Here is a 109,268-nt window from a genome sequence, read left to right on the forward strand (position 1 = left end):
TCAGTTTGGTGTTGAGCCAAATTCGAATATTAGGTCTCGGGTTTATCAGCTCCTGAAAATTGCAGAACACCAGCAAACATTCAGCAATTTTACAAGAAAATAATTATAAAGCGGCAAATTCATTCAAAACGAATTAAAAAAACCACCTAATGGAGTTTGATATTGTTGTGTTTATTATTGAGGTATTTTAGTTTTAGCTTTTCTTTATTTAGGAGAAAATGGCTGATTGTTTAAATGGCTGTTGGCTGCTCAAAGTTCCCCAGTCTAAGTCAGAATTTGATGAAACCGCTTTCACTTCCTCATGTACTTTACAACAGAAACTCAAACTCAACACAATGGTCACCAGGTACCATTATTTATCTATTTCTATAAATAACTGCCTTTGAATGTAACAGTTTTTAAACATTTAGTTGTTTTGTTTTTCTTACTAAGTTGTGTCAACATCATTACAAATAGCTCTCGAGATTCAAAAAAAGTTTTCAACCAAAGTGGAATTTCCTGGGGAAACCTCTCATCCTTCCTTTCACATGCAATATTTTCATTTACATGCTTCCTCCTGTTAGTTCCACGATCAAAGGCTCCTTTCTGTTGGCATTACGCTTGAACTCTGACCCCACTCAGCTAAATGTTGGAAGAAGAGTACCATGTCTCTTTCATGGCAGCAGCTGTTCTAAATAAAAAGCTGTGGTGGCACGGTGCACACATCTCTGGTATGACCTTTTTATTTAAAAAAAAAAAAAGTCACAGAGCAGAAAGGCTCATAATGTTGAATCAGGCTGATCACAGGATGTCTTGACCAAAAGAGGAACCATGCTTAACACTTTCTTTCCAGTACAGTGCACAGTTCCCACATGGAATATATTAGGTAAGGGACAAAAAAGTGGAACTGCCTCAGAATCTAGCTTCTTGTTTACTCCATAAACAAATACAACGCAGCTCAGTCTCTGGCTAGCGGACATCATGACGATGACAAACATGACTATTACACCAGCACAAAAGGAAACAGGGAGGGTGTTTATATGGCAGAAAAAATACCAAGCAGTAAAATGAAGAAACTTGAAACCACGGAACACTTAAGGAAGATATCCAAGGTTGTCCTTGGCATTACATAAAGGGGAAGTCAAGACAAAAATGTTCCTTACAATATAATTTTCTATTCACCCCTAAAAGTCAAAACACATTATTGTTATTAATTTTGCGGAATATGAATTAAGCAGGAAAATCCATCTGTTTTTTTATCCACCTTGGGGGGGGGGCGGGCTGCCATTTTACTTTGTACTGCCATTTGCTGTTGACTGAAAAGATGTATTTTTTCCCCACCATTTATTTCTTTAATTCCAAACTACTCACGCCAATCCCGCCACAGCTTGCAGTGGTTGAATGATTTCATTTCCATAATTGACCAGCAGGGGGCAGAAGATGCCCGTTGAATAGAGTGCCTCAGTTTTGATGATGGAGTAACTTTCTGTAGTCGACCTCTCTCGCTCCCTCTCTCTCTCTCTCTCTCGGAGCCACAGCTGACATTTTTACAGTCCACCTTGATTTATTTTGTCTTTGTTGTGCAGACATTCCGCTTTTTTCCTCCTCCCTCCGTTTGTCAAAGTCCCCCGCTTTTGCCCTGCCTCACACTCGCCTCTTCCCACCCTCGCTTTCGCTCGCCGTCCGACCATGTCAAATGTTGAATTATGCCCCCATGGGAGCGCTCCGTCTGACTCGAGACATCCGACTGGGTACATGGACGCATGGCTTTTATGAGCGCATAGGATTCCGGCTGTATTTTCTCGTCGTGCAAACATACAAAACAGTCACAAAAACTTCCAATTTATGACTTAATTTGAGCCGCATACCACTTAATGTGTTCGTAATCCAGAACAGCTCACTGTTCGGGTTTGATGGCCAAGCACATCCTATCCCTGCAAATAACCAACGCCAAACAGAACTGTTTAGATCAGTGGTTCTTGGCCTTTTGGGTGATTCATTTGAATAATATATTTTCATTTATTTTATTATTTACAATTATTTAATTACAGACGTAAATACATGTTAACGTTTATAATATTTATTTGCTGACATTTTTGTCACATAATCAAAATAAGATCACAAATTCATCATAAGTTATTTTCACGTCTTTTCCTTAAAAAATTGGATCCCAGTTATTTAGATATGTACAGTATATTTTTTTTAACTTGACTTTTAAGAGGAGCTGCTAAATTGTTAATTCTTGCCGATCTGCGACTCGGGTGGTAGGTAGTTTCCCACAATCAAGACCAAACAAAATCTTTAGATTAAATTCAAAAGTGTTGGTCATACCTTTTTGGATAATGGGGGTGGAGTGCATAACCCAACTCAACCCAAATATCACAAGGAAGGTATCCTCGAGTCTGGGCAGGCTGACCACGGCATCACCTTCAATCATGACTCGTAGTAGATTCGTAGTAGTGATTTGGACTTCTTTCGTGGTGTGATCGACAACAGTCAAGGAGGCTCACGGAATACATCAACTTCTGGCCGATCAGAGTTGTCCTATGAATGAAAAAATATATATATGAAACGGACATACTGTATCATGTCGTACATAGACTATTTCTTCCCTTTCTCTAGCGGCTTCCAGTTCTGGCGTTAACTGCTTTCCTCTTTCCAGACATGACATTTTAGCTGTAAAACAGCCTAGAATACAACAAATGCGAAAGGACTCTAGATGCTCACTGGGGTCAGTTTAAAAAATTGAGCGGACATTACGTGGCACGCAAGCCAAATATTGCCCACCCTTGGGCAAGACTCGATGGAAACCTGAAAGCAAAAACACTGAAACAAGTAGAAAGCCTCATAAATCACGAGTGACCTGTATGGCGTACTAGGAACAAGAAAGGGAACATCAAACAGAGATCAGGGGAAAATGTGCACTTTGGATCAATGCAGATGCAGGATGTACTTTACTGGATTGGTTTGGGGCGGGGGGGGGGGGGGGACAAAAGTGGTGGAGGAGCTCTGTGGACAATGCAGCAGAGGGTGGGAGGTGGTGGGATAGCAGAGGGTGGTAGTGGTGTTGGGGTCTCTGTCACAGCCCTTCTGGGTAATTGGCTCCAGATGTGAGGCCAGCAGCGTGGCCCCAGCGCCAGGGAGGCGTCAGGGCCGCATTAAGAGCTCAGCCCACAAGTGATGGGATCATGGAGAGGCGAGTTGGCCCTCAGCTCGCCACCCCTGACCAAACCCCATACTGGGCTGTTGACCAGTGAGCCTAGCACCTCTCAACCTGCCCCCACCCCCACCCTCAAAAAAGAAACTTCCTGAAACATCGCAAGGTTCTTTATTTACTTAAGACTTATCTCACCTTTGACCTTGATTTTCATCTTGACGCTATAAAAATCCCATCTTTCCTGTCGTTCTTGCAGTCTTGTCTACTTGCTTGCCTTTCACTCCACATGCAGTATTTGAGACACTGAGAAAAAAAAACAAGAGGAAAAAAATTAAGTAGTGAGTAGCTGTAGTGGAATCAGACTATTAGTAGTGTTAGCGAATCACGTTATTTTTGCCAAATTCAATCTGCAGGACACTTCTGGATCCATTTTTAATGTAAGCTTTTAAAATTTGTTGCGTTTTTGAGAATAGAAAAGCGCTCAAACTGGTGACTTATGAGGCCTAAATATATTACAGACTAAGAAACATAGCAATTTAGAGAAACATCCCACGCTAATGTTGAGAAGTGGGAGCGTAACGGCTCGCTCGCGCAGCTGCTGTGGGATCGATGCCTCATTCACGATCGCCTTGGCGCAAATTGGCGATCGGTCTGGGCTGAAATTTCCCCTTTCACCTTATATCAGCTGCTGTTCCAGAGTCTGAATTCCAAAGAAACAAACGAATTGTGAACTGTTAATCATCAGAACAAATCGTACTAATCCCCAGATACCTCGCATGGAATCCCTCTCGTGGTCGTGAGCAGGAAATGAGACAATCTGATTGGATGCTTTGCATGCGCTATGCTCCTCTGAAGATGCATTGAACCAGAAAAGCTATGCTACACAGTACATACACACACATTTGATGGTTCAAAAAGCTGTGCTACACAGCACACACACACATTCGATGGTCCCTTTTTGTTGAACTGATGTTTTTTTTGAAACACAAATAGGAAGGCCCGTATGCATCTTTCCAGTCTGTTTCACTTCAAGGTCGAAGTCAGGACATTGGGACCGCAAACGCGCAGTGGAGCAGAAATTCCTGATTTTTAATAACATGGCTGATTATTTAAAAAAAACACAGCCAACACCTCTTAGATCAATATGAGAGCGGAGGCTGTGCACAGCGGGGTGGATCTGAACCCCCGCTGCCATCCCTGCAACTCATTCTATCCCTTCGACAACCCTGGAGATGGTGTTGTAATATCACTGGATGCTGGACTGAGTTTAAGTCAACAAAAAGAGTTCCACATGCGTTTTGTGTCATAAGGCCTCCATTAAAACATTATCTCTGGTGATAAAAGCGTTTTTGTTTTGTTTTGTTTTTTGTATGGCCTAATCTCTTCCGAAAGTTAAGTGATGCAAGGAATGCATGTGAAGAGATTGCGGTCATTCACTTGGTGGCAATGTTGTGCTGGTCAGTTTCGAACATGCCAAGGGGAGCTCATCCATTCATTCAAAAAAAATATTTAAAAAAAAAAATCAGAAAAAAATATAGAGAGGCAGAAATGTAACTTGTGAAACTTTTGTGCAGTTTTCACAACACACTTTTTGCGGACAATATTCCCTATTTTGGAATTGAAGTGAAACGCCTGATTGGGCAAGATTTACATACAACATCAGAACTAGAAGACATGACAAAGAATCTATTCATTCTTCTATTTTTTTTTTTTAGACCACTTATACACACACTAGGGTCGCGGCTAAACTGGAGCCTAGTAGGTAATACGTTTAGGATTTTTTTTCCTTAAAGAATTTTTTTTTTTAAGAATGCATGGTCGACCAGATCACATGTGCTGAGCGCTTAAGTAGCAATGTGTTTGTTGTGTCCACTGCCGCATGCGATGGGTCAAATTTCATGAGCGTGTTTGTACATAACAAATAAAGATCATTTGTTGTCTTCTTCACTTCTGCCAAATAAACACAAGAACTACCTCCATAGGCGTGTCCTTGGGAGGAAGGTTGGTGGGGGACATTTCCTCGTCTGGGGAACCTCCTTGAGGGTGGTATGAAGAGTAGGCCAGGGCTACTCTCTGCCATAATTCCTCCCATCAAAAGCAGAAGAGTCCGCTCAAATCCAAACAGCATCCCAATTAGAAAGTGCAGAGCATGTGCCGTTCATTAAGGCAACAATTTCACACTGAGATGCGGGCCTTGGCATCCAAACTGCACCTGCCAATCAAACATGCTTGACCGGCAAGTTACACAATTCTGAGAATGATATGTAACAATGTGACATACTGGAACACAGAATATTTCCCTTTTATTGAGTGTCTTTCATTGATGTACAGTACAATCAAGAGGATTTCAACTGATGACAAGCACCAAGTAGCAGCAAACATACTATAAACAGTTTTGAATATAAGTGAACAAAAAGATTTAAAAAAAAAACATTTTAGTGAATACAATTTGTTGTGAAATCCTAAAATTGCAATTGTGACAGACAAATATGTGTAAGAACAGCACTTGATCAAGCAGCTAAGTTTTACCAAAGGCATTTTGGGGGGGGGGGGGGGGGGGGACAATTTGAAAAGGTTCAAGAGTTTCTAGGTTAAAAAGTTAGACTGTAAACAAGAATCTCATCTCATTGTGAGGTTCATGGGAAACAAAAAGAAACAATCAGCCAGCCTAAAATTGTGTTCAAGTCTTGAAATGTTGTTGTGATGTCTGGGCAAGACAATGGCATGATGACAACAACTTTCCAAAAAAAAAAAAAGTACACAGCCTGAGTGACATAGACGTATGCGTCTATTCTCCTTGATTTAATCCGATAAGGTTCTTTGGTAAAATCGTCCGTCTTTGCCTTTGTGCTTTGAAAAAGAGGCATGGGGGAGGGGGTGAGGACTAAGAACTGTGTGTCCATGTGAAGATGATGATTGAGAAGCTGGTGACGCCCATGATTAAACCAAAGACTACCAGACACATTGCCTACAAACACAATGTTTGCATTAAAGCCTTTTTTTTTAATGGAGAGAAGTGCTTTAAAATGGTTTCAAATCTGTCTGAAGAGAGCAGACTTACCCCGATTGAGTCGAAGGATTTGAGAGGCCGGCGAGCAATCTTGAGGTAGAAGAGGCCAGGGAAGACAAACAAGAGGCAGCTGGATGTGGTCGATCCTGGCAAACAAAGATCATTTCTTTGAGGGTAACTGCCGCTTCATTATATGGTTGACTGCGCCATAAAAGATATTGTGAGCAGACGTTACAACTACAGTATGCTGCGTTCCAAATTATTTTTCCTAAGTAGTGCAAATGCAAAAGGCTGCCAGCATAATTTATCAGCCGTGAAAGAATAAATTAAAATGTTTTTGAACAAAAAGGCTAATGACAACTTTTTTTAAAAAATCAATCACTGTTCCAAAAAAATGACGCATAACAGACTTCAGAACATCTTATACATTGTAAAGAACTGAAAATTGCCATTTGTTGAATTTGCAGCATTAGGAGGTCATATCTACGGAAATCAATATCTATCTCAATTAAAAACGGTGTTATCGGGTTACAGGTTACCATAATTGGAGCATGAAAGGGTTCATCTAAAAGTAATTCTACTTGTTTGAAACAATGATGAAAGTTAATCAAGTAAGGACAAAAAAATGTTAGACATTTGCAACTGTTGCTGTTAATTCCCTTCAAATGCAGCATGCTATAGTTTTGTGCTGCAGTCTCAACATGGTGGAAGCACATCTCTGATGTGAAGTGGGCACTTTGAGACCACGCCGCACCCGATGTGCCTTTTGCTGACTAAGATGATGCCTGATGTCTGTTTGAACTGGAAGATTTTTTTTTATGTTACATATTTATCCAAAAGAATGATTTTATTTGCGAAACTGTTTTACCTGAGAACTACATAATGTATGATAACTCAAATGTCGTAACAATAGGAGTACCACGACTTACCCACGACCCCAAATACATTCCGAATATCAGGTACAAAGATGGCCAGCACGACCACCAGTCCCAGGATGACCACAGTGGCTATGATGTGGGTCAGCCAGGAAAACGGACTATTTCCACGCAGCAGTAAGATCACGGCCTTACGAGCCTTGAAAAACACCAAACACATAGTTCGTTAATTGAGACAGCACAAATTACACTTACTTGTACTACAATCGAAAATGCTGTTTTAAAGGTTGAAAAAATTCATTGGAGTCAGGGTTGAGGTTCATGTTGATGTTCACAGTCTACCAAACTCTGTTTCGAATACAAAGAGCTCCAATGCGGATAATTATTGGTAACGAGATGTTTTGCCTTCAGAAAAAAATAATTGTGCTGAGTTTTAATGGACGTATTTATATGAAAGTAATATTATTGTGGTTAGAATTTAAAGTGGTATATTATGCATTGCATACTACGGAATGCAATTTCTGTAGCAATTGCGAGTGAATTTTGAAAAGTTCATGCTTGGAAAGTTGATGTTGACCTGAACCGCTGTGGAATGAATTGTTGTAATGCAGAATATGAGACTGGAAGTTAAAATGGTTTGAATCGGTAAGAAACATGGAAGAATAGATAGGGCTGAGCGATATGGCTTAAAATTCACATCATCCATTCATTCATTTCTACTGCTTATCCGGGGTCGGGTCATCAGGGCAGTGGCTTTAGCAAGGAAGCCCAGACTTCCCTCTCCCTAGCCACTTCTTCCAACTCTTCCGGGGGGAACCCAAGACAGCCAGCTGGGAGACAGTCTCTCCAGTGCATCCTGAGTCGTCCCCGGGGTCCTCCTGCTGATGGGGCATATCGGGACCCCCCACCAGGGAGGTAACCACACCAGGTGCCCGAGCCACCTCATCTGGCTTCTCTCAACATTATATTGCTTTATAATTTAAATCAATAGAACTGCTTCTGAATGGTTATCATGTGTCCGTAGAAGCGATATTCTAGCAGGAAGTTGTTTTCATGATACACACAAACTCGTCAAGAATTCCGCTCTTTGTGAATCGGCGTGAAAGGAGAAGGTAAAGAGTAAAACACAGAATCTCTTAATTTGGGTGTTCTGTTGGGAATAAGATGAACATTGAAGTTGAATTGGTTTGAATCACAGAAAAAAAGTAGGAGAAGCAAATATGTAAAACCTCATAAATTAAGATTTTTACTGTAACTTGACTTTGGAGAACGCAATAAGTAGTTGTATGTCCTGAATGAAGTACACATTTTCCAGCTCGGACATTTTAAAAGCGGTCAAGAAATGTAGAAGGAGGAGGTCTACACTGGTTTAAAAATTCTGTCACTGAAAATCTGGACCAAAGAAAAACGGGAGAAGTTTGGGAATTATCCCCCCCCCCCCCCCCACACACACACACTCCCAAGAGGCTCTGAATAATGAGCATATTGAAGCCAGAATGATTTGAATTGCTTAGGGAAGTTGTGAAATATGGAAGAATTAGAAGAGTTAATTTTAGAAAACATTTCCTTTCATTTCAGTTGCAATTATCTTCATGGAAAGTGTAGAATTGTGGATCAAGTAGGAATGCGGGTAATAAGGATAGTTCACAAGATGTACTGAATGAGATGACTACAGTATTCTGAAATCGGAATGGCTTGAATTGCTGGAGAAATGTGTGGAGGGAATAGCAGAATAAGTTAAACATATTTTTGGGGGGTGTAGAAGAGCATACAGTATGTGTAAGAGCCGTTACATAATTAGTCTCTCAAGTCTGCATGTTACTGTCAGTGCAGGTGTCGGTACGACAAAACAATTCAGCACTTGCTACTCACAGGGAAGTGGATGAGAGGTATGGTCAACAGCACAGAGATGAGGATGGCGAGCCGAACCGTCATCACCATGATGTCCCGCGGTATGTACACATCGTAACTGAGCAAAAGCTCAGAGTCCACATGAACTGCGGGTTGACAACAGATGGGAGTATCGCACAGGCGGCTTTGGTGGAGTGGCTCGATGTCAAAACTGTGTGCTGCGGTCTACCGTAAAAGGTGAGGTAGCCAAAGAGGGCAGAAACCAAGTAAAGCAAGAAACTGAGGCTGATCCCAACATTGGTAACATTCTGCATCCTTGCTTTGGTTGGCCTGAGGAAGCAAAGAAGAAGAAAGACACAAGGAGGCAGGCGGTGAAGAGCAATGAGGAGGTCGGAGTGGGACACTGAGTAGTTTATTTTTAAAAACTCCATTCAAGGATGCATTTAGCAATTTTCTACACCTGCTATGCAATCTTTACATAAACCCCAAACAATTTCTCATGCGGAAAATTCCTCTTCTGGCTAACAATTTTCAAGTATTTTTACCTGGAATTATACTTTTGTTCATATATACAGTGGTGCCTTGAGCTACAGGTTCAACGTGTTCCATGACCACACTCGGAACTCAAAACACTTCTTTTTCTATTGAAATGAATGGAAACAAATTAATCTGTTCCAGCCCCCCGCCACCTTACCCCCCAAAAAAGAATTGAATATTTTTTTTGGACACCCATGTTTTTGCATGGACATTGCATTATTCAGTCAAACAATTGCATAGCTGACCGGTCCAGTTCGCAGTAGATTGGCAGGACGGCTGTGTGGCACAGGAAAGAGAAGGCCATGGTGGGGATGGCGTAGGCACTCTGAAACACACATCAGTATGGCATTTAGCAAATTATCCACTCACACTTTTACACAGGTGTGAGGGGCCGGTGGGTCAAGGTATGCTGATTGTTGACACAGCAGTCCAGACTAAAGTGTAACCACAAAAAGAAAACGAAAAGTAGGAAAACCGCTTTATGTAAATAAATTTACCCGTGATTTATCGGGGCTGTATTTTCTTTAAAGTTATTAGCATTACAGCAGAAAGCATGCACTTTATGAGCTTTCTGCATGCACACGAGTCGCGCACAGTCCATCTCTCAAAAGTATGACATGTCGTCAGAGCTGACAAATTGTAGCAGACACTTTTAACGAGTTCTCACAGCCGCCTCGTGTGTGTGTGTGTGTGTGTGTGTGTGTGTGTGTGTGTGTGTGTGTGTGTGTGTGTGTGTGTGTGTGTGTGTGTGTGAGAGAGCAGGGAGGACTAACTTCATGTACGTACCCTACTGGAGACAATGAAAAGTTTGGGCGTGCATTCTGTGTCCGAGGCATTTGATACCTGCACAAACATGGACACAAGAGGGAGTCTGTTATCCCTGAGAAGAAATGACAGAAGACAAACATAATGGAAGATTGCTGGCCATTCATGAAAATGAGGTGTGACAGCTCCGCAGCTCCATCACCACGGCCATCAAAAAGGGTCCCCTTGATGACAGGAAAGCTTAGGAAAGGAAAAAAAAAATCACAAGGAACCAGGTCTTGAGCATGGAGAGGCTTCTCCACCAGGAACTGTCAGATGCTCAGTGCCTTGTGAGTAAGTGCCACAACTCTCACCTCTTCTCATGCATTGAACAAAGCAAACACCATAGGACTTTTTCATAGACGTGATGGTGGGGATAACCTAGTGTTTTTGAAATATTAAATATAGCAGTGTATTGCATAAAACATAATGAAAGAGAATGTGAAAAAAATGAACTGGTTTCAAAACACATAACCTAAATGCACGTGTTGTATGTGTGCCTTTAAGGGGTGAGACATCACAAGATCAAGTTGGGTTGAACCAAATTGGTGTGAGTGTGAGTTTTTCCGACCACAGCGCGTTGCGCATGTTGTCATTTTGGATAAATGCACTTGGGTTAAGTAGTGAATATTTCTTTTCGCCATACATTTAAGTTCCTTTATACTTGTATGACAGTAAATAAGCTTCGCATAGTGCATACAAAGCTAATACAGGTTTGATGATTGTGACAGTTTTGATCTGGAAGAAATGCACTTGAAATGATTTCCACTGGGAAAATATTGTGGTCAACTTTGGAGGCTACACTGTATTGGCACTGCTGCGAAATAGCAGAATTCCACTGTTTGGCGCATTGGGTTTGAAAAGAAAACAAGTCTCCCAAGTTAATCCACAACAGGTCTGGAGTTCTAATATGGTTTGTATCATAAAAGAGGGCAAAGGTCACTTCCAGGCTGAGGGGGTGAGGAGGTGAGGTCACCTGAACTTCCTTCCCCTAAGGTAGCAGTCGCTCCACTTGGCCCTCTCTGGTCCTTATCAAGCAGAAACCCCCACTTCTAGTCTAGACCACCGCTGTCACACAAGATCGGCATCTTATGTACTTAAGGAACTTGTTATTACCTGGTAACTACCCATGAAGATGGTGACGTTATGTGGCAGCGGGCAGGGGATAGACCATTTCTTGACCACAACCTGATGGCGGAAACACGGCAACAGGTCAAAAATACACATGGAGATAAAAACACAGGGAAAATGACAACTTACCACAATGGCAAAGTAGAACATGAAAAAGAAAGCGAGGCTGCTGGTGTAGCCCAGGAAGCCTGAGAGGGAAACCATATTGTATGTGACCGAGGGGCCTTTTAAAGAAGCCATTTGACATGTTTCCTCACCAATTTTTGGCAATATTGCAAGTGGGAGCACCACGCATAGCGTAATGAGGATCAGCAGCAGTCTGCCGTCTTCATACCAGGCCTCCCTGGAAAACAAGGAATACACATTTAGTAAATATAACACAACTCTTAAAAGCACTCTATATTATCAAACAACTGAAGACTACACAAAAACACAATGTGAATTCATTTAATTGTGACTGTCTTGTGTGGCTATATACTCATACCCTTTGAAATGTTCACTCTCATATTGAGGACATTTTCCAAAATCCTTCAAAACATCTGTACACAAAACACCCCATATTGACAACAACAACAAAAAAAGACTTGTAAAAACGTCTGTATATTTATTTAAAAAGATCAACTGAAATATTACTTGGCCACAAGTATTTAGACATGTTTGTCAGTATTGAACAGGATTGAAGACCACTCCTATGTTTCTAGAATTTATTGTGTTCTTCTGAATATTTTATCTTCCTTTAACAAGAACAGTAATAACAAGAAATAACAGTGACATTCCCACTGCTACTTTTAGGAGTCCAAAACACTGTTACCCTTTTGGACCAATTTTAAATCCAAATGTTTTGGACAAGTTGCTAGCTACCACTAAGCTAACCTGGTTGTTTTCATCTCCGGACTGGTGCTCCAAGTTTGCTAACTCCTTTGCTAGGACACCATTCAAAGGCTTCAGCAAGTAAACAAAGGTGTTACAACTCCTGGGCTTTATTGACTGAGTGCTTAATGAATTAATTTAATGCGGCACACTTTCACTTTCATGCAGCGCGACAAGTTGCTAGGACGCCGTTCAAAGGCTTCAGCGAGCAAACAAAGGTGTTGATAATGCTAGCTGGGCTTTATTGACTGAGTGCTCCATAAATTTATTTAATGCTCATTTGAATGCAGCGCGACACGCACTGCCCACATCCATGCAACCTTCACATGTTCTGTACTTTCCTATGGTCTAATGAAGGTAACAAGAGCAAGGACGGTGGAGGGCAGAGGAGACGGAATGACAATGTAAGCGACGCACCGGTTAGCGTTATTGTTTTGGCATAGTTCTGGCCAACAATCATCCATTTTGTTATCATTAGTTTGTTGCTATGTCACCGCTTGGCCGGATTCTTTCTGCAACACTACCATACGTCACACGTACTCGGATGTGAGTGTTGCCACCCAATTCCTCTGTGACAATACACACAACAATATGTTCAGACCCGTTCTGACTTGAATCAGAAAATTGTGATTCGGTGTTAGTTTTTAACATCTGATATGCTTCACTATTCGATTGACCACAGCCCTAGCTCTGTTACATCTATGGCACACTCCAGGCAGCATTATTCTGCTCAGCAAGCATCGAAACAAGACGTCAGAACATTCTGAGTGACTCTCTCATCAAACTTCAAATAATATTTAACAGAAAACTAAGCAATAGATAATGGTCATTCACAAAGCATGACTTAAAGAGATATTGCAAAAGCAAAATACAAATAGCAATAAGTACTGAAAAACTCAAGGCTAAAAGAGAGCCATTTTAGAAATAAAAGTAGTTCCGAAATGTCAAGGACAGTGAGGCCTTTTTGAAGTATCTTAAAAGGGGACGCCTCTGGAAATTTGTCTCCATTTAACGCTCAAATACAGAGTGACAGAGCTCTCATGTGGTACTCATTAAAGGCTTTAGCTCTCACAAACCATAACAATTATGTAATTCACATTCAAACGCTGCGGCATGCCATCAGATCAGATCACACCACGTATCGCTTGGTTTTCTGCAGAGAGGGGGGAATAATATTTTCCTTTGCTGAAGAAAAAGACGGAGCTGTTTAATGGTGATTGAGGCGGGCTGGCGTTAGAGGTGACGCATGCGGAAGGCACGCCGATTCGGCTGGGGTCTAGGTCAGATGGGAAGAGTGCTGCCTACCATTGGGACCGCAAGATTGGGTCACCGGGCCTGGCTCCAGTGCTCTTTATGGGCTTCCCATAGTCGGCGGCAGACTGCCAACATCGACACCCTGTGACCCTTCCATGGCAGTTTCACTGCGGCAGCATTAGCATGGGGACTCATGGATTTACATGATCTCTGCATCTTCACCTATTTTGCCCAGTAACTATGTGGAAACTACTGTCATGTCCATAACGGTGCCAGAAGTTAAATTGGGTCGTAATTGCCAATAAGTGGCACAAGATGGCAGCAAATCTTTTTTTTCTGTTTGATATCAAAATGGCATCAAAAAAGGTTCCACGGCAATATTTTTATAGTCGACGGGACTGGTCCGAGGACCAATGTGAGTTTTTCAACTAATGGAATATAATCCCTCCCACCAAAATACGCGACTGTGAATTTCTGAATATTGAACTGCAAAAATGCAAGGTTCATTGGGTAAACCGAAAAGGTGATTTGATGGCTGAGGTTCTACCACACAGACTCATCCAAGTATACTTGTGGATCTTTCTTCGCGCTAGAGAGAACAGCTACACTGGAGCAGAAAAGGGCACCCAACGTTTTCTACAAAGTTTGAGGCTTAAAATTTCAAATATGCCTTGAGTATACTAAATAATTGCTATTTGGCATTGGGGTGGGGGGTGACTGATTAATGAATTCAATAGGTGGCAAATGCAAATACTTTTCAGATATCCTCTCTAACATTCGGGAGATATGAAAAATAGATGCACATACTTTTTTTTTCAAATCTACATGTGTGAGGATTCCTTCCATGCAACTCCAAGATGCAACTCCAGGATGATTACAGAGAGGCAAGATACCGTTTAAGAAATATGGAAGATTTCCCGCAAATTCCAACATGTAGGACAGCCTTGAGTGAAGGAAGAAGCCTTGGAGTCAGTCTCAACAAAGGGTTTAATAACACAAAATCTGGCTGGCGAAGCACAATAATTTCCCCTCCACAACTGAGCACGAGAGGGGAGGAATTTTGGGCCTGGCTGCTTTATGACAAACGCGCCATAAAACAACGAGAATGATTAACTTTTTATTATTATTTTTTTTTAAATAGAACACATTACAAAACATTTCTGCTCGTTGGGTTTCGATGGGCCCCGAGTGTGCCTCTGCTCGCTTTTCAAAACCGCTCATTAACAAAAAAGTTGTTTCCCTCTGCAGTGGGCTGTAATTACAATGGCAAAACTGATATCCCCTTGTATCAGTCTGATTCCAGGGAACATATGTGAGAGATTTGAGGGTGAAAGCAGAGCGCTAATACAAAACAGCTGCCTTGAGAAACAATCAAATGTTAAAGGAGTGAGAGCAGCTCGAGCTCTCCCTAAACCTGCGCAACCAATGACAGAGTGATACGAGTCAACTTTTGTGACTTCCTCGTGAGAGAAGCGAGCTTCTGAACAGAGAACGACAACGGCGGCTGCAGCTAATGTGCCGTTATGCAACTTAATAGTGCAATTACTCACTCAATATTAGTATAGTGGTAAAGGTTGTCCTCCAGGCACAACTGCACAAGAGCTGAATGAACTGATCATAACTGTCAGGTTTGGTTACCACTGTCAGAGAGGTTTTCATCATCCACATGCGGATTATCGTATCCTGCTGGTGGCAAGATTGTTTTGTTGCGTGTGGAACTACCCACGTGTTTTTAGGATAATAATGTTTGCGGTGGTGGTGCTTTAAATTCCAATGTTGGCCAGTCGGAGGCCGCTTTTCCAAAATACTGTCACCACTCCACGAGTACGGCGGGAATCTACGAAAACCACGCTGCATTGAACGCATCACTTAGAATGAGAGGCATGACCAGACAACAAAGGGCACAACAACAGCGTCTCTTGCGTGCACTTTTCAGCGTTTGAGAGGAGACTGTGGTGGACTGTATACCACTAACCTAAAATAACGCAGTAGTAAAGTCATGATTACAGTCAGTATTTAAAAATACTTTCAGATGAAAATCAGGAAGCACGGCACGACATGTGAATGGCTTTTTATTTTGTGCCGAGTTTGGATCCTTTGATCCATTGAGTGCCTTGTGCAGTCGAAAAGCATTAAAATTTTTATTTTATTTCATTCACGATTATTTTCAAGTTTACTTTCATTTCATTCGTTTTCGTAAAATGTAATAATCTTGATACCGACACTGTAGTAATCAGGGTCCTCCCCATCCCAAACCGATATTAACAATTTGTTATGGTCATTGGTGTGAAACTTGATTGCATCAACTTGTTTATTTAGTTTCATTGATAAGGGCCATGCCCAAATGGCAGAAAATACGCCTTGCACCACAATGAAGAATGAGGCCGATATAGTGCAAACTCTTCACCATTACAGTTGTGAGATACAGTTTGTGTTGTTTGTAAAAATAAATAATTAAAAATCATTCTTTTCCGCTTTAAGGCCACATTTTTGAAAAGGACACAGGCAAGTTGATTCACAGATCAAGTGTCCATTTATCCAATTAATCTTAAAAAAAAAATCATTTTAAAGTGTCAAATATGGAGAATTGTGTGTTGTGTAGTTTAACATTACAATACATTAATATTATTCTGTAAGTTTTTATTTTATTTTATTCCAAAAAAAAAGCATTAACCCATTGTCTATTTAGACTATTTTTAAAAACAAATAATAGAAAATTGCAATACATATGCAACAGGAAACTAAATATTCCACCAAACGATTTAAAAAACAGAGCGGGCCCACATTCTGTGCAAATGAAATTTAGACGTGCACCCACCCTGACTGGTCTGGACTCAGGAAGCTGCTGATGGCCGCCGGAAGCTCCGACTTCAAAATGAACATATATGACGACATGGCTGCGATAGAGCAGAGGGAAAGTTCACTGCGTTTGTTCGCAAAGACAAGCCAAAACAAGCATACAAAGCACAAAATGCCACACAGGTGATTGGATTATTACTATTAAGTATGTATGTGGGAGGTGATGGGCGTCCAGCGCGCAGGCTGGAGGGCTTTGAGTTAATGCAGACGGGTGGAGCAGACAGCTCAAGGAGCTCAACGGCAAAGCCGCCAGTGCAGAGGAGCAGACATAGTGCAGATCTTTGGAGAAAGGCGAGGGGGAGGAATGCAAACAATAATCATATCTGACGTTAATCCCGCCACTTCTCCCCTTTCTCCACCTCCCTTGGAAACGGGACATTATCAGCCGACGACGGGCTTCCGCGTCTTTCGAGAATGGGGATCAGGGTCACTTCCTTGGGTCACTCATGAGGGTGTGGGGGGTGGGGAGGGACGGACGCAAAAAGGGACGGAGGTTGCGGGAGAACAAGAGCAGGTTTGTGGTGTGAAATGGGATTCAGATGCAGCGTGCGGCCGGCGATAAAGGCAGATGATGTTAAGGGATTACATTTTGGGAAGGCAGACACAGACGGGGTTAGGAGGGACGTTATTGCCCCCGGGGCGAGGTTTTTGCCCTCACCGTTAAATAAACTACGAACATAATCCCTCAGATCCTGCATGTGTTTATAAAGGAGAATTCGTCCAATAACCTCGCGGCCCACACAGACACAAGGACGCTCGCTCTGAGAATAAGGAAACACATTAAGAAGCACTTAAATCTGCCAGTAAATGAGCCTCGTTTTGGGGATTCGGACAGAATTTGCTGCAACACGTCATCCAAAATTTGTTAGGAACTAAAATCGAGGAGAAAGAAGACCACCATAATGCTCCATATATGTTAAAAAAAAATGCACGCTTTGGCAGTTTTGGCATCAACCTTTTATGGGACGCAATGATATTCAACACAACATCGAGATTTGTATCAATAAAGACTGTAGTCTTTGTTATTCAAAGTTTGCGCAGTCACCAATTGTATTTTAAATGTTTTAATCGTGCAAATCAATCAAACGTGTTACGAGAAGTTCAACGTGCAGAAAAATAAAATAAAAAGAAGCAGATGTTGGCTGTGTGTCTAGCCCTTTAGGGGGCGGGATTTGTCCCACAGTCTGATGCTCCGTAGGTAGCTTTGCAAAAAGCAGTTAAGACTTTTAATGATTGTCAAGCCTTTCCTATTTGATGATGCAACTCAATAAGGATGCAACATACCTTCATTTATGGCAGAACAAAGATGAGAGTTCTCCCAGCCAATCAGAGAAAAGTGGCGATAAAAATAATACATTTAACCTAACTATGAGGACAGAGATTTATTTTTTTTTTGGGGTGGCAGCGGAACAACCATAATTTTCTGTTATCATATTTCACTGAGGCTTAAAGGTCAAGTGTGAAGTAAACTTGGCCATTGAGTAATACTTAGGGCTAAAACTATTTCAAGCATACTCTCATTCGCTTGTTTATTTGGGTTTTTTTTTATGCAACTCACTCATTAGTTAGACCTATCGCAATGCGCCTAACAACAAAAATGCTTTTGTTCCTCAATCTCTAGCGAGTGACGTCTTTTCCGGAATGCCGAATCACTAGTTACCCATTGTACTGCATTGCTGATTGTCGCGTAAACTGCTCTTTGCCATTCGTTGGCAAGTTATTCGGCCAAATACATCGCCACTGTGGGGCGATGCACCGTTCACATTCAGCTAAACCAGGGGTGTCAAACTAATTTCTCTCGCGGGCCACATTATAATTACCGTTTCGCCTGGAGGGCCGTTATGACTGAAACCATATAAAGAAGTCAAGAATAATGTTTTATTCAATTATTGTTTAAGTAACTGGAATGAGGGTTTTGGGAACGAGAAAATGCATCCAATATGTCACTGATTTATTACATATGAAAATTTGAAATTTGGGTACAGATGTTAGCAAACATCACGGAAGCTGTCAACTTTGATCTGCTTTCGCGGGCCACTTAAAATGATGTGGCAGGCCACATCTGGCCCCCGGGCCTTGAGTTTAACACCTGTGAGCTAAACGGACTACAAATTGGAACGATAGTTTGGTTTTCGCAAAGCGAATGAATGTCATCCCAGCGTCGACGAGCATTGTTTTGTTACAAGCACAAAAACCACCATTGTTTTCTCAAGTGGATATGCAAAAAAGGGAGGCATGAAAATTAACGAATCACTCTGCCTGTTGTTTATGAAAACATTTGATTCAAAGTATTATCTGTGTACACGGACATAATGATGTACGAAAACATTCAAACTATATGAGCGCATGGATGGAATCCTCTGGAATGGCTTGCAACTAACAATGCTGCCGATATAATGTGCGGAGTGGCCGACAACGGGCAATGACAATCTAGGACACCAACCCACTCTGCACTCTCAGTGCGAGCGGGACCAGGTAGGTAATAGTCCAACATACATATTGCAAACAAGCTCCTCTTCCTCCAACTTTTCAAACACCCGCATCCCCTCAGATAAGTTTGTAACGTCACTTTCTAAAGCGATTTCTGACTGCCTTTGTACACTTTCCTTAGTGACTCCCACCATTGTTCAAATAGTGACGTTACACTTCCACGTTTGTCGCTAGTCAGGGTGTCACTTCGGGAAAACGATTACTTTGTCAAATTTATGAAATAGAAATAATTTTTTCATGCTTTATTATTATTTTGGTTTAATTACTTGTGACAAATTATTTCGTTTGGGATTTTCTAAAATTACTCCACACTTGACATGTGAATGGTGGTATCAGATATGCACGTGGAATAAGACCTTCTCTCATTTAGCACTTATGCAAATGTGATAAAGATGATTTAGGCTCTAATTTCGGTTTGTCTCACCTATTGTTTATTCATGAGCTACCTCCCAGTTATTGGAAGATGAAGAACAGACAGTGGTTACAATTAAATATGATTCAGGATACTGGATGAACCAGTTCCAAAGGTACCATATTAAAATGGCCTACAATTATGCACTCTTACTGTATCTAGGTCATCACCAAAATGGATTGAATATAATTGGTTGTTCCATCCAGCACCATTCCTCGACAAAGCTTTGGTCATTGGTTTTGTATTCACTGAAAATGGATCATTGTTTAAAAAAAATAAATAAAAACACATATGACTTTTGCGCAGTATCATGTATTATGACAAGTTTGTGATTATTCTCACGTCGAGTCCATAATTACCTTCCTATGGTAAATGAAACATATCTTTTGAAAAGGCAGTGATAGCAAACATCAATGGCAGACATAGACAAAAAAAATAAATAAATAAAAATTATCCAACCACAAAAGCACGACATGCTGCGCTGGTTCAGTTTCATGCATTGGCTTGATACGTACGACATCACACTGCAACACTTTCACAACAATATCTGATGGGGTCACATAGTACTTACTTCTCTAACAAAGAGGTCCTTGAGTGAAGAGAAGGATTGGTTATTAGTAGAGTGGCCAGAAAACATGTTGTAATGACAAGCGTGTAGAAGAAGAAAATGAGTTGTGTGCGCGTGTGGTCATTAGAGTAAGCACAGTCAGCGTGAAACATAAGACAGAATCACTTTCATTTGACTGTGCGAGCCTGTGGGCTGGCCAGTAATTAAGGTCAATTGGCCTATCAGCCTTTGGCAGTGCCGATGAATGTTTACTCAGAGTGAAGCTAATTGCGCGCTTATAAAAGGGGGCCTGGGTGCAGACAGATGCAGGCCCACATTGCGCCCCATGCTGGGAGGAAACCACAGACATAGCAGACGGGCAAGCGCAACAATCCGCAGGGCCGCGCCGCTAATGACCACCAGAGCGCTATCGCCGTGGCCGCAGAGTGAGGGGGCGGAGTCCTTAGGGGAGGGGTCCCATTTGGGTCTTAGAGGCTGGGAGTGGGTTTTACCATCAGTGATCAATTAGAGCACAAGTCAGGTTTCAGGCCCCAGGGAGAGCGGCCGAGAGGACTGCAGCCATGGAGTCAAAGGTTATCGGGAGAGTCTGGATAATAGCCTTTATAGCCCTGTGGCAATAAACATTCAAAGGGGATGTATTTACAGCAGGGGGCGCTCTCAGCCTCAAGGATAATTGACATTGCCACTGTTGTGGGGGGGAGAAAAAAAACAATGCTTTGCATCAAACATGTTACAGCAATCAAAACAATTATGACCACCTACACAATAGAATAAGAAAGGTGAGCTAAGAGGAAATTTGGGAAATAGCTATGCATGATGCAATGCAGTTCCACACCACTGTAAAGTGCAAGCCCATTCATAAAAATATTGTTCAATTATTACTGTACTGTGTTGGTTATAACTGATTATTATTACATTTTAAAGGCAGAATTTCTCTTCGTCTCAACCGATTGTACAAGCGCTCATATTGTTGTGGCCAGTTGATGTATATATTTAAAAAATAAAATAAAATAAAATAAAGGAGCAGACCTACCGCCAACATTTTGGATCAGGATTGCAATTCCAACAAGAACCTATCGAAATATTTTCAGTCAGTTCGCAGCAAGTTTTCAGCATGGCCATTTTTAAGTACATCTTGATCAAACTAGTAACTTGTACAACCAAATGCAAGTACAGTGCAGCCGTCAAAGTTGAACACAGACCATTTTGTGATGCTGACTCACATCTGATTTTACCTATACTAATTACCTCCCATTGGAATCATTTATAACATTAGAAACAATCACTTCAAGAGCAACATGCGAGTATGCTAGCGGAGTAGTTTGCACATCTGCTTAACAGTTCGGAGTTTCTGGGTTTGAAAGTGGGCTAACGCCTTCCTGTGGGGAGTTTGCATGCTCTCCCTGCTCTTGTGTGGGTTTTCGGCGGACACTCCAGGTTCCTCCCACTTTCCAAAAACACTTTCCTGTTCGATATTTACGATCACAAATGCTTGTGTGTATGTGGTCAACTCAAGCGACGGACTTGGTGAGGGTGACATAAAACGGAATGACAGCCAAGAGGTGACCTGAAGCTTGCGCTGTTGACTGGGCGCAAAGAGAGAAGCAACTAGGTTGTGGTGAGTGTTCGGATGATATGCCACACAAAGTCATTCAATGCACTTTTTGGGTTGATCATCACAAGTACACAACACAAAAGAGGAACAGCAATGACATGCATGGCAATTTCTTTTTTATTTTTATTGTCATGTGTGGATTCTCTCAGGTTTCGGTACAGTAATCACCTGCATATTTACTGTTCGCCTCACTCAGTCACCTCTTTAATTTAGTTTTTGTTTTTTTTACTGTGGAACTTATAGCCAATTAGTCATGTGAAAAACGCACCTCTTCACATTTTTGGGGGCATTTTCTGAAATGCCCTAAAATGCAACAAGATGCCGCCAAAGCCATCTAAATAGGTATTTAGTGTCAAGGAAGTATGTTTAAATGGTGCAACTCAATAAAACTCGTCTTTCAGCTTTGTACGTAGAGTATGTAGGATCTAAGTTTAACCTGGGTTGTTAGTGCAAGCTACAGAGGGTCTTTGCCACATGAGCATGCACAATGCATTTTTTTTAATCAAATCATCAGTAAGCCATTCATTTTTAAGGATTAGGCTGTAAAATAAGGTTGAAATGACAAACTGATTTTGGATCATAGTTCAATGTTTTGGCCATGCTTAAAAAGTAGCACAAATTTAAGGGCACTTTTAAAATCGGTGAAACGCAAAACTTAGTGATGGGAATTTGGGCAATGATTTCAGCCTAATCAAAAAACAATACTTACTTTTCCTGGTTTTTCTAATGCTCGCTCTCCCAGATTTTCATATGAATTAATTCCTGCAGGAGTCAAGAAATGATGATTCAGTTATAATGAGGATTTGGAAACAAATAGACGAGGCAATTTTCAGTCATATTTCTTGATGCAATCTTTGATGATGTAAAAAGGATAGTTTTGTCTAAAATGAGAGCGTCACTCTCACCTGTCAGGTCACAGAGCTTGAGGAGGAGATGTATGGAATATGCTGCCAGGCCGGACACGAGTGTCAACAGGATGCTAGGTAAGAAAGACGGACAGAAATGAAGCTTCTCTAAATTGGCTTAATTCATTTTGGACACATGTATTATTGTTTGCTTACCAAAAGCCAACTATGCCGGTGCTTGCCATGGCATATGCTAGTCCAAGAATGCCGCTGCCCATGATTGCATTCATCAGGTTAAAAACAGAGGAGGCAAAGGAGGCGCCTCTAGCCCTGCTCGCCTGCACACAATATGAAGACGGGCTTAGAAAACGGAAGAAATCAAATCATTTTAATTGATGGTGTGGACAACAACTGGTCACGCCTGACGATGGAGCTCATGAAAGAGCTACACGGTGGCATGTGGGATCAGGGAATGGAAATGGGAATGGATAGGATGAGATTTGAGCCGCAGGCTGCAGGACAGCTGCCTGAGCTCTGGATAAACTGATTGACCCTTCTAATAGGGGATATCCTGGAGAGAACGAGTGGCAACTCTGGTGTCGGTGTCACAACAACCGTGGATTGACCTGCAGACCCGAGATACACTACCAAGAGACCCAACGTCATTTCCAACGGCAGATGAATTTTGCATCCTAAGTAATCTTGACATGTTCTTTGGTTTCAGCGAGCCCTGCTACAAAAACAGCATAGACCAACATGGTTTTGTTAAGTTTTTTGTGCTCGTTTTGCTGGGGTCACCAACAAAAACAGCAGCAAAAGCACCCCAGTGCAAACCAGTCGACTACCCTGAGAGTATATGACAACAATAAACCTTACACTTGCATTAAGTGGTGTAACTTTCCTGTTCAGCGTCCCAACCTGTTTGCACAGTCAGCAGCTCAACATGCTAACGTAACCAAAAAATATAAAATCGTATTTGGCCAAACCAGAGCTGAATTAATCCGCTTTCTGATTTGCACTTTTTAAAAATTCAGCTGACTAATGGTCTTAAATCTCATGCTATGCTCTAGTATGTTTACTGTCGTCCAAATAAAGTTTTGCACAAATATATTAAGTAAATATAATTTACGGCTAATATGAATCGTGTTCTATCATAAAGTTCTGACATTTTTCAAAAATAAATATGCAATGAAATAAGGAATTGAGTAATTTCGAGCTCTTCGTTAGCCGCAAACAACCATGTTGGGTGGTTGCAATTTCAAATTGCATTACAACAACGTGTAATTTAAAATGAGTCAAATGCACATTCATGTTTCAAAAGAAATAAAACGACTGAATGTGACAATCTTATTTGATACTGTATAATGGTTCAACTCTTGAGAAAGCACTTGGACGGAACAAAATTATAGTTTTACTGTTCATTTTTTTCTACTTACCGGTACATTTGACAAAGGCGTTGTTTCATTCACTTCTGTTTCTATGGCCGCAGATTGGCTGTCAAGTTCCGCGTTTCCAGTCCCGTTAAGACTCATTTTCACCAAGAAAAGAAAAAGAACACGAGGAACTCCAATAATGTGTCACAAAAGGTTGGCGCCGTGACTGAGAATTATATGGCCATATTCTCAGGTTGAATTTTTTTCATCCGTCTTTTCTTATTGGCTTGATGTTGTTTAAGTCATGTGTTTGTAATTTCCGTCGCACATTAACGTCATGAAATTTCTGACCAATCAAACACGGGGGTTTTCACTGTTGACCAATCACAGGAAAACACTGGTCCACTACGAATGACGTCATCTAGGAAGCGTGGTTGTTTCTGAAGTATGTTGAGGTAAGAGCCGACTGTCAATGTTTTTGGCATTGATCAGTAAAATAGTTGATACCCAGCCCTTTAAATTAACTAAACGTGTCGTGCATGTTAGTTTTCTTATGTGTATGTATCTGAAAGCGCCTGGTTTGTCGTTACAGGCTCCTGAAAAGAGTTTTTTTATCTGTAGAAACACGAGACAATACGAACGTTTCCGCTGTTCTTCGAAATCTCAGCTCTGCAGCCTCCCCCTGTGCAAATCTTGCACTGAAGCCCCAAATGGAGGCCAAACTGTACCAGGCGCCTCCGCAGGTGCGTGGTATGACTTCTCTTGACAAAGAGGCCTTCGCACAGACAATCACTGTCCCAGCTCTACGGGTACCCACGCGGTTTCTCAACAAAGTGATGAAGAGCCTGAAAAAGTGCACCATCCAGCGCCCGGGGGTACCCAGAGTGGTTCAGGATAAAGAAGGGAGTCCTGACTTCAGGCTGGTGCTGTTGGACCCTCACAGAGTGCCCTCATCGGGCTCCTTTACTGAGGCTGAAATGGAAACGCTGAGGTCATTCGATGTCTCTCAGGAGCTACAGGACTATGAGCTGAGATTGACCTACGACAATCTAAAGAGTGAGGAGGTGCTGGAGGCCGTGCTGCCTCCGGGGCAGGACGTGACGTCAGCGTTCAGCCGAGTGGGACACATCGCACACATGAACCTCAGGGACCACCAGCTCCCATACAAGAACCTCATTGGTGAGAGCCAGTGGCTAGATGTGCATTATTTTCTGGCCTGTGGACATACTCAACTTATTCCACCCCTTAACACCACCATCCCATTGCAATTAAAAACTTTCAGTTCTATACAAAAATAATGAAACATGACATGGCAGGCACGTAGAGGCAGAAATGTGATTGTGCCTCATGTGAAAATCCACAGACACCTCCTACAAGCAGTGCAGACAACAGAAATTTTATTAAAATGAATACAATTACATGGAACACATTTTAGAATTTGGATTGCAAATGTAGGTTCTGTGTAAATGTGTCCTCTGATAGTCTTTAGACCAGCAGATAAGGCCTTGCTGGACACATGATTCCCCCCCCCCCCCCAAAAGAAAAACAGTAACAACAAACAAACTTAAGAAACATGTTTTCATGGATCAGCATAAACAAAACGGAGATTAAAAAAAAAAAAACTAAGCAAAATTTTCTGCCCCTCCCATTGTAGGTAAAGTGATCATGGACAAGAACCCTGGTGTGACGTGTGTGGTCAATAAGACAAATATTATCGACTCAATGTATCGCAACTTCAAGATGGAGGTGCTGGCTGGAGAAGAGAACATGGTCGCCAAAGTAAGTTAAAAAACATCTAAGGTCGGTGCAAAAGTAATTTTGCACATGAGAAATTGATTGTGGCCACGTAAAATTTGCAACATGCGTGTATGAATTTATTGATTTTAAGAAACATGAAAAATACGGTGAGTGTAATAAAAGTGCACTTCACTAGTGTAATTTTTTTCCAACCAGCTGTTAACAGTGTTAAAATGAGTTAACCAGATACTGTCGGTACAATGAAAACTATACCACTACCTCAAAATATTACTTAGCTGTAAACAAACAAATCCTCTACATACACCACATGCTTTTTATTGGACAGCGACCATAAAATAGATGCGCCTTCCGTTTTTGGTTTGCGGCTGAGCCTGTGCCAATCCCAGTGTGGTGTCTGATGTTCGTTTCATTGAGTTTGAATGATTGGTTAGCAGTTGCGATATGCTTGAGCTCACCCGCCACCATATTGAGGACGGGGGCTTGAGAAAATAAATAGATGGATGGACGTTCTCTTCTTACATGGCAATGATGTAAGATCAGATGCTCATCAATCTGTTTCCCAGGTGAAAGAAAACGGGGTGACATACGAGTTTGACTTCTCTCACGTATACTGGAACCCGAGGCTGAGCACGGAACACCAGCGCGTGGTAGAGCTCGTCAAGCGTGGTGACACCGTGTTTGACGTGTTCGCCGGCGTGGGACCCTTTGCCATCCCGGCGGCACAATCGGGCGCCGCCGTGTTCGCCAATGACCTCAACCCGGAGTCGTACAGGTGGCTGCAACACAACTGCAAAATGAACAAGGTAGAAGGGAAAGTGAAAACCTTCAACCTGGACGGCAGAGCATTCGTCCGAGGGCCGCTCAAGCGAGAGCTTCCTGCGCTGTTTAAGGGAAAAGGTGGCGTGCACGTGGTCATGAACCTGCCCGCTTTGGCTTTAGAGTTCCTGGATGCTTTCAGAGGCCTCTTGCATCAGGAGGCGGCTCCCTGCGACGACAACCTCCCCACAGTGCACTGCTATGGCTTTTCTAAAGACAACAACCCGGAGAAGGACATGGTAGCGAGGGCGTCTCTCGCCCTGGGCTTCCCTTTGGAGGGACGCTGCTCTGTGCATTTTGTCCGCAACGTGGCACCCAACAAAGACATGATGTGCGTAAGCTTCACCCTTCCAAAAGAGAGCCTCTTCAGCCAGCATGAAGAACAGACAGGTAAGAATTGACACGACATGATTTCAAATATTTAGAATGATAAGAGCCATGCGCTTGACAAGATTTATTTGAACTTGATGCACGCTGCTCCCAATTTATTGCCCGTGTGTCCACACTCGGAACACCCGCTAATTATCATTCTAATATGTTGGTCGATTTGTGTTAATATTGACATTGCACTGACGGACTGTTTTTATTTTACCCGCAATTATCCGTAGAATCTTCAGAGGAACCAACCCCCAAGCGACAAAAGTGTGAGACCACCCATTCATCGTGAAAGTGAATTAAATCATAACTTGATGTCACTGTAAAAGTACGCTTGAGGACATATTTGAGTTGATCCATTTTTTTTTCATATGATGAACTGATAGCAGACATTGCCACAACAAAATAAGAGAGAGTGCAAGTTGTATCAAAAATTCTGAGAGGTATTACTCGGAAAAACATTTCTCATCATAGTTGGTAGTGGTGTAGTACTACCGCATTGCATTATACCGAAGGGTGGTTGTGATATTTCATTTCCTTTGTCTCCGTGACAGTCTCAATCGAAACTGAGCGTTATCTTTTCGAATTTTGTGTCCAGCTATTCTATAGGAGCTCATTTGCTTTTTTTTTATGTCCCTACAGTAATGTTGTGGCCTTCTTAACTATTAATTGAAGTTCAGACAAGCTCTCAGCTATTAGAATCCAGAGCTTCCTTAAAGAAATTTCCTTTTTAAATAAATTGCTTTAACGAAAGAAAGACTGAATTGTGATTTATTTACTGTACATCTAAAAGTGACCAAAAGAAAAAAAAAGATTCTACATCTCACATCACTGACCACCATCGTAGCAGTTGTCCTCGTTCAGTGATGTATGAATAGTCCGTTGAATTGTGTCAGAGTTTGGGGTCAGCCAATACAGGGAAAGAGACCACTGAACGCATCCTGGATGGCTCGATGACACGCCAAAGCCGAGCTGTATCCTCCGGCTGTATCCTGAGGCATGGAGGCCCGCACGTGGTTCAAGTATCTGTAAACACACAGAAAGCCCCCCCCGCCCCACTCTCGTCAGTGATGTCATGGAGGTATTCTGTAAATCATGACGCCGTCTGACAGCCTGAGCGTTGCTTTCAAGAACAGAGAAACCCGAGTGCAAGTTTATCCGTTGTCAAATCCACACTTGGGGTTATTTTTTCTGGCCCTTTTTTTTTTTTTGCTCCTCTGATGAGATCGACGCAGACACACGTAAGTGTACGTTAACACTGAGAACACCTTGTGCCCCAAAAGCCTCTGCAACACGGCGCAATTTAAGTATTAGAGGTGTCTCTCTTTTATTTTAAGTGCTTACAGATGTATCCTGCCAGAGTCGCTCAGGTTTTAAGCAATGCTCAAAGTCAGCGTTTATTTTCACAGTGTCATTCAAAAAAAAAAGTTCACACAATGTGCTCACCATCAGCGCACTTGTCTTGTAGCAACAGAGCTACAAAAGAAAAGTGCACGAACAACGAAGGGTATGTTTAAAATGACCCCGTTTTTCTTTGAATGTTTGGAAAATTTCACTCTGGCAAACAGATACCCTTCGTCAGCATAGACATCACTTCATAAATGTATGACGGGGGTGTTTCCCCAACCTTCGTTGCGATGAGGCACATTTACAAAAATGTCAGCACACCGCCAAACAAAAAAAATTATGCAGCATACTGAAATAATGATGATCCACAGGTTAAATGTAACATTGCGTGGAAGAGCGTTTCATTGTTGTGCCTGTCACAATATGTCGCCTACATAGACAGATGAACAAAGATACATTAAACTGGAGTGCATAAATCATTTGTAGACTAATTTAGTGACATTTTCGAGTTAAGAAATTTCTTCCAGAACCAATGCATTTCTTTAGTAGAGGTACCACTGTATGTTAAAGACGGTATTGTGTTAATGCCACCTAAAACAAAATGTTTAAAGTGAAAAATACGAACACCCCGAAACACACCCACACACACCTAGGCGCCAGTATCTGTCCTGTGAGGGCGGAAAACTTCAAAGTCAGACAGGACTCAAGAGCACAGACGTCTGTGAATTCTATAGCCATTCAAGATGCTTTACACGGTAATCCAACCCCTGTGTGATGTCGGTGTGTAATTGTGAGAAAGTACACGGCAAATAGATCGTATGGTGATGTCAGCTCAACTTGGCGCAGAAAATTTCATTTTCTTGCTAGCATGCAGACGCGCAAATATTTTAGTCATACGTCACGCGACGTGACCTTGCGAGGCCCGCGACCGTGCGCGCAAAGTGAGACGAAGAGCAGCGTGGGGACGTCAATGCGTAGAAAGACCACTCATCGGCCACTAGAGAAACAACACAAGTTCAAAAGAGGAGGGCCAGTGATTAATAATAACTTCATTAGCTGCGAGCTGCTGTAGTCTGTCCTTCAGAGCACTTGAGGGAGGTCTTCTCATATGGCTTCCTGCATCCGATGAGTGCTGCCTATTGATTATATTGTGCTGGGCCGTTTTAATGGTGAAAAAAGTGGGCTATTTACAGCCGGGCTAAGTCTGCTCTTCCTGCTAATCTAATCCCCAAGCTACTCATGTGGTCATTCCTTCCAAGAAAGCCGAGAGCTCTGTGTAACTTTATACCGGCCTGCCCCTAAGGAGAGAGCAAGAGAGCAGAAAGAGAACATGAAGGCGGTGGGGGTGGGGAGGAAGAGTGTGTGCAGTCTGTATCCGTGAGTGTGTGAGAGAGAAGGTTTGGGAAGTGGAGGTGGGGGGTGCGGGTTACGACTTAAAATCACCTTTGGGTATCATGGTGACAAAGCCTCTTCTCTTAAACCAACCCCATTGGCCTCTGCTCACCCCTTGCACCCCACGTTAGTTCAGTTCTGCTCTATTAAGCCGGCGGCTCTATCTCCCAGTGAGCTCCAACGGCATCCAAGTGCGTTTACACAAACCAGCACTTGATGTTTCGCGATGGCTGGCCGCTGGGGAGCATGGCAGGGACATGCTTATTGGCATTTAGTAACATGGGAAATTGTAGTCCAGGCTTGAGTGCAACACATGAAACGCAGAGACCGTTCCCGGGAAAGAACTTGCCCGGCTGTGGATGAATGTAGCCTCCTAACTAACAACCAATAAACAACAACAAAACCAGCTGAAGAACGCTCACTTTCGATTATACAGCCAAAAGCAACACCACTTTTACATCCGCCGCAATGAATTTAGTCGTACTTGCACAATTAACACAACTAATCACCATAACATTATTCTGAATACAATTTATAGTGTACGCCGCTTTATTTATAGTGTACGCCGCTTTATTATCTCAGCTGCAAATCTTCTCCTTTCGCTCATTCCCATCTCCCTCTCCTCTAACACTCATTCTCAACCCAAACGGTCAAGGCAAACTGCCGCTCCACTCCGAGTCTCAAGTCTGTTTTAAGTTTCTTCCGAAGAGGTAAGTTTTTCCTTGCCTCCGTTGCCGAGCGATTCTACACGTGGGGGGTTCAGTTGGTGTCTCGATGAGGAGAGCGGTCTTTGATCTGCTCCATATGTAAAGTGCCTTGGTCATTTCTGTTGCGAATTTGAGCTTAATAAATCACATTTGATTCAATGAAAAATGTTTAAGCCGTGGCAGAGGTATTTGTGCTGTTGGATCGCTTTTGATTCTCTTAGGAGGGAGCTGGCTGATGGCATGTGACCTGAGGTGTTGGGGGGGGGGGGGGGGGTGTCACGAACGGGTTGGAGAGCTGGTGCAATTGTGCATTCTTTTTTTCATTTCAAATTAAAATAGGTCTAAATTGTATTTCAAGTGTATTGAAACACACATGCAGAATGTGTTCAATACAATTCACACACAGTACGGAATCTACTAATGAAAGGCGCTTATAAATAAAATCTATTATTATTATTAATGTACTTGCAAAAAAAAGATACGGCAAAATACGCTTTAAGCGACAGTGCCAACAGCCACACTTTCAAGTGTGTGCCCACATGCCCCTCTCAGCAGCCAACTGCCCGCCTCACCACCCCCGCTCCATCCCCCGATTCTCCCTGAAGACCGGACTTGCCTTTTGTTCACGGGGCCCTGAAACCCAAGCCGTTTCGCTCTGTAACATCTTTCACTCTCTCGGCCCCACTGGAGCATTAGCTGCAACTTGATATGAGTCTTTTCAAAGCCTCATATTATTGTGTAAATATGGGTCACTTTGGATTGTTCCATTATGTCGCTTTGGGGGAGCGGGGCAGGGCGAGTGCAGGTGATGAAGAAAGCGTAAGGACACGGTGGGGCAGTGTGCATGTCAGACTGCAATCAAAACCACAAAACATGCACGGGGTTTTCCACTTGCATGCACATTGACAGGAAGATTTATGACTTTTTTTTTTTTTGGTCAGCCATCTCTTTGGCATTAAAATAAGTAAAACTAAAGGCAATCTCTGCTGCTTTTACGTTATTTCAATGGGCGTTGAGCCATTCCCCCCCCCCCCCCCCCCACTTTAGATCTGGAGTCCTAGATACATGAGCCTTCCATCACTCATAACAGTCAGAAATTTCCCTGAAAGATTTCTTTCGTCCCACCGCCTGGATTACACAACAGTCACATCCCTCATTTCAAATGAAAAGAAAAGTGCAGATAATGTTCCAGCGAGTTCAGCGTCATTTAGAGCTAAGAATGCACGCGTCCTTGTTAGGTTTGGACGCACAATGCCGTGGAACCAAGGTGGTTTCGGTTCTTGAGTCAAACAGCCACAAATCTGAACGGGAAACAAATGATACCAGGCACTGGGTCCCTTGTCTAGACTTCTCAGATTGACTGGAATTGGATTAAGAAAGCTTGACGGAAAAGAAAAGGAGGCGGTCCATATGTAACATGCCGCGCTGGTTATTTCAGCAGGCAGACACTCAATGAACACACAGACCGCAGAGCAGATGCACACAGATGACGACACAATCAAAGCGCCTTCCAAAAATAAAAAATAAAACCTCATTGTCAAAGCGCTGTTTGTTTGACTGCAGCCTTTTTACACATGACAACATTCAACAAACAGCTTGAAAGCACGTTCAGTTTTTGTGATCGGGAGCCAATCCACTGAATGAATGCAATGTCCAACGACGCCTTTCAAGATTTAGCGGTGACCTGAGACCAGACCTCAGCTTGAGCACTTGTTGGCTTTTGCGGCGCTCTGACTGATCCACGGTCATCTCTCATTTTTATTACAAAGGATCAGAAGCGTTTTTGGCTGCCTCGCCGACAATGTCAAATTATTCATGTTGAGTTCAGACTGGTGCATTGATGTGTGCACAACAAGCACAGCTGACAAACACGGGACATATTTGTCAAAGGCCAGTCATGAGTTGTGCGAGATGGCAGCAACGGTGCCCGGAAGTCGTCCTTTAGCGCTGACTGTGGTTGAGGATTCCTGGCCTGGAAAGGATGAGGGCCAAAGGAAGAAGGGAAAGGGAGGGGTGGTTGCGCAGAGCCACACACCTGCCAGATGATTTGTCAGTATAGAGGGGTCAGCACTCAGCTGTCACCCCCTAATCACCCATCCTAGCCCTTAAGTCTACCCCCACCAAACCCTACTCTCCAAAAACACCCCCTCCCAGCATTCCACCGGCAGCTCCGGTTTCACCCGCAGCACGGTTGCCCCATCTGCCCCTCCTTTCCACCACTCCAGCCGCAGAGAAAACGTACCCGTGTGGAAGATGCAGCACACTGAGCACATTGTGTGTAACAGGCGGTGCCCGCTTGTGGCCCCTGTGAGCGGGTTACACAATTCATGTTTGTCTAAGGGCGAAGTTGTTCCTCTTCGGGACGGACGGCAAATCCGGCAGAGCACAGTACAGGAATTGGTCCACAGTGCAGTCCAGATACCCCCTGCAGACAAGGCAAACATTCTCACAGGTATGCTATATCTGTCAACAGCAGCTTTTCAGCACCACAGGTCAAAGGTCGTCCTCTTTTCCCATTGAATCCAGCTTCCTCTGGGATGTGGCAGCATGTGAGAAGGACCCTCGGCTATTAGCCGGCCCACTGTCCGCCAGATTATCTCAACTTGTGAACGAGTTAAGGGGACTCTGTATTGTTACATCACCTCTTATCCATTATCAAGCGTCTTATCATCGCCACTGACAGACCGAGGTTGCATCCCTGAAGGAGAAGTGGCAGAAGCTATCACTCGCACTTAGTTAAGAGCAACATGTTTAGCGTGTTAACAGATTCTCTGCTTGATACTTGAAATTGACACCCACCTAATACATGGATGACACCCACCGAATACACGGAGGGCCAGTGAGAATCTGTAAGTTGCCCTCAAGTCAGAAGCTTTAATGATAAGCGATATTGTCGTCTCTTACAGACATCACCTACGATAACAGCCGATTGTTTTGCATGTGCCTGAAGAGAGAGTCCCTTCCTGACCTATAGCTGCCACCTGTCACCACTCATCCACAGCGCTGTCTTGGTCCTGCACATCCCAAATACAACCTGATGGGGTCAGTAGAGGCTGGCTAACTTGGACGGGCTTCATGTCAAAGTACAGCCAAGGTGCTTGGAGGGACATCACACATCATGGGTGCTACTTGATATAGAGGCACGTCTTTCTTTCTTCTCCGGAGCTGCCACTTGATAACCCTGCGCCACCCTGAAAAGCTTAAAGGAAGGGGGGAGGGCGCCCAGTGGACTGTACAGGGAAAAGAATGACATGACATCAGTGTGTCGTCGCTAACCAAATGCAGCTGTAAACAATGGAGGGACATATGCCGTTCTGGGAATGGCTGCTAGCCTGGGGCACACCCATATACACCAGCAAAAGTAGCGTGACAGATGTAACATTCTGGGAATAGAGCACCTATACACAGAGGAAGAATAGAATTTTCCCGGGAGGGGGAGGTGAGGGGTGGGTATCAATTACAAATCACCTGAAGCACTGGAAGGGGCAGGCAAGGTGGATTTCAATAAGACAAGAGAAGAAAGATAGGGTTGTAGCAAGGGCAAAAAGACAAGAAACAAGGGGGCTCACAACGCAGACATCATCTCGGTGATGTACTTCCTGCCTTGAGGTGTGTGTGTGTGTGTGTTAAACTCCACATTACACAAGTTTGCTTTCTTTCTCCCGCTCTTAAGAGGGGAAAATGAATCCACTAATCACCCATACATCGCAGGACGCTTTGCTCCAAGAGTAAAGAGCAGGGAGGGTTGTGTTGCGTTTGCGTGAACACAAACCCACAGTGTGCAAGCACATTAGTTATGAGCGCAGTCAAACTGGAAAAGCATTCGACCTTCGAGTGAGCAGCTGCTTTCACGAACCTCCACAAATATAATTGCGCTTCAAAATAGTCACGAGAGATCACCTCTGCAGAGTATTGGCCTTGCTTGCAGTGAAGCTGTGACGCCAATAAACCTGGAGTCCTCTTCATGCTGGAAACCGGCTTGCAGTGCCCGGCTGCATCTCAGAGGGAGACTGCTAGTCTGTCTGGCGCATAGCCCAAAGAGAGGGGGAAAAAACAACAACACTCAAAGTGGTGCTGTTGTAGATAAACCAGAAATGTATCTTTCTCACTTGTGTAATGCTCGCTACTTTTCAGAAATGACTCACAGGCAAGTAAAAAGGCTTCTCAACTGCCACGCACACTTATTTAGGCTGGTACTTCGAGAGGATCAATATTTGCACAGATCTATGGGAGGGGAAACAATAGTGATTTGGCCTCCACCAGCGCTGTCTGTTAATGGTCTGTTTACTGAGACAGACAGGATAATGGCCTGGGTGGGGGTGGGTGCACAATTGAACGATGGCTGCACTCCATATTGTTTTTGATCTGGTTAGTAACGAAGAAAGTCCGCACCGACAGGACGACCGAGGCTGAGAATTTAAGCTCGGCCGAAGTCACGTGATGGGCGGTAAGACACGGGGCGCTTCGTCGAACATGGACAACTTTGCAAGTCAAATGGCTGCACTCCAGCCTGTTGTCCGACAGCGGCTGCGATCTCTTTTGGCTATGCAAATTTGAACATTTGTGACCGCCGCGAGAGTGAAGCCAAGTTATTAGACCAGAGCAATAGGAGCACTTAAATGATCGCAAGGTCTTGTAACTCAAGAAAGCGGCACATGCACTGAGAGTGGAGGACATATCAGATATCTGAGCAACCAAGTTCAACTTTAGGTCTCAAAGTATTATTTTGAGGGGAAAAGCCCCTTTGTTATGTAAGACCCAAACAAACCAAACTCCCATAAAGAGTCGTTCTGGCAACAATGCTGACTCTTTTTATTGGCCCGTTGAGTCCAAAATATGAGTCTTTAAATTATCGTAAGAGTAGATCAAAGACAACTACTCTTCAGGGAGTTCATGTGGGGTCATTTCAACCGGCGCCATAGCCTCCTGCTCATAACTTAAGCATCAAAGCTGTGTTTGTGCGAGAGAGTGTGACTGGGTGAGGTTCACAGTCTCTCCAAGGTGCCATCACTCTGGTCCTGTCACTCTCAGCACCCTCACGTCCACGGTGCCGTACCGTAGGTCCACTACCGTCAGTGACCCATGACCCTCTCAAGGTCCTCCCCAATCACATCATCCGCCTCCAGCTACATCAGGCACATCAGATGGATGCGCACCCAGCCGAGATCACAGAATGTGGGATAAATGGGGAAGCCCTTTCAGAAAATCCTCAGAATTTAGGTGTGAAAAGAAAAACATCATGTCTGACTTGGACTTTTGTTCAAAAGTAAGTGGAAGAACCAAAGGAGACAGATAGAGACAGATTTAGCAAGCACAGAAGGAGATTCAAAAGTCCCTTATAGATGGCTTTTTGTGGTCATGCTAACTCCAAAAGCCACAGCCACAGTGTCCGAAAAGCTGTCTGCCCAGAATTGGGGCACTGTGCACTATAACCCTGGCAATATTCACACATGCCTATCACAAAAACACACAGACATCGTTGGGGGACGCTGCGGGTGAAGACTTCACGCAGGAGGAGAGTATCACTCAGAGACCCATTAACCTCTGGCTCACGACCAGAGTAGTGAGCGCAACATCCTTTAAGCACATGTTAAACATGACTAGTCTATGTGTGTACAAGTGATTTATGCTTTACTTGTGTGAGCCTGAACGAACGGTCATATCAGTGACAATTATTATGTAATACAGGGGTTACTGGACCAACATAAAACCAAATATATATATATATTTTTAAACACTTTTGGGCCATTTTGAGCAGCCGTGACTGAAATTTCTTGCGGCCCGGTCAGGCAATGGCCCGACACAGCACCATTTAATGTCGAAAACTGAAAACAGATTTATTGAATGAAATCCCTCAATATATTTCCACTTTTGTTTTTTTCTGCTGAATCTGGTGGGACTGTTCCAGAAGACAAATGGGCCGACTGAATCATTCAGGTACAGTGACTGATGCTTTGTTACAGGGCCCATCTCAGTTTATCCCTCTCTGACTGGCCTGTTTTGGTGGGAGAAAGTACACAGAGGTTCACTTCCTCCCATGGAGAGGTGCATTCCCAGGAGAGGAGCCCCAGACTAAACACTGTTCATTCAGCTGCTCGGCATCACCTCGAAACAAGCGGCAGATGCCTGACAAGCGCTCCCAACAGAACTCACTTTTTCCACCAATTATGTCAAAGAAAAGCAGAGGGAGGAGGCAAAACCTCTAAATATTATACATGCTGTCTTTTGGCAAGTGCATTGAGCAAATTTTGTCAGAGAAGGATGGGTAATTTCGGGGTGCTCAGAGCCAACACAAACAACTGTTCTGGCGAGGCCTCATTGTCAGCACTTGAGGTTTGAGTCAAATGTTTCAACGCTCTGTAGCCAATTGCTCTTATCCCTACCCCCACCAGCCCATATGATTTGTCCTTGTCCAAGATCTCAGTCAGCCTTTCATCACCTACACAGCCGGAGCTTTCAAAAAGTGTTCTTGTGGAAAACAAAGTCAGACCCCAGATGACAATCGCACATGCAAGTCCAAGCAAAATGAAAGAGCGTTCCCGCATGGTCCTTCGTGCTGTACATAAGATGAAGATGAGACAGACAGCCTCCTCCCATATTCAACCCTTCATGTTTCCAAGAGTGGTTATACTGTTGACAACGCTGTCGCAAAGATCAGACTGCCTATTCGAGACAAGACACGAACCTCTTACCACATGAGATAAAAGTTCAAACGGTCCTTAGAGTGGGAACGTCAAATTGCCATCAGTTCAAATGATTAATAAAATCAAAAGCTTAATAAAAGTACTTGGGCACAAGTGGGTGCCGAAGTGACGGGATACACAAAGGAACAAATTCATGGGGGGAAAAAAAAAATCATGTGGCATAATTTTGTGCTACGAGGAGAAAACAGAACTGCTCTTGGATTAGTTTTTTTTCCCCATAAAACTGTACTAAAGAGACCGCAACAACTGATGGTGACTGAGTATCCTTAAAAGGTCTAGACAGTACTCTATTATGATACTGATAATATTTGATACAACTACATACCGTCGATAAATTAAAAAACTAAATGGATAATTCAAAGTGTACTCCGCCTCTTGCCCAAAGTCATCTGGGATGGGATCCTGCTCAGCCATGACCCTGAACAAAATAAGTGGGAGAATCACGGCTGGAAATTTGACCTAATGCTTGTTGATCACTAACAAAGCATCTGCCACCTTTCAATATTATGCCGGTAGATTATCAAAGACAGATTTTTATTTTTTTTTTTTAAATGGAAGTACATTAAACAGAGATCTTATCCAAAATAATCTGCCTTTACAAAGAGAGTGCTCAGTTTTGGCACACGCTGTCAGAATGGTACTAAAGGTACACTGGGCATTAATGTAGTTGTTTGCTGCAGTGTAGAACTGCTTTGCATCATTCTGAGAGCTGTTTCTAATATAAGCCTCTCATGTCGCTAAATAAAGTAACTCGAGAATTAGAAACAGGCCGCCTACTTGACGAGTGGCGAACGCATCTGCCTCACAGTTCTCGGGTTCTGAGTATGAATTCCTCTCCCAACCTCTCGTTTGCTTGCAGGAGCTGTTCTATTTATTTTTTCTGGGGTACTCCAGACTGAAGACTTAACTGTCAATAGGGTTAACTACGGAATGAATATTGGCTCGTGACCACTCCAGGTGGAACCCCACCTCTCGCCCAGAGTCAACTAATATAGGCTCCAGCTCACACTTGAAGCTAATAATGATAAGCACCATAGAAAAATAGATGGAGTTGTTAACTCAAAACCTTTTGGACAGTGATAATTAAATCTGACCAATATTACCTTTATGGGGACGATGGAATTTTTGATACAATACTGCCTGTGTATCGGACCATCTGAGACCATAAAAGTGTGTGACTGTGGGAGGGAAGTTGAGAAGACACTTTTGAATGTCTGAACATGTAGTCCATCTGGAATGAGAAGTAGCGCCCCTTTCAGCCGTGTGTTGACTGGATATCAGTACACGAGCCCACGTCTGGAAGCTGTGGAGCCAACAGGGAGGGTTTGCGCCTGTGTATTGATGTACAACCGTCTCCCCTTGACGGCTGCATCCAAGACAAATCACCACTGGTGCTGCTGTCACTGCGGGCCTTGACCAAGACAAACAGCCAAGTTTTAAAATAAGTAGCTGCTGCCTTGCAGCCCCTTCCAGCTCATCCACACCGAGGCACATCCACGCTGAAACATATTTCCCTTCACAGGTCACAGGACTGGAGCTGGCGTCCAACACTCCGCACAGGGGACTCACTTTTCACCCCTTCAGCCCTGTCTGTATTCTCTCCCGCGCACACACGCGTTATGTGAATATTTACCACACAGCACATCGGTTGCATTCCAGCCAAAATGCTGGGAGTGCAATAACGGGGGCGATTCAATGAGGATACCAGGTTGGAGGAACATTGGCTGAGTGCATGTGCAAGCTTTGACCATCAATGTACAGTATATCGGAGCAAACACCCACAAAACGCGTGTCAAAAGTATTGGCACATCAAGGTCAAGTCCTTTGGTTTTGTTGTGTACTGAAGACATTCCTTATCTAAAGATGAATGAGACATTAAAAAAAACGTGAGGTCCAGCTTTTATTTGAACTGTATTTCAATCTAGATGTGTTAAACTTAGGACAGAGCATCTTTTTTTTTTAAGCCACCCACTTTTGAAAAAAAGTACAGGAACAGACATTTAAATGAACTTAAAATGAATAACAAATTTGGTTGCATAACTGTTAGTTTCAATAACTGCATCGAGCCTGCAACCCATTGACTTCACCAGGCCTTTAATCCAGCCTATTTCAGTTTGTGGGTGTTTCTCCCATCAGTCTCCTCATGTTCTATTGGGCTAAGGTCCAGTTACTGACTGGGCCAGTCTGAGACCTTCCACTTTCCCCCCCGACAAAGTCCTTTTTTTGTGTGGGTCAATGTATTTTGGGTTTGTGTCTTGTTGCATGATGAAGCTTCTTTCCGATTCTGTTCGATGCATTTCTCTGCAAATGGCCAGCCAAAATGGTTTTGTAGACTTGAGAATTCATTCTGCTGCTACCATCATGAGTTACATCATCAATAAAGACGACTGAGCTCGTTCTGGAAGCAGCCATGCAAGCCCAAGCCATGAGATTACTCTGCCGTGCTTCACAGATGAGTTTGTGTGCTTTTGGATGAGAAGCAGATCTTTTCTTTCACCGTACTTTGGCCTTTCCATCCATTTGGTCGAGGTTAATCTTGGTCTCATCGGTCCATAAAAGTTTATTTCCACAGCTTTTGTGGCTCCCTCTACTCCCTTGAAAAATGCAATCTGGCCTTCAGATTCTTTTTGCCGATGAGTGGTTTGCATCTTGTATGGCCTTTGTATTTCTTCTCTCCAGGTTTTCTTTGTACAGTAGATTGTGATACCGTCACCTCTGCCCTGTGAACGTTGGCAGTGATGTCATTGACTGTTGTCTTTGGGTGATTGTTCACACCCCTCGAAATGTTTCTGTCATCGCCGGCTTCTTCTCCTTGTACACCATCAGCCACGTCTTCCAATGTTTTGTTCACTTGCAAAGTGGGTGTCTTCAAACAAAAGGTGCTCTGCCCTAAGTGTTTTTTTAAACGCATCTGGAAGTTAATACCATGAAATGACAGCTGGAATTCTGAACCTCTGTCTCCTAGTCATCTTTTCAGATGAAAACCAAATTTCTTCGGTATGCATCAAAAACTAAGGAATTGACATTGCAGTTCCAATATTTTTGGTTGGGACTGCAGCTAAATATGCATACCCACTCGAAAGTGTCGTTTTTTTTCACTTGACGACATTTTTTGGCATCACGGTTCATCTGACCGGGCCGGAGTTCCTCAATCAAGACCTTTTCGTGTCTGTGGCCGTTCCAGTGTTAGTCCACGTGGACGGACACACAGACGCGCACCTGCTCTACGTCTAAACGATGCTGTGTTTCATATACAGTACATATCGATTAGCTTCGCTGAAAGAAGCATGGCCTCAGCATTTCACTGAATATACATCATGCAGCAACAAACATGCGACAGCTTTTCTTTTTAGACTCTCCAGTAATTCTGGAAAGAGCATGTTTCAGCTTCAGTCGTTGTGTTTCCCGGCAATTAAACAAGTTGACGTTGCTGCTAGACTGAAGGACAACCAAAATACAATATGCTGAAAGATGGATATCTCCGTCAAATGAAGGTTATTGTCAGGGCGAAGCAGTATTGAACACGGTCCACCTCCCCCACCTCCCCCAAAATATGACCTTGTTTTGATCCTGTCACCCAATAAAAACGGGCCACTCTCAATATGTGGGAGGGTTTTAGTAGCAGAGCCATTGCAGTGCAGACGGCCGGGCGCTGGGGATGACTGATGAATGACTTGCATTTGGTGAGGACTGGACCAGTGGCGTCGTGGATTGATTGGCCCAAAGGGGGCTGTTGAGAGGGGGGGAGCACTTCCTGTGTGTGTTAATGGACGCTCCTGCAGAGGCACTGTGGCGGCTTGTGGGATGCGCTCCTTGGCTAATTTGCTTTCAGTCTCGCCATTAATCAGAGGACAATCAGAAATGCTTCAGAGCGCTGGCAGAAATAGTTGAAAAGTGTATCACGATATAATTATTTCATATCAGTCGATATCTATATATATATACAGTATATTGAGTTGTTGGGTTTTTTTTTACTCTTCAAAATAAAGACCCAGAAGTAAAAAGCTGAATTTAGGGAATGTTGTTCTAAATTGCCAGTATAATATTTCACCTTACCGGTTTAGAGGAGTACACATCTCTCCAAATGTGTCTTCCTGCAGCGTTTCATTGAGTTAAATGGACGTTTATATTATTCAACTAACGGTGTGTCCAGCACCATATTGTGTTAAATATTGGCCACGCTGCAGCCCTTGTAAGTTTTCTCATTTTTCCCCCAGATGCGTTTTTGAAGTTCTTCCTTGCCCTCCTGGGGGTTAACATCAGGGGATGTCGTTAATATTTGTCAACTGTGAGCATGTGAAGCCCTGTGAGACTTTTTGTGATGAAGGACTATACACATACAGTACATTGGATTTGACTTGACTCAGAAAAATACCATTCAAAATATCTGTTAATAAAATACACTTTTGTGCGCCATAATTTCCTTTTAGGTGCTTGTAATTGTGACACAAATCAAACATCATTCTGCAGCCTTGGCCTACGGCACACAGAATGATGAGATCGGGGGGTTGCAATATTATATTGAGTGCAATTTCTATTGATATTGATCAGGTATCTATCGCGCTATAAATTGAAATTGAATTGTTGACCGGCCCTACGTCCTAGCGACCTTCACCTTCACGTGCGTGCTTGAATCGCGAATTAATGCCTTGAATTTATGTAATTGCGGACTGGATGAATTTGACATCAATTTCATAGCCAATCAGAAAGAACACAACACGTAAAATGGAAATAAGCTTCTCCAAGCAGGGACTTGAAAAATCTCATCAATGTGTGGGACTGAATTAGGAATTGCAATACAACTGCAGCACATCATCACATTCGCACAGACTTTCGATTTGTATATACTTCAGCACTCAATGGGAACAAAAAAATTGTGTTGTGTAGATTAAAGCCAATTTCCAAATCACATACCTTGTTTCATTTCAGTTAAATTACATGTCTACGGAATTCCCTGTGTTTTTACAATTATTTTCCTTTTAAAACTTTGGCTACTATTCAACGAAATGAAAACGGTTTATATGTATGAAAAACTGTTACCCGAGTCTTCCCAGCTGCTCCAGTTCTGGTACCGGCGGTCCTGAGGTTTCAATTTGGAGGGGCTTGTAGTGGTAAAGCACTTCTTCTAACTTGGGCACAGCTTGCAGAGATACCGTCTGACGCTGGAATAAAGAGCAATAAAAGCAAGACGGTGAGAGAAAGACAAATAACCTTTTATGACTAGACAACAATCATCTTTGGCATTGGTTTAAGCTGTCATTAATTCAATGATTGCTTTATTTTTTTGTTTTGTTTGTTTGTTTTTAATTGTGCTCGCGGTTTGCAGTTGTGCTGCGTCCTGTTGAGAGCCGCCACTTTTCTTCTGAAAAGTACCAGCGCGGTTCCACTTGATTGAGTGTGGGGCGGTCTTCAAAAGAGTATTGTGGGGAAACTATGAAAGGCACACCACATTGGATGCATTCGGCCGAACGGGACGTGCTCACAAACAACAACAAGAAGACATTTTATTTTCATACCAGATTCTGACTTGAGTGTGACGCTAAGCGCTGGGCTTTGATGGCACGCCGTTGCATCTCATTTTCCAGTTGATCCTCAATGCTGATATTAGTGGTATTTTGTCATTTCGGGTCATACATCCCAAAATGTTACAATCGTGCGGCAATATGATGAATCTGTTTGACCAATGAGTGACCAGCAGTGTTTTGACCGCAGCTAATAAAGTACTAAAATTAATACCTCATCGCTCCGCGTATCAACTGGTCTCACCAATGAAAAAGCAGAGATCTGTCGAGCAGAGTACTTACCTTGTCGGTAAATCGTGCAGCCTCCAGATTACGGTACTGTATATGCTATACTGTGCAATGACAAAGATTTCAAATTCTAATTCTGATGACCGCTCTATGACTGCACCTGATCGTATGCAACAAAGACAAGAGGGGATACAGATACCAAAAGTAATTATGCAGCTCATTTCCCGGTAAAGCAGAGTAACAAAGGGAAAAATTGTTTCAAATTTGGTGCAATGATGAAATAAAAAGTTTCATAAATTAGGATTAGCTCAGTAATCAAACAAGAACGCTTTTACTACTCAAGGCCATTGCAGATTTGTTCGGATCGTCATTCTTCCATCACAAGTACTACATCGTCGGACCCACTTTGTGTCCGCATGAAAGTAAGCCGGCTCAGAAGAACAATCCGGGAATTGGAACGAGGATGCCTAACCAAACGGGGAAAATTGCAGGGAAACTCAAAAGGACCAGAAAGACAAAGGAAGAGAGAAAGATGAGAATTTCGCTGAAGGCAGAATAAACAAGAGAGCTCAGAGGGGAGTTAATGAAAAGCAAACGAAATGAGTAACATGTGTCCCAGCAGCCTCACACACGCTTCAGCCTATACACAAGAAAAGCCACCTAAGCTCGAATGGAAATGACTAAATCACCAAGGATGCACACAGAGAGTGAATGCAGACTAACTGAGCCAAACACAACATCATTATTCTAAACAAACACACTTAATGTCTCGGGTTGTGGAAATCCATTAGAGTTAAGTCAACTACTGTTTAATGGCAGTAAAATACAACACTTATTTTGAATGGTTTCAATACACAGGAGGACCTCGACGCCAACGCTTTATTTAAATAATTTGACCAAGGATACATCTCCTACATGACATTCTCATATCATGCACATACTTTTTTTTTTAATGTGAATTGAGTTGACTAGAGTCTCCCACCTCCGGTATATTGTGCATAAAAACAGATTTATCTGATTATTAAATACACCAACGACTCAGGGTTGGCACTGAGTTCTGAATCTTCTTGGCCAAACTGTAAAAACTCCTGGCTACACTTGATTGTAATTGGCCACAACATCATGAGTGTTTATGAGGGGTGGACCGTTTTTTTGTTGTTTTTTTTTTAACTGTCCAAATCATTCGGTCTGACTGTTTTGCTATGGTGCGAATGTCTAGGGCGGAGCTAGAAATTTTCCGGCGGGGCGGCTATGGTGATAAAATGACTCATTGAGGGGTGGCAATAAGAAGCTCTCCCACGTGCCCCCCCCCCAATAAAATAGAATTCCAAATCATTTGTGTTATTGCAAATCGTCAGTATTGATGCAGCAGAGATCTTGCATTGGAGAGATAACAGCTCACTGGAAATTGCCAAGGAGAAAAAGGACACTTTGTGAATATTTGCTGAATACACGTCTGTTTTTTACAAAGTTCAGTTCAAATCTTTCCCGATAAACTGTATTACAATTAAAAAAATGTCAACGGTCTCGTCTGCCCCTTTAACCTGGGGGTGCCGTTGATCTCCAATCCTGTCCCATCATTCTTCCAACATATACGCGCCTCCGCCAAAGACTAATGAAACACAGACCTGCCAACTGAGGCCGAGCAACTTTCCCGCAAATTTGCACTCCCTCACTCTCTCATCCATCATCCGTCAAACTTTCAGCACTACTTATCTCCAATGTAACAGTCGACGCAACGGGCAATGGATGGGAGTTGGGAAGCAACGGAAGAAATGGAGCGGTAAAATTGATTCTGAAGTGACAGACGAAACAGCAAGCCTCCATTCTCGAGACCTTTCTGTTGCATTCCTTTGCAAGGTCGCCTAAATAAAAACAGGCTTAGCTTTAGCATTTTAGCTTTCTTGCTCAATATATTTGTGAAACAAATGCTGTTAAGTCTTTCTTTATAACTTCTTGTGCAGGTTCCGGCTTATCGTAAGTATCACCTTAATTGTCAAATAAATATGCGTATGTTTCAAACATTGGGTTATAACAGACGAGCAAGAGAGGAAGCCCACAGGCGTGTGTCTCGACTCTTTCGTTTATATTCCCTGTACAAAGCAGGATACGCGGGTCCATTGATCCAACGGAATGATAAAGCAGACGCTCAAGGGACGTTTATGAGGCACGCACTTGTAAAAATCGCCTTACTTCAAAAGGGCGAGAGATCCGCCTTTCAAACATTCCACACCGTCCGTCTTAAGCATACATTAAAAATAAGTGACACACACCATTCCACAAACGACACTTAGAGACCAATCTTTTCACAATGACCATTGCAATTACCGCGACGGTTGAGGCAGATGGCTGCCCCACACTGTGCCGTGGTTGTCTCAGCTCCATTTTTTTTTCTTGTTGGACATGCTAATTTTCTTCATGTTCCTTAGCCTGCTCCAAGTGCCTTTCGATAACTTTTGTTGTTGTGAGTCGTCATGAATAGTGTTTGCCACCAATATATTGTTGTTCATCCTTTGTAGCTGCCAGACTATGAGACAGAGAAACTTTCCAGCTCATTTCCTGTAACGGTCCTCCTTCCCACAAAGCAAAGAAAATATAATGTCTTTGGTTTTAAGTATCTGCCCATACAGAGTCCCAATCCAAGACCTCGGCAATGCATTCAGGACAAAAAAAGAGCGTGCGTCTGATTTTTCACAAATGAATACGGATATATACATATTTCAATGATTATGTTTTGTATACAATACTGTACTGTATATTTACGTATATTAGATGCACCATTCCACCAAATCAGTGTCAATTGCGATTGGTAATACTCTCAAAATAAACTCAAAGTTCAACATTTTTACCTATTTTTTTATTTTTAACACTAAATCTGATGCTACATTTAATGAACATTTTAATGTGTAATTGGTTCATCTCATAACCTTTTGCACTTAAATTCTTAGTGGTTTTTTTTGCGTAGAATTAGCAAATACAGGCACCACAGCCCTGACTTTTACATTAATTGAATGTTAACTTTAAACACAACACATTTCAACGTACGGGAAGCTTTATGTATATGTATTAGATGAGTCAGAATCGCACTCTCAGCTCACTCAACTCTTTGACGATGCCGTTTAGCGAGGAGGCTTCTTTCGATCAGGCAAGGCTGAATTATTAAGGAGCATCTTTCGGCAAACTCCAAAGAAGCTATGAAGAAAAACCCGGAGCGCTGTCTCTGCCTTTGATCTGCCTGAAGGAGAGCTGTGCGCAGTGGAGGAGAGAGGCGTGTCTGTGGGTGTGGGTGTCACACTAACTGCATTGCTCCTAAATAAATTAAATTTTAAAAAGGGAACACTGCGAAACATAAAACTAAGTGACTACTGTTCTATTAGGCAAGATATTTGCATATGTTGATTATTTTGTACCTTTAAATGTTTAAAAAATAAAACCCATACCAGGTTCGACCCCGATTTTCCGAATGTTTTGGGTTATCCCTATAAGAAACATCGGTCATGCAGTTTATGACATAGGATACGTGCGGAATAATTGAGGTTTTAAAAAAATACTCAATATAAAAGGTAAGACCAAATCATTTTTCATTTAAAAAAAAAAAACAGCAACAATGAACTTGACCTCATAAATATTTTGTCTTTCTTGCCCTTGCCATCACATCGGGTCAACAGTGTGGAATTGAATGTAGCAACATTAAAAGCTTTGAAAACAAGTTCAGTTTCAATTCAGTTCAAAATTGAAATACAGGCTAATCTATGTTGGTTGCTATCTCTATATCCGACTCAAGTCAGTGTCTCACCAGTCATAAACCTCACCGCACGCCACAGCTTTGCAGGCGTTAATATTTTTGTCTGCATCGCGTACACACCACACAGAGCCTCTCCATTCATGCAAAATGACATGTGATCTTCAGGTAGCAAGTAGCGTAAAAGATGGTCGCCCTTGCCTTACATGTTTAAATATAACTTACTATATGATCAGAGGCAGCTGCCCCAGTGCAAAGCCCTTAAAGCTGACAAGTCCTTTTTCTGCCGTGCCGGGCTTGCCTGAGACACAGGCGAGTGTTGTTGAGGCCATCCTAAAGAGGGCCGAGCCAAGGAGAGGGGCAGAGGTGTGAATGCCCACATGTGCCGGTGCCAATCACAACTGACACTTCTCTTTGGCCCTTGACCTGACCCCTCGCTATCAAAAAGGCCTGTAGTGATCAATTGGAGTTCCGCTAATCCAACAAGTGAGAAAAAGTCACACACCCAAAAAATTTATAGTTAAATATAAAAACAGTTATTTGTGATGACATTAAATAAATGGACAAAGTAAATCAAAGATTTGGTTTCCACCCTCTCCCCACCCTCCCCAAAAAATACAATTGAAGCTTTGGAGATACTGAATGGGGACTTGAAGGGGGTGGGGAGTATGTCACGCTAACCTCTCAGGCAGAACAGGTTGGGCCAGTCTGCCAGAGAAAAATCAAGCTCAGCTCGAGCTTACTCTGACGAGTCTCTCTCCCAATCAGAGGTCACCGTAGAGGGCAATCAAACAAAGCAAAACAAACCTGACTGAAGAGTGTGTTTGTTTTTTGCACTTGTGTTTGTATTTTCCATACAGTTCAAGTCGAATTGAATAATGCCAGAGAGGACCCGGGGATATTTAAGTCAGCTACACATCTATGTTTAGGGATAAACTTGCCACCCACATTTGGCCAACTGTACATTTGAATTGTGCGTGTCCCTCGCCGCCTCCACCGGCGGCTTCGTCAACTATGTCAGCTGCTCTGTTGCCTGTGACAAGTGGATCAAGTCATAGTGGAGCGAGAACCTTTCATTTAAGATGCTGCTGAAAGCTGCTCTAGACTCGAGCAATTCCCCATCGGTCAAACACTTTGAGGAATGGGACAAAGCAGCCGAGGATAATTCCGGGATCGCAAATACACACGCCAAGAGAGAACAAACACTTGACACTGCTTTCCTGAACAAAAACAAAAGGCAAAACCTTTAACCAATCTGAGACTAGGCGTTATAAGTTGCTCGTTGCACAAACCTGTCATTTATCTGTTAATGATCATGAATTCATGCCCGTGAGCAAGTGGCAAGAGAGGGGACTTGTCATTGCTTGGCACCGAGACCGGCTTAATGTGTCAGACAAAAAACAAGCAGCGTGTTTAAACAGCGACAAGCTGACTGCCTCCCTTTCAGTAATTCTCTTTTGATACCAGCGAGCAAGTGATTCTTCAAAGGATGTTTCCTCAGACAAGGCACGGTTGTGTGCTTGGCTTTCTTCAATAGCACCAGTACAAAGTGGCGGATTAGCGCGCGATTTTCAAGCCATTCCTGAGGCAAGATCGGGCACATCCCAAGCCTCACAACGCACCTGGGCCCGGGCAACTTGACATTTGGATGCTTTCCCTTCATCAAGCATCCATTTGACAGCTTTCTGACTCAACCGGAATAGTCGTCTGACATTGGCGTCCCAGAGTAAAGAGCAGGCTTATATGTTTGCTAGCACGTTCCCAGTCAACAACATGACGCAGCTGCTGCATTCGATGAGACACGAGAGCAGTCTTTATTTAAAGACTGGAGCCTCCGCATCTTGACGTTCTTCGGATTGGTGGGCTCAACCACCGGCAGATATGCCATTCCACCAGTGACAGCTCACCTTGGCCCGAGAGAGCAGGCAGGCTAAAGTGTTGCATGCGTCGGGGTTAGTGATGATCACCGACTTGTGGGTGACAGATGAACTCGCACATCAACACGGTCGATAAAATTAGAGGCCATAAAGTCAACCAACTGTTCATTCATCTCGATCACGGTTTGCTTTCTCCTGAGGCTAAACATCCCATTTGGCCGAAAATACATCTTTAAATTTTTCAAAAACAAACAAATAAAAAATTGATGATCAAGGCAAATAACAACATTTAGGATGGCAGTAAGCGGAGATTGTTCCAGGGTCAAACAATTCGCACTCGGATCAACCAACACTAAATGGAACACTTTTGTCGGCATTTTGTTTTATCATAAACACATTATTCACAGAGAATGTTAAAATAGATCTAAATCTTACACTTGTTGCGTAGGAGGTTAATATAAGAGTAGAATATCTTATTTGGGGTTTTGAGGACAATGATCTGTTTTCGTCACAATGCCAACGCTGCCAAAATGCCTGAATAAAATGCAGTGATTTGCATGCCGGACCAGTGACATGTTTATACATTTGTCAAACGGACAAAGATACGTTTTTAATACTCAACTACGTTTTTGGATTGGAAATTTGGATTTTTGGAGTCCACCCATAATGAAAGGGTTCCTTTGCCCGAGCGCCCCACCGACTGTATAGTTTTGATAAATTTGTCTCTGTAGTTTTCACAGATGCCTTTTGCAAAACTAAAACACTGCATGGACAAGAGTCTCGCTAACTAGAACTTGTACCGCTTTTAACTCATTCACTCCCAAAGACGTTTTTAAACGTCTTTTCAGATTTGGTCTAGAATTGGCTGGTACTGAATGAGTTAATTGGTAGGGGTGTAATGACCAGGTGTCCTATGGTTACTTATGCCAAAAGAGTTCATATTTCCAAGCACTAATTGGCATCACTCTGAGTGCTTTCATGACAGACGGGCTTTGCTGATGAGTTTCCTCCAACTCAAACTCATCTTGGAACAAGGGACCGCAACCTAGCAGCTAAATGAATTCCAGCAAGCTGCAAGAATTTGCCAGTCTGTGCTGAAATTTCACCAAGTCAAACACAAGTCATGCTTTTGGACTCCGAGGTGAAGGAAAATTCAAACCCACATGTTCTCCCGACTTGCAGCTGAGCGGAGCATATGTATGTGGAGGGCTTAGGGACGGTAGAGTGAAAATAAATGAAGGGGTGGGGGGGTTGCAACCGCAGAAGAAACCAAGAGCAGCGTAAGATCGCCGTTTTTCTCGCCATCAGCACGTTTAATTTTGCGGCGGTAGAAAAAGAAAGTGCAACCCTTGGGCACTTTTTGATCTGGATGATGAAGAACAACCATGGTTGAAGAGTCAATCAAGGAAAGGAGAACTTGAGGCAAGAGAGGATTTGGCAGGAGCTTACAGGTGACGACCTCGCGGATATTTCTCCAATGCATCACTGAACTGTGGGAATGGAAGCACTCCTCATGAGGGTTGTTGGGGAGGGGTTCAGGTGATGACACAGCGTGTCTCATCACAGTAAAATGAAAACAAATGACTGGAAACTAGAATAGCAGCAAAATGAAATGGAAGGTCTCTGCAGGCATGGAAAGCTTAAGAGGGTCCGGAGTCATCCCGTCTCTCTCTCTCTCTCTCTCTCTCTCTCTCTCTCTCTCTCTCTCTCTCTCTCTCTCTCTCTCTCTCTCTCTCTCTCTCTCTCTCTCTCTCTCTCTCTCTCTCTCTCTCTCTCTCTCTCTCTCTCTCTCTCTCTCTCTCTCTCTCTCTCTCTCTCTCTCTCTCTCTCTCTCTCTCTCTCTCTCTCTCTCTCTCTCTCTCTCTCTCTCTCTCTCTCTCTCTCTCTCTCTCTCTCTCTCTCTCTCTCTCTCTCTCCCTCCCTCCCTCCCTCCCTCCCTCCCTCCCTCCCTCCCTCCCTCCCTCCCTCCCTCCCTCCCTCCCTCCCTCCCTCCCTCCCTCCCCCGGTTCAAGCTCAGAGCAATGTGATGACATGACAAACTGAGTCAGGACCTTTTTCTTACGGCAAAGGTGAAACCGAAACAACCTCCCCGAGCTTTTTGGTCCAACACGAGATTTAATCTGAAATGTTGTTCACTAAAAGTAAAACACAGAAAAAGTGTCCCACTCACCATCTGGATTCCTGTTGAAAAGTGATTGGTGGCTTTGACCGCGTGTTTCTGCTGCTCGATCTCCGTCTCCAGCTGGGAAACGCGGGCCTTGTGTTTGGCAAGCAAGAGGTAGGCAGGAAGCTGAGATGTTTCCTGAGAAAACAAATAGGTTTGCATCAAAGGCGCTGCACCGCCTCGAATGCAAGAAGCTACAAGGTCGAGCCTTTCAGTATCTCCGAGTGAGGTGTTGTCTGGTCCAGTTGAGAACCGAAACTCGCACATGCACTTCACTGATGAGTTTGAAGATTTTTGATGGTTCGGCAGGACATGCAAGGAGACATTTGTGTTTTAGGATAATCCCCCAAAATGTGTTTAATAGCTTCCGGTGATGACATGTCCTGGGGTCTCCATCAAGGTTCTCGCCGCTGTGGTTAGTGTCCTATTTTCAGGCCACAATTTGGGAAATAAGTACCGTCATTAATCGTGAGGGTTTTGTATTGCCTTGGATCAAGACCGCTGGATCTGAATGTAGTGCTGCCTGTCTTAAGATCGTAGATCTTGTTAAAAAAATAGACTAGGATGATTTTGGCAGAGCTCCAGCCTCCCTGTGTGGAGTTTGCATGTTCCTCCTGGGTCTGCGTGGGTTTTCTCCGGGTACTTCGGTTTCCTCCCACATTCCAAAATCATGCATGGCAGCTGATTGAACACTCTAAATTGTCCCCAGGTGTGAGTGTGAGCGTGGATGGTTGTTTGTCTCTGTGTGTCCTGCGATTGGCTGGCAACCGGTTCAGGGTGTCCCCCGCCTACTGCCCGAAGACAGCTGAGATAGGCTCCTGCACACCCGCATCTCTCGAGAGCATAAACAGGATCAGAAAATGGATGGATGGATGGATCTACTTTTACCCGAGATTGGGTCAATTATTTTGATTTGAAGATTGACTATGGGCGTGGGCAACAAGAGGCTCGAGGACCCCCCGTGACCCTTGTGAGGATCAGCGGATCGGAAAATGGATGGCTGGATGGATAATTGTGTTCTTTCAAAATAGCCACACCTGACCACGAATGAAGACACTGACACTATTTGTACTCAATGCATGTGAATAAGCACACAATGCCTACTTTTCAAACTAATCTTTAGGTAAAGTGAAGCACAATAATCGACAAGTTGATCGTGAAGCAGATCATTAACCACAAGTTGAGGAAACCACCAAAAAGGCATCGCGTTTACTTTGTTTGTATGTGTGTGTGTGTGTGTGTGTGAGAGCAGTGTGAGAATGCTGTGTTTGGGGGTGCTGGTATATACAGATGTCAAGACCCAGAGGGGTTCCCGGGGGGGGGGGGGGGGGGGGGGGCAGCACTGATCTCATCTGCCCACATAGGACGGGCCCTGTGCCTTAAACAAACAAACACACAGCTTAACCTGCTATCTGTGATGGTGCTTCAGCAGGCCGCACCACAAGAACAATCACTTCCAAAGCCTGCAGCTCAACACAATGGAGCCAAGAGGCTTGGGAATCACAGAATGAGAACAATGCACCCAGCAGCACAATGACTGGTAATAAGCTCTTAATGATCACCCATGAACCCTCAGGCTTTGTGTGTGTGTGTGTGTGTGTGTGTGTGTGTGTGTGTGTGTGTGTGTGTGTGTGTGTGTGCGTGTGCGTGCGTGTCAGCGATGGAACACGTCGTATGTCATCATGTGGTGGCTCTTCATATTTGCGCAACAGCACAGACATGGCATTCTGTTTGTGCGTTGCGTCGACTTCTCACCAGTTCATCCAGCAGAGCCTGCTTGTTCTTCTTTTTGGCCAGCAGTTGCCTCTGCTCCTCCTGCAGCACATCCAGTCTCCGCTGCTCATTGCCCTGCTGCTCCAGCAGGAGCAGCTCCTCCAGGTCCTCCTGCTCTCGGGTCTGAGGTGAGGCAGGTGGGTTGGATTCAATAAGCACATCGATCACAAATGGACAACTCATTAAAACTACTGGAAAAGTCAATGGAACAGAAGTTTTAGTTCCAGGGCAGACTGCAACCATAATGAGATCCAATCCAATGACAACAGTGTCAGTTGCGAAGCCTTATTGTCTTTATTCCCTTCCAATTTTTGTCGAACCGCCTAACTCATCAAAAATGAACGGACTGTATACATACGAGCTTGGCTTTATTCTTCTGGATGATCTCTCTGTTCTCCCGCTGGTACTGCTCCATCCTCAGCTTGGTGTCCTCCACATCAACATTGTTTGTAAGGTTAAACACTGCACAGGCAGGAGACACAAACCGCAATGAAAGCGCTTGAGTCTGTCCATCACGGCCGACTCGAATGATGCAGCCCAGCTGCAGTCAGTGTTATTTTAAATTCTGCAGATGATCCAAAGAAAACAAATACGCCTTCAAGAAGGAAAGCAGGAAGAAATGTTGTAATGTACACAAAATCTTTGTGAATCCTCACTTGGACCAAGAGACCCTGGGAGGTTGCCTCGTGCACTATTAAGCGCTAAAAGCATATGGGATGTTGGCATTCATGACGTGTTAGCGTTGGCAGCTCTACCCTGTGATCTATGACCCAGGCTGGCATGCACTAATGCCTGTTAAACATCTCTCCTTGCAGCTGGGGAGAAATCATTACGGCGGCTGGAAACATCCTTTTAGCAGACTTGTACAGGGAGCATTTAGTCAGTCAGCGCTCGTACCGACGTCCTCCACTTGCTCCAAGTAGTCGTTATATTCTCTCAGGCTGGGGAAGTCGCAGTCCCTCTTGTTGTAACTGCAAAGAGATGCAAGAAACCGGAGGAAAGAAAAACATGGGCCGACATTAATATACCCCATTAAATCAACCATTTTATAATAGCGTGTCTGCATTCTGCCTAATAGACACACATTAGATGTCAATTAAGGGGCTATTAAAGGACAGATGAGATGGAAAAAAAGGAGGCGGGGGAGGGGAGCTAAGTTAAAAAAAAAAAAATGGCAGGGAAAGAGCCTTCCCGCTTGGGGCTCCCCCAGGGAGACTCATTGTCTACAAAACAAACAACGTAATGAGGAAGACAAAGGTGGCTTAAGAAGTGGGAGGCGGCATGGGATGACACATAAACACGGCGGGGCCACACCCCTCGCCCTCCCTCCCTCTCTCCCTTCCCTCACTCACATCTTCAGCACCTTCTTGCGAATCTCCACCTCCTTGTCGACCGTGGGGTCCTCGAAGAGCTGCACGCGGAAGTTACTCTTCCTCAGGGGCGTGTCGCACTGCACGCAGTTGCTGGAGCCGCGGACGAAGAGCATCTCCACGCAGTTCTCGCATCTTTGAACGCACAATTCAGGGGTCAAAATCAGTATTTTTCGGTAAACCCATACAAAAATACAATGAATCATGATTGCACTTTTGTCCATTTTCAAACTATGTGTGATTAGAAAAAAAATCAAGACAAAACCCGCAATTCTGTTTGGAACTGTTGATGCACCGACTGTGTTAAAGTAGCATTTTTTTTTCTAGAAGGTTTAATATTACCGTACCATCAAAGCTTATTTCCGGTTAATCCATCCACAGCGTGGTATCAATTACAATAAAATAGCAACATCCAACGTTTTGACTGGTACTGCAGTTGGGAATTATCTTCAGTGGGCGACGTGGATGTTAATAGGACACAAGAATTACCGGTTAGGCATGTCCCGATCATGTGATCGGAAATTTGGGCCCCATCACGTCAGAGGTTTTTCAAAATGTGTTATTTATTTTTACATTTCATTTTATTCTTTTTATGGGTTACAAAGCAACAGAATAATACAGAGGGGTACACAGATGTTTCCAAATATACAGTATATAGATAGAGAGAGAGAGAGACAGAGAGAGATGTGACTTGCACAAATAAAAAGTGATTTGTAATAGGAATGGCAATTAAGTGGCCTCCCACTCTCCTGACACTCCATTATCAGGTGTGTCTGTCTGCACTGGAAAGACATTTGTCTTATTACATCGATTGATAAAACCCAAGCAGCGTGGTCTGGGTTGCCGTGACATAATTGTGTGAAATAGCAAAAATACACAGAAAATGTATTTACCTCCCAAGTAAGTGTGCTTTAAAAAAAACAACTCAATTTTCATACAGGCTCACGGTTTTATTCAAAAACAAAAATAAAGATGGAAACGGTATTATTCTTGACAATCTAACCAATCAAGGCCACATTTGGCAACGTGAGCAAAATTTTTACTTTCTGGTTTATGTCTCGAGCAACTTCCGAAGGGAGGAAAAAAAATGTATAGTGGAGCAGTGCAGTCATGATGAGTTTTTCAGGTGGCGTTTTGGCTCCTGATGAGCACGAAGCAGGCTCTTTCATTGGTGAGTAAAACAAAAAAACAAAACAACTGAACAAAAGCACTTTTAAATGATCATATTGGAGAGTTTCGGGTGAATCTGAGCTTCAAAGTCCAGGCTATACCTCATTCACCGTCATGACTCGCTACCATGGCAACCTGCAGACCCACCTGAGGGCACAACCCTGAGCTTAGCCATCAATCACACTTTTTATGCAGGTAGGCGTTTACCCATCAGTCACACTCGAGTGACGAGTGGACACTAAGAACAATGGGAACACTCCTAAATCTCCCCTGATGGGGCGGAGGTCGTGGATAAACGTTTGCACAGTGCACTGTTTTAATTAACTCTCTGTGGAGCTTTTTTTTCCACAGGAATTCACCTTCTGCTTCTGGCTTCCTTCAATAAAAAAAGGACATCTGGTTTCCAACTGCCACTCACCGTTTCTGCGCACTTATTGCATTCATAGTTAAATACAAAGTTAGATCCACAGGTATTTGGAAAATGATGTCAAATTGGGTCGGGATGAGGCCACTGGCTTGACCGTTGAAAAATAATACTTTTCCTTTCTTTCAAAAAGTAGATATTGCTTTTATAGGATTAATCTGCAATTTGAATCTACATCCTCTCAGTTTTTGTCGCACTCGTCTGAATGTGAGAAGAGTATTTTTGGGACACCTACAGTATTCTGTACAGGATTCCTATTTTAGTCCTTATCGAAGACAAATCTGTATTCAAAATTAGCGGTGGGATCCGCTACGTTTTTTTCCCCCCAATTCTTCTGACTCCGATTGAATATTTACACGTGGTTTGAAGAAAAAAAAATTCTGTTGCCTTTATTTCGAGTGCATTCATTTGATGACCTTTCTTGTGTTGATTTGTTTTGTATCTGCTCAACTAAGACGCAACAGCACCGGAGATCCACTTGTTCGCTGTCACACCTTTGCTCAACACCGGTGAGCGTGTTCCTTTAGCAGTTCTACACATCCGTGCATGCGCTCACACCAACCCCACCGTGTTTGACACATGATGTGGTATGCTTTGGATCATAAGCTGTTTCTTTGCCCAACTTCTAATACATATGGCCTCCATTTTTTTTTCTGTAGTTCGAGAACTTACAGTAAACGTTTTTTTTGTTGTTTTTTTTGAAGGACTTCACTCTACATTTCCTTTTCTGGAACGTGACAAGTGCCTTTTCATTTTGTTATCAACCCTGCGTCTTGACATTCATGAAGGCCTTCTCCGGAGTGTCATTGATCTCTGCTCATGTGGTGAAGGGGATTTTCTTCATCAAGGAAAGGATTCGTTGGCCATCCAATTTCACTGTTTTGACTCCAAGCGCAACCCGTATTGTTTTGTGTTTTTTTGTTATTGTAAAGTGTCCTTTGGGTGTCTTGAAAGGCGCTTATAAATAAAATGTATTATTATTATTATTATGTGAAAAGCAACTTCAAGACTATTTGAAGGCCATGAAAATTGTCTCGTCGGTCACGCAATCTCAATTCATAAAGCGTGAGTTTCACTTCCCAGACAAAATTGAAGGTAGCAAACCCCGCTTGTATGTAAACCATCATTGGAAGCGTCAAAGTGCTGTAAGACCGCCTCGCATGTGGGCAGAGAGCGCCACAGTCGCGATGCATTTTCTGTCACGAATGTGACAAACCGTCAAACATACAAACGCAAAATGAAAACGCTCACTGCGGACACGCTGTAGACCACAATCTCAGGCTCACACATAGACTAACTGACTCGAGGTCCGCACATCACTCACTAGGCCACATCGCTTAAAGGCACGCATCTAACACACGAATACTACAGTACCTATAGTAATTAAATGTCCTGTGCCACAACCATTTAAATTCCTTGTGTTCTCTTTTAGGATGATTTTATGCAACACAGCATTATGTTCTATTAAAAGGTGTGGCGACAATTTGTCTTTTTGGGCTGGAATGGATTGAATTGCATTTCAACTTACTGTATTTCAATGGGGAATATTATTGGATATACGAGAACACCGAGTGACAAGCTTGGTCAAGGAACAAATTACAATTGTAAATTGAGGTACCGCCGTATTAATAATTATGTCGTATTGTCCAAATACTCAACTCAACTGTATTTATAGAGCACTTTCAAACAGCCACCGCTGCATACAAAGTGCTGTACATGGAGCAACTATCATATATACAACAATAAAGCAATAAATCAGTGACAAAGATGGTAGAAAGCACCAAACAGTAAAACTAAGATCAAGTCTGAGTCATGCTGAGTCAAATGCCAAAGAATACAAGTCAGTTTTGTTGAGTTATGTGCTCCCTCTTACGAGTACCAGTCAAGAGACGGGCAGCAGCATTCTGGACCAGCTGGAGACGCTTAATGGAGGATTGGCTGACTCCAAAGTAAAGTGCATTACAGTAATCGAGCCGGGATGTGACGAAGGCATGAATTACTGTCTCAAGGTGCTCATGAGAAAGGATGATGGTGATATGGTAAATACGCTGCATAAAACGGAAAATGTACCGTAATTCTCAAATGGGAAATGGCGCATTGATGTCAAAGCTAAGCAAAGTAGATCGGGGGGGGGGGGGGGGTATTTTCAGGTTATTAACGACACAGTCAAGTCATTTCTTTTCAAACCACGGTGCCGCTTCAGAAGGGCTCCAAGCGATGAAGCCCATTAGAAGCACCGTGAAAGAGTCGCCGCGCGAGACGTTTTGCCTCATCAGCAGACCTTACCACTTGGAAATATATAAATAAATAACGCGTGAAGAGAAAGCGCAGAGTCACAGACTTTGGATGTTTAGGCATCATTTCTCGGATATGGGTCAAACAGGCCTAACCTGCTAAGTGCATTTGCCAAGCTTGCGTGCAACCTCCGGAGGTAAAATACCGGTACATGGAGCATTACAGTGGCAAATCCGTCCGTGGAGTTCGGCATGAAGTCGCAAAATAAACCTGACACCATGGACAGGAACATCTGCGTTGGTCCGGCAGAGCACATGGAGCCCCAGTGCCCAAGTGCACTCTGGGACAGGCAGATGTTCACTGCGGCCCGAGGCTACGGGAGATGTATAGGCCTCGGCCATATGGAGGGAGATGGAGGGCTGTGGCTTGTTTCCACAGGCCCACAAAGAGCCCATTCATCAACATAAGCGTAAGGAGTGGGGCGTAGCTTGCCCCCTGCCCCATAAATGGACCACACAACTGAACCCTACAAAGGGGGAATCCTGCGAGCATAGAGGTGAACATCTTTTTTTTTTAAGTGTGTGTGTGTGTGTGTGTTTAGGCAGGGGAGACTGTGTGCATCTTCAGCTTTAGCATTGAGCGCCTTGACTTGTGTTATGACTAATCAAAGGCAGAAATCTGAAACAGTGCCATATTGTCGCGATTGAGGGCACACCGATGTCTCTTTCGATGTCCCAGGGCGGTTGTTGCTGAGTGAGGGCTCCTGACTGACTCCTCCCTCTCTCACCTGTCCCGCTTACAGCTCCAGGCTGCCCTATCTCTCCATCTGCAGCTGTCAGCAGGTCACAGGAGGTGGTGGGAAAGCAGGCGAAAAGAGCGGCACGGCCATGCAAGAAGCCTCCGAACCAGCGACCAGTAGTTTTAGCTCTCGGTCACATCGCCGTTAGCTGAATAAAAAGTACAGTGAACCCCTGCTGATGGGGAGGGAAAAGGTCCAGAGAACACCCGCAATAGGTTAAAAGCCGCGATATAAAGCGACCATATCATTGATATCGATAATTTTACAAGTCCCACAAATGCGTGTTCTCACTTTCTCACTGTCAAGAAATGCAAGGCTATCATATAACAAGAAGACCTAAGACTCGCCCACTCCTTCAAATAGCAGGAAAAGCATGCTGGATTACCATATCATAATCAAATCAGATAATAACAAAAGTCCATTGTCTTAATGCTAACATATCATGTCAAATTGATAAGAACATTAAACAACATTTCTAGCCACCTTTTCAACTGTTTCCTCCCGAGGTGTCTTCATTTTGGAGCCTTTCACACTTTCAAGACTACATCTTTTCTGCTATGCACAGTGTGAATTCCAGAACTAAAATCTGTTGATAGCATTAAAAAAAGGAAACTAGTGGGTTGTTTGTTACCAAAGTGAGATGTAGAACGAGAGAGAGAGAGAGAGAGAGAGAGAGAGAGAGAGAGAGAGAGAGAGAGAGAGAGAGAGAGAGAGAGAGAGAGAGAGAGAGAGAGAATTAAACATTGTGTATCCAAACCATGTAGTACAACAGCACTCACGGGCTTATATTCACTTTGCTTAGCAACCTTCTCCACCTCATCCTCATGTTGAGTCATAACGTGATTCTACACTAAAGTCGTTTATTAGTTCAACCCATAAAAAATAAAAACCGCAAAAGTTGAACCGCAATATACTGGGGGCTCACTGTTAAGTCAAGTTCGAGTTCATTTGACAGTGACCTTGAGTCATACCTGCCATTACAAGCACAACCCCAGCGACTTCAGATATCCACAAACGTGGCTGCGGCCAAAAAAGAAGACGTTTCATCCCAAGAGGAGGATTACTTACACAGGAAGCTTGCTACATGAGATGTTGAAAAATTAGACCTCAGGAGGTATTGGCAATGAAGCACTTGATGATGAATCATGCGGATCGTGTCACTGAATGAATGAATAAATAAAAAGCTGCGTCTGATGGTTTGACGTTTTACAAGACTGTGTCTGTAGTTTGAACATGTTTTAAGTTCTCCACTTCTCTCATATACACAGTGGGGTTGAGCCAATGTAAACAGGAGCCGACAGGCAAGCGGCCCCAACTCTGATCACCTCGGTGCAAAAACAATGCACCATAGTGTGTCTGCGCGTACAACAGCACATCAAGTCCGACTTGAACCAGCTAATATAAAGGAGCTCCTGATAATGCCACTTCGTGATCAAAAAAAAGATGTCAAGTTGAACTTTATTTTTTATACTGCATTGTGCCTCTGTACCTTGAAATGAGGATTGAATACTGCTGCTTTCAATGTCAACCACCATCCTGAAGATGATATGAAGGACTATTCACCCTTTCGTGCACCCTGTAACCCACAGGTGTCAAAGTCAACGCCCGGGAGCCAGATCTGGCCCGCCACATCATTTTACGTGGCACGCGAAAGCAAATCAAGCATGTCAAGTTCCATGATGCTTGCTAAAGTCTGAACCAAAATTTCAAATTGTCATATATAAGCCACAATAACAGTCATTATTCTTGACTTCTGATTTTAAAACTAGTTATCCATCAATTTGTGATTAAATGTGTGATTAAATTGTGATTGATGATTAAACATGTATATGGTTTCCCAAAATTCATTACGGCCCGCCAAGGGAAACCGGAACTACAAAGTGGCCCGCGACAAAAATGAGTTTGACACCCCTGCTGTAACCTGATAACATGATAAGCTGTCCACTGTAGTGACCACTGAAAGGGTTAAGGTCATACTGAAAAGAAAAAGGAAACAAATTATCATAGTTTTACCAGGAAAAGAAAGTCAAAATGTTGAGAACAACAGTTGTACAGTAGAATCATCTTTTAGCAAAAATAATCTCTATGATCCGAATAAAGTTCATTTCTGTTTCTGTGGGAATTTTAATATTGACTCATTTATTCTTTAAAAAAAACTGTACTACTTAAAAAAAAAAAAAACACTTGTCACACTTTATAAGTGGGCATCAACTGGAAGCTGTTCAACAATCAGATAGAGTGACTCGCCTCCATTTAATTAGGCATGACCGCATGTGTGCCCAAGCATCAAATCCCAAAGGACATGGCCCTGGTGTCATCATACAAAGGTAATAAATAACACATATCAGACGCCCTCGGTGACAGGATACAAAATGTGCTGTTGCGCAGTTTAAATTTAGACCGCGAGCGTTGGAGACGCTTGATACTGCATCGTGTGGCGCTGCATTGCAATGCACTACATTGCATTGCCAGGGTAGGAAGTCAAATCAACTCCACTGTGGAATGGACACCAACTTAGCATCAGGTTGACAGTTATTCCAAGGTAGGACCACATAGGAATCGGGGGGAAAAGGCTATCTGATACAGTACAGTTTGACAAGACATACTGTAATGTTTTAAATCAACTGCTATGCATTTAGAGAGGCACCCAAAAGCGTCTGAACAGGAAAATCGCAACCAAAAAAAAAATGCAATGCGTGACTCCCCACCACACATGAAGCGATTGACCGTTCCACATATAACCGATCAGCAATGGCAGTGGCCGTCTGAATATTGGTTCGAACCGGAACATTGGATGTAGCATTTCTGCAATGTTGTGACGCCATTCATTGACATTTTGCATCGCTGCAAAAAAACAGTTCCCCAATGGTCGGGCCACTCGCGACCACTTGTTGCACAACAGTTCAGCCGGTTTATGCCGTGTCTCTTTGTGTGCGGCGGGCCTACCTAAGTAAAAAGGTGACCCAGCGGTGGGACAACTTAAATTGCGACATTGCAGAATCCTTTTAATTTTCTGCGTGCGGTCATGTAGTCAGATTATACTGAGGCTGACCTGATGACAAAGCATGGCCGCTTCCTGATGGAGCAGTCAATAACTAAATAGTATAGAGGGTTGAAAAGATGCTCTCGTCAGGCTGCCTCGATTGTTGCTTACGTGCCCCCTTTAAAAAAGCTGGTACACAGTTGACAAGGTTAAATCTTTAAAAGTGCCAAGCAAACAGATTTTAATGGCGAACGCTGCTGTGTCAAATTGTGTTTGACGACCTCATGTAACTAAGCGAGGTAACCAAAACACTAAGACACACCTGTCATTATGATGCAGTACAGTTGTACACCACGAATGCACTATTAAATTAACACCTCTCTAACAATACAATACAATACAATACATGCTGATTTATATAGCGCTTTCACAACAGCAACAGCTGTAACAAAGCGCTTCACAAAACAGTTAACGTTAAAGTAAAATAATAAACACAACACATAACATAAAACACGGACAGTCGTGCAGTCCTAACCACTTTTCCGTCACACGCTTTGTTGTTTGAAGCAGTTTGAGATGAAAGAGGAGAGAATAAAAGTGTCCTTTAACCAGTGGATCAGAGACGTCATGCTCAAAATGTGCACACGTCGGCTACAAGCTAAGTTTCAAAGTCAACAACAATGTCAATTAAAAAAGAGGAACATTTTCTTTGCACAACATAAAGGCTATACCCAAGGTCTCAGCACATAGGGAAAAAAATGAATATTTTCAAGAGACAAAATTGTCAACATTTCGTTCAGTTGGAATATTTTGGTCAAAATGTATAGAGTCCGCGTGTGGTGGTCTCTCAATCTCTACTATTGAAATCAATATGGTTGAATGAATGAGATGGCGGTTTGCTTGCTTTTAGTACTGATGATGCTATTGAGCAACGGATACAACTCAAACTGCTCAGGGTGTAATGTTGTAGTACAGTATATAATTCCATGTTTTGTCATTGTCACAACTCGGTGAACAGCTATTGTGGTTATCATGATCATTATTATCATTCAACTCAAAACAAATCCCCGACTTAAATTTAGTAGTATATAATTCCATGCTTTGTCATTGTCATAACTCGGTGAACAAGTATTGTGGTTGTCATGATCATTATTATCATTCAACTCGAAACAAAGCCCCGACTTAGTTCAGATCGCTGCACAAGACTGCGAATGCCACCAAGTGTTTATTTTGCATTAGCTATGCTGAACACTTGCTGACACTAACACAATCAATTATTCGTGTTTAACAAGTAATCACGTTAAACTGGTTATTTAATTATTCGTGTTTAACAAGTAATCACGTTAAACTGGTTATTTATACTGAGTTGAAAGGCAGATGCTTTGTGTTTTGATGAATGTGGATTAAATTGGCTACTGGAGCAGAGTAAACGTTTTGTCCAGTGAGTCTGTGTAATCAAAGTGTAAATACTCACAGCGTGTGTCCGCACACGTTCACCATCAGTTTGAGCGAAGGGTTCCTGTATTTGGTTGTTTTGCATCTCGGACAGCTTTGGTCGTCCATTTCGTTCCTCTGTAACCGAAAAATGAGGACGATAAAGGGGAAAAAATAGCAGAAACTTGCAACTCCAGTGCTCACATTTCCGGCGGGAGACTCTTGTGCTTCATCGAATAAAGTCCGACTGGAACCGAATATCAAAAGTTCCTCATTCCTCTCCCTTTAAAATCGTCTTCATTTTGAACAGACGCTCAAAGTTGTATTTTGACACAGTTCTTGTTATTGTGTTGTTTACAGTCCCAAAGAGATTAATTTCTAAAGTGCTATTGAAACGTTATGCCCAAATGGTTGATTTCGTCCCATTCTTTCTGACGCATAGAAAATTAATGGATACACTTTTATGGCGTTTATTAATAGTACCTGCGACACTGTACGAAAACAAACGCATTATAATTGCTATCTTTTTAATAGCTAATGTGTGTCATAATATTTACTCAGTCCAGTGTCATAAAGGTTTTCCGTAATTTTCTTTAAAAAATGTTGCTTGTCAACTATTCCCGACTGATATGAACGTATGATCAACAATTCACAGGAGTTTTTTGTGTGTGTGACTGGGTCTTTTCTGCACTGCGTCATATTGTTTTTTCTTTCTAATTTGGTGAACTTAGTCAGCTAAATAAAAGAGCTCAAATTAATATGTGATATACAAGAATGATGAATTGGAGTTTGTACAACCACAATAATAAACACAAAGGTATACTGTACTTACATTAACTGTGCCAATGACATAAGATAATAATTTTCTAGACCCATGTTTTTTAATCATCCATTGATCACATTCGTTTGTGCGAGTGTACCTAATGAAGTGACTCAATTGAAATTGAATGTGATTGGGGGAAAAAAGTCATTTGGATATTTTTATAGGTTTACAACCTCAGCAAAGCTGCCAATACGTTTTGATTTTGTTTGTGGCAATTTTTTCCCCTTGTGCCTTTTGTTTTAAAAATGAGTGCAGTTGACCAGGCCGCGCTATTCGTGGGGGATAGGATATTTGGGAGCAGGCCTGACCGCAAAAATCCGCAAATACTTGACACACAAGTGCCGTTAATATTTCCCCCCGAATTTTTACGCCCTAAAATAACACAAATATTGAAATGATCGGGTTAAAAACTGAAAACAAGCAGGTGATCAAAACAAATGCAACGAATAAATGGGTGTGAGGCAGAGGTTCACCAAAAATATTGGTGAATACTGTAAGTGCAATTCCAAACCGCTAATATTCGGGGTCCATTGTATTAGGCTATTGTCAGTAAAAAATATATATATATATATATTTATACTACTTATTTCTGATTCTGAAGATTTATTTTTATTTTTCGTAAAAGTTGCATCAGTGCTTGGAATCTTATCAGTCTTTTTTTACACAAGTTCTACAAAAATACAGAGTGTTTTGCCACCTCTCTGCAAGCAATTTTACATTACTACAATTGACTCCAGGAACTACCCAGTTTTTTGTCGAGACGCGGACATTTGTTGTTTTCGCAACATTTAAAAAAAAAAGCCTTTCACTTGTCTCAAACTCATTCCCACGCTCGTGGAAGTGCTCACCTTGTACAGACTGGACAGTACAGGTGAGCTCTCTGTTAGGACTACAGAACAGCGCAGCTTGCATGACTGACAGCTGAAAAGCAAACATTCGCGTCCTCTGTTTCCCCGTCGCTCCTCCCACCGCCGGGCCGTCGGCGGCCAATCGGGTGGCTGTTCCGCGCATAGACCTCAGCGTGTCTCCTTCCACTTGCAGTCGGCGTGGAGTAAAAAGTCACGTTGGGAGGCGAGAGGGAGAGAGAGAGAGAGAGAGAGAGAGAGAAGTATCTACTTACAGCTGCTGTCAGATATTCGATCGCCTTCGCATGGCGAGGAGGTAACCTGATCGAGCTGGGAGGAGGAGTGACTCGACCAGGGAAGCCTTGAGCAAAAAAAAAAAAAAAAAGGAAAATGTCTTCTTCTTCTGCCGGAGAAGTCACACGAGCAAATGACATCAAGAGGGAAAATGTGAAGGAGGCGGACAAGCGGGAGTGCATCAAGCTTGTGGCGCTGGAGGCGGCCGAATTGTCCATGGAGCGAGCGGCGCCCAACGCGGAGACGGTACGCACGGAGCTGCTGGTGAGCGCCGCCTCCTCGCTGGCCTTCTCCCCGGAGCAAGTGGCGTGCGTGTGCGAGGCTCTGCAACAGGGGGGCAACGTGGACCGCCTGGCCCGTTTCCTTTGGTCCCTGCCCCAGAGCGATCTGCTGCGCGGCAACGAAAGCATCCTGAAAGCCCAAGCCCTCGTCGCCTTCCACCAGGCTCGCTATCAGGAGCTCTACAGTATTCTGGAGAACCACAGCTTCAGCCCGTCCAACCACACCTTCCTGCAGGATCTGTGGTACAAGGCCCGCTACACAGAGGCGGAGAAGGCACGGGGGAGACCCCTGGGCGCCGTGGACAAGTACAGGATCCGGCGAAAGTACCCTCTCCCGAGGACTATCTGGGACGGCGAGGAGACGGTTTACTGCTTCAAGGAGAGGTCTCGGAACGCACTGAAAGACCTGTACAACCAGAACCGGTACCCCTCTCCGGCCGAGAAACGCAACCTCGCCAAGATTACGGGACTTTCCTTGACTCAGGTCAGCAACTGGTTCAAGAACAGGAGGCAGAGGGACAGAAATCCGTCCGAGGCTCAGTCCAAAAGGTGAGGCCAACGTGGAGCACCTTGCGCAGAATTCTCCAATTCACAAATTCTGTCTTTGTTTGATTTGTGACGGTAAGGCGTCATAAATCAGGAAAATATCTACAGTGCAATATACTGTACGGGTGTCCAGCACGTTTGTAGTGTTTTGAAATATGAACTGGTTGCCATTCAGATCCGGTTTCAAGTGTGGCGTGGAAACCAACGATAACGCTTAGACACACAGTACACTTTGAAATAGTTACTTAGGGAGTTGAGGGAGGGGGAGATTTGAATTAAGCACGTTTCAATTTCTAATTCATTATTTCTCAAAGCGCGCGTGCATGCGTGTGGACACAAGAGTCAGCAATGTTATTATTTAGTCACCGAATGTCTGATGTCTGCCTTCTTTCATGTGGTCTGTGTGTGTGTCTGTGTGTGTGTGCGTTTGTGTGTGTGTGTGAGAGAGAGAGAGAGAGACCTATTTTGCCTCTCACAATAATAGATGCGCGCGCGCGCGCACATGAACAGACAAAAGATGGCCACCTGCTAAAATAAAATATGCCGTTTATATTGAGTAGAAGCCGCACTTGTGTTATCTGTTCCTGGAGGGGTAATAGTATAGGAGGGGGGTGGGGGGGTTAAAGAAGTTTTGCCCTCTAGTGGGTGGGGGAGCAGCTGTTAGAATCAATCTTAAGACAGAAGGCTATGAATTGAAATAACTACATTGCATATCCTTTTTTTTAAAAACGCAAAATTGATGCATATAGAGCATTTGAATGGAACTGTAAAATGAGGGTTACATTTCAAGTAAAGGCCGGAGAGCATTTGAAGCCATTTGTTTTGCGTCCCACCACCATGACCAGCACTGCTGGCTGTTTTTTATCACACCAGAATTTATTGCGCCAAATGGTTGCACGCTTGTTGACGCTGGTTGTCTCTCCATGAGGCAAGAGGGCAATGCATTCCCAAGCACACCCTGCTCTTCAAAGCTGTGTATAGCCTCATAACACAACAACAAATGTGACCCGAGGCGGCTCTTGCTTGCAACATGTGAACAGCAAGGAAAATTAACTTTGAAAAAAAAATTATGATTAGAAATGTATCATACAAAATCTGTGTAATAGGCTTTACAGTACATCCGTATTTTATGACCTGCTATTTCTTATTACCTGTCCTCCATCGTTTGCCCCCCCCCCCCCCCAGTGAATCTGATGGAAACCACAGCACAGAGGATGAGTCCACCAAAGGTCAAGATGAATTGTCACCCAGGCCCCTCTCCAACTCCTCAGATGGTGTTATCACTCATGGGACACTTCCGATTCAAACAGGACCTCTGGACAGTGGGGTAGTCATTCAGCAAATCGGGGACATCAAAATGCCTGCTGGATCCAACAGCGGGGGGCTCTACAACGGAGGTCTGGTCCCCAACAGTACCTCCTCGGCGACGTTCCACAACGGCGGCTCGTCTTACCTCCACTCACCTGGGAACATCCTCTTCAACGGGCTCAATTTGGGCATTCAACCTCTGGCGTTCAACACTCTGAGGCCATCTGGGGCAGTGCTGCTGGGAGGCTCCGGAGAGGACATGCAGGAGAAAGGACTGGGTGGCTCTGCCGAGGACTCGGCCCTGCAATACGTCTCTTCCTACTCGGGCTGTGTGAACGGAGGGGCCGTGAAGCTGGAGGGGGTTCACACCATGGCCGCCCAGAACGGGGGCTCCTCCGTGCTGACCTTCAGCTCCTCGCTGGGCGGCTACAGCCTGGTGCAGGTACCCAGCGGCGTGTCTGACGGTGATGGAAGCTCGCTGCTTAACAGCGATGTGGGCCTTCCTCCCCTGCAGCTCTCCACCTCGTCCTCTTCCTCCTCAATCACGCAAGGTAGGGTCTGTGAAAAATCACTGTAGTTTACACGTTGGAGCGTGCGAGATGGAATTCTGGAGAATTAAAGCTTCAATGTAATTTGATATGGTGAGCATTGATTGATATTAGGACAGTACTTTGGCCTTTTTAAAACGTTGTAGTGCTAATCTCCAGACGCCTTTTCCACTGTGAGCTACTTAATTCACGGATGTATTTTAACTGGCTTATGCCGCACAAAACACAGTGTGTGGAAAAGAGACACCCGCTCCCCCAAACACTGAGAGAAGGGGACTGGTTCTTTGAAAAGTCCAGAGATGAAGAAAAGCAAGTCACCATCACTCATCATCGTGGCACTCTTGAGCTTCAGAGCCGGGAAGTAGCGAAAACATGGTTCAGGCAATCAGAGGCCATGAAATGCACTAAGAGGGAACAGCGAATATGCTATTGCAGCACTTAACTTTGACATTGAGCAGACAATCCACGCCAGGAGGAATTGAAAGCAAAAATAGTGAGTGTAGCTTGCTGTTGAGGCAGCACAGACTCGAGCTACAACAAGACGATGTGTGCGAGACGCACAACAGCTGCCTTGAGGCCGAGGCCTCTCAATCAAACATGTACACACACACACACACACACATGTGAATAATATAAGAAGTGAGAATGGATTTACCGTTGTGCACCATCGGTGATGTCAGCATTGATGTGTTGTCTGTTGTCCGGCCACAGGTACTATAGCTCTGAACGATGTTGCGGTGAGCTCGTCCAGCGAAGACTCCTTTCAGCAGCAAGACAAGCTGTCCATGACCTCTTTGCACCACAGCACCGTCCTCTACAATATGAGCAGCGTCAACCAGTCGCCCATCAAGAAGGAGCCTCTGGAGGGAGGCGGCTACTCCTCGTACCACCACGGGCTCCACCTGGACCCGAGCGGACAGATGGGCTACTCGACCCCCAGCTCCGAAGAGACGCCATCCAGCCAAGCCCAGGTCTCCGCCAGCACAGCCACCTCGTCCAGCCCCGAAGTCTACACCACGCTCACCGTCAGCACGCCGCTTATGGCCCAAACGAACCTGAGCGGTCACCACCTCCAGCCCGCCGAGTATCTTAGGGGACACGAGGTCCGGCCGCCCCAGCCCTCGCACCTAATGGGCCCCTGCATGGACAACGAGTACATGAGCCTGGCGGAGAACAAGGTGGACAACCCGGGGCCGGCTGGCGTGACTGAAATGGTGCGGGCCATGTGCGGCGACATGGAGCCTGTGGAGGGGAAGGAGCTGGCCAAACTACAGACAGTGCAGATGGATGAAGACATGGCTGACCTTTAACCTCAAAGCGGAAGCACGCATGTCCATGCGAGCGGCGATGATATTTTGTGTGTGCGTGTGTGTGATTTATTTTGATCATTAATTTCGTTTATCTGTTAAATTATTTGACAATACTGTGTTGACTTCTACAATGCACTCACTTAAGACAGAAGGCCTGTTAGCACGCCTGGACACTTATGCAAAAAAAAAAAAAAAATGAGAACCCAGGACATGGTTAAAAACGAGCTCTGTTTTTCACACGGAATGTTACAACGACTTATTGCAGCAGTCAGCGAATGTTGTTTGAGCCGTGTTTAAAAGTGCAGTTTTACAGGCAACACCTGCTACTTCCTGTTGAGTGGACTTGATTTGCCGAAGCAGGTGCTGGCATGCCGCAAGTCACATGACCAGGATGTTCCTCCAAACTAAATGCGTCATCTGGGTCAAACCAAAAAGGTCATTCATAAGGGGGGGATGAGGGGAAGCAAGTCTGTGGATGTGGGCCAGTTTTACTGAAGGACTTCGCACATGTACGGACAGAATGTCATTCGACACACAAAGCTGCTCATTTCGGACTAAGTGCCCTTCAGTAAGCACCTTAAATTGCCTCTCGAGTCTCAAAGATGAATGTACCTTTTTTGGCATTTGCACTACCATCACGACATTATCCGGGCTTCCCGCTGTTGTTTATCACAGGCCTCAACAAATGCACATGAGCGGAAGCTATCTTCGAGCCTTGTCGCCAATTGAATGAAAAGGTCACACTGCGGGGTTCACATGTCAATCATACGTTGTTCGAGACGGCTGCGGCTACGTTAAATGGGTGTGAAGATGTTTTATCGTGTTTCTTTTGAACGTGCCTCTACAAATGTCGGCGATTCCTGGCGCAAATATGTATGCTTCCCAAATGGATCAGGAACAAAATGGACAAATGTTTTTTTTTTTGTTTGTTTAAACAGACAAGGGTTGCAATGACATTTTTTTTTGTCTTTCGTTTTTTTTTTTTTTTACATAGTGAATAACACTGAAAGGAAGCTTTGCAATCTGAAGGCAAGACCTCAGATTCAGCGAATTTCCACCGCCTCCACCACTGCTGTTACTTCTGCCTTTACTCGGAATATTTGTTGGGTGTCAGATTAGGAGAAGACAAGAGAATGTGGAGGCCATTTGTCAAGTGAGTCTGGGAATTTTTTTTTTTTTTTTTACCAGAGGAGAAGACATTCTCCCTGTCATAAATGAAAGACCATCATAGCACATTTCAGCCTTCCGGCCAACTCGAGGCATTCATCTCTTGAGTGCATCAAACTTAGCTTTTTTGGTGTGTGTGTGTGTTACCAGACTCCTAATTAAAGTCTACCAATTTCTCAGTGCTTAAACTTCATATGCAAGAAGTGAGTGATGGGCAATTTTTTTTTAACTTAGTTTGGACAAAATGTTTGTTATCTGAAATTATGTGAATGTATTTTTCTAAACCTCTGTAATGCAATAAAAGTCTATATTTATAAAAAGAGTTAAAGGCAGTGTTGATCCTTGCAAAAGAAACAAAGCAAAAAAAAAAAAAAAACCAGCGGGTCGCTTTTGACCCCTCTGTGTACGGGCCACACATCTCTGCTCACAGCTTTATGAGAGATAAAAGACACAAAGCATATGTCTCTTCAACATTTAAGTAGCCAAAGTGTGAGGATGAGGGGGGGGGGGGGGGGGGACTAGCATGCTATAATCCAGCGAGCCTGCTGCCGCTTGCGATCTCTGCAAGTGATCGTTTGCACATGCCTGGCAACCTGGACTTCATTAGCCCTCCTTTTCTCATCTCAGCCCCTGTAATTCAAATAAACAGCAATGAGATTTCCAGAGGTAAAGCCTTTTGGGGTGGGGGGTCTACGGCTCCACAGAGCCCAGTCCAATCGAATGGCCTGGGCGAAGGCCAAACAACCCCCCCCCCCCACCACCACCCAAACCAATCCTCCTCCTCTCTGCTCCTGACCAACATGTGGAAGAATGAATCTGAGGTGCTGTCACTCAACAGACACCGAGGCTCGATCCACAGAGAGCCTGAACTCCTCACATGGCTTGAGGGGATTCTCTGGAAATTCACAAATTCCCACCAAATGTGTGTCCTCACTCTGTGGCGCCCGACCAAACTAGCACAGAGAGATAGGAAAAAAAGCCAGATTTGACAAGAGGACAAACAACGAGGGATTTGACTTTATCCGTGGCGTGTCTGTGGTGGATTATTGACATTCAGGCCCAAGGAATTGGATGCGATCTAACTGGTGGTCCAAATAAACAGAGGCTATTTGTCTGTGCTCATTGTTGGAGCAAAGGCCGCGAGACAAATGGGTGAGCCAAGCAGGAAGGGAGGGCGAGGCTGGGATAAAGTTACCTGTGCACAGGTGACCTCGTCGCCATGGGCAGTGGATTAGCTGATTGTTGGGTATCGGGTGACCTCCCCAGCCCTCCTGCAATATTGAAGAGGGTGAAAACAGCTTTGTTAGAGGCCAGAACAAGATCCCATTTGGAGTGAGCACGCAGAAGCCATGGGGCTGACTCTCACGCAGAGGATGAGGAGGAGGAGGAAGAAAACTTCAACCTTGGTTTATGAAGTCTATGAATGCAGAGGGAAAAGAGCACCCACCATTGTTGCATCATACACACAGTTCATTTTCCACAAGTGTGACATTGAACGTTCAATCCGCATCCTTCATGAGGGAAAATCTGACCATCCCATACGCATATACTCTATTTTGTCCATATTTACTATATGCAATTCAAAACATACTTGCGGGGGGAGGGGGGGTAGGCAACTCCTCCACAACCCCGGCCTTATTAAAAACACTGACCTCTGAACTTTTAGATGCTTTGAAAGCTGACATTTAATGCGGCGCAGCAGACTGCAAGCCATATGTAACATGACCTGGGGAGGACCGTACTCCGCTGCTCCACGTCCCACTAATGAGAGGGCAGGGGTCGGCGGGTACCAGCCTGGCTCGTAGAGACCCACCACTCCTGAGCTGCTTTCCCGCTGCTGCCGGCAAAGTTTAGCTCTCCCCAGGTTGCTGGGAGCTGCTGTTTGGAGGAACAATATTGAGGAATAAGGAGTTAGTGTGGGAAAGACGATCAGTGCTGCTAACAGCTGATGGAGGGGGGATGGACGACACACGCACGCACGCGCACACACACGCACACACACACACGCACACGCGCGCGTTGAAGGAGTTACTATAAGAGTTGTGTGAAAGTATTGTCTTGGCGCCCCCTCCCTGCCAGCATGCACACACGAGCGCCACAACGATCTCGTCGTGTTTGTCCTTTTCAGCTCGTGCTGTTTGTTTATTTCTGCACCCAAAAACATACCCCCCCCCCTCCCAAACACACACCTCCCCAGCCCTAACAAAATAGTTTGCTGGTGGTGTGTTTACGGACCGCAGCGCCGTAAACGCGCCGAGGCTGTAATTGCAACGCATTTGTGGAGTTGGCCCTCTGGAGGAAATGCGTAATGATTTTGATGAGGAGGGGGGGTCGAAGCCCCAAGTGCACTTGTAGCAGCTCTAATTTTCCAACATGACAGGAAACTCTGTTAAGCTGATAATTGCAGCTCCAATTTCATTTAACTCACTCATGTCAACAGTTGTGTTGTGTTTGAGGAGAAGGGTCTGCCTTTTTATTTGGGACACACTCAACGAAAGGCGTAATTGATTTGATCATTAACATTTATGGACAACTTCGTGGGGGGGGGGGGGGGGGGGTTCGTATCGTTGCGGTGTACAAAAAACGCACATCGAGAAGGCCAAATCTACGTTTTCTGTAGATTTGAATTCACTCTCAGCCCAGGAAAAAGAAAAAAAAGTCAGACTAAACTAAACTTCCCTGCAGGACTTTATCTGGCTAATTTAAACAGCATCAACGCTGTTCCACTCAATGCAGCTGAAATAGCACTTTGGATTTAGATGGAGGGAAAACCATCTGTGAGCCGTTTCACTTTTCCTCCATATTTTACAAATATAAACCCCCGCTATATGGGGAAGCCTTTTGATGGTGACGTTTTTATGAAGCGTACTCTTGTGTGTTCCCGCTCGAGTCTCTCTTATTTTTCCTCCTCTCGACTGGGGTGCAATGTAGCATTTCATTGGTTTCCCTGACAACGATCGGCGAAAAAAGACTTCTGTCCCAACGGGACAATTAATAATGAATATACGTTTGGAATAATTTAACAGGGCAGCTCAGGTGTATTTGAACAGGGTGAAAACGAACACTGAAATGTTTGTTATTGTGTTGTCCCTCACACGCGCATGGAACACTTCAGTCGGTAAATCCCCGCAAATCATATTGAGAAAGCACTAACAAGTGATAGCCTGTAGTATCCCCGAGGATTGCATTACTTGCACGGGTAAAATGGGTGGGGAGCGGGGGGGGGGGGGGGGGGGGGCTCAGCTCTGGCCGTGGCCGATGGAGAGTCGACATCTTGAAATAATTTCGCCCCCCGGGCTGCTCGGGTTAAAGGAGGAGGCGCGTCGCAATGTGGTAGAGATATTAGAGAAACCCGAGAGCTGCTCATCAGACAGCTCATTCACTCAAGCTTTTACACAGCCACATATGTCCTTTTGTTATACTGTCCGGCAACGTGCACGTGTTTATACACACATCAGGTCAGATTGCAATACAAAGGCCAAATCATTTGCATTTTATTTACCGGTCTATAGTCCTGATCTTTTTTTCTTTCTTTTTTTTTGGTAGATTTCAATCTGTGAATCAATATCAGACAACATTGTGTTTCTACCTGTCAGGTGATACGATTTTTTTGTATGTGTATTTATATTTTCAGTTAGAATTTTATAAATGTATATCGGATATAATATAGCACAACGATTATTATTATTATTATTATTATAGTAATTCAGTCAGCACCATTTAAAAAGGTACATAAAGAGCATGACAACCACAAGCTCCTCCCTCATTCACGAGTGGGGGTCCTACAGTCTGTGGAGTCACATATGGCCTGCAAGGGCATTTGATAATGCAATTCAAAAATCATGTAAAGACTCGAACCCTTATATGTGTTCAAAAGAAAAGTTAATCCACGAAAACTCACAATAATCATTATAATATTGGCTCAATTGTTATCATATTTCTTTCCAAAATTCATTGCCTTCAGAGAGGTTGGATTTACGGGAAGAGAACCACCAACTCATAAAGAAAGCTGCTGGTTGCTTTGGAGCGTGGTCAAGTGCTCTTGAGCAATGCAACGCTATATATGACTGACATCCATGTGCATATTCAATTCTGTGTTTGCATGACACCGTATTGAAAATTGACTTTCTCCAATGTTAAGTTTGAATATATAAATCAAAGTCTAAAATTGTTCCCTTTGCTAACAAGTAGCATTTACAAAAATCGTAAAAAGTCATCAAGAATTAATCAATTTAAAAAATCACAACACTCAGGCAAGTTTGACCCCAGTTTACCTTTGTAAAGGCAAAAAAAGAACACTTGTTACAATTAAATTGATATTAATGACCTACACTTTGATCAAAACATATTGATTTAATTAAGTATATGAGCACACATGTAACCACGCAACACGAACGCAACAAATTCGATCTCATTTTTAAATATATAAGCATTTTAAAAAAGGGGAATCCGGTTTCAAGAGTGTGCAGGGCGTAGACAAAGAAATGTGATCCTTGAGGCTCGAACCAACAACTGCTGCAGCACACGGACCAATGTGGTACCTCCAACTCATTTACTAATGGATCGGTTTTGTGTTTCAGGCCACCGAAAAAACGCCGCATGGAGCCACGACGGTCTAATCTGAAATCGAGGCCAGAAAATTTAGAGGGAAAAAACCGCCCTACAAAAACATGATGAAGCAGAAAAATAAAGGAGGAAACGGCTTAGATAACTCAGCGTGATGGTTTTTTTCCCCCCTCGTGGACATAATTCAACAGACGTCATGCATATAAATTTGAAGTGTTACGAAGATACGTAGCCCTATTTTTCAATTTAATGCGACAGAGTTGCATCGAGATTGTTTTTGGATTGTGCAGCCTTGTAGATCAAAATGAATCATATCAGGGTCGCTCTCTCGCTTTTAGGACCGTAGTAAATTTAACGCGTCAGAGTTGCAATTGAGATTTGTTTTTGTACACTGTACAGCCAATGAATCGTGTCAGTCTCTTTCTCACACGCACAAACACACGCATGCGCCCCCCCCCCCTTCGCCCACACACACACGTGGTCTATAGACCGTTTGGCAAGTTGTGGTTTGTCTTACAAAATACGTGCTTACTGGGACACGAAACCTCGCCATCATAGGAACTTATTAAATTATATCACCCCATAAAATAAACGGCCTCGGTAATTATTAGACTGTGAAAAGGTAGTGCAGATACAACAATCTGTATGTAATTAAGGGAGATGGGCGTTAACAAGAAAGGCCTCAACACACACACACACACACACACATATATACACTCGCATCCGCACGCACAAAAACTCACTATAACAATCAAAAGAACCCCCGCGCCCAACAAATACATCTTGCCGCTTTAATTTGCTTATCCGGTACCGATTTTTGCATGACTACGATTTTGAAAAGTTCACCCCTGCTCATGTTAATCCCGACTCTAAATAATATCTACATCATCGAAGCAGTTTAATGCGGCCTTTAAGAGGTCTGCAATAATTGATTAGTGTTTAGGAGCTGCCGCGGGGGCGGGAGGTGGAGGTGGAGGTGGAGGCGCGCTCCTATTTCAGCCCCTGACGCGCTGCCTCTGGGGAGGAAACGGAGCTGCAAAGTCAGTGCTGCTCTGCTGTACAGGGGTGCAGGGCAGACGCAGAGCCAATCACCGGAACGCACTGGGCTCCCTTTAAGCCTGACATATCTCCTCGAGGAACAAATTGTCCCGACAATCAACATCCCAAATCTACCGGAGAGTGAAAGGAGTGCGGCGAGGAGCGGAGATCGAGAGGAGAGGAGAGTGGGCAGGCCCAACGCGGAAGGATTTGCATCGCGACGAGAAAAGAAGAAGACATAAGCGTCCATTTGGGGGGTGGGGGGTTGGATTTTCTTTTCCCATCATGTCGATTTTACCGTCTTTCGGCTTCACCCAGGAGCAAGTGGCGTGCGTGTGTGAGGTGCTGCAGCAGGGAGGCAACCTGGAGCGGCTCGGTCGCTTCTTGTGGTCGCTCCCCGCCTGCGACCACCTCCACAAGAACGAGAGCGTCCTGAAGGCGAAAGCGGTGGTGGCTTTCCACCGGGGCAATTTCCGGGAGCTCTACAAGATCCTGGAGAGCCACCAGTTCTCCGCGCACAACCACCCCAAACTGCAGCAGCTGTGGCTCAAAGCGCACTACGTGGAGGCGGAGAAGCTGCGCGGTCGGCCGCTAGGCGCCGTGGGGAAGTACCGCGTGAGGAGGAAATTCCCACTGCCGCGCACGATATGGGACGGCGAGGAGACCAGCTACTGCTTTAAAGAGAAGTCCAGGGGGGTCCTGCGGGAGTGGTACACACATAATCCGTACCCGTCCCCGCGGGAGAAGAGGGAGCTGGCCGAGGCCACGGGACTGACCACCACGCAGGTCAGCAACTGGTTCAAAAACAGACGGCAGCGGGACAGAGCCGCGGAGGCCAAGGAAAGGTACTCCAACCACGTCCATGCTAGAAATCGCAACCACCGTGGTTCAAATATTTTTTAAGGGTACATGGATTCGAAAATAAGCAGAACACACGCTCGAATAGTTTTGCTCTTCCAAAATACAGTTTTACATTTTCCTATTTGATTATTCCAATTTCTGTTTTTTTTTAAATTTATTATATTATTCAATTAGGAGTATGAGTGAAGAAAGTCCTCTCGGAATTGCCAATACGAAATCACAAGATGCACCCTGATTTGACGGCCATGCTGTCGTGTCATTTCTCCCATGCAGGGAGAACAGCGAAAACAACAACGCAGGCGGCAACAAACAGAACCAGCTGTCCCCGCTGGACGGAGGAAAATCGCTCATGTCCAGCTCGGAGGACGAATTTTCTCCCCCTCAGAGCCCCGACCAGAACTCTGCGCTTTTGCTCCAGGGCAACATGGTTCACCCCGGGGCCTCCGCGTACTCCATGCCCGGCCTGGGGGCCCCACAGCCGGTGCACGGCATGCACGGACACCCGCACCAGCTGCAGGACTCCTTGTTGGGACCCCTAACCTCCAGCCTTGTGGATTTGGGCTCTTAAAGACGCTATTTTATTCGACGAAGAAAAAAAAACCCAAATACAAAAGAGGACTGATGAGTGTGTCAGATTGATGTACGAAATAACACGATTGTAGCCTATACCTTATTATATAGACTGACCTGTCGTTAAATGTGATTTGAACTTAAAATTCCTTTATGCGCTTAATCTGTATATCGCCCCGACAGGAGGTTTTTATTATCTCTTGCACATGAAAGCCCAAACAAGACCTAAAACCCTGAACAGAACACTTATGCGGACTACTCGTTTTCTTAATTTATATTTTGTTAAAATAATTCTAGTCAGGTCCTGCCATTAGTTTCAAATAAAACTAAAAGTAATGGATTTGTCTGACCTCATTCTGGAGTGGTTTATATTTGTGGATTTGTGGTAAACAAACAAACAAAACATTCTCTCTCTCGCTCGCTGATGTTCATTTTTGCGCACGATTCGAAAAACTTCTAGATCTCATCGCCACAAGTTAACACGTGGCAGAAAACAAAAAAGCTGAAAAGTAGATTGCTTGTTTGGTTAATTTTAAATCTCGATAAAACTATTAGGTCCTGTTAGAACAGTTGCTCATGTACTCGACGAGGGGAAACAAACGCCGATTCATTTTTTTTGTTTCAGGTGCGGGTTTTATTTTGTTTGTTTGTTTTTTGTTTTGCAGGCAGGGGTGACGAATTACTTTTTTTTTTGCTACTCTGCCATGCTTTTTTTTCGCTATTGAGTTCGTCTTGTCGATTGCGGGCCATGGGAAAGAGTGAGCACTCATCTTTTATAAGAACGTCCGTTTTCAGACCTAAACAGCAAACATCCTGTTGGAGAAAGTTAAAAAAAACATAAATAAAGGTCAAGTTCACTGGCTGATGAAATACATATACAGTGCAAACCAACATGCGATAGATATTAGCACTCTCAAAACTGGCTAAAATAATATTACAAATAATCCATCATATTTTTAGATTTATTGTGGGGGAGATAAGGTTATCAGAATGGGCCCTGAATATAAAGAAGATGTCCCCCCCCCCCCCCTAACTCTCCCACACACTCATGTCAGGGTAAATTGTTTCGAGCAGAGAGCACCGAGGATTTCCTGCAGCATAATCTGAAACAGTTGCTGTTAGCATTACTGCCTGATTGCAAAGATTGCCGGGCTGCAGGGACGCAGCACCCAGTTTCATTTTGGGGGTGAGTGGGTGGGCGCCCCCAGCTATTTTGCATCATCACGTCGCTCCATAACGTTCCTTACAGCCCCGGAAAGACTAATAGCTGCAGATTCTTACGTGTTCGGCTGGTATGTGATTTTTTTTTTCAGGGCATCTGTCCAGATAAAAATGGGAAAATTAGTGCTGTCAAACATGTTCAATCACAAGTAAAAGAATCAATATAACACCAAATGTAAATTAATTGGAAAAATGTGACTAACTGTAGAAGTGGAGTTTAAAAAGTTGCCAAACACCACCAAGGTGAGGCATATTAAACGATTCAACATTCAGATAAATGTTGACAATGGCGACAAGCAAGCGGTGGTGTAAAAAAAAAAGTGCAGGAGATGTTCCGGTTTCAATTACGCCATGACCTTCCCCGAACTCACCCTCATGATCTTATTACATCTAAAATATTCAACAAATGACTGCTTGGTCCTGTTCAAAGTCTTAGCACAGGACCATGACGCATGACTGGGCACAAACATGTTTTGGTGAGTGTCAGGTGAAGAAGACGAAGTGTTTGGTCTGAACGACAGAGCCGAATGCGGTGTTTTCCAACACGCATGTGACGCTTGTGAAAAATCTCTCTGCACATACCACCAAACCAAATGGATCTGCGGGTCAATATCGAGCGAAAGAGCATTCCATTTTTTCTATCGCTGGCAAAGATGGATGGACAAAGACACATCATTTGTAAATAAATGATCATTTTCAGACCGATTCAGTGAAATTGGATAGTCTCTTAAGGCACACTAATGCGCCATGGCACACTGGGAGGGAACCGCTGTTCTAATACAGCGGAAAAACAAGAAGGAGACTTTGGAGACACAAAATGAGTGCGACCGAGAGCTGCGTATTATAAACAAGTGACTCAACACGTGTTGATGAACGCATTAGGTAGACCGCGATGGTTTGTATTGCTGCTCTGTGCGATCGAACGCAATAGCCGAACATAAACGACGCTTGGCACTCGGCAGAGGTCAGCAGAGAGCCGAGCTTCTGATGACCCGATCATACGGCGTGTGCCTCTGCTTCTTGGCACAAGACCGTGGCTAAATATTCACAAATTAACAAACAGGTGATCACAAAGCCACCGACGTGACTCCTCATACCTGTTAATCTAATGACAACATGTCCAGAACGGCAGAGACACAGCCAGGATTAAAAAGGCTCTGCGGGCCACATGACAGTGAGAGGCCATCAGTCACCTTCAGGATGTGTGAAAGACTAAAATCAATCCAATATGGAAACCCGCACCCGCTGCTTTTAATCACCCTCAAATCCCTCGTTTCCGAATCGGGTGGGGCGGGTGGGGGGGGGGGGTTGCTTTCATAAATCTATGCGGCATATCAGCCGCAATGTGTCTCTCCGCACGAGGCCTCCATCGGCAAGCAGGCGTTTAGTGACAAAAAAGCGCAGGTTGGGCTCGTCGCTGCCAGCAACAACAGCTGCTGATGGCAAACAGGGTTCGAGTCATCAACGGGGCATTTCATTTGTCATGCCTGTAAAGTGGCAGTGGCTCTAAATCAACAGCAGGAAGGGCCCGGACGTGTGCAAATAAACATGGCGAGCGTGAGCTTGCGCAGTCGGCCTCACGCTGATGTTTGCGCTGGCACCAGGAAGGGCGCGCGTCTGCTCTATGAACACTTTCTGGGGTGAGCGGCCTCGTACGTGGTCTGGCAGAAGGTCGGCTAGCCTTACCGCACATGTGAGACGCTCCCAGGTACCGTAATAATCACAAGGTGGAGGAGGGCGGTGAGGAAGGTGACGAAGGGAAGGGGATGTGGGGAGGGAGGGGGGGGGTTGATCAGGGACAAAAGGATCTTTTCAGGCCTGCCTTAGAGCGGAGGGAAGGGGGTAGTCGAGAGAGATTTTCTTACCAATGATGCATGGATCTGACAAATGTTCTTGCCTGGCCGAAAGGCACATGCAGGCGTGGATGTGTGTGTGTGTGTGTGTGTGTGTGTGTGTGAGAAAGCAAGTGAGAAAGCAAGTGAAAGAAAGTGCAAGTCTGCAAGGCTATGCTTACACGACAAGAACTTGCAATGTTTTTCTCTTTAGTGATTGAAATTTTTTAGGGATCGAGAACAATGCCAACATTATTATAGTTCACACAGACATGCAAAATGAACTACAAACGCCGTCATGCGCAATGTCCAGGAGTTCGCAATGACAAAGACAAACTACATGCATGTCCTTACGGATGGTCCCGGCTACTGAATACAGTGCTCTGTGTGTTTTGAATGTGTTAAGTCATGCTACATTGTTGGCCACAGCAATGTGGTAAATGTCCCTTTGCTGGTGGTGTAAACATTGTTTCGACAGCGCCGTGCTCCGCTCTCATTGATTTAATAGTGATGTACACGAGCATTGCCAGACTACACTTACTGTATAACTCAGACACGCATCCTTCATTTTTTTAGACGACTGTTGCCACCAGAATGGCAATGCTATCGTTTCCAATAATTTTCCTATTCAAGGCCCGTTTTCAAATGTTTGCTCTGTAGCCTCCCGAAACGTTGTTGTCATGTCATGTTCAATTTTTAATCTGTTATTTGTCAAAAACAGTCTTGTGCACACAGACTCTAAAATGTTCAATTAAGGCAGTTTAAAGTCAAATTCTAAATGGGCCAACTTTTAAACAGGAGCCAGTTCAAATCTCGAATAATGACAAGATGTTTAGAACGGTGTTAGGGATAGGGTCAGGGTTAGAGTTAGGGTCACCTAACCCTAACCCTTTGTAATTTCATAGACACGCTAAGACGGCATGTTTAAAAAGAGAGACTTGTGGGTGGAGTCCCAGAGGTGGTCCATCAGTACGTCACTGACGGACGCCCGTTTCACGTAGGCGGATACAATAACATGACGGACTCACCGACTGGCGATTACTTTGGTTCGCCTTGAAAAGATTACAGACTCGGGATTACGGACTCCAGGCCGCTGACACATGACGAATGATGGACTGGCAACATTTTGTAAATTGACCACCTGTGCTGACTCCATTCACTGCCAAGCGACCGCTCTCTTTCCCTATGGCGCACTCATATCTGATATGGAGACCTATCTGTGTGGAAAAGGACGCAGCAATCTGTGTGTGACCGGAGCATTGTCACGGCTCTTCGCTAAATGGCGGCTTACACATAGCGGTGGACCTCATGAATCTATCCTCACTCCTGATTGAAATCTAAGAGTTACAATTCTGATGTTAAGTGTGAGTAATGGCGACTCTCAGTCTGCAGCAGCCTTCAAACTGGCCAGCTTCAGGGGTTGGAGACCGCTGGTCTATGGAGTATGAGCGTTACAATTATTGGCTTTGACTTTCCATCGTATGCTATTAACACATACGGTGGGAGTTGCAATTTGAGACAATACTTTTAAAATTGTGCAGTCCATGGCCAGACTATGTGATTGAATGAACTCCCCCCACCCCCTCCTCTCCGCACCCCGCCCAAAAATGAATTACTGTAATGAGGCCGTATTGGGTTAAAAACTCACAAGAGTAGGAAACCGTTCCTCCAAGAGGAAGCAAAACGTGACTAAGTTGAAAGAATTCTCCTTCTCCCGGCTGGCTGAGTGATGGCTAACCCAGAGGCACAAAGAATTCGAAAGAGGGGTCGAATGAGGAGTTGACTCAGCAACGGATCCCTGACTATTAGGGTGTTAGATAGCATGTTGTATGTCAAATGCAGGGCACCATCGTATACATTACTAGGTGAGAGGTGGAACATTTTCTAAGACAAGATAAGACATATGAGTAATGTCGAAAAGAGGACTGGAGAAAAAAAATGTGCCCGGGAGGCTCCATAGAGGTCATATATCAAGTCCTGCCAGATCCAAAATCTGGTTTTGGCAGTGGAGAATCGGATATCCATGCGACTTTGGAAGAAGAGGGGAAAAAAAAAGGTTTGCTGCAGTTTGCCTTATGGATTTTGAAAGAAGTTTTTTTTTTTTTAAGTCTTGGCTCAGAATGATACAGACGTTCCTGATGCTGTTCCACCCTTTGCAACCAGAGCTGCCAACTGAGCACCTATAGAAATTCACTTGCGTGGGACAGCGCGCGCGCACACACACACACGCACACACGCACGCACACACACACACACACACACACACACACACACACACACACACACACACACACACACACACACACACACACACACACACACACACACACACACACAATATGATCAATAATTGATGACTGTTACCACTCCAAAGCTTTTCTGGCAGAGTTGACCAGACACTGCTTCTGGTTGGATTTGTGCAGGGGAAGGGTTATGAGATGCAGCAAGAGGAAGGAGTATGGGACAGTGAAATGTACCTCACACTCCTGAGGGACATCACGTCACCCATCAATGGGGCTCACAAATAGCTGAAGGACCGCCTCCTTTCTAAACATACCGGCCAAGCCCAAACATCACATCACTGCAGCTCTATCTTCCTTCACAACCCTGCAGCTATGTCCACTTATTTGTCTGCAAAGGTTGGAGTGACAGCACCCCGAATCTGAGCTGCCATCACCCTCCATCTTTGTACTGCGGGGCCAGATTAAAAAAAACAAAAAACCTCTTGGTTCCATGCTAAAAAAAAAAACATTCAGGAAATGAAAGTTGTAATATGATCCTCTGTGTGCCAAACGTCTCCCTGAACAGGGGACAAAAGGCCAGCAAAAAAAAAAAAATGTAAATGCTCCTCGGCCAATTTTTGTTAGCGCATGATAGAAGAGGAAGGAGGCTGGTGGTGAAAGGGACATAAAGGGAGAGAAAGATGGATGCAAAGGGGAGGAACAGGAGAGAGGCCGCAGAATCCAAACAAGGAATTAGTTAGGAAGAGATTGCTTCCCCAAACGGTGAGGGAAGGGAGGAGGTGAAGGTTGCCGAGGTGATGAACTCCTCCTTGCATGGAGTCGCATGCAAGAAGTAAAATAAACGCACCCATTCCTCCACAGTGTTTTCCAGCAGGCCTCTCCGGGAAAGAGCCCTTACCATTCCACAACCTACAGTCATGCTCCAGATCTTGTTATGCAGGATGGAGAGAACCAAGAGATGTTTGATGTCCAACCAACCGGTTTGCTTTAAACACTCACAGAATGTACAGTATTTGAATGATGCAGGCATCTGGGCACAGCAGATGAAATACTTATGCTGGTCCTTTCACTATTACTGTACCTGCCTAACATGCAGTACTAGTCAATCCTTCACTGTAAACAAAACAAAAAAAGTTGAATGAACAAGGGCATGGTGCTCGAGTGGTTAGCACGTCTGCCCCTGCAGTGCAGAGGTGCAAGGTTCGATTCCAGCTTCGGCCTTCCTGTGTGGAGTTTGCATGTTCTCCCTGTGTCTGCGTGGGTTTTCTCCGGGTACTCCGGTATTCCAAAAACATGCATGGCAGGTTAATGGAGCACACCCAAGTGTGACAGTGAGTGTGAGTGGTTGTACGTCTGTGTGTGCTCTGCGATTGGCTGACAACCTGTTCAGGGTGTGCCCCGCCTACTGCCCTAGTGAGGATAAGCGGATAAGCGAGTGGGTTAGGAAACCCCTCCAGCATTATTTATTTCCTTTTTGTATCACCCTGTCTGCACCTTAAAGCTACCACTCAAATAGCTATACCCTATCAATCTCCAAACACTGCCCTACATTTATTTACTGTACCCTGGTTTCCACCTTTCTCTCAGCCAACCCTACCAAACACACCTAACGACCTGAACACAGCCGACTCGATTGCCGGTCAGTCAAAGCGGCCCCATTCATTACCTTTCAATTCAGCACAGGAGAGGCCAGTGGTCTGTCTCCATGGCGGAAGCATAACTGACTCGCTGGAGTCCATGCAGGAGATCGGCACACACAAATGGTGATTAAAAGGAACTCAAAAAAGGTCCTCATTTGCAGATGAAGTAATGTTGGGTGCAGCAAAGTGGCCACTCGGGCTGCCTTGGACCCTCTGATCATGCATCAACCAAACAACACAGCTACTTACATTGCTTCCTACCATACCAGACAACCAACCCTATCTAACACACTTATCAACCTGCTAGCAAATGCATTTATGTAGCATACCTAGTTTCCTTCCTATGTATCCACTAACCAATCAAGCCTACCAAAAATACCTAGCGATCATACCGCATCACACTTAATGTTTGCTTGTCCATGTTCAATAGTTTGCAGGTTAGTTACTGGCTCATGTACAAGGGCTAGACAAGACGAGATGTCCCATTTAGAGTTTTACTCAGTGAAAATGGATGCCTAAGGCTTTTGTAAAGTAATGTATCTTAGCTACAACACCCTCCTTCCCGCACATCTTCCTATCCCTTACATTTCCTGTCCATTACTTTTTAAATAAACACCTACAAATTCCACTTGGCCTTCGTGTAATATCATTAATTAATTAATCATTAACAATAAAACAAATTCAAAGGTAATTTGAGCATTCTTTTTTTCCAGTAGTATCAAACTGGTTGCCCTTCACATTATTCAGTACTCTAGAAATAGCTCTATCTTTCAAAAAGGTTGGTGACTCCTGGTCTAAATAGAAGAATTTAGAACAGCGAGTGGGTTTCAACCTCTTGAAGCAAAGACATCTGAGCTGACAGCCTGAGTGTCTGCTTCGGCCTCTCTGTCTCAGTGTTTGGCAGGTTTATAACTCTGACCCCAGACCATGACTGAGAAGGGCTCAAGGTGCTGAACTTCAACTTGGCAACAGCTGCAGAAACGAGAGACCTGAGAGTTATAAATATAGAACATTAAAATCAAAACTGGTGCCCTTGGTCTCTGCCTTAACACTTTCTCACACATGTACATTCACACCCTGTACTGTTTAATGTGTCCACTCATTCACACTCAGACAAAAATTCACGTGAGATTGTGTGTGACGCGAGTCAAACATCTTGAAGCTCTTTTCATTCATGTACAGTACTGTCGAAGAACCAACCTCCCAGTGAAGACGCCCGTTTGAGAAATGATATAGCAATATTTAAATTTTAAAAAAGGCACATTGTAGGTATGTTGTCTGTACATTGTGTTCTCTTGTTGTAATATATATATTTAATTTACACGTAACCTGCGCGGCGTTAAATCCGCAGCGGCAGATTTTTTTCTTGTGGAGCTTGAGCACCCCCTTGTGGCCAAGAATGGTCCAACGGGTTATATTTTACGATTGAAATACAGTTGGATCAAAACAAATACAAATTGGATTAAAAGGGACTGATCTGCTACTTGAGTCAATTTGATCATACGTTTTTTTTCTATGGGCTTAACGTACGTTTTTGCATCTCAGCCTGTCAACGCCATTGAGGCATCGTAAAATTGTTTCCCGGCTTGTTTTGTCATGTTCTGTTATTGTCATCTAATGTCTGACAACTGTGACCAATAGTCACCAAAATGTATATGTACAGCTTTACCCGTGTCCACCTCGACCGGTGGTAATATAAAAGTAATCAGCACAATATTTCGGATTTTATTGACATTAAATGAGAGCTCCTACGAGGAAAACCCTGATCACCTACTGTACATAAACTTGAAATTATCGTGCACATTGTTTTTATATGTTTACGGGTTGAAGTGGACAAGAGTGGGAATGTTCATATGAATTTTGGCGGCGACTGGTTGGAGTTTTCAGACATTTAGCGCGCAGAAGTTTTGTTCGACTCCATCGGCGCTCAGCCGATGATATTGCCAAGTTTAGCTGTATATCATTTCTATATTAGGCGAGAAAGAAGAAAATAGAATTAAAAAATTAATAAATTCTATTTTTCGACCTCAGTGAGAATATTACGGTGCAGGAAATGGATAGATGGACACACACACACGCACACACATCTATGTAGCTAGCTAGCTAGATAGCTAGCTAGATAGATAGATAGATAGTATAATATGATGATAGAAGAGAGCCATCTTATGAAGAGACAAAGGTGGTTTCCCCTCATTATTATTAGGGAATTTAATATTACATATTAACTTTGCCAGGCTCTGATTTGAATTCCTTGAAATCTAATCAACGTTGGCAGCGTCTGTGGATGTAGTGAAATAAAATCTCCAGCAGATGTCGCTACTGACACATTGCATAAGAAGAACTGCGGGGGAAAAACTCAGATGAATTGGTAGTGATGGAACGGTTGTTAATGTGTGATTTTCGTCTGATATGAGGATATGAATTCAATGTTTCCCATAGTGCAAAATCAATAATTCATTCGGTGACCGCTGGAACAAAACAGTTATTGTGAGTTTGACTTTGGAAAGAGTAAACTGTGTGTGGCCTTAAAAGGTGACAAACAGGAGCCCTTGTAAAATATACTGACTCCTGTGTACATTCTAATAGCAATGAGTTGTCACGTGATCATAAAGTGGTGCAGAAAACCGAACCCTTTTTTCCATAAATTAATAAGGACGACAAGATGCTAATGCATTTTTTAGCCACACATTGAAATTGACTTCCAAATTGTGTCGCAGTTTTTCATGTGCATGAAGCACAATATGGGAGCACTGGCATATTTGTTGTAATGCTGAGTCAGTAGATAATAATAATAATAAAAGTCACAATCCAACTTATACCATGCACTGTAAGCGTACTTGAACATCGTGTTTCTTATTGAAGCACAACCAATACATTGAAATAACAAACTGCATTTTCAAATGTTTAGTCCAGACTACATGTATATTGAAGATTTTTCTCAAGTCGAAAAGGGCCTGTTACCTCAACCGAGTTCAGATGGTGACACTTTCATTTAACAATCTGAAACCTCTCCATGATTGCATTTTGCGCAATGTAATGCCAACATTTTATAAGATACCGTGTTAACACGAGATTTTAAAAAAGTCCTCGTTTTACAGGAGAAAACATACACTACAAGGACAATGTAAAAGGAGAAAAGCAAAATATAAGAATAAAGTTGTAATATTACAAGAAAACAGCATTAAGTTGACGGAAATTAGGTCATTTTTAAAATGTCATTGTTTGCTTTTATTGATTTATTTACTTATATTTATTTAATAATGTGGTAATACCGCGTGACGTAAATCATCACCAATGTCGCCAAAACTAAACAAGGAAGATGATGACTTTTGTCTTCAGTCTTATGCGTTTTCACGTAATTTTACGGGGAAAAGATTTTATACGACAAACAACGAAGTGACTAGAAAATATATAGTGACATGATACTTACAATAATATGATGAGAAAGAAACGTGTGTTCAGTACAACCAGTTAAACGGTTTATTCGGTCATGTAGGCGTAGCATATGTCGAACAAATATTTCATGCAAGCGTATAAAGAGATCGAGGCTGTGTGAGAATTTTGATCGGTTGTGGAAAAAAAATGACGTCTTTATTCTGATAATATCCCAACCCTCGTTGGAATATATCTTTAAAAGCAACAATGTTACTTCTTGCTCTGTATGTATGCATCAGAAAACTTCCACAGTGTCGAGCTCCAGAATTAACTACTTTTCCCAACATTGGAGTTTGTTTTTTAACATTTGTGATTAATTAGTATTCTAACATCTCGAGGCTTTCTGAACATTGATGCGTGTTTAAAATGGTGCCGCAATATGGCATATCACACACAATCACATAAAAGTGAGCCTTTAATTGGTTCCGGCTGAAGTGGCACGTGCATGGAAAATGCAGTAACACGAATGATGGCTCATTTTGGTGCTTGGGACAATGAGAGGAATTTGCTTCAATGGAAATGGTCTCTCTCCAATCGCGTGTTACGTAACCGCAGTATTAATACAATTTTGTTCCCAGTTTACTTCTTCGTGCAATGTTTACAATATGTTTTTTCCTCCTGCATAAAAACTGACCTTGATTATGGCAGAGAGAAGTGATGTTCTTGTATTCACAAGGTTACAAAGCATGACTGTGCCACAGTATTCTTAAGCACGCCATTGGTGACGTCTCTTTGGCACCTTGCATCCACTGTATGCTCGAGTGATTCAATTTGCAATTGCATTGGGCGGTTCGTTTTTGTTTGTTTGCTTTTCCCTTAACCTGATTATCTGAAACATATTTTATGTGGGAGAATGGAAGGCGTTTTCTCGGATGACTACAGGACAATCGGACACGTCACTATAATAACGCGAGCATCTGTGGCGTAAGCATTCAAGTGCGCCCCCTGCAGGGAAAAGAATTATGGCGAGGAAGAACAAAATTAGCAAATCTCTATGACGTTACGGATGGCGTGATATTGGCCCAAAATAAATGTTCCTATTTTTTTTTAATGTTTAGTTGACTAGGCCATTTTTACACCGAATATGTCGCTGAAAAATCAATTTGTCTCCAGAAAAAAAACATTTCATTTCTTGCAATATTTCCGATAAACAGGTCAGGATCTGACAAGATAACGAAAATACTTGACAGAGTGGCTGTACATTACGATTCTAAATTGATTGGATGGATGGTCTCGATTCACTGTTGTTTTCTCGCCAAGATTCACTCCTCACGTGTGAATGTTCTCACCTCATGTTGAGTAAATGTTTCAACGCCAAAGAGGTAGCCGAGGTTTTTGAGCGAATATGTTTCAGAGATATCTCGATTCATGTAGCATTTTATCTTGAATTACAATGTATGTGTTTTCATTACATTTACTCTTTTTTGTTATTTTGTAATTGTTAAATAAATACAATCACAAGTGCTTTAAATATCGTATTTAAATCCAACAAACGCTTCTCGTGCAACTATACTTTCACAAGTGCAGGTGGAGGTTGTGCATCCACCACGTGCATCCGGAGTACTTAGAGCGGCTTTTGACATCAATACCGTCAATGCTATATCGTCAAGAGCATGCAGACACGACATGCAGATAGTCGATGGTGCAGGCTGACCTTCAGCATACAACTGGGGCAAAAAGAGTGATCAAGCAACCATTCGCCGGTCTAAACGGTCAAGTGCACCATGTGTGGAAAGTCAGGCGTGATCCACAAACATAAATTGAAGAACGTTAGTGCATGTAGACACTTAAACAGCTTCTTCCCTCTAGCCATTAACTCCTTAAACAGTCACTGACGTAGTCACTCTTCTTGTACTACAAATACTGCTACTGGTTACTCTAAAATGGTTCAATGATTTGTTGTTTACGATGATATTAATGCAGCGTGTTATACCGGAGACAAATTCCTTGTGTGTTCTACATACTTGGCCAATAAAGATGATTCTGATTCTGATTCTGATTCTGATTCTGGACATTCGGGAGGTTGGGAAACCAAGGCAGAAAAAAAAACCTTAAATGGTAATTAAAACCTTTTTAATGCACTACTAGACCACAGTGCAGACATACATCACACTAGGAGGCTTTTCTTTGGCTTGGGACCCCTCACAAAGCAGCGGCAGGGCCCCTTTGTTCAAGAGGGGGACCTCAGAGCCATCATTAGCAGTGATTACCGCTGACCAGTTTGACAACCTTATTGACCGAGCGAAACACCCCAAATCCCGCCCCCCCCCTCTTCCTTTCAATGGAAACGGAAATATTCCGACATTCTGTCCCAAAAGAGAAGCCACCAAAAATGAAGAGCAAAAGCCTCGCGACCCCCACTTTCATGTGGGCTCACCCCGTTTCCTGCCGCTCTCTTCACACACGTTTGCCTTGTGTTTGAAAGCCTTTTGTGCAGCTCACAAGTTACTGTGGGCTAATTCACAGCAAACAGAAGGCAGCCAGGTGTCCGCGCTATCACTTGGAAAAACTCAACTTGAACTCGTACTTGGGCTGTGGGGGCATTTGTTCGATTTCTGTGGTAACAATGGGGGGCGAAACGAAAAAACAAAAATGCTGCAGTCATCTCAGAACAAGAACGATGCTAGTCGGGCATTTTTGTAATGATACCCAAAATTAGCTGCCCTTGATAGGGCGATGCCGTGGATGCTGCAGATGCAGGTTAAAAAAAACCACACACGGGCAGGAAAAAATAGTCGCTATCAAGGATGCTGCTGCAAATGTATTAAAAACATATGGCCAATATATAAATATAGCAAATGGTAAACCTGGACTACCTCTTCCGCCGAGGGGCCAAACGTTCTCTTTTAAAGTCAAAATAGTGTACAATAGAAATAGAAGCGATAATGTCGACATTTTGAATCCATGGCCAACATAAGACCTTTTTTTTTTTTTCAAACGTTGACCTGGAACTCGTGCTTATTCCTTTACTGGTTTATTTTGTTGTCATATAGTACGAAAAAAAAGTTGCCGCACTTTGGGCAATAATTTCAGAAAAATCCAAATTTAAAGAGCATACATCGATATGAGGACATTTTTTAAACGTTGGAAACATAAGATGAGTTCAAGTTGTGCTTCCATGGTTTCTTTTGTCGTAATAGCACGAAAAATTAACTGCTTTCAATGCATGCATGGAACAATATTCACACAGTCCCATATTAAAGAGGATGCAGTAAATGTAGATTTTTAAAAGATGACCATCATATTTTTGTGAAAAAAAATCTACATTTTGCACATTTGCGTTTTATCTTTTTTGTTACAGTATAAGCACGAACAAAAAAATAGATGTCATCAAGAGGATAATGTTGTCGGATAAGGCGGACATTGCGCATCTAGATTTTTTTTTTTTTTAAAACACAACATGTCCATGTTAATATATGGACAACCAGTAGTACAGTTCATGATTCATCCTTACCAGGTGGGGGCATTTGTTTTCTGTTGCAGAAAAAAAAATGCAAGAAATACCTGACGCTTGTTGATGGGAGAATATTTTCGAAATAATCACAAGAAAGGGGGGGACGGTGTAAGTGTATTTATTATTAATATTATTGTCACTGAGGTGAAATTTTAATGTTGAGAAATACTGTACATTTTCCCCCTTACATACGCCATTTTGACAAGAAATCTCAAAATGCTTCAATCATTTACCCTTCACGCATGACCCATGTGAATATAAGAATTGTGTTCGCACAAATGTAACGTCACGTGAGGCTGTCTTTCAAAATAGTCCATTTGCAGCGCGCAAAAAGGAAAAGCGTGCAAAATTATTCATCGTCCAGGAGGACGACGACGACGACGACTGCTCGCCCGTGCGGGCAACGCGAGGCTTGTGCACGTCGACAGTCTGCTGTGTTTTCATGTGCATGATGATCTCTCCCCGCGCATCATCCGGGTTAGTGAGCCGGCCTCTCGCTGACCTCTCACTGTCACCCTGCATTACACCCCGCACAGCATGTTGGTCAATTAGGACTCGCCGTGAACAGCGGAGGGGTGGACGGATAGAGAGACAGCCATTACAATCAAGACGTGGATTAATTTTGTCTGCGTTTCAATATCCAGTCATTTTGTCTTCTCAAACACCAATCAGAAAACAAACAAAAAAAACCCTCTCTCGATTCACAATTATTTTATTAAGTTACTTGTTTTTTCCCCCCACCTTTGATTTGAAACACAATGTCACTAAAGCGCGCATGCTCAACAGGTTCACCTGTGCACAAGGTAAAGTATTAAAAACACCAAGCGAATGAAGATGAAATCCAAAAGACAGAGCAGATGATTTTAAATAAGCAAATAAGCATTATTTATAAAACTTTTGAAAGAAACGTAAAAATAGCACAGTTCTTTTCAACATGAAATACCCACGGATAAACAGTAGGTTATATAGGCGCTCGCTATACTGTTTTTTTTTTCCATCTCAATGGGGAAGTTATCAGTCCTCCGTGGGTCAAATGCAAATAAAAGTATAGGCCTCACAGATCCATGTATTTGGCAGGCGTCAAATATCCACGTGTACTTGTGTGTGTGTGCATGTGTGTAACTCAACGCAGGCACTATGAGTCGTTGTATTTGATTGTCTTTCCCTCGTTAATCGCCCACTAATTTATTTTATTTTTCTTTCGCTGCTTCCATTCATGGAGAGTTGAGCCGGTGAGCGCTCAGATGTCACATTCGCTGTCGCTGGAGGTGATGGAGATGGCCGAGGCCGCCGCTTTGCTGGATAGGCTCGCCTCCGGACTGGACGCGTTACCCAGACGGTCCACGGTGCCGTCCTCGTCGGCCAGGGAGCGAACAGAGCCCCCGGATAGGACCTGCTGCTGAAGCCTGGACAAGAGAACGTCACAAAGAATCACTAACCTGTATAGTACGGCAAAAACAAATCATCGCATTTTCCTCTACTAAAAAAATGCACTTGCCCCTTTTTCTTTTTTGCCGGAAAACAAATTGACGATAGCTTTTGATTTAATTGCAATAAAAAGATCATCATGATGGAATCACATACATACACTAAATCCTTACAATATATCAGAGATCGGCCACTTTAGTTGGGCTCTTATTATTGTGCATTAAGTGACAGCAGCACGCCAAGCCCGTGGATACAAATAAAATGTAACAGTCTCACGTTATATTTTAAAAAATAAATATCGTTATTATTGTAACGAAAGCACTGCTCACAATGTCTTCCGGGATTTTACAAGAAATAAGAATGAAACTGTTTTCTCAGTTATGCAGTTTCAATACTAGAATCACGTATGATACAAATCATATTCTTATGAGGCAGCCTAAAATGAAATGAATACAGATTTCGGTTCTACTTAAATAGCGCTCGAGCTAAAATTGTAGAAAGAAAGAAAAGAACCACAAATGCGCGATCTCACCTGTTTTTGGCAGCCGCGGCTCTGTCTCTTTGTCTTCGGTTTTTGAACCAGTTTCCTACTTGTGTGGGTGTAAGTCCGGTAGCCTGCGCAAGCTCCCGTTTTTTGCTGGGATTCGGGTAGGGGTCCTGCAAGTACCATTCTCTTAACAAGTGCCTGGTCCTCTCCTTGAAGCAGTGGGTTTTCTGCTCGCCATCCCAAATGGTTCTGGGCAGCGGGAACTTCTTCCGCACCCTGTATTTGTCCACCGGCCCCAGCGGGCGTCCCCGTAGCTTCTCGGCCTCCTGGTAGTGCGCCTCCAGCCAAAGCGCCTGCAGTTTGGTGTGCGACTCCTTGGTGAACTTGTTGTTCTCCAGGATGTGGTAGAGTTCGCGGAAATTGCCCGTGTGGAAGGCGACCACGGCCCGGGCCCGCAGCACCGACTCGTTCTTGTTGAGCACCTCGCAGGCAGCCGGGGCGACGGGCAGCGACCAAAGGAAGCGGCCGAGGCGGCCCACGTCGCCGCTCTCCTCCAGAGTCTCGCACACCCCGGCGACCTGCTGGGGGCTGAAATTCAAGATGGGCAGCTGAAACATGGAGGCTTCTCCCGGGTCTCCCCCTCAGAGCTCCTCTCTCTCCTCCGCGTCGTCTCCGTCGGCTTCTCCACGCGCGCCAAGGCAATGCGAGACGCGCGCGCGCACGCACGCACGCACGCACGCACACACCCACTCAAAACACAAAAACAAGGCAATCCCCAAAGTTGAAGCGAACCGAGGAAGATGACGAGGAACGATGTCGCCGAAAGGGCGGGGGCAACCTACCGCATCCTCGCTTTGGCTAAACTTAGTGGGCAAAAGGCTCGGAAGGACCTGAGAACGAACGGCGGCGCGGCGACGTATTTATCAACGTGGGCTGGGATCGAGAGAAGGAGAGGATTCGAGCAGGAGCGGAGGTGTATTTTTTTTTTAAGGGGGAGAAAAAGATAGTCAAGCCCCTCTGATAATTTCCTATTGGACTTGGCAGATTGGCTGCCCGGTTGCCATGGCTGCACGTCAATCACTGTCAAGTTGGCCCAATCGGGCGCGAAGATACATCACAGCGCCTCCCTTCTCAAAAGCTAATACTGTATAGAAACATTTTGACCTTTTTGCAGGGCGTCCTTAGACGTTGAGCCGTGCGGTTTCCAAACAAGCTCTTTCTACGCGGTGGATGATTTTACAATAAAAGCGATACTTTGTAATTCACAACCGCAACACGATTTTACAGAACTGAAAACAGTTCAGACTGCAAATTCGAGGATCATCGTGACATTGAATTTCCTGTTTCTAATTACAACGTGCATCTTCTATCTCAAAGCAGTACCTTTGAAAACCTGATTTTTTTTTGTATTCTGATACTTCACACTAAAGTACATCTATCAATATGTGGATAATCGATGCTACCTTGAAGTACACTCGAGACGCGCGCGCGTGTGTGTGTGTACAGTATATGTACGGTGATCACGTCCCTGGCAGGCTTTCGTATCATCCACACTCCGTTTTGTGCTCAGGCTGATTTGGTAAATAAGAGGGCGGATAGATAGCGCAGATGGTTTGAAGTGTCGGGTCAGATTATTTCATGGCTGGATACAGTAGTAAAGTTCATTCTAACGGAAAGGCCTGATATTATTTTCACAGTGACGCGCGCGCGCACACACACGTTAGTCCTAGTGAGTGCGCGCGGTGCTGTAGCCCCTTCGGGCTCTTTGTGCATGAATTATAGACGCTTGATGCGGGGGTTATGAAATGCCTTCTGCGCAGGAAGCTGTTCATTCTCTTGCTGGTTTACTGCAGACGCGTCGTCTTGTATTAAAAAGTAAAACAAAAAAAAAAAGCGTGCAGTTCAAGAAGCTCGCAATTTGCATCAACCGCAAGAAGCCCGCTCGCGTCGACGAGCAAATAAAGCCTATTAGGCCGAGTTTATTTAAGTCAGACTGCCAACCGGGAGGTTTTGTTGATCAAGGTCAACACGTATAATCACAGCAGCCGCAGTAAATAAGGGATAAAACCTCCACGGGATGCTGCACTGAAGGTATATTGACATGGTGCTGTTCTGAAATATTTAGTTGCCTGTAAATATTTCATCCCCACAGACTGCCTGCCCCAACTAAATTTACAAGTACTTTTTTTTTCTAGGAAGAGCCCATCAATAAAACACCAGGCTGTTTTTGATCCCCTAAACGGAGGGCTGCAAATAACAATTGTAGTCTGCTGTGACTTGTCTGGTTTGTAGACACTCTTTAAACATTGATGCCTTTGAAAAAGAAACAGCAAGGAAAATGATTTTGTTCATTAAAAAAAGTGTCTCAATTACAAGCAAGTCCGTTTTGTCCATTATTATTTTACAGTCCACAATGTGAAGGTTGAGAGAAGTCTGAGCCCAGGCCTATGTCACTGTGAGGCCTCCTGACACCAATATCTCCACACAGTGAGCACAACAATACAGTGGATCTCATTCAAACACCCCCCCCCCCCTTTTGTCTGTTTCTTTCATGCATCCTCATCTCAGCAGACGCTTGTCTGCAACACAAAATGTGACTTATTGCAGTCGCCTTGCATGTTAAATCTCCTGGACAATTTTGACCAATTGCTCATGATTTTGATATACAGATATAAACCCGGAAATGATCACATTTTAATCAAAAGGAACAAAAGACCACAGGTAATTTACAATATATTTCCTCCTAGATCATTTTGAAAAGAAACTACAGAAAGAAATTATTTCAAGATTTTAGATCAAAATGACATCAAGCCTGAAGATAATCGGGCTTGTTTTTGTTTTTCTGCAATGTGATGGCAACGAAAATACTAGACAGATAGATGAATAGTGTTTCGGTTGGATATTTATTTTAGATACTCATCGTCTTTCATATTAAGCAAATGCAACTGCAAAAAAAAAAGTGACAGTCAAAAAAGTAAACATTGGACAAAACCTTGCATGTTGACTCAATTAATCGTCTCAAAACTCATTTGTATTCTTTGGCATTTGACTCGGCATGACTCAGACTTTTGTGCTTTCTACTGTCTTTGTTATTAATTCATTTTTTAATTGCTGTATATATTTGCTCCATGTAGAGCACTTTGTATACAGCGGCGTTTTTTAAAAATTGCTCTACAAATACAGTTGAGTTAATCAGATAAAGACAAAAGTGGAATCCGAAGAGTATAAAATGTATGTAAAGATGGAAAATTTGACAAACTGTACATCTACAGTATATTTTTTGCCAAATCCAATGATCTATTTTCTAAATGAATTCAAACTAGCAACTCCCCTATAGCTTGAGAGAAGAAAAAAAAGAAAGAAAGTTTTTCTATGAGGGGAGATGATCATGACAAAAACAGGGTGCTAATGCAATGACACTAATAGGAGGGGTGGGGACCAACTCTCACTTCACCTCCAAATGACAATAAGGAGACATTTACTTTGTGTCCTCGTCATCATTATTTGAATGTAGCTGGGTCATAGCTCGCCCTGGGCAGCAAGCAGGAGGGAAGGAGTGGGGGAATAGTTCCATGAGAACCGGCTGGAAATGACCCAGATTCCCGAGGATCACTGGAGCAGACGAGACGCTACAAGAGCCTGTCACCAACAGCCATCCTGCCAGTCCCATGCAGACCTATACCAGTACCTTGCGCTCGCCATCTGCCCTGCCCCCACAAACAAGCACACCAAAGCATTTGTACGCACCAAACCTCATTGGTCTATTTCTTATTGGGGGTTTTTTGGGGGGAGGGGGGGTATGCTCTCTTTCTAGATGAATATTTGTGAGAGCCCTATTTCAAATGCCTAAACCCCCATCAAGAGGGTGCAATCAGTGATGTGAAACAAGCATTATACGCTGCTAATGTATGCTGGGGCAAAGCAGAAAGCCGCAGCCAGGCTTCAAGCATTTGACTTTCGCATTAACTCATCCATCCCCGCGCGAGATTAACTTTCCAATTAAGATATCATAGCAGGAACATCCCCCCCTCCCCTTAACCTCAACGTGACCGCAGTGTATTTGAAAGTCTGGCTCATGTGTAGAGAATTAACGCTCGCTCTGTGCAAAGGTTGGCTGCTTGTACCGCGGTGACAGAAGGGTTAAGCTCAAGCTCTCAGAGAGGCGTATTTTCAGAGCCATTTGCCCCCCCGGGCAGTACGAGCTCTTGACGCTACGTTTAATCTGTGGATTTGCGGTAACAGAGAAGACTTCTTATCGGTTGACCTGTTGGCCTCTGGTGTATGTAATCCAACGTTCTTCAGTCATATAGATGGAGGGAAGCCGATTGGCCACAGCAGCCAATGTGTGTGTGTGTGTGGGGGGGGGGGGGTGCACATGCCAAAGCCCTGCCTGACACACATACTCCTCCCCCCCATGCTTTTGTTTTCACACAGCACACAAGAACACTGTCGTTGGAGCGCACGTGATATTTTGCCTCACCTCCGATGAGCCCATTGGCGCCGAGGCTCTAGAAATTCGGCAAATACGATAGCGAGCGCAGCGCAGAATAACCCGAGTGCAATGCACATTGACAGCACTGCTCTCAAATTAATTCTTTGACATGACTTGCGAGTGCATCACTCCCACGCCAAGGCCAAACAAGACAATGCGATTTGAGATTTTGTCATTTTACCAGTGTGTAAATGCAGCGCCATGCCTCAAGACTGGTGGGTGAAATGTGAAGATCAAACAAAAAGTAGAAGAAAAAAAAAAGAGGATACCAAAGAGGAGGATTTCAAACGATCGTGGTGTGCCGTGTCGTCAAATCTGGGGAAACTTCATTTAGAGGAAGAAATCAAGTACCAGCGATGGCAATGAAGAAAAAGGGTGATGAAAACCATCGAAGAGGAAATGGCATTTACAGTGAAAGGGAAGGCAGTGGCTACTCAGTACAATATGAGGAAGACAAGGACTTCAATATCGAGAATACAAATTCATTTTGCTGAGCAGATGGCATGTTGCGCATCCAATGACTTCAACCAGCGGGTGTCCAACCCCGGTCCTCGAGCAGCGCTATCCGGCTTGTTCTAAATGTCTCCCTCCTCCAACACGCCGGATTCAAACGATCAGGATCGTTATCCCGCTTTAACAGAGCTTGCCGATGAGCTGATTGTCACACGTTCCAATACTATTGCTACAATTACAAATAGTTGGCTTGAGAAAAATGATGTAAATGCACAGATAAAGCAGAACTCTTGATCGATCGCGTCGCTTTTGGTGTCAAGCCCAAATGGTTTCAGTCGCCAGTAAAAATAAAGGAATTCGCCTCACCGTTCCAATATATTTGGAGGCGAGTGTACGATGACCCCTTTGCATGGAAACTCTTTTGGCAGGTCAAGATTTTTATGGCGGCAAATCTGATCCTGCACCAGTATAATTCGCTCTCCCCAAAAAATGTGTTGAAATTAGAACGAGTTTGACGGGAATCAGAGTTACACAATGGATTGTTTTTATCTTTGCTCTACGGTTTTTCATCCATCTGCATTTCTGCACTTAATACAGAGCTTCAATACATATCTAAAGGTTGTAAATATGCAGTTGTTGATGTCTGCAGGTGAAAAGCAGCATAAAAGTGCAATGCTACACTGAATGTTTCTCATAATCTCTATATTCCGTCTCCTCCGCGAGTCCCACTTGGAAGCCAAAGGACATTCACCTGTTGCCAACAAACAATACGGTGCGATTGAACTGCAAATGCTCGGCAAAAATCCATTAGAGATACATTGAATCTCGTCCTCCTTTCCTTTCCTTTTTTTAAGAGTGGGTGCATTTACCGAGTATGTTATAGAGTGCAAGCAATTATTACATCCATTCCACTCTTGAATGCAGTCAATTTCTGTCCAGAGAGTGGCTAAATGAAACTGGGAGGGGTGAAGGGGGGAGAGGGGGGGGAGCACTAGACAACACCGCCATATACTGCATTTGAGAGAGGCATATGCCGCAGAGGAAGTTAATAACAAAAGCCGATACAACTTACACAACAACCGTGATTGTGTGCGAGAGGCGGTGTTTCGCTGTTAGAGCTGAAATGGCAAGCCGGTCATTAGGAGAAGTCAATCCACGATAGTACTCAGCGATGGACAGAAAATGGCATATTGGAAGTACAGCAACAATGGGTGGCTTTTATCTGGGAGAACATACGGAAAATAAGAATCCTGCAGTGGACTTTTCTTTTCAATGGCTGCATCATTTTGAGCCATAGTGAACCGTGATCTCAATTTTTATTTTTTTTTAATGTCTCAAAGTTTGGCAGTGGAAGTCAAACAAGAGATACTCAACAAACTGAAGAACACCTTTCCAGTCAACACGCTGTCGCGCCACATCTACAGAAGCAACAGTCGAATAGGGGGGTTGATTGAATGCTCTGTCTTTAGACCTCCCTCGAAAGCCACCCACACACTCCGAGTCTCTTTTATTCACCGGCTCCCAGAGTGCACGAGCTAACTCCTCTCCCACAAAACATAAGTCACTAACACATCACCCCCCCCAAAAAAAATATATGACAACCTGTAGGCCTGTTTTGATGAAAGTTCAAAGGACCAGATTTACCCATTTCTGTGTGGCAGAAAAGCTGAAAGAAGAAAAGAAAGAAAGAAAAAGTCAAAGGAAAAAAAACCCCATAAAAAATAAAACTCCATGGCCATGTCAGAGGATCTTGACAACACACAAAGGTGACAGGAGTCAAAACTCATCACAGTCAGGAGGTCCTCTGGCGCCTGGTAGCTACATGATGCGCGAGTCGGGCCACAGGTCACAACGCCACAGCCGTGTCATCCGAGCCTCACCTCCACTTCACATTGTCTACAGCCTCTGCCTTCTTCTACACACACGACTGTCAATAAATGTCTCTTCTGACAGACTTGCTCTTTTGTCTGGTGCAGAGTAGCTCTTTTTTTCTGTGACCTTTACACGCAGTCTCTTTAGCATGCGTAGTATGTGCTGATCTGGAAAACAGAATAGCAGAAGTGATATCACCTCCTTTTTGATCGTCTCTCACATAATGCGTTTATGTCACGCGTCTGAACTTCAGGCGTGCAGAAAAAAAATTAACGGGAGCGTGGAACGGATCCACTCGCAGAGAATGAATCATACGAAGCGCCTCCTGGTGCGGTGACTTCATACGACTTGATATTAAATGCTAAACTGAGCGCCGCATTACACCCTTGCCACAAGCAGGATGAGGAATGCTTCTCAGAAGTCCATCTGTTTTGATAAAACTCGATTGTATCCTCATTTGATCAGCACCGAGCGTTGAGGAGCGGCGATCGGAAACACACGGTGAAGTGCGTCAATCCAAAGGTGTCTAATCCGCCTCCTCATTTTCTTTGCATGCGGTTGTTTTAGAATTGTACATAGAGAGAAAAATAACCACCCTCGCAGAGCTAATACCGTATTGGCTCGAATATAAGACGGCCCTGATTATAAGACGACCCCCTCTTTTTCAAGACTCAAGTTTGAAAAAAGACTTTTTGAACACCAAATAAATTTTTATACAGAAAATAATTACAGTACATCTGAAACAAATGATTCTAACAATATACTGTATTTGAGAGAAAAAGCATGCTATTTTGCCTCATTCAAATCTTAATATCTGAACATCTAAATATGTAAACTAAAGTGCAATCACATTCGTAAATGAATGGCTTCTGGTTTTTGAAAAGTAAATCACATCAGAACTTCTCCTCAGCTGCCGGTTAACCTGGCCGATCTTCGGCCCACTTTTCTCCAGATTGTCGCTACGTTTCTCCATTTTCTGTTATCTCTTCTATTATTTTCTTCTCTTTTCTTTCGTACCACTATTTTTTATTTTTCTTCTTTGTGCTACCGCTATTTTTATTTTTATTCTTCGTGACAGGGGTTCGCTTTGGCCTGGGGAGTCAAGTTCAGCATTCGCTTCAATGATATCTGGCGCCATCTAGCGTCGTGAATGGGTATAATGTATAGACCCCGAATATAAGACGACCCCCAATTTTTCAGTCTTATTTCAATGCAAAAAACACCGTCATATATCCGGGCCAATACGGTAAGTTGCGCTACGATACCATTGACATATTTTACAGTCATTCACAATAAGGTACCCCAAATTCTGAGTAATCCCGCCAACTAAAAGCCAAGCAAGCCACAAATAAAAAACCCAAGCAAAAAGGGTGCAACAGAAGTGACCTCGGATTGCATCATAAAGTAATAGTAAGAATCCTCCACTTCATCAGAAGTGCAACTCAGGTTGGCGAGTGGCTTGCCCTGTCAGGGGGCGGAGGCCAGCGAGAGTCTGACTGTGTGTCAGCTGTGCTTTATTGACGGCTTATGTCAAATGCCATTCTGACAGAGCTCATTAGGATGAAGGGAGCTGTCGAGGTACGGGCAGGGGGAAGGCAGAGCTGGTGAGCTGCCTGATCACTGTGTGCATGTATAGCTCACCACCGGACCTGGAGGGCGATGCGTGTGACAGGAAATAGCCGACGGGGGCTATCTGTGCGGGCAAAGGAGGACGGCGGGTGTATATGTGCGCTCGTGTCATTGCTTGAGTTACCCGATGTCACTGAGCAGGTCCCCGCTTGATGCCGCGACTCCAAAGCACAACTGACAGGCTGAGAGTCATCTCGCTTTCGCCACTCACACATCTTCAAATATTTATCCGCGCGCAGGCTTCGCAGGGCGCCGCGCGGCATCAGCAGTCTTGTGCGACAAGGACGGGAACTCTGGACGCGACTTCAGAGACCTTGAGAGGATGAGTGAAATGGTCTTGTCTCTTTGTCCCCATGCGGTGTCTATTGATAGCAACGAAAGAGACTTGTATATCAGGTTGCGTGTCAGTCTGACCCTCGTCGAAGGCCTCCATTTTTCAAGTTATTATTCTCAACTTTTGATAATCAGCAAGCAGGTCTAATCAGGTTCTAAATAGGCACACCCCTATGTGCTGCTATGACCAGCGGCAGGGATGATGAGCTCAGACTGTTAAGTGACATCTTAATATACTGATTAAAAATGCATGTTCAGAGGGTAAGCAGAGGCGCGCTCTGGGTGCTCCTGCCAGGGAAGATTAAATCATTGGATGTGCCGAGGATTGGGGTCAGTGTAAATGAGCAAGCTGTATGACACCTAAGCGCATGATTTCTTTCGGCAATGTATATTAAAAAAAAAATCTGCTCAGTTAAAAGGAAGGTGTGATCAATAAAAGTTTTCATTCTGATTTTCAATGCAGGCCAGCAGCAGGGACGATGCTATGTGCTCATTGCGATATTGAAACCAGACCAGGCAGAATTTGTCAATACTAAAATTATTTTCAAGCCAGGAAAATATTGAAATGGTTGAAAATCTTTAACAAAAATGTCCCCCCGAAACAAAATACCCGTTTCAAAAGAGGTTCGTCTGACAGCAAAATGACACCTGGTTGATTCCAGAGTTATTTTAGTCCCGCAAAAGACTTTGCACCACTTAAAGCGGAGGATGAGACAGCGTTAATACCGTCTTATCTTGGCAGCCGTATGGAAGCCAGCCAATGCGACGTGGCAGCGGACCCAATCGGATAGCGCACAAGGCGTCCAAGTAATGTTTCACCGATATGAGCACCCTTTAATTTTTCTCAATTGATCTAAATATCACTGCGCAGAAACAGAGTGGAGGGGGGTGGGGGGGGGTCCAAAATGCGTGCATCCCTACAATTTATTCATTTATTTATTTTTCTGGGCCAAAATAACTACCCATGTCAACTGAATTTCCAGGGACTGAAGAGCAAGCTCTACAGCTGGAAAAAAGAAAGAGAGCAAAAATATTCATATGAAATCTAGTCATCTGTGCGGCATTTCCGGAAAACGCAACGTATACCGCTTCACTCGTTACCGAAGCTACAGCATATCTCAGGTTGGTTTATCAAACGTAAAGCAGAAACTGTGTTTGCAACCATTTGAAGGTTTCACACGTGAATAGAGAATATTATAAACAGTATCTTTATTCTTTGTGTGCCTTGCTGAAGGACCATTTTCAATCTTCCAAATGCTTTTAGAAACACTGACTATTATGGCCTTGCACTGAATAATACAGCTTTACAGAGGCCAGGGGAATTTTTCTCAGGGCACAGGTGTGCCCTGATATTCTCATAAGCCAGAGGCAGCACAAAGAAATAAAGATGCTTCCTTGGTGAAAAGGATTAGAGCCACACAAGGTGGGGATTCTAATCAACAATGAATTTTTCACCGGGGTGGATGTGGTTTTGACCTTCTGGCGCAGCTTCGGAACGGGAGCGACACCATCCCTGAATCTCTACTGTCTATTTCGGCAAGCTCGGAAAATGAGGCTGTGCAGGACGACGGGGGGGGGGGGGGTGGAATAAACGTCTCTGTGTGAAACTTGTTAGAGGCGAGAGGTGTGAGTAATACGGTAACCGTCTTACGCTGCGGTATCGGCCGTGGCGCTGTAGTTTCTTTTCACAGAGAAAAGAGATATGGCGACTGATAGCTATAAATGACAATCCATAAACAATACGCACCTGCATGTGCGGCCTAGCAATGGACTGACAATGGTTTTATTGCGAATGATTTCGAATATTACGAGAGACGGAACACACTCAATGGGGTGAGAACACACACACACACACACACACATATATACAGTATATATCCACCCACACATACATAGATTAACATTACATTTTATACAGCAGACATTTAAAATGGCAACATTTTCTGGCAGCATTGCCTATAAGGGTGTGGGGGTTTACAGAAATCCTGGCTGACCTTGTGTGTCACTTAAAAGCCTCAGGAAAAGACTGTTTTTTTCTCTCTCCCCCCCCCCCTCGTTTTTTTTTTTTTTTGCTGATAGCGCAGGGTGTCTGTATGACACTAATGTTTTATGTCAGATACAGCGAAAAAGGTAAAGTACCTTTATTTTGCCCATGGAAGCATTTTTCCTCCTCGATATCACTTAGGACAGAAGATTTCCAAAGTTGAAACGCGGACTGCTAGCAAGCGCGAGAGATACCGTAAGATTGTCCGCAGCAATCTCTGTCGAGTCTTTATTTATTTATTTATTTCCCCAACATTTGAGCTTTCATCAAGTAGACAAATAAAAATATGCAAAGTGAGCGTTTGCGTGCGTTTTGTCTAGCGGAGGGTGTCAAACAAGGGAAACGGACGAGGAAGTGCCAAGCTCTGAAAAGTGGCATCCTGCAGTTGTGTGTCAGTCACCTAGCAACAAGTCGTCCTCATCACTTACCCTCCGCTTCCCCATCTCCCGCTGCGCTCTCTAATTCAACAAATCTGCTCCCAATGTATGGCTGCTCTTGGAACAAAACGCATTCTGTGCTGGGGGCTAAGGATGTGGGCCTCCACTGAACACGCCACTCAGCTGCCCATTGACCAGCGGGTCCTTTCTCTGCACACACTAAGGAACGCGGACAAAGACCCTGAAAGCAGGGGCAGCTCCACAGGGAAAACATTTGCTTGTAATTGTGTTTGACTGCATAATGAAAATGATGTTCTTTTTTAATTTGGGCTTGTTAAGGCCACACTATTTTCCCCCGGTCAGCTGATTATTGTAAAGAAGCAACCCCTCACTTGCCCTGTGGGGCACTAAGGGGGGAAATATTGAAAATGGCCCAAAAGACCGACGCTCTCTTTACTTAAACAACCTCTTGTGTTTCAAGTGTTCTCTGGCAAAAACATAAATATGTCGTCCCTGTTCATTACAGGATGGGCGAGTGTGCTAGAATGAGTTTTCCTTTCTTTCCTCTCTGCAAAAGTATAATGACGGCCAGGCAAACACGTCCGCAAAATGGGAGCGCTGCCATGCGTGCCCCAAGTTGGGAAGCATTGAGAGGGTGAGGCATTCCTGGTGCTACTTCAGTGAAACAGACCATTAGTGGGAGCAACGGGCTAGCACCCAAAAGAATACCTCAATGGGCGCCCGTTGGCCCATTCACTTGCGGCGATTGCTTGCACTTTTTAGACCTTTATTTCCTGTTTTATTAACGTCGATGCTCTGCATTCATTAAGCTTGGTCTTTTTTTTTTTTCTCCTCCCAGTAAAAGGTGAGGAGCGCCCAGGTGATCGTCTCACCGCGCAAGCGAAAATCTTAACTACCTCATCAGCTTGAAAGGAGTGCGCGACCCTGCCAAATGTGTATTTAGCATCCACTGAAAACTGTCCGTCTATGTCTTTCCTGAACTTTTGCTAATCTCCCAGCAATGCCTGCAAATCACGTGGGCCCAAAGCTGCCGTCTCTTTTGAATTCTCCAAGGCTTTCTTGTCACGCTCCCTATGGATTGCTATTCACAGCTTTAATTGCTTGAAGTCAGGGTGCGCAGTTCTCGTCGGGGAAGTCCGCGGACAAAGCACACGTCTGCCGAGAGGTCGCAGGTGAGAGGGCAGAGGGCGGACATCAGCGCACCGATATTCAGGTGCATTTGTGGGTCGAGGCCTGATTAAGTCGGCTTTATGCGACCCCGACGCTCAGTGGGGGCCTTTCATGCTGGAGTCACGGACGATCTTGGCTCATGTTTTAGAAATATGCCTGCATTTAAAAAAAATTTAATAAAATGTTAAAAAAGGAATACGACCCTGATCAGTGTTTCCCACCTCGGCTTATACTTTTACTTTTAAAATAATGTCACGTCAAGTGGATAAAAAAAGTTCATTGCCATTTAGTGGAAGAGCGTGTAATTGTTCTACCTGCCACGATACGTCGCTGGCATTCATTCATTCATTTTCCGATCCGCTTTATCCTCACAAGGGTCGCGGGGGTGGGGCTTATTCCAGCTGTCTTCGGAAGTAGGCGGGGGACACCCTGAACCGGTTGCCAGCCAATCGCAGGGCACACAGAGACGAACAACCATCCGCGCTCACACTCGTACCTAAGGACAATTTGGAGTGTTCAATCAGCCTGCTGCGCATGTTTTTGGAATGTGGGAGGAAACCGGAGTACCCGGAGAAAACCCACGCAGGCCCGGGGAGAACATGCAAACTCCACACAGGGAGGCCAGAGCTGGAATTGATACTCTAATACCGCTGCACTGTGAGGTCGATGCACTAATCACTGGACCACCCTTGGCATACAGTGCGTGTATATATATATATATAAGAGAGAGAGAGATAAATTATCTGTGGTAAATAATAATTTTCAGAAGGGCAGAGGCTTTGTGGCACATGTTGAAAATAATCAAATGTCAGCAGTTCGTCGTAGGCATTGTTAAAAGTTATATATTTATTTTCTTCATGGAGAAATGTACTATCAACCCTTATGACTTGCACAATCGAATGAGTTCCAATACAAGAGCGGAATCAGGTCAAACCATTGTCCCTTTATGAAGAGAATAGTGTTCAGTTTTGGATAAAACTCAAGTATTTATTTTCCTACAATATTTCAGACTGTCTGAGGGCAGTCTGTAATATTGTAGTTTCCTCATTCAACTACTTCCCAGAATATTAGAAAGTAGCTCTCCCTAAAATGCAGTGATAAACTCCAACCATACGCTATGTCAGATTTTTCCCTGAGTGACGGGTACATAAATACGATGCAGTTGACAAAAACATCCACAAATTTGAACAAATGATAGAATCAGTGTCATCACTATGGGCATCAAAGTAAAGGATGAGAACAAAATTGATTGTTTTGATGTTATAATATAGAGCGTGGACATTAATAAAATGCATTTGATATTTGAGGTTGTACTGTGCACATGCATTCCAGGTTTAAAAAAAATGTTTTGTTAAGTGATGATTCTAAAGTGTTAAGCACGTTCAAAATAATATCAAGATGCATTCAAAATGAAATAAACAGTACTGCTGAATGTGACGAAGTAATAATTTTTGCTTCACTTCAAATTAGAAAGCATTTATAGGTGAGATCAGCACATGAGAACATCTAGGTTGCTTGTTTGCTGAATTAAATACCAAACAAATCAAAGTGCTGATGTTCACTGACACACAAAAAACCCAACTCCATTCCAAAAAAAAAGCACTCCAAAGCAGAAAGTACAACAAAAGCACACACAATTACTTCTACTCTATCAGTAGTCTGTGTAAAACCTTCAATTCAGGATTTAGCGACGACAAAAAGGAGATCATATCTCCTTTATTGGGTCATCATTGTTGGAATCAAGCAGGTGTAAAAAGGACGTTTTAATAAATCGGCTCAAATGGGATTGACTTAAATCCAAGGATCCCGTCAGCCTGAAGTGGTTCGAAGGCCGGACTAACACACTAATACCCCCCCCCCCCCCCACCCGCAAAGACACACAAAAGAGATTAACAATACTCTCCAGGCCCCCGCTCCATTTATTTGTTTTCCTCAAGTGTCAACACAAGTAGAGAGCGTCAGTCTTTGGGTATCCTCAGAACTTTCACCATAAGGAGCCCACCTCCGACAGCAATTAGAGAGATTATGTCTCAACATGAGAAGGAGAAAACTCTAGTCGTGTGTTACCGCAAGGATTGCTTTTGACAAGGTCACAGAGAACCGTGCAACAGTGCACGACCTCAACAGGCAGCTGCTGATTCCACTTGCAGGAAAATGCAAGCAACACAATCGCTTAACGGGAGCATAGAACCAACTCGATGCTACTTAACAAGGCGAACAACTTCATCGTCTTCAGCTGTGTTTAAAATCATTTTCTTGACACGACAAAGTGTAATATACAATATCTTGAAAAGTAGCAAATAATTGATCAGGAAAGCAATTTAATCCCATGATGTATCGCGCCGATAGAGAAAAATAATTTTTTGCTTCCAAGATATTGTTTGATTTTTTGCCACAAGGCAAATTCACAAGTTGTTTCTATGGCAGTTTTTTTTTTTTACTCTGGTGCTAGTCATGTACACTTATCACTTGAACGTGCCATTTTGGTGCAGCCCCCCCCCCCCCCACATTTTTTTGTAAAGTCCTTATCAATGGCATCTAATCATGAGGCGATAGCTTGACGGTTATGAAGAAATACGCATTTTTAGTGTATTTCCAATATTGTTTGGTTGAAACTGGATCCTTGCCGTTAAAATCTGAACTGACTGTGTAGCCTCCAACATTTTCACGTGTTTTCGTCTAAAATGCTCAACCTGAAATTGATTAGGTCTGAAATTAGATGTTTAATGACAATACGTAAAAACCGAGCTGGCGATCCAAAACGCAAGTTAACGGTGTTAGGTGTAGTTCATTAGTCTTAACGTGAGTAAATTAAACTACACGCTAAATGACGTCGTGTCAGCCGAGTTGGGTTCGATGCTACTGTACCTGGTTCCGGAAGGCGGCCTGTTGCTGGTCCACTTTCTGCAGTGCCTCCTCCCTTTTCCCTTTCCCGGCCACCTCTTTCTCCTTCCTGGCGTCCTTTCACGTTAATTGGCAGCAGTTGAACCGTGAGCCGTAAATCAACAAGCGCGGAGTGTATTATAACGAGTGGGACCACCCAAGAAAAGTAGTACTTTGTCCGCACTTTCGCCACAGACAATGTGAGCATCCTCGAGTATGCTGCGCTCTGAAAGCCACGAATGAACATTAACAAAAGCAGTGCTACCGCAATCCCAGACGAGCAAAGGAGTTTGAAAATAAATTAAGTATTTTGGGCCATGACAATAAACATCGTGTTAATCTTTTTTTTTCAATTAAGATCTTAATGAAAGGCACCTTCTTTTCCACAAAGATGGCATATCTTGACTATTTTGTGTATTTAATAATTAAACACACGTTTCAATGCTATTTCAGTCTAACGAAGTTCAACAACCACATTTTTAGGTTGTTTAAACCCAAATTTGCTAATAGGGGAAATAAAGTGCTTTCCAAAAGAACCATTCGCATACATGTCGTGGTGTTTAACATTCCGTACATTGCAGTAGATGAAAATGAATAAATAAATAAAAAGAATTCCTCTGCAACTCGTTTAAAAAAAAATTTCCACCGGGGCACAGATAGCAATGTGGGACCGCTGTATATAATGAAACCTCCCATAGAGGGCCAATGGCTACGAAAATACCAAGGTTAATCTTGATTAAATACCTTTCATGCCACAAAAAGCATATTTAACATAAAACATCATTCAAAGGGGATCCAGGCTTGATGTTAAAATTTTTATATATAAAATATTGCTGATGGCAAGGCCAAGTATCCCAACTCTTAAATGAAAAGTATCAAAGAAATTAAAGGAAATCAACATAGCACTTAAATGGCTTCATCTGCCTTTCCATTACCCTTCTTCCCAATTGGATTCACACTTAAGCAAACTAACATTCATCTTTGCTCAATATACATTTCGAAGATGAATGATTTATCCGAGCCTGCAGCCAGCATTCATTTCATAACAGTAGCCCCGTTTGCTTCTCGGTAGCAGCTAAATTGGCTTCAGCTAAATTGAAAAAGGTTAAAAAAAATATGATTGAAAAAAAAAAAGGGCAGACATTAATGAAGCTTTCTAAATGCTGCTGCAGCTGTTGGAAGACTTCCCTCTCCTCTGTCCTGAGTGAGGAAGTCCTCCTGTGGTCTGAATGCACTCTTACCAGCGACTTTTTTGTTCCTACACACTTGTCCCTGTCTCTCCAACATCCTTCTGCTGCGAGACAGCATATTTCCTTCCCACCTGTTGATGAATTGTGTTGCTGTGTGCAAAGCTAGGATGGGGGCAATAGCATGCGTCTTTATGCAAAACACTAGTTTCCTCACATGGGTATAGTGGTGAATGGAGGTCACAAAAAAAAGGGCAGAGAAGCTAGCGGCCAAATTATAGTAATTTTCCCTCTGCAAACAGAAAAGCGTTGCCAGCTCGGGAAGGGAAGTCATAGATGTCTTAATGACTGCTGCTTCTAGTGGAGAAAAGGCCCTCTTGTTCTTTGTGGCTGCATGTTGAATGCTGATGAATTCCTCACCAATGCATGCTGCACTCTGTGAATCACGAAGGTTATCACA

The 109,268-nt window shown here is 43.7% G+C and overlaps 6 protein-coding genes and 1 long non-coding RNA gene across 11 annotated transcripts; 3 read left to right on the plus strand and 4 right to left on the minus strand.

Annotated features, from left to right (window-relative positions):
* Nucleotides 1-5,692: 5,692 nt before the first annotated feature.
* Nucleotides 5,693-23,963, minus strand: slc38a6 (solute carrier family 38 member 6). 2 transcript variants are annotated; one of them, XM_086126488.1, is made up of 16 exons: nt 23,694-23,958; nt 22,474-22,595; nt 22,318-22,391; nt 22,122-22,174; nt 20,831-20,870; nt 16,287-16,365; nt 11,602-11,687; nt 11,474-11,532; nt 11,330-11,401; nt 10,196-10,252; nt 9,655-9,734; nt 9,102-9,202; nt 8,894-9,018; nt 7,076-7,220; nt 6,198-6,292; nt 5,693-6,104 (listed from the first exon to the last, which is right to left on the minus strand). In XM_086126488.1, the coding sequence occupies exons 1-16, from the start codon at nt 23,787-23,789 to the stop codon at nt 6,021-6,023; spliced, it is 1,368 nt and encodes a 455-aa protein (XP_085982614.1). In that variant the 5' UTR covers nt 23,790-23,958; the 3' UTR covers nt 5,693-6,020. The 2 variants fall into 2 exon arrangements, with proteins under 2 accessions (XP_085982614.1, XP_085982612.1); XM_086126486.1 differs by having other exon boundaries at nt 11,330-11,532; nt 23,694-23,963.
* Nucleotides 23,964-24,046: 83 nt separating this feature from the next.
* trmt5 (tRNA methyltransferase 5) lies at nt 24,047-26,960 on the plus strand. Its single transcript, XM_086126489.1, has 5 exons — nt 24,047-24,085; nt 24,223-24,809; nt 25,285-25,409; nt 25,952-26,594; nt 26,813-26,960. Exons 1-5 carry the CDS (start codon nt 24,078-24,080, stop codon nt 26,869-26,871), a joined length of 1,422 nt encoding a protein of 473 aa, XP_085982615.1. The 5' UTR covers nt 24,047-24,077; the 3' UTR covers nt 26,872-26,960.
* mnat1 (MNAT1 component of CDK activating kinase) lies at nt 25,011-62,669 on the minus strand. 4 transcript variants are annotated; one of them, XR_015102595.1, is made up of 9 exons: nt 62,491-62,669; nt 53,388-53,540; nt 52,933-53,006; nt 52,394-52,497; nt 52,018-52,158; nt 50,269-50,400; nt 41,770-41,891; nt 32,268-32,450; nt 25,011-27,605 (listed from the first exon to the last, which is right to left on the minus strand). XR_015102595.1 is itself a non-coding variant. In XM_086126496.1 (9 exons), exons 1-9 carry the CDS (start codon nt 62,577-62,579, stop codon nt 27,598-27,600), a joined length of 945 nt encoding a protein of 314 aa, XP_085982622.1. In that variant the 5' UTR covers nt 62,580-62,669; the 3' UTR covers nt 25,011-27,597. The 4 variants fall into 4 exon arrangements, 3 of the variants coding, with proteins under 3 accessions (XP_085982622.1, XP_085982623.1, XP_085982621.1); XM_086126496.1 differs by lacking the exon at nt 32,268-32,450 and adding an exon at nt 33,926-34,047; XM_086126495.1 differs by lacking the exons at nt 25,011-27,605; nt 32,268-32,450 and adding exons at nt 32,457-33,255; nt 33,926-34,047.
* Nucleotides 62,670-64,330: 1,661 nt separating this feature from the next.
* six4a (SIX homeobox 4a) lies at nt 64,331-69,880 on the plus strand. The gene is made up of 3 exons (XM_086128015.1): nt 64,331-65,242; nt 66,425-67,098; nt 67,807-69,880. Exons 1-3 carry the CDS (start codon nt 64,509-64,511, stop codon nt 68,403-68,405), a joined length of 2,007 nt encoding a protein of 668 aa, XP_085984141.1. The 5' UTR covers nt 64,331-64,508; the 3' UTR covers nt 68,406-69,880.
* On the minus strand, nt 66,979-71,458 carry LOC147196274 (uncharacterized). The gene is made up of 4 exons (XR_015102714.1): nt 70,768-71,458; nt 67,983-68,233; nt 67,751-67,909; nt 66,979-67,105 (listed from the first exon to the last, which is right to left on the minus strand). It is a non-coding gene; the product is annotated as an uncharacterized LOC147196274 (long non-coding RNA).
* Nucleotides 71,459-75,166: 3,708 nt separating this feature from the next.
* Nucleotides 75,167-76,952, plus strand: LOC147196275 (homeobox protein six1b). Its single transcript, XM_086128137.1, has 2 exons — nt 75,167-76,021; nt 76,311-76,952. Exons 1-2 carry the CDS (start codon nt 75,462-75,464, stop codon nt 76,603-76,605), a joined length of 855 nt encoding a protein of 284 aa, XP_085984263.1. The 5' UTR covers nt 75,167-75,461; the 3' UTR covers nt 76,606-76,952.
* A 14,176-nt stretch (nt 76,953-91,128) lies between these two features.
* LOC147196276 (homeobox protein SIX6) lies at nt 91,129-93,414 on the minus strand. Its single transcript, XM_086128079.1, has 2 exons — nt 92,393-93,414; nt 91,129-91,838 (listed from the first exon to the last, which is right to left on the minus strand). The coding sequence occupies exons 1-2, from the start codon at nt 92,962-92,964 to the stop codon at nt 91,673-91,675; spliced, it is 738 nt and encodes a 245-aa protein (XP_085984205.1). The 5' UTR covers nt 92,965-93,414; the 3' UTR covers nt 91,129-91,672.
* Nucleotides 93,415-109,268: the final 15,854 nt, after the last annotated feature.

Source organism: Hippocampus guttulatus, chromosome 13 (genome assembly GCF_054856545.1).
Source record: "Hippocampus guttulatus isolate MCC_2025c chromosome 13, RoL_Hgut_1.0, whole genome shotgun sequence".
NCBI classification, from domain to species: Eukaryota; Metazoa; Chordata; class Actinopteri; order Syngnathiformes; family Syngnathidae; genus Hippocampus; species Hippocampus guttulatus.

Coding starts and splice junctions, on each gene's coding strand:
- six4a (XM_086128015.1), top strand. CDS start 64,509: ATGTCTTCTTCTTCTGCCGGAGAAGTCACACGAGCAAATGACATCAAG. Junction 65,243..66,424: donor TCCGAGGCTCAGTCCAAAAG/GTGAGGCCAACG, acceptor CCCCCCCCCCAG/TGAATCTGATGGAAACCACA. Junction 67,099..67,806: donor TTCCTCCTCAATCACGCAAG/GTAGGGTCTGTG, acceptor GTCCGGCCACAG/GTACTATAGCTCTGAACGAT.
- slc38a6 (XM_086126486.1), bottom strand. CDS start 23,789: ATGAGTCTTAACGGGACTGGAAACGCGGAACTTGACAGCCAATCTGCG. Junction 22,392..22,473: donor ACCGGCATAGTTGGCTTTTG/GTAAGCAAACAA, acceptor TTTCTTACCTAG/CATCCTGTTGACACTCGTGT. Junction 7,221..8,893: donor TACCTCTCATCCACTTCCCT/GTGAGTAGCAAG, acceptor GTGTTTTTCAAG/GCTCGTAAGGCCGTGATCTT.
- mnat1 (XM_086126495.1), bottom strand. CDS start 62,579: ATGGACGACCAAAGCTGTCCGAGATGCAAAACAACCAAATACAGGAAC. Junction 53,541..62,490: donor AACGTGTGCGGACACACGCT/GTGAGTATTTAC, acceptor GTGCGTTCAAAG/ATGCGAGAACTGCGTGGAGA. Junction 41,892..50,268: donor TTTCAACAGGAATCCAGATG/GTGAGTGGGACA, acceptor TCTTTATTCCAG/CGTCAGACGGTATCTCTGCA.
- LOC147196276 (XM_086128079.1), bottom strand. CDS start 92,964: ATGTTTCAGCTGCCCATCTTGAATTTCAGCCCCCAGCAGGTCGCCGGG. Junction 91,839..92,392: donor GCCGCGGCTGCCAAAAACAG/GTGAGATCGCGC, acceptor TCTCTTGTCCAG/GCTTCAGCAGCAGGTCCTAT.
- LOC147196275 (XM_086128137.1), top strand. CDS start 75,462: ATGTCGATTTTACCGTCTTTCGGCTTCACCCAGGAGCAAGTGGCGTGC. Junction 76,022..76,310: donor GCCGCGGAGGCCAAGGAAAG/GTACTCCAACCA, acceptor TCTCCCATGCAG/GGAGAACAGCGAAAACAACA.
- trmt5 (XM_086126489.1), top strand. Junction 24,810..25,284: donor CCCATACAAGAACCTCATTG/GTGAGAGCCAGT, acceptor CTCCCATTGTAG/GTAAAGTGATCATGGACAAG. Junction 25,410..25,951: donor AAGAGAACATGGTCGCCAAA/GTAAGTTAAAAA, acceptor TCTGTTTCCCAG/GTGAAAGAAAACGGGGTGAC.